The sequence below is a fragment of the Oryzias latipes genome, chromosome 8, assembly GCF_002234675.1.
Source record: "Oryzias latipes chromosome 8, ASM223467v1".
Lineage (NCBI taxonomy): Eukaryota > Metazoa > Chordata > Actinopteri > Beloniformes > Adrianichthyidae > Oryzias > Oryzias latipes.
This window is the reverse complement of record NC_019866.2, coordinates 9,830,245-9,953,873: the sequence shown is the minus strand read 5'-3', so window position 1 is coordinate 9,953,873 and position 123,629 is coordinate 9,830,245. Positions and strand designations below refer to the sequence as shown.

The window sequence follows — 123,629 nt, the reverse complement described above, 5'->3', positions numbered from 1 at the left end:
CGGGGAGTGTGTCACTAGATTCTTTTCCTCAAACACAAGTAATGATAACTAAAAAAACAAATTAGAGAAAAGTAACAATTTTAATGAAAGAAAACTTGTGTAAATGATCAACATCACCCTCACATTCAAAGGCTTTCAGAAGCAATACCTCAAAGAGGGCTATTTTAAATTAATAAACTACTTTTTATGTGGAATGTTTTTTAATTAAATCATCAACCTTGAATAAATTGTTCTTATTCCAGGTAGAGAATAAAAGTCTCAGTGCCTACGTGTGGGTTTTGTTTCCCTTTATTTATGAATTGGATTTGGCCAATGCAAAACATCCTATTATCAAATACTCTGCAATTACAGAAAAAAGTACAGAAAAAAACAAAGTTACAATAGATTTTTTGTATTTAATAGAGAGCATCATAGCAATTTGCTGCAAGTCTTTTGCAAACATTAGTCAAAACCAAAATTTTGAAGGGCAAGTCTCAGATTTTGTAGTAAAAAAGAAAGTTTGTGAAATCACTTTACAAACGTAATTGTAGTTTTCAGCTGTTACCAAAGAAAGAAAATAAGAAGACTGACTGTATTAACTTTAATTAACCATGCTGATTAAATGACAAGGTTAACAAATTTGAATCGCTCCGATGCCTCAAAATCATAATTTAAGATCTCAGCTAAAGTTTGGATAACGTCATGTATTAACACTGAATAATCTTATACCATCAACATATCAATTGGCAATGAGCTGTTATGGTAAACCTTGTAGCAACATTTCAGTCAAGCAAATATTGGCATGGCAGCTAAGGCCCTGCTTAAAACATTTAATAAAATAATAGAAATGTATTTTCTCAAGTTAAAATCATGCAATACTCTTCCAGAAGATTAATTAAAAATGTGGTATTAGACTACCATTGAATTTTCATGCCAATATTATGCTAAAATCTCATTTTTATGGTAAGTTCATATATATGAAGCGATAATTAAATTGGTTTAAATTTGGACATAAATGTTTTTGTATGTTTTTTGAATCCATGTTTACTTTTCATTTTGAATTGGAAAAAAAAAGCTGAAAGAAAAGAATGTAGTAATCTAAAATGCATCAATACAATTCCCTAATCCAAAAGTTTTATACAAAAGGACATCCCATAAAAAGAAAAACTATCTCTTCTGACAGGCTGTCTTAAATTGAATAAAGTAATGTGGATTGGAATTAATAATTTACAATGACTTCACTTACAAAGATGAGAAAAAAGACAGAAATATACGCTTCACTGATGAAATACAAAGACTACAAAATCTGTTGTTTCAACTAAATCGTTTAAAAGAAATATATTACCACAACAAAATAAGTACACTAAACACCTAAGAACAATTTGATTAACGAGTGAAAACCATTAGAATATAGTAAAAACATAATTTTGAATCTAGGGGTGCTGCAGATCAAAGCAGAGATTGAGGAAATGTAGAAATAGACATCATGACTTCACTTCACATTTGCACCTTCTTGTACAAAGTGCAGCACAAAAAAACGCATGAAATTAGATTACTTTGATAACATTTCCACAAAGTGTATCTGAAGGAGCAGAATTGGCTTTCTTTGAAACTTTCCTGCCTTGGTCGAATGGATTCTTTGACGCCAGATAAAGCTGCTTTGTTTGCAAAGTTTTGAATCAAGATTGTTTGCAGGATATGGGAAAGGAAAGAAATAGAAAACGTGAATTATACATTTAATTAGATTTGGAGTTCATTCAAGTTTTTTTTTTTGCTCTATTCTGTGTAAAATCTTTAATCTGACTAGAATCAACAGAAAAATCAGTACATGAAGACCTGACCGGTAGACACTTGTAATTTCAGTTTTAAAGCAGACCGTATCAAATATTAGACAAAATGAGATCTGCCAGGCATTGTGTGTATGCCAGAATGCCTTCTGAATGTTGAATGGAAACATAACAAAGGCGAACAAACTGTACTTTTCTCTGCAGCGTGTTTTAGTCCTGACGTACTTAATTAGACAGTTACATAAAAGCTAATTGAGACACAGTTAAATATGTATTTGGTGCATAATATTTGCAACTAAATTTCTAAGTAAATGAAAGGAGTTGTCAGTGTCATCTGAATTTTCTGATGGTGGTCGGATAAAAAATAAAACATTTTGAGACTGTACACAAAACAAGAATCTCATTAAAAAATTATATTTATATATTGCAGGCTATTTTACAATTAATTACACTAAAGGGAAGCCTGCTCCTTCCCACTGGAGTAGATCTCTCCAAATATAGTTTGAAGAAGTGCTCTTGTTAGTCACCTAATGAAGCTTGTACTTCCCCCACTTCCTCCCCTGATGACTTTGATTAGAAACTTTGATCTTAGGTCATCACGCAAATGTAGAGATTGTTTTTGCAGAATGAGTCCCGACCTGCCTGATTGTTGTGTGCCTGAAGCTTCCGGGTCTTCCACGTTCTGCAATAAGTGTAAGAGTCCTGCAGTACCTCCGCTCATTTTGATTAATGGACTTCTCTCTGCCCCTGAGTGAGCAATTATCAGAGGGTAGGCAAAGTCGTTCATCACTGTAACCAAGCAGCAGGTCTCTTCTACTGTCGAAAGTTGTACCTGCAGGGCAAAGTTTCCAACACGTCCAACACCTCCTCCCGCTCTTCATCAACAATGCTTGTTTGTTTGACCAGGAGGGCCTTTTCACAGAAGGTCAGAAAGGTCGAGTTTCAAAGGGGCCATGGAGTCGAGCCTATGCTGCTTACATGGGGATCAAACCTCCCTTAGGTAATTGTTGAGCTTCTGCCGTGGCTCTGTCACTTTTACAGTTTCAGGCTCAGTGCAGGAGCACATTTCTAATGACCTCTGGTGGAGCAAAACAAGTTTTAAACATGGCCGAAGTACTGAAGTACGTTGTTGAGTGGATGTGCTCCACACACAGATGGAGTTAGACGGCAGGCAAGTAACTGTGCAACCATGTCAAGTCATAATAATACAAAAAAGAACATTCACAGACAGTCCTAGAGCTTTTGATAAGACCTTTTGATACCTAACCAAACAAAATCCAATACAAAAACAAGTTTCTGACATTCAAACCAAAACTTTAAGGGATCAAAACTGAGTTTTTGGTTGTAAAAATACCAATTTTACATCAGTTTAGATACATTTGTAGTGTTGGTCTGACTCTAACGACTCGCCATTAACACCTTTCTGTTAAAAACATTTATTTAAAAAGACAGCGTAACTGCAACAAAACATGTTTTTTTCTGTGTCCTTTTAAAGTAAATGTACAAATGGTAGTTCCGTGTTTTTTTCAGTTAACAAACCGGCCTCCGTGGTTAAAAGCAACTGCTTTGAAAGCAGCAATAACAAATCTCACAAGTTACACCAATCAAGGACCTGCTTTCAGGGTAAAAAGATAAAATCTGAAGTCTAATATTGATCTGTTTGTCGCAGTAAAAATAACATTCTGCCATTCATCTCTGAATTCAGAATCCTCTCTTCTGGAAAAAGAAAAACAACAACTTGTACGTGATATATTCAGAATATCTGAAATTAAACATCTGAAATTCATTGATTTTTCTAATTCCAGTAATCATTTTAGGAAACACAATTATATCAGAAATGATGTCAAACAGGTTTTCTTTTTTTGCTGTTGACTCTAATCATTGAAAACTGAATTCATAAATAATCAATAGAAGTTTGGCCACAGTATACAGTGATCCCTTGCTATATCACGGTTTACTTTTCACGGTTTCGCTACTTCACGGATTTGGATTGTGCATTGTGTTCTGCATTCTGATTGGCTAAAAAGTCACTCAGCGAGTAGCTCAAGAATGGGACCCTTTGATGAGCCGTTCATTACAGTTCTCCAACATAATCGATGGTGGCATGTCGGTGTATAAGGATCTTTAGCAAAGAAAAAAAAAGAGCGACAACACCTGCCTATCACTATGTTCCTCTCCCGAACAAACACACCTGCAGCTGCACCGCGGGCTTCAGAAGGAAAAAACGCTGCAGAGGATGCAGCGGCTCAGTATGAAGAGCAGTGAAAAAGTAGACCGGTGTCACTATCTGTCCCACTGTACTTTTTTATTTTTTTCATAATCATTTTAAATTTTCCTCCGTTTAATCCACTTGGGTCGCGGTGGGCAGGGCTAATCTCCGCAATTTAAAGCCTTCTGTTCTTATCGATGATTGAAATTATTATTTGACAGCACACTACAGAAGTTATTTGTTGAAAAACGTTTCTAAAGTACTTTTATTTTTTAAAAAAACAATTGATTTAGCCTGTTAAATGGTTTGTTCTTTCTTTTCAATGTATAATAGTGAATTTCATTGTATAATAATTGTAAAAAAATAAAGGTTTCTACTTCACGGGTTTTGCTTATCACGGGTTCTATTTGGAACGTAACCCCCGCGATAATCAAGGGATCACTGTAGTCAGAACTCTTCATTGTTCCACCTCAAAGGGCTCATTCCAGAAACATTTTCTGAAGTGGTTTTGTCAGACAGAGAACAACTTTCAGCTCCAAGAGTCAAACAGAAAGACCATCACGTCTGAAGTCAACCCAGATTTTCCCAGTTAGAGTCCATTATTTTGACTGGCAGACAGTCACAGAGGCTTACATAGCATTCAGAAAGCTGAGTTTATGATTGACAGAAAAACCTGGACCCCAATTCCTAAAGAACACATAATCCTCTTTTCTCTGGCAACAAAGTAGCACACCGAACACATTTTGAATTGTGTTTTTTTAAGCTCTTCACCGTAATATCTCAAAATCGGCCATTACTCTCATGTCATATTAGAGGTAAGAGGTCTTTTTTGCAGGTACGACTGTAATAGGACTGGGTAACTGCAATTTCAGCTCTGTAATTTCTGCTATACACCTTTAATGCCCCCATTCACTGTTAAAAAATGCAATTAACAAAAATGTTTCTCTCAGGAAAGCACAATTTTCTTGAGTCAATCGGTCAATTAATGGATTAGTCCTCAGGTCTTGAGGTTGAGGCCCCACCAGCTAACAAATCGCCTTGGAGGACGGCCAGAACCTGAGTTTGCATAAACCGTGTCTCAAGATATAGATGAACTCAGACTATTTAAATAAAAACTGTTTTACCTAGAAAAACTATTGAATCTGGATTAAATGCAGATAATTTAAGCAAGTTTTCAGACAAAAAACCAACAAAAGTTGGAAATTCACTTGCAATATGTGCTCTAAGTGCAGAGCCCAGTCAACTGTCGTCGTGTCAATGGGCAAGACACTTCACCCTCCCTGCCTCCAGTGTGGCTCCACTGGTGTGTGAATGTGCATGAATGTCCTGATGGTCAGAGGAGCCGTAGATTGGCAGCCACACCTCTGTCATCACCAAGTATGAATGAGGAGTGAATGAATAATGGACACATTGTAAGCGCTTTGAGCGTCTGGAAAAGCTCAGATAAATCGAATTTATGATTATTCATTCTGGTCTTTCTAACAGAATAAAAAAAACTATAGAGCCTTAAACGGGAAAACAATAAAACCTTAAAAATATGTTCTAAATTTGATGGCTGCAAAGCTTGTCTGTCTGAGGAGCTATCATGAATGGATCTGGTCAAGACACCTCTTGCCACGGAAATGCTTCCACCATTTCTGCTCCCCGTCTCAAACTCTCCTTAATATATCTCACAGTCTGAATCTTTTCCCATTCCCTTGCCCCCTTTTTTCATCTCAGACATCCTTCTCCATCAGTGCCTCACATCTTCATATCGCTATAATTTTCACACGGTAAAATGGAAATTGAGTGAGGGGACTGGGTTGTGGGATAAGATGAAGGTCTCAGAGTGGTCAAAAAATAAAATTCATCCATTCCTCACCACGTTTGGAAAGTCTCACTTGTACATAGCCAACATTTAAAAAAATAAATAAAAAAAAAGACATACAAACAGCAGGATGGCAAATAGTGAAGCTGATGCAACTATAGGCTCATGCATGACTAACTCAGCTTTTTAGCTTTAATAATTCACAGGTGGTTTAGAAAGGTGTTTTATAAATATCTCAAAGCAAACATAAAAACTTAAATAGAAAACATTTTTGAATAAAAAACGCATTTTTCAAATTAATTGTGTTTAATTTGGGGAGACAGCTTGATTTGCAGAAACACATTTCAATAAGTCTTCTTCCATTCAGTAAAGCTCGGCTGCCTATAGTGTAAATGATGGAGTAAAAGCTTTCCAGCATGGGTGAGCTCTTTCTGTTTCACTTTGGCAAAACCAATGCAGCTATCAAAAGGAACCATCTTTGTAAGATTACAGTCTAGAGGAAGTGTTGACATGTGAGGAGAAAACCAAGTCTCAAAGGCCAAACGAATGAAAGGGTTTGGGGGTTGAACAGCATTTGTCTGTTTTATTTTTCTTCTGCTCATTAGATCAGAAGATATTTCCCTTCCTGTGATGTGAGTGGAATAAGTGATAGCAGCTTTGCTGAGTCAAAACCAGATATAAAGCTTTTGACTCTGTCTCTTGTGTTGAATTTTTTTTTTACCTTTTTTTTTGGTATCACAAACCCCCAGAGATGTAGAAAAAACAGACATCTTTGGATGTACCTGGCTTACAAAGTTAGGAGCCATCTCCTCATTTCTGGTGGGGGAACAATCAGGATCCTCCAGAGCTGTAATCTACTTGACTGACAGCAGTGCACAATGTGTACCTCCACTCCTAACCAGACATTCAGTGAAGGCAATGCAATTCATGAGAGGGGAACATACGCAGGTAGAGAGGTGAGAGAAATCTGCTCCAACACAAAGAGATAAGGGGAAAAAAAAGGAGATGAAAGGCAACTGAAAGTCAGGAAAAAAAAAATCCCCTCTAAATCTTAAATTTTCTTCCGTCTACTCGTTTTTCAGGTAGATCCTCTGTCATTTGGGGTCGAACCGAAGGTTTTTTTTCTACTGTTACCATGCTGTGAGCCTCCATTCAGCTATGTGTGAATCAATACATGTTTTATTCATCTGTAGATGTCCACACTGCAGGAAAAATATTGAGTGAGATGTTAACAAAATAAAAAAAAACAGATCCAGTGGACATGAGGTGTTAGTTGGAATTAGCCCACTTTTACTTTTTTATTTACTATATTAAGATTATTTTACTTTTAAAAAAATAATACGAAGACTAACTGTTTATGTTTCTTGTTCTGCTTTGAAAAAGTGTGTAAAACATTAAAATCAGTAAATATCCAAATAGTTTATCATTTCTATGGTACGTAATGTTAAAAAGGAGGATGATATCAATGTGAAAAAACAAAATATTTGCTATCATTGAGAGGACTAAAGTTGCATTTTATAGTTCAGAAAGACAGGCTTTATAAAAGGATGATAAACAACAAACTCAAGCCCTTGCCTTTTTTCTGTTTCTTTCGAACAGTGAATCTACCATTTTAAAAGTTTTAAATGAAGTGCAGCTCAATACAGTTCATTCTCAAACTTCAAAAGTCATTTGCAATCCAAACACCTGGACACAGAAGACACAAATCCATCTTCATAAAATGAGCGGCGGTTATTAAACTGGAGACAAGATGATAAAAGTCCTCTGCGTGGTATCTGCCGTCACACATGTACGATCCTGGGACGCTCTCTGAACAAAATACCACCTTCATCAGATAGCAGAATATCACTGCTGTTCATTGGGCTTTTGCTCCGCCTTTGGGGATGCTGATAATCCTGAGCTCCTGGTAAAGACGTTTGGTCTGAAAATGAAAAACACAAAAGTTAATCCTTATTCTTTTCTTTTTTTTTATCTTTAAAATCTTACTCACCAATTCGTTTTATTTAACCATTCTATTTTTGTTATTATTAAGCCAAGATAATCAGTGCTTCTGTCATGGATGTAAATTAAGAACAGACAAATCCAAATATTTGCCAAAAAAACTGCCCCGCCAATTTTTATCCGCCTTGTCTCCTCACCTCCATCACCTTCATTGGGCTTTACAGTCACTGTGGTAGGAAACAGTCCGACTCGGTTCAACACATTCATGTCAGTCAACTTCGCAGACAGTGTAACCCTTGTGCTATCTTATATGACACCACCCTTACATTGACGTGTTCTCCCTACCATGACAAAGGTGGATAAAGGTGGAGAGGATTTCATGTAATCCATGGACACCAGTGAAGATCACAAATCATTGAAGAAAAAAGGTTCAGAGCCCTGTCTAGTGGGTCTAGATGACCCGACTCCCAACGTTAAAGTCCCTAGGATAGCACAAAGGTTAAATAAAAACATTCAACCCACCATTTTGTCTTAAAGTAAGGTATGTATGGGCAATGCAAACTGAGACTTAGCACCGTTTGTTTGCTGCTGCTTGCAAGTTCAACTCACCATCCTCAAAACCTGGACTGAAAGTAAAAATATTGAGCAGTTATCACTCTGTATGACTCAGAAGGCAGCCTGGCAACATCTATTATTAAATCACTTTAACTGACTTTTCAAAACACGTGGCAGCAGAGTCAGGAACCACTATGTGAGTATCTGCACAGTGTGATGCAGTCAGGGAAAGAAAAATATTAATACAATCCTTATTTGTGTAAATGATTTCTCATCTTATTTTTATAAAGACAAAGTTGGTGTGTTATTGAACCTCTATGTTTTAGAGAGCATAGGTCCAATTGTGCTGGTTTACAAAAAAACACGACAAATTAGGTATAAGGATTCGGTTAACCAGAGCAAATACAATCAGTCATGTATTATTTATCCAACAAAGTATTTGATTTACAATAAAGAGGTTTTGTCCATAAAATACTTGGGAAAGTATGCAGAATTTTTGTTAATTTGTTCTGATATTTAAACTTCAAACTTTGGAAGAAACTCCAAAATAGCTGTGTTCAACTTTTAAGCATTAAGCAAAACTTCTTCATCTCTGAGGAAATCCATGCTTTTTCATAAAAAACTATTCAAATGTATCACGCAAAATGTACCACATTCCCTCAACTATGTTCTTAACGGTTAAGCAAAATTACTAAGAAAGCATCCATCTGTTTTCTAAACCTGCTTCTTTCCTTTTGGGGTTAGTGGGTTGCTGGAGCCTATCCCAGCAGCCGCTGGGCAAAGGTGGGGTAAACCCTGGACAGTTTGCCTGTCCTTTACAGGACCACAAAGAGACAGACAACCACTCACACCCACATAAAGAGTGCTTGGAGAAAACATGGAAAAAGAAGGTACAGCTGGGTTTTGAACCAGGGTGAACAGAAATGATTTGTAGACTTAGACTTCTTGTGATGACAAAACGTAACTTGTTAAATCAAAACAAACAGCTTTATTTCATTTTTGAGTATTTGGTATCTGGCCAGTGGAAAAGCATTATTTCAAAGGTTAAAGGAAGTACTTTGATTTTTTTCAAAGTCTTGGTTGAATTAAAGCTCAGATTAAAAAAAAAAAGAGAAAAAAATTTAAAGTAGCCCCCTGCTGTTATTAAAGCAGTTCTCAGGGTCTGTAACAGCTAGGTGCTGCTGATCAAATGCGCTTGATAAAATTCTCATCAGCAAGTGGAACCACCCCCGTAAAAAGCACAGACTGGGATTGTGTGCTGACGTTTACCACCTAAGTGTGTGTTAAGGAGGAAAACATAATCATCTTAAGAACAGACTGTTGTACATCAATCTGAAAGAGGGCCACAAGACTTGTCCCAAACAATTTAAAGCCCATCTTTTCGCAGGGGGAAGAGATTATGTTTAAGTGGAAAACATTCACGACAATTGCCAATTTTCACAGGACAAGGTCAGAACTTCAAAAGCTCGGAAATTTTAAAGGAAAAAAAACATTTTGTATTGACTCTCCTGGAATCAGGTTTTTCTGAGTTAATGACTGTACAATCAAAGAAAGACTGCACAAGTCTGTCTTGTTCGAAACATTGCTAAGAAAATTACACTTTACTCGAAAAAGTGTCATCTGTGTATAAAGCTTGCAAACCTGCATCTGAACAAAACAACTGCTGTCAGTTGTCAAACACGGAGATAGTGGGATAATGATTTGGGCTTTTAAAATAACACTGGACCTGGACTCCTTGTTTGACAGTGAGGAGAAATTTGAGGTCATCTGTCTGTCAGGTGCATGAATGAAAGTGGGACATGAAGCAAGGCAATTACATGCACCACAGCAGCAAACCTACACTGACACCCATCTTGCATCAGATGGACCTGATGACTTTGAGTCAATGCTGCTTTTGAATCTAGCTTGTTTGTATGTGATCAAAGTATCACTACAAACAATTTATCATAATTATATTTTCGGAATGTTCAACAACTTCCGTCCTTTTGAGAAAGTTGGTACATCTAAGTTATTGTCCTCATTTTGTACAAAATAACTTAGAGAAACTTTAGAGTAGTTTTTTTATAGTAAAGTTGTGCTACAAGTTATTTTGAATTTTTATTTTTATTACCTGATCCTATGATATTAGTAAAAAGCTGCAATCGAATCTTATGGTGCCTGAGTAAAATATGCATTATCTCAAAGCATTGTATGTGTGGGGACTTTACTGCTTTTACTTTACTGTTGCAATTTATAAATGTACAACATTTCCCAATTTATTATTCAAATAGAATGTTTTTTTCAAAAAAATGCTTTGGGTTTCAAAGAAACGTACATTTAAAAAAAAATGCTCTTAAGGTTAACTTACTAATGTGATCCTTAAAGAATATACTTCATCTGACTCTTTTAAAATTAGCTTTTTAAGAGCTTCATTTCTTCTTTTAAAGAAATGTGTTGTTTTTTAGCATCTTAAACAGCCCCAGGCTGTTCTAATGCTATTTGTATGTATAGGAGTATGACAGTGACCAGGAAAATACTTTTTATTTAATAAAACATTGTGTACTTTTGCTTAGTAGAACTTTCACTTGAAACCAAGACAATAACATGTTATAAGCCTAACCCAAGCAGACTCACAAACCTAGTATTTTACAGGCTAAAGGTCATTCATGCAGCCATTTAGTCTCTTTGGAGAACACAAACAGAATCTTAGTTATAGTTTATCTTGATGATGAGCTTCAAAAGAAGAAAAAATAAAGCTCATCTGTTGTTTTTAGGTCAAGGATTGGCCTTTCGTGCTGATTTCTTTTCCTGGAAAGACTTTAATTTCTATGCTGCATTAGCTGCCTGGTAATATGTGGCCGGATTCCACATTTGTTGCTTAAAGGCAGAACATGAAGTGCATCTGGTTTTAGCCAAGCAAAACGAGACTGTTGTGTAGCGCGGATTTAGAAAACATCTCACTAGGTTTGGTTCTTAGCCCAATTAACTGAAAGGAGTAATTGTATACTGCATAGACTTTGATATATTTTACAGATTATCTTTTGGTGATTCACAGGTATTTCTCTGCTGAGCTACCTCAGAAAGGTCAAGACATATCAGCAGACATGGACATCATCTTTGGTGTGTTATGACCTTTATGAATTAGAGGAGGGGCCATATCCATTGTAAAGGAATCTGAGCCACCTTTATTGGAGAAAAAATTATCGTTGTTTTAGATTTTTATAGTGAAACAAAATTAAATCCTTCAACCAAAAAAAAAAAAAAAAGAAAAAAAACACACACACAGATAAACACACAAAATCTTGTCTGGTTTGAGTGCAGATAAAACTACAATTAATCTATTCCATCTTGAGACAAAGAAGCTCGCTGCATTTAAGTCCCAGAACATATGCCAAGGCTTTTAAGCAAGCAAAACAAATGTGCGGATGCTAAATTTAGTTTACCTGATGTAGAGGTGGATTGTTTTCAAGCATCTTCTGTTCTTATGCTTCCTTTCAGATGTTCAGTTGCGATAGGCAAGCTGTTGTGAGCCCACAGAAGTTTCTGGAACAGATAATTTAGGTTACACTCAGGCAGATGAGAGGTAATTTGTTCAACAGCTGGACAGCCACATTTAGACTCACACTGTGCCTCTGATGTTTCACTTTCTTGAGTGGTAAAGAGAAGGATGCAGCTCTGTGCCAGGCTGAAGCAGAGTGTGCAGAAGGTGTAGCTGCAGTCTCCTGAACACCAGCCAAAACACACGTCCACACACATCTGGCAGCAGATGTCACAGCAGCGGTCAGAGCAATATCTCCATTCCTCAGACACACCAGAGCAGCCACAAGCCAGTTTGCATTCCGCCTTACTTTGTAGGCAAGAGGAGCAGGGCTTGCAAGACTGTAACCCCATGGGAGGAGTCTACTTGACTGTCAAAAATACATACAAACGCCAGCAGGTGAGAAATTGGAAGAAATCGCCTCCACAAAAAAAATTCTGTTTTCAAGTCTGGAATTGTAAAGAAGGAATTCTGCAAAGAAAACAATGCTGCTAATGAACTGTCAGCCTGTCCAGAAAAATGAGTAATATCTTGTGCAAATATCCAGATTTGTTTGTTGTGCAGATGACTGATGTTCTGTTTGAACAGTTTGACTAACAATTTTATAGACTTGCTGTCCGTGACCTTGTGACAAGAGGGTTGTACTGACCTTCATCAAACAAGGGCAGAATCAGTCTGAACAGGGCAGGGACCCACTTTCCAAAACCAAGCATGACAACTGCAAATGTCAGTGGAAACAAAGTTGTTCTTTGTTCTCGGAGCTTCTTAACTTTTATTTTTACCGAGAAGACTCTTTGTAATCAGGGTGAAATTACACATAGAGGCTCCCTCTCAGACCTGCTTGTCATGAGGCCTGGAAGAGGAGGGAGTTTGGAATGTCCAGATAAGGGGCCGTGCATATGACAACAAAATTTAAAAAATAAATAAAAGAAAGTGTGATAGAAGACTAAATATACTTACACATTTTCATCTCTGTTCTCCTTAAAAAGGATTTGAAGTGTTGATGATCAATTGTAAAAATGCAAAATCATGAAACACATCTTTCCATAAAATTTGGAAACGGACCGTTACAAGTTTGGTGTGCCCCGTGGGTTGTCTGATTTCACATCATGCTGCATTTACGTCAGGCGACTCAAAATTATTCACTCTAAAAAAAAGATTTTTTAAGTGTCAGAAATGGTGATTGAAAGAGGAAACAACGGCAGGAGGAAGAAACTAAATCATCTAAAATAAATTTGAAACCAAACTGATAGCAAAACTTGAATTAAATTGTGATAAATAACAGTAATGACAGTGTGGATAACCTGGTTTGGCACAATGGGAGGGGCAGAATGACCTAACCTAAAGAAAAAGGCACCAATCCTCATATTTTCAGTAACAAAACTGTAAACAGATCTACACATTGGCGAAGTTTGTGGCAGTTTAATCACAATTTGATTGAAGTGTATTGCATAGGTCCAGGTAAGGCCTCAGAAACCTTTTCCAACTTTCCAAGACTGAAATGCAGCTCCTTTCCTCGTCAAATCAACAGAATTTGAGCCCTAGAATGACAAGAGTAAACACAGGAGAGCACCTCCTCTACAAGATCATTGACAAGTGGAGTCTCCAGAGCACACAAAGTGTAACACCTGCGCTACCTGATAAGCATCCCAGTTGTTCGTCACAGCGATGTCAGTCAATTTGTTTAGTCATGTGATGTGCACGGCCCAGCACACTTACACAGATGCCATTAGAAATAACAATTAGAAATACATGAGCAGCATGTGCCAGGGGGGAATAACTGGAGCGCCAAGAACAGTTTACCCTATTGGTAAAAAAGAGTAAATGACAGGGAGCTGCCACGAGAAGAAAATAGTCTTCATTACATTTAAGTGACCAGAGGTGATTACCAAAGAAGGGCTAAATATTACAGAGTTGGAATGAGAAAGTGGCTTTATGAGGAAAAAAAAAGGGAGTTTGGTTTTTTGCTTTTCCAATTTATGGTAACAAAATAACAAGCTCTGGTATGTTCAGCTTTCACAGAATACCCCCAGGGTGCTGAGACATGCTAACCTTGTGTCTAGTTTGCCACAAATGAATAAAAACCTCCTTCCCTGTACAATGCATCCTCCTGACTACTACCTGTCAAACAAGAAAAGGAGTCGCCGGAGCTCTCTTTCCTGGAGAACAACGTTGTTTTAGGATCAGAGAGACCTGATTCTGAATTAGGTGGTTTGGGAAAATCCTTCTCCAGCCGCAGCACTCTTTCCCTGTTGTTTAACTTGTCTTCCACAGATGCTGATGGGAAACAAATCATTTCAAATTCAGAGTGCCACCTCAAAATGTCAAAGATTAGCAAAAGATTAAATCTCTGCGATGTAAAAATAAAGGAATTAGAATCCTTGCTTGTGTCTAAGATACAAAAGCATAACTGCTTCTTTGTAGGTACCACATAATGTTTTAGGAAAAAAGGAATGATAAAATCTGAAAACAAAAGGGGAAATGTGTATCTGCTTAGACACATTCCTATTATTTTGACAGGAATTTAGCAATGATCTGATTGTTATTGATTAACAATTGGAGCAGGAATGTCTGAAAAACCAGCAGGGCACTGATCCTCAAAGTCTGTTAATCCGGATAAAGGAATTTAAACACAAAGCAGACAGGCCACTTTAAAAAGTATTTCTTTAAAATAAAGGTCTTAAGTAGTAATAAAAATATTTTTCCAAATTATTAATAATTATTAATTATTAATAATGCCTAATACTAAAATAAGACTCAAACAACCTACATAAAAAGAAGCATCTCATTTTATACACTCTGGCATAAGTAAAGCTTTCATAATATTTGAATATTTTTATATCAAACATATAAGGGTTTTTCAACACTTATTGGCCAGTGATCAAATATTCTATTTGAACCTTTGTTTTCCTTTTTTTTTTTTTTGAAGTCATGAATTTTATTCTTAAAATAAATAATTTACCACATCACGCAAACCTATAACTTCCGTTTGACAAACAATGCCAACAGCAAATGTGTCATTAGTCTCAAAGAAACACTTTCACATTCTTGACATACAGGAGTTTATTAAGGGTGCTCATGTGTTTCTGTTGTCTTTTAAGCTAGAAAAAGGTTTCCTTCCAGCTCCAATGAAGTGAAATCAATTAAATCGTAATTTATTCATGAAATGGACACCGCCATGTTGAAATTAGATGACATCAGTGAAACGCGATTGGTCTGAGTTAGCGTTTCTATGGAAACCACTCTTTTCAATTAGGAATAAGCATGCTGGAAGTCCACACCCCTTTAACTTCAAGGCGGGCTTGTGAGAATCAGTCTCTCAAACAATTTGGGGGCCAGCGCGCACCACGTGCTTTTATATATATATATATATATATATATATATATATATATACACATATATCACAATATATCACATTTATATTCATATGATGGAAAAAATTGGATTCGCAAAACATGTTAAAAACTGTTATCAGAGCAAGAATGGGTATTCTGACAAATATAATGACATAATAATAGTTGTTAATTTCTCAGTGGAAGTCTATGGGAAGTCCATAGGTTTTTAGCTTCTTGGAGCCAGCGGATACTTCTTGTCTGGTACAAAAGGGGAAAGAGTTACTCAGTCCAGGTCTAATCTACTGTACAGTCAATGGATTTTGCACTGAAAAATTAAATGAAACACGCAATTTGGGGGCCAGCGCGCACCACGTGCTTTTATATATATATATATATATATGTGAAACACATCTTTCCATAAAATTTGGAAACGGACCACTACAAGTTTGATGTGCCCCATGGGTTGTCTGATTATATATATATATATTTATATATATATATATATACACATATATCGTAATATATCACATTTATATTCATAGGATGGAAAAAATTGGATTCGCAAAACATGTTAAAAACTGTTATCAGAGCAAGAATGGGTATTCTGACAAATATGATGACATAAAAATAGTTGTTAATTTCTCAGTGGAAGTCTATGGGAAACTCCATAGGTTTTAAGCTTTTTGGAGCCAGCGGATACTTCCTGTCTGGTACAATAGGGGGAAGAGTTACTCAGTCCAGGTCTAATCTACTGTACAGTCAATGGATTTTGCACTGAAAAATTAAATGAAACCAACATAATGACCAGAGTTTGATCCACCCAAGTTTTGAAGCTCTGCTGGGTCCACCTCTACTCACCTGTCAATCAAAACAATGCCCCCAAATATGTGCAAGTTGAGAAGTCAATTAAATCTAAGTTGTAATTTGTCATCAATATAAAATACAGAAATGTATATCCAAAAGATGCATAAAAGAAGTTAACAAACACTTAAAAAAAAAGAAGTCTATAGAGGACTGTTTTTTTTTCATCTCCAGGGGTCTTTGGAGGAACTGCAACATTTCTTACTTTCAGGTTTGCATCAAATTTAGGAGCAAAAAATAGGGACCTATAGTTAGTTGTGCCAAGATTATTGTGCACCTCAAAAATTCTAACAGAATAAATACTTTTTAATAATGTTGTTATTACTTCACTAAAAATAGGATGTATGTCATGGTAAAGTCTGTGTTTGGATTACTAGTATTGTTAAAAAGTTATTTACATAAAATCAGCTCAGTTGCTCTGTTAAAGACAATGCTAGCTGAGAAATTGTCCCGTTTAAAAATAAACGAGACAAAAATAAGTTTGCCTCTTGCCTCTTGGTTAGCAAGCATCAGTCTTTGCAAACTGGGGGTTGGAAGAAAACTTTTAAATTTAATGTGTCCCATAATCTTGAGGATGATGGGCTGCTTCCTGTCCACAGCTGTGGTTTAGACCTGTTTGAGTGGATCCAAAAAAAGTGAAACCATCAAAAAACCTAGGAGTTTTCACATGAGGAGCAGTTGTGATATAGTCATTAAAGAATTCTGATCAAATTTTTAATTACTCTAGTTTTCCCCTTATCTTATTAAGCTCTAAACCATCTTTGAAAAAAGAATTGCTTCTCTCAAAGAAAAGGAGCATTGTCATGTGATTAAAACTGCTCATGAGGAAACAGATTGTCCCTTTTCTACTTACATATTGTATCCTCACAGGGGCAACACTCATCTTGGTTAATCAAGAACAGAGAACAGACTAAATCTGTTCACATTGCGGCACTCCTGACATTTTATTATTCTCCTTCCTCACCGTCTCCTCAGTCATTCTGTCTTTTTCTCTGTTTCACTCTCTTCCTCTTCTTAGACAGACACACACACAAACACGCAGATTCCCCATAACACAAATGTCAGCGGGCTGAATGTGACAGGTGAACGACAGTGAAGTAGATTTGACCTTGACGGCTGTGAGAGCAAAGTGACAGCAATATAAGGCTGTAGTGAGCTATTGTTGGCCCAGGGGCATCCATTAATGAATGAAATAAAACAGCCGTGAGATTCGGGGACACGCACGGGAGGAGGAATGATGGAGGCGAGGTGACAGCAACCCACGCGTGGCCCTCACCTGCGTCAAGCTCAGCCAGCAAAGGCTTGCACACTCTCACACTCACACACTCACGTTGATGCAGCACTTGCAGATGCATTCAGACACTGAATGTACATACAAGCAGTGCGTCAAAACTCCAAGTAACTCACTGTTCCACGACAAGTGCTTACTAGAGAATCGATGCACAAAGTGGACTTCTGCTCTTTTGTTTGCAGGGCTTCTGAACTTTTTTGACAGAAATCCATAAACACTTTCAGTTTGGGCTACAACTTCTTAAAGACCTACTCCAATTAAATATTTTGACAAATTGATGTTCTTGTGGCATTTTTCTCTTGGAGGACATATACAGTATAAAGAAATTTAATCTGAAAATTGCATTTCTGAGTATTTCTCTATTCAAGTTAATGTAAATTAGGAGCAGATGAAAAAATCCTGTTAGAAAAAGCTTGTAGCAGTGATGTAGACGCCACAATCGCGGGCCATAAACTCCCTGCTCCGCTCCATTCTGATGCATTGACTTGTAGACAATAGATCCACGTACGTCCCAGTTTTTCTCGTCTGAGCCGGCATCTGAAGCTGCAATATTGATCACCATTTGTGTTGCTCTAGTAATGTTAAATTGGGGTTGTGACGGGCTGTAAGCTAAGACTGTAAACAGATGGATTATGGGAAATGGGTACAGGCTTACTCCACAGCAATAGTTATGCCCAGAAATCAGAGGTGAACAGTTTCTACTGAACTACTATCACTCTACAGAAGCCATGTCCTAGAAAACGACTTTTTATTTTATTTTATTTTTAAATTTTGGCTACAAACGTCGTAGTCATAATTAAAAGACCACTGGGAACGCTTTCACAATAGATCAAAAGATGATCAGAGGCTTTAGCCTATTGGTGAATTGTGGTCTGAAAATGGGGTCATTAAGTATCGAAGAGCCCCCCCCCCCAAAAAAAAAGAGAAAAAAGAAAAGAAAAAAAAAAGACATTTGTATTTTTCTAAAGCCAAGAACATGTTGGCCTTTTTAGCTAATATTGGGATAATTGTTGATAATGAATTGAGGTGATAAGTGTCAGACCACTAATGGAATGCAGTACTTAACCCTCCTAATCCCCACGCTCTCTTCACTTAGTGTCAGGATAATTAGATTACTGCTGCTGATACCGTCCTCACTGGCAGACTCTAACTTTTACACAACACCCAGGCATGTATGCCAAAACTGCTAATATTTTGTCAAAGTACCCCCCCCCCCCCCCGCACATTGAGCACAATGCATGGGCTTACTGTATGAGTAGAACAATGAGTAAAAACAGTTAAATCTGTGAGGGATTGACCGAAGCTGTAGCTAGGATCCAGCTGGACTGCATGTATTACAGTGGAAGAAGAGAAGGGGTAGCGATGCAGGGATCTCCAGTCTGTCAACAGGATTGGAAAAACCAAACGTATTTTACCCCTGCCACCCTCCACGTCCTGTGGTTCCTGCTCCACCGTCCCACATCTCTATATCATTTCTATCCGCTGGGTGTGAAGAAAGACCTATTTGGCAGGGAACATGGCCCAATTACTGATATCAGCAGAAAAAAAGGGCAGAAAGGGAGAAAAGATATGAGTGGGAACATATCTTGGAGGGTGTGGATAATGTCATAAGTATACTTATATTTTGGCTATGTATTTTTATCGTTTTCTTTTTTTTTTTTTTGCTAGGCTTACACGTTCTAGGTTATTTATTATTATTATTTTTACATGACATATGAATAACTTAGGTGATATTTGTATTTTTTTTTCTTTTTTGGTGGGGGTGATTCATGACCCAGTTTCCATTTGAAAATGAATGTGGTTTGGGCTAAAATATGAATTTATAATTCATTTTGGGAAAACACAGCAGCACCTGCCTCATTAAAGTAATGGGATGTTTCCCATCATGGCTCCTGTCTCTTGTTGAAGCTTATGACTTCTGAAAGGCATTATTGCTTAAGCTTCATTATGTTTTCAGCCATTTGTACTATATGGCTGTTGCTGTCATTCTTTTCTAATTTCAGTCTGTATTAATGTTTTGTTTCATAATCAGATAATTGTTATATCCAGTGATACTTATTCGTCAGATTTTTTTTTAATAATAATTGGGAGGTTTTTGCATGCTAATGATAGTGAAGCTAGGGGTAAACAAGTAAAAATACAGGATAAGGGGGCTAAGGGACAAGAATACAAAAGACTCCAAAAATCAATAAATATGTATTTCTTGTTATTATTTTGGTCCAAACATGCATTTTTATAGCTTACCATGACCAACAATGACTGACAGATAAGATTAAATCGAAAAGGTCCAAGACATGTCCAGTTTTATATTCTAATCATTGCAGGAAATTCCATAAATTTCAAGCAGCAATTGGAGTGAGATAGTCAAAGTTACCATTTAGGTCAAACCACCACCTCTGAACAAACAGCTTTTCTTAATTTTTCTTCTTCAATCACTCAAGGACATTCTGGCCATCTGGATTGGGAGACCCTCGTGGTTAATGTAGCAGCACTGGTACGTACAGAAAATATGCAAATAAATAAATAAACAACATTGTTTTGTTTGGCTTTCCAGATTTAGACTGGCTCGGTGGGACCATAGAGTGTGCAGAGGTCATCAAATTATTCCATCCCGGGAGCTTGAATTTCCTTGCTACAACCTTTACTCTGAATCCACTTGGGTAATGTTTTTAAATAACCTGAATGCTAATGCTGTTTTTTGGTACAATAACAAAATACTATATTGTATATGTGACCAACTTTTTTCAAAGACGTAGCACTGTGGGAAACACTTCCTGATGTTTAAGCTGACGTGCAGCATTAAAGCATTTGATCATCTTCCAAACTCAGCTTGCAGCTTCTAATATGCTAATTAACTGACTGTGAAGGTAAAAATTGACAAGAATGTATTCACTTCAAATGCTTTAAACTGAGGTTTCCTCTAACCTGCAGAATCCTGATTCTTGATCTGAAGCTAAACAAAACCCCGCTCGCAAGATCTGGCAGCTGGAGACTGACTCGCATTTGCATCTTCACCTGGCGATATCACGCAGGGCTGATTTTCCGAGCTGCAGCAGAGGCGCTGTGATGGGTTTTTTAATAACTTGTGTCTTTTGTTGTACTTTCAAAAAGTATTTTGTATTTGATGAATGGATGTCCAAATTATGCTGCATGTTTGGTGGAAAGCTTGAGACTTTACAAGCTGGAGGAGACTTTTTCTCTTGACGTTAGGGAGGAAACAGAACAATTGGTTTTAAACAGGACCCTCAAAACTGCAGCATCAAAACTGCATGATTGACTTGCTGAGGCAGATAAACCAAAGCAGCTGTTATTTGTTCATGAATGCATGCTACTTTTTCTTTTGATAAAAAAAAATAATCTTGACTTAACAATATTCTTTCTTCAAAAAAACAAATTATGCTAATTTCTTTGATGTTTTACATCTTACTTTTCGCTTTTAAGGGGATCAATATCCCTGACCCTAAAAACATTTGTATAATTTGAAAGTAGAACTACCATTAAACTGAGACAAATTGGAGCCAGAATCTTGAGAAAGAGAGCCAAAAAAAAAAAAAGACAAAGTAACTTTTTCATCTCATGAAATCTGAGCAAAAGCACTAAATCCTGCTGGAGTTTTTCTGTGTTTGGGTGGACTCAACACCATGCTGGAGTTCGCTTGGCACCACAGCTTTCTATTGCCCATTCATCAAAAAAGACCACTGCTCTTCTGAGAGAGAAGATTTATTCACTATAGACGAGAGGTGGAGAATTAGCACAGATTTATGAGCGGAGACTGCAATGGCAAGGCACTGGCAGCTGCTACTTGACATTTAAACAGTAAATGTGAACAAAAATTGGAGATGAGGAAGCAGGAAATTGGAACAACACAGAGAAGGAGCAGGACTGAAGAATAAATGATGCACGAGCTAGCCCAACAAAAAATTTGTTCTACTAAAAAATATATATATATAAAAAAATATATATGTGATGGGAAACTGGTTTCACATCAGTAAGTCTCAGGTGACAAAACTATTTACATTTATTTACCTTGCTTGTGAATAACCTTTGAGCACAAAAAGCACAACAAAGAAGATTTTTAGAAGCATTTTTGACATTTCCTATCATTTAGAACAAAATAACTACAAATCTGGAATTTTTTGATCATTATTTTACTCAAAGAGGTTTAATGGACTTAACCACATCAACTGTCATTTCTTTGCCTTGCAGGACCTTGGGCAATTATGAGAAACAAAAACTGCAACACAATGATATTTAATCCGGAATAAACAGGAGATATAGAGAAACTCTGCTGAAATAGAGCAGTCATAAGTTCTAAGTTCTGAAATTCAAGGACAAGCAAAAAAATAAATAAATCCTGCCCTGATGGGATTGTTAATATTCATAAAAATCAAAAGTGCAATGGTTTTATAAATCATTTCATGCACGTTTGTGCTGGAAAAAAGTCTACTCTAAATGTACTTTTTTCTTAGGAGTTTGAAAGAATTCTGCTCTTTGGAGTCAGAGAGAAGCAAACAGAACATTAAAAAACTCCGATTTGGCTGTTACGTTGTTGGAAGCTGGTCCTCTCACCTGAAAAGCCGCAATGGTCTAGTTGACAAAGGATGCGGAGGTGATGAAAAGTGCACAGAGGTTTTTTTTTCTCTGGTGTATATGCAGTCACATCTACTTAAGTTGAATTCTTATGAACTGGCACAGAAAACCTTAGAGGGCTCGGGTCACTTGGCCTCAAAGTGCGACATTCAAAGTGAACGGAAATCTGACTCACAACTTCAAGCCTCAGCTTGTGTTAGTCATCTGGTGACATGCATTTTGTCTATTACCTTAATCACGCCTCTGCCTAGTCCTGTTAGCGTTCTGTGCGGTGGTCTTAACTGAGTTTAGGTCACAGGTTGCTTTTCTTAACTGCAAAAATTTGTGCATAAAAACACATTTTAGAGCATCTGTTCTGATGTTTTCTCTTCCACTTTCGATGCTCTTTGACAAAATCTCTGGAAAGTAATCTTATTTCAAAATATGCACCACCTCCTTCTGTTAATATGCCTTTGATTGATCTTCTTATAATTACTTTGGAAAAAGGCAAAGCATCCTGAATATATTTTCCAATTATCTGCAGCGGATTGATATACACCAAGTGTGTTTTGCAGAGAACATTCAAACATCAGAAATACTCCAGATAAGGCTGCTTCTGGTGTGTTTCACTGTGATCTCTTGACAGCTGTAAATCCCAAGCTGAAACACAAAAACGTTGCCTTGAGGAATATAGATAAGGCTCAGCCGCACACTATTGAGGCTGCTCCAAGCCACAGGCATTCTTCAGGAGGAGGGTGAGGTGGGGGGTGGGCGGCTGTACAGACCGTTGGAGGCATCATCAGGATATAATATCTCACTCCCCTGTCTTATTGCCTACGGGTAGAAATATATGTGAGTCTGGAATGTGTGCTATCTCTTCAATCTAAGACTGTCGTCATAAAGACAAGCACAGGTCTGCTCGGCGGTTAATGTTTAATGGACTTAAAGGACATGATTTCCCGTTGGCTCTGATTCAATTTTACAGAGAAGCCATATTTGGTGGGATCATAAAAATGTTTGGCTTCGTCTTCCTAATGACAAGAACGACCTCTTTAGGGAAAACGTGCATCTCCCAGAGTCGACTCTCCAAAACACAAAGCTTTTACGTCACAAGGACACCTCATGTTTCTGAAATAATCACTTCACAAGGGCTCTCTATGATTAGCTCAAGTGGCTCCTCTAATGAAAATGATGACTTTCTTTGTTAACTGAGCGCAGCTTCAACACTCAGGTGTGAAACACTGGAGGACGTTGTCTGCATACTAAAAATAACAAATGCGAAGGATAATAAACCACAAAGATGAACTGCTCCATTAAACCTCATCAGCTTTAACGCTTTTCTAACTGCAAGCAGGTGATATCGATGAAAATCAATATGTCAGTTTATGGAGAATCCAACAGATGCTTTAAAAATTGTCAAAGGGTCATCATCTCCTCTGGGGCCAATTTCCTATCCCTCCTTTTTAAGTAAATGGCAGTTTTTCAATTGTCTCTCCCAGATAATGATTGTGCTGGTGATGTTTTTCCCTCATCTGTAATGGGAACGATCCCTTCACAACAGTTGGTAAACGCTCTTCTGCGACATCTGTGAAAATTATATCCGTCATTATGCAGTCGAACTAATGTCTAACTTGTTACTTTGAGTTTAAGCATCTCTGACGTGCTGAATTGTTCCAAGAAAGACGAGCCGGTTTAAAGCCATCTCCACGCGCAGATTGTGTTGACAAAAGGAAGTAAAGGGCAAAGCATTGGCTGAATCCTAAGTTTTGCTTTCTTGTAATCTTGTGCTTTCAAGACAAAAACAACAGCTGGCCCAAATGGGAGCGCTCTAAATCTGCAGCATTCATTTACATTACACAACAGCAGCCTCCTGAAAACTACATAAATCACTTTGTCACAGCCAAGCTACTTGGGCAATTCCGTTTGCCAAAGTTTGGCCAGCTAATATTGTATAATGGCATCTGCACAGAGAATTAATTCAAACCCACTGATCTGATAACAAGCATTCTGCCCCATAATCTGCTATACTGAACATTCAGCTAATGGATTCAGACTCAGTAGACAATAGTTTAATCACACAGTCTTGCAAAGTTGCCTCGAATACTTTTACAATTCTCCCCACGCTTGCTATTATTTTTGTTTTAGGATATATTTTGGTGTCAAGATGTATTTTTTGTTCTTAGAAACACTTGTTTTTTTTTTATGCAGGTATTTTGCAGTGTCAAACTCTCGAACCAAAGCCACGGGGCTGAATTTTGCATGTTAAAACTGATGTTTCAACGAAAGAGACCTCTGGCATCTTTATTTCTATTCATCCCACCTAATCTTTGGAATGCCCAGGGTATTTTATAATGCTGTGATATACCATGACAACGTTTAGAGGATGGAGGATTTAGCAGTGCGATGCGATCAGCCAAAAGGCAGAGTCAAGAAGCAGTGGGAGTGATAGATTATTTTGCTATGTTTTTATAAAGCGGCATTAATTACCTTCAGAAAAACGGAATGTGAAAGACAGAAGTGAATCATGTATGGATCTTAACTGATGAAACCACCTGTTTGAAATTTATGAACCATCTGTTTTATGCAAAAAGAAGGAAATTGGCTTATTATTTGATTTGTTGGCTCTAACTATTAAAACAGAAAATTCACAACACTGAAGCACAGTACAGGAAACATTGATTATTTCGATTGGTGAAGTTCTGAAAAGTCAATTACTAAACCTTACAGCAAATAAATATTTCTTTTGACTTCACTTCACACAAATCCTTGAAACTATTGATTTGCCAATTGGGGTGTTGATGGCAAACTAATAATATCTCTTCATTGTGTCACATGTGATGTGTATGCTTGTACATTTTGGTGCTCTCATTTCTGTCAACGCATAAACAGAGACCGCTTCTGGCAAAGCACGGAATCAATCCCAACAACCTTGCGTCTTTCAGGTTGTTCAGCTTCTCTGACAACTCGAATGAAATGTGCGCTTCACAACTTCACTTTAAGACATTCAATTTCCAGCTGCTTCTTGGGGCACAATTCCACAGAAGAGGATCAATGCAAAATGACTGCGAAATTGCTAATGTTATTTACATCAAAGTGAGACTGGAGGAAACCAATTATGCTGGTGATTCACAGCAAAACTCATATGCGATTTACACCCCGGGCAATGGTGGTATAATATTTTGATATGATTAATATTGTGACATCAACCCAGCACTGTTTTTAACAACACATAAACTCACCAAACCCGGCATAAATCCTATGTAATTAAAAGGATGTATTTTAAAAACACTGATTCTTGGTAAAGCTCTTACAGAAACTGAAAATTCAAAGTTGAGAAGATAAGTGAGGAAGAATAAATTGGGGTTTTCTTGTGGAAAGAAAATAGATTTAAAAGCGTGACAAAGGATGTAATGTTTCAGTCTAATGTTTCAAGTCCACATGCAGTTATTTGTCTTACAGCAGGAGTTTTGTTGTGTTTTTCATATTTCAATTTGCAGCTGCACTCCTGTCTTAAAGAAAGATCTCAGAGGTGATATGTTACTGGGCATAAATCACATTTTATCGGCGAGGTGCTGAAGATGAGGTGTTGTGATTGATGCCGCAGTACCGCACAGTGTATGTGCAATTTGCTGGCACTTTGGAAAGCACCATTTTTTAAATTTTTTTATTATTATCACAAAAACAAATTTCCATCGCAAAGCAACAGCACATGTGTCCAAATGATGGCAGCATCTGCAGAAGGAGACAGAGAATGAAGGAGGAAATGGAGGAAAAACACTGGTCTGTTTTTAAAAGGAGACGGTTTTAGAGTGATCTTTCCCCACACAGCCATCCCTGCATGCATAAGTGAGGCGGCACACGGCCACTCTCGCACGGTGCTCATTTCAGTCAAACCAATTTAAATCACACAAGCTGATGGAAAGAGAGCAGCTTTCAAAAATCCTTGCAGCATTCACCATTCCACCAAAATGGGCAGTTATTTAGTTTGGGTGCTGCATTAGAAGGTGAGGCGCCACAGTTCTTTTGACAAACTGCAAAATGTTTGACATTTGCATGAATGGACAAAAAAGTGAAAAGTGCAATTATATATAAATTCAGCATCAAGACTTTTGCATTTTGGGCAACAATCCTAACTGCTTTGTATGTTTTCAGTTATTAAAAATGAAAGATAAAACAGTGAATTTTATATTTCCAAGCTTCTTTCTATGATAGTGAGATGTAACAGGAATACAATCTATGTCACCAATTGTTTTTCTTTGAAAAAAGGGGATCTGCATTTTATCATTAAAATAAGTTTCTGTTAAAGACCCTGTCCAATAAAAATCACATTTAGGGGTGTTTTTAGCATGTTCCTGTAGCATTGGTCCCATTATGATGGACATATATAAAGAGAATTAAGATTAAAGCTATACTTGAGTATTTCATTATTCAAATTGTTGTGAATCAGGAGCAGATGAAAAAGTGCAGTTCGAAAAAGCTTTTTGCTGTTACCTAAATTCTACAATTGGTAGGCTACAAGCCCCCCAAAGTACGTCTTTGTTTTCTTCGCCTGACCTGGCATCTGGACAAAAACTGTACGGCTGGATAGCTCCAAAATTGCTCGCCATTTTTGTTGGAAACCGGTAATGTTAGGTCGGGGGTTAGAGGGGGCTGTAAGCTAGTGGAAGAGTGTGTACACAAAGGGATGATGGGAGGTTAGGACAGGCTTTCTCCATGTCAACGGTCCCATCCATAACTCAGAGGGTATTTTCCAAGGAACTATTGCTGCTCTGATTTAGCCTAAAAATGGCACAATCGTAATTAAAAGACCATGATAGATCAAAAGATGATTAGAGTAGAACTTTAAAGCTGATGAACTGGGACAAAAGAATCAGGAAAAAGTGACTTTCCTCCACTGACAGAGCTGTTGAGCATCTTTAATCCAGTCTTGACAGAAAAACAGGACATATCCTATTTTTTGGAAAATAACTGCAGTTTATTTTTCTGATCTCTAAAAGGGCTTCCCAAATCTTAAAAAAGAAAGGGCAAGTCACTCTACATGTCTTCCAAATCCATCATATCCCAATTTAGAGAATGAATCAATGAGGGAAATTTCTCAGTTTCAACCCTTTATATCTTTTCCCTTAGCAAGTTTTTCAGTGAAGTGTCTGGGTTTAATACGCAATCAACGTTAGTCAGCGGAAAAGCATCCTATCATTGTTGAGTGTTTTCTTGAAAGCTTGACAGCGTGATCAATTTTTACCAAAACCCTTTATCTCTGAGGCTCTGAAGCACTCAGAAACATGAAACAAAAAAACAACTGAGAGAGTACGCACTTGGCTTTCCTGGAAAAAGAGAAAATTTGCTCTGATGTTCATTTAAAGTTGAAGATAAAACACTGCTGATCATAGGAAACTGGTTTCAGGCTTAAATGCGTGGAATATCTGAAATGAGTTTGCCCAGATATGATACACAGATCAATTAAATTGGAATATTGGAAAATAAAAGGACCATGTGCATAGATAAATGTCATCCAGACAATAATGCATTGTTTGACATTCGCCTGTGGTGTCCCCCCAGCATGGCTTGTAGCATTAGGCTGCTTGTGTTTCCTTTGCTGCAGAGCAGTTACAGAGACAGAGACAGAGACGGAGCACCTGCCCTCGTGCCTGAGCGCTGCTCCCAGCAGCTTGCTAATGTCAACCTGCCTGATAGGCTCGGTAGGGTGGGGGCTCCAAGACAGCAGCAATTTTCCACTGCATGCGAATGAGACTGGAGAGCAATCTGCTGGCCTAAGAGCCTTATAATCAGCACATCATTATCAGTAGGGGGCTGTTACACAGGATGGAAGCAGGGTGAAGCGATAAAGGAAGAGCGATGGATGACATCAAATGAGCCCCTGTTGACATCAGGAAGTTAGAAAACATTGGGGAGCTGAGAGAATGCACTATCAAAAAGGACATGTAAATAATCTGCAGCAAGACTCCAGAAGGGGAAGAAAAATATCATCTTAGTTTTTCAGGAAGTGGCAGCAGACTCTATTTAGCTTCTGCCAGCATGGATGCTCCCTGTTAGGCTGTGGTATTGCTGGTCTGCTTACAGATTCTAATGGCAGGGATAGGGATACAGATGGATTGTGACAGCTCTTTGAAGCTTACCTCGCCTGCATGCATTTTTCAGGAAGTTCAAAGGGAGCAAGGACAACAATGCTGATTTTTTTTAGCTCATATGTACACTTATCTCTTTTAAGGAGTGCCTAGGATTGTGTGTGCTCTCAAACCTACCTTTAATGCTTTATCTGGGGGAAGGTGCCCTCCCAAAGAGCAGCAAGCACTCATTCATTCTTGAATAGCAAAAAATATATATTTCTGCTTAGAGGCAGAGAAACAACACTTTAGACCAAATTCTTTAACTTGGATGAATGCAGAAAACAAACTCATTTGCATAAAAGCAAATAAATAGCACTTCTTTTAAGACTTTGACCCAGTTCAGGCTTCATCCTTGACAGCAAATAACATCCAAAATCGGCTGTTTGGAGAGATTTAGTTGTCACCATGTTTTCCTTTTCTTAATCCGGGCCTTTTGGTTTTGATGTGTCAACGATCAATCAAAGCTGTCTAAATGAATATCCCCCGCCGCTTTCTACCGCATGGGGGCAGTAGCGCACAAAGCACATGGACATTCCTTGTCTTGAGATGAGCGCGCTGCCTCACTGATGTCTGTGATTCACAAAATTAGAGATGGAGAAAAGAAAAGAGGAATAACTATCTGGATGTCAAATTAGAGATTTTGTTTTACCAAAAATCTGCAGTTTTTCTTCTTCCAGCACCTGGTGGAGGAAACACCTGAGGGAATCAGAGTTTTCTTTAAGCCTGGATCATGTGGGAGTTCATGTTGTTCGAGGAGAGTCCCGTTGGGGATGCTGAGAATTGTCTCCTTGTTTCACTCAAAGTTGGGAGAAAACAATCATCTTGACATCACCTCAGCCTGTGCTTGATCATAAATATTGCTCCATCACCTTTCTGTGACAGCTTCACACTTATTTAAAGCAGAGAAGAGAGGATGATGTCAACTCTCCATCTCCTGCGCTTGACAGCCGAGCAAATTCAATTGGACTGACTCCGCCTCGCGCGCACGGGACCTGTCCAAAGGTTCCTCATACCGCAGCGCGCCCGTCTGCATGGCCGGTGCGCTCTAGCGGAGTCTCTCCCTCCGGTCACTCACCCCCATCATCAGTGAGAGGAGGTCTGACGCACAGGACCAGCGGCAGCAGCGGCAGCCAGGACTCTTCCCGGCAGTGTTTGGCCAGCAGCGAGCAACATGTCCCCTGCGTGGAGACGGGGAATCCGCACCTGGGGCTCCACGGAACCACGGTGGACCATGCGCGGAGCCGGGCTGGTCGGACAGGTGCGGGTGTCCTGTTGGATTCTGCTCTTGTCGACTTGTATGCCCAGCACTCAGACTCAAGGTAAGTTTTAAAAAAATGTACAAAAAACTCAGTTTGCATGATGTAGCTCTGTGTTATGAAGGTAAAGATGGGGAAACGTGTCTAAATATAAATTCGCGCCAATTTAGAGAAAATTAATTTATTAATTAATGACAAACCCCATTTAAGAATAAAATAGTCACCTTTATGTTGTAAATGTTGAGGAATGCTGGAGAAAAGTGTTTGCTGCCACTCTGAAAAATGTGTCAGACCTAATATCTCAGTTTCTATAACAGCTCCTGCCAGAGCTGCAGCATTTGATCATTTCAAGACAAGGTTGATCCGAAATTATTTGGCTATGTGGATGTGTGCAAATATGGGAATTCATTTGAACCAGTTCAGAGTGAGCTGTCACCTCTACCTCCTGCAGAGATGGTCATTAAGTTGTGGGGAGATGAGTGTGAGACACTGAAGCAGAGCGTTTTCAAGGCTGAGTTGCTTTCGTCCACTTCAGGATTCTGGCTCCGAGGCTGGTGGGAAAGTAATGTTACAGAATGCATAAATCACTCAATGCTACTCTCATTCAAGTCTGAGACAGACAGGCGTAAACATGATCTACACTCATCATGCTGCTACTGTGAAACTAGAATGACTCTTCAGTTGTCACCCGTCAGCGCTTGACCTCTTGGCCAGCAAGAGGATAATGACATGTGCTAAACAATGACAGAAAAGCATGGAGAGTGTCCTGCCTCCATGATTCACCACAGGAGGAAAAAAACACACACACAACTGCTGGATGCTGAAATAGGTAAGTTGATGAGAAAAGAAGCGGTTCGTGTGGGCTTATAGTGTCAGTGTATTCACATTGAATGGCATGAGCTTGTGCTTGAGTATTCAACCTCAGGATTGTGGGCTTTTGTTGTAAAAGGGCACATGGAGCTGAAAAAAGTGAGACACACATTTGACACTCAACTCCTGGAGGCATTTATCTCTGCAGGTCCCTTAGGTGGGGGAAAAAAAGTAGGGTTTCTGAGATTGATTCAAATTAGTGCTGTCTTCTCTGTGCACACCCCATCTCACAAGCACAGTGCTCGGTGCACCAGAGTGCTAAAAGCAGCATAATCCCTGTGCTTGTCTTTGAACAAGTGGCATTGCTCTAAAGTGCTCCCAACCTTATCTGAAAAGAGTCTCTTATTATGCAAGGCACAGTTCCCCCGGCTGTTATTAGCATCCTTTTCTCAGACTAACACGCCTGGAGTGTGTGTGGGTCTGTTCAGAGCCTCCGGGTTTCTTTACAGGGCTTTACCTTTCCTCCCAAACAGACCCCTTCATCATCCTTTCGGGTTTCGGACTCTTTCATGTTTCTGGTTGTGAGTCGATACTGGGACAAAAATGCACTATTTTGTTTGCTTGTTCTGTTATCTGACAGGAGCGTCCTCAATGGTTCAGAACGGCAGCCTTAGTTCTTCGGTGAAGAAACAGTTGTACTCTTTGTAGGGGGTCTTCTCAGCACCTGGAGGGGTCTTGTTCTTCTGAAACGGGAGGCAGCTCTCCACCTCAAGGGGGATCCTTGTTTGCAAATAGTCAGCAATGCAACAGTGCCTCTGCATTAAGGCAGAGATGGCATTTCCTGGGAGAGGAGGACCTCAGAGATGTCATAAATTAAGTGACACACATGCCCCCCCATGGGGGAAGCAGATGTGGCATGTAGTTGCTTGTTTTTCAGTGGTTCCTCTTGAGGCTCCTGCTGTGTTTAATACTGCAGGATGCCCTCATATAAGCAAGAGGATACAAAGCCGATCTTTTCCACCACGGTTACACTCAGCGAGACATTTCAACACTCGTGTAGAACCCCTAATCAACCCCCAAAAAAACTCTAAGCTTCCACTTCTCTTCCCATTTTTGCTGTTTTGTATCTCCATGCTCTGCCTTAGATCCTCAAAGCTTCTGGGTTTCCTGTGTGATCATACTTGCTTCTTGTTCTGTTTATTTGGAAAAGTGATCGAGTACACACACATGCTTGTGCTGATGTTCTATGTCTATTGAGCTTTAATCTGGATTGCGGCATTGACATTCTGCCAAACCGACAGCTGCTATAATTTTCTGGACGTACGTTATTATTCAGCTTGACAGCTGTCTGCCATGTCCAAATCTTTAAATCTTGTGATAATCCACCATGCTCACATAAAAATATATTTGTTTTAAACACTCGGAATCCTTGTGTGATTAAAACTCCCCACTCCGATGCAAAAGCCGCATCATAATCTGTCCACTGTACACAAAAATGCATGCTTATAAAGAAAAAAACTCACAAACATCGACATTTGCAAGATTAAAGAGTCCATAAACATAAAAGGTGGCTTTGTTGCTGCAGAGACTGATGACAGCGCCTGTTCATTCACAGCCATCTTTCCATCAAAAGGAAGAAAGAACTCATCATATGATGGATGCGGCTCTGCACACTGAGCTTGTACACTTGCATTATTGCCACACTGACCTCGTATGATGCTCGATGACACAAACAGATGAAATCTTTGCAGTCACTTCAATTTGAAACACCGCGATACATGTCACAAGCGTTGTAACATCTCCACTGCTGCACAGCAACTACACACAGCATATTTATGACACGTGTTTCCCTAAAGGATGAAATTCACTTAATTAAACATGTTTGCTGCCCCAGAGAGCTAACAGCTGCTGAAATTTGGACTAAATGCTTATTTTCTACACGACTCGTGCCAGGGAAGACCAGCAACTGGCTTGAACAGCCTCAGGTGAAATGGTGGCAGTCTGACTTCCTTATCAAAACTCCTTGTGTGTCTTCCAGGCTTCCTCCAGTGTGTGTGCGTGTGTTTTTTTCCTTCTTTTTGCTGCCAAATGCTGTCTACACATGTTTATTCATGCTACCACAGGATGCTTTATCCACCCAGATGGAACATATCACAGTGAAGTGTAAAAAAAAAAATCTGCTCACTGGCAACAGGAAATGCAATTGCAAAACAAAAAGAAAAATGATTTTTCTTCAATTGTTGTAATTCAAAGTGAACAATTTATTATAAATGTAAGGATTTAAAGTGTTAAAGACTGACAAATTATTTAAATCAACCTTGTTAAAGAATGAAACAGCTTTTTTGATGTGTTTTTTTTGGAAGCCTTTAATTGGCTCAGTCAAGCAGAAAACTGTGTTTATAGTTCATAATGGAAATGTAATCAAGTTAACTCATACCACAGGATTTTGGCATTCTTCCTTTGCCCAGTAATTGCCATTCACCCAAAGGGCTCTGGTAAATGGCTATTTGCATGAAGCAGAGTCCTAACTCCCGCTCTGCTTGTGGCATGCCGATGTGTGCTTATTAGGGAAGCTGGCTAAAATCGTTTCATACACTGGAGAACTTAAGCTTTTTTTGCCATGTTGGTGTAGAGCACTTATGTTGAGTTCTTGTTGAGAATTTGCATTTGCTGAAGTCGGCACATTGCTCAAAAGGGGCGAGAAATAGAACAACCTGTGGGTTAGGCAAAACTGTCACTCCTCAAAATCCTGGTATTTGCGTGGATTCATTACCCACAGACAGCTCCTCTTTGTCTTCTTGTAGCGCAGAATACTATTTGACTAAGTTTAGCTGGAATTAGATTTTTCTGTAATAGCAACATTTATTTGGAGGCAAGTTCTGTTGGGGATGATTTTAATCAGAAAGCTGAGAGCGGTTCTGTTCCCATATCTTCTTGTTTACTTTGGAGACTGAAGGGGGAGAGGCACTGCAGGGGGGAGCAGAGAAATCTTCACGTATTAATTCTCTTGACTAAATGTCTAATCAATCTGACACAGGATGTGGAGGCACATTAACTATCAAGAACAAACAAAAAGTCTCAGAGGAAGCCTTGAGCTGGGACCGAAGATAGAGGTTGAAATGACCTTGATTGTCGCATAAAGGGGAATATGAATTGACAGCATTAATTTGATGATTTTTTTTTTAAAGGAGCAAAGATGCTGGAGATCTTTTCTCCGACAAAGTGAGGGTGCAATAAAAGTTATGAAAAGCCTTTTAGAAATGATGCCACTGCATTTATCCAGGGAAAAGAAGGACTGCACTTGTGCGGCATTCTTGGGCCATACATATGTCTTCAGGCCCCCAAGCTGTTCCATGTAAACATTTAAACAACACAAAGGCAACTCCAGGAACACAGTGGTGAGAAATAATGCTTTTTACAGCATAATGTGCTCACCGAATCTCTGCTCACATCCAGCTCGCCCCTCCTGGGGACTGCTGAGTGTATTCTTGTGTTGTGAATAAAATGGCGAAGAGACAAAGAAGCAGAGAATTGTGGGAACAACTGTGGAGGTGTAGGCGGGTGGAGGTGGGGGGTAGTGGGACACAATTTTTGTTCCTTCCTGTCCTGGTAAAAACAACGGGTGGTACATTTGTCTTTGCCCACTCACATGAATGAATCCACATCTTAAAATCCTACTTCGCTCTTGTCCTGACCTCAAGCCGGGGGATTCACAACACTGCAGCGCGTGATAGATCACTCCAGTTACCTGATAAACTTCGTCCAGACACATAGACAACCAGAAAATCTATTAAAGCCCTATTCCAATCATCTTTTTATCTATTTTTAGAGCATTTTCAGTGGTCTTCTAACTATCACTATGGCATTTTTAGCCAAAATCTCTCTGTGTTGTTTTGTAGGACATAGTTTCTGCAGAGCAGCAGTAGTTCATCAGAAATTCGCCTCCAAGTTGCTGTTGCCGCAGGGTGAGCCTGCCTTCATTTCTCATCATCCTTTTGTTTACAGTCTCTTCTGTTAGCTTACAGCCCCACACAACCCAAACATGAAATTAGCGATTCACAAAAAAAAGCGAGCACTTTTGGAGCTAACCAACTGTACAGTTTTGAGCCAGAAGCCAACTCAGACGAGGAAAACAAAGTTGTACATGGATCTATTTGTCTGCAAGTGGATGCATCAGAATGGAGCAGAGCTGGGAGCTTGTGGCCTGCTGATTGTGGATTTTAAGCAACAGCTACAATCATTAGAAGAACATGTTAAAATCACCAACAACGCAATTTTCCTTGGAGTGAGACTTTAAAAAAATAAATAAACCACCCTACATTTTTTTTTTTTGGTCCAGGTGTATCATATTTGGGGAGATTTTCTTTGATGTTTGGAATAAACAGGAATAAACATGAATAAACCCTCATAAAAGTTTAGTGGGGGGGATGTCAGAGATCAGGAGTTTTTGAAGGGCTAGATGAGTGCAGTCCATGGCATTCTCTCTGTCTACAGGCAATGTTTTAAATGGAAATCTGCGAGGCTGAGTTCACAGCTTTGCTCAGGCTGCGCTTGGCAGCGGGCCCATCAGACCCGCTTGGGGGGGTGGCAGTGGGGGTTGGCTAAATGCCGCTTGCTGCATCTCAATGCATTTTGCCCGCTATTGATCACAACTTGAGTTAACTCTCTTCCCCATTGTCCTGCTCTTGGACACATGGGATCTGATATTATGTTTGATTTTGTTTTGAAGCACCTGCCATTTTCTTCCAATTCAATATATTTTTGGAGCAGCACCCCCTGGCCTCCCCTCCCCCACCTGTTTAAGTTTGTTACAATTTTTCCTCAAGCGTGCATCAGTCTGGGAGTGAGGAACATGCAAAGGCTTCAGTTAAGATAAATCTGAAGGAAAAATCATCCCAACAATGGCATCCAGGAAGGTCTTTATTATTGACTGATAAGACTGGTGTACATGGCAGAGTGGAGCGGGTTGTCACTGAAGCTCGGCAGCTCTTTAATGTACTCGTATCTTTGATCACTGTCCTTGCCTGTAACATCAGCAGAGTGTCAGTAAGGAACGGTGACGATGATGGGAGCTGACAGTTCCACTGCGAGCGTCTCCTCCACGGCTTCTGCCACATCTGGATTCCTTTTCTTTGGTTCCTCAGAGCAAGCCACAGATGGCCTTCAGGTTAAGAGTTAAAAGCATATGCTGTGATTCTGCAAAAGACAAAGACGACTAATTTCACTATGTTCCAGATGACCACATTTCCATTTATTTCAAAGAAAAAGAATAAAAAAAAGGTGTAATTGGAATAATCATTGTGATCAGAGGCCCCAAGGTGAAAAGGCCGGTTTTGAAATTTTACTTGAATGATACAAATGATGTAAGTATACAGTGCAAACAAAAATCAATACCGCCTTGCAGCTTCTATTGAAATCAGCAAATTGAGAAACATGTGTTTTTATTATTCTCCTTGTATACGTTTACAGGATTAATAGATGTTAGGCCCTGGGGAACCAGTGTTTGACGATGAAGTATGAACCTCCCAATACGCAAATTAAGTCCGCCTGCCATGTGTTTCTGCCTGAAATGATTTAAGATCAGTTTGGAGGAGCTTCTTTGAGGTTAAGTGGCAAGTCTGTGTTGCACCTCTGGAAACAACAATACTGACAGGGATGAGAACAATGCTGATTATCATATGTTTTACTACTTAATCAAATTTCAAAGGCAGTTCTAAAGAGAACTCATACACGTGTTTTATTGCAGCAATTTCTGGCTGCAGATACACAACGATGCACACAGCAAACTTAAGAAAGTATGTGAATGATATCACTATCACTAAGGTGACCATTGTCACAAGACCAAACCAGCATTTGATTAAAAGCTTTGGTGCAACTATTAAAAGTGGGGCACAGCTACAGTGTCTCCTGTGGATAGACAAAATCAGAACCAGCTTTTGGAGTCTAAATTGTCATGTTCTGATGGCCTCTTTTGCAAAATAGTTCCCAGTTTCACCTGCCTCCTCTGTCATTGCTGCCAACAGCAGTGAGGTAGAGGAAAAACAGAAGGAGAAACAAATATTGCCACAGATGTCGATGCTGTGCTGGTGTATTGATGGAGAACAGAAAGGCGAGCGCTGCACCAGTGGGGCAGAGATTGCTGTGGTGTACAGTAGCACAAATCCTAAATTCTGTACAAAGCCATTGGTAGCTAGGAAACAGCTGACAGTAAAATGGGGGGGATCAAAGGGATTAGTGTGCCCAGTTTGAGCCCAAAACAGTAACCCTTCCACATTCTTCACTGCCAGCCCTTTTTATTCGTTTACCCATTTAGTTCAGTGCTTCGCTTGGCCTGCTGAACAGAACCAATCCCTCTGAGAGTTTCCTTTTAGAATAAAAGAAAAAAAAATCTATTAAAAGGTCACAGATTCAGTTTTGAATTATAATAAATAGAGAAGGACATTGCTGCTTTTTTTTCTCCCCAAAAATACCAATGCCTTGACACAAGTGAACTAGACAAAACAAAGACATTTTATCTGAAGGATAAGGATGCACCTGTCATGTGCAATCAGCTCCACCGCTGGTGATCTGAGTGAGATTTCCTGTCACTGGGGCTCGAGGCACAGCTTGTTTAATTCTGCAGGGGGCTCCCATGTCCTGAACGCCTCGGTCATCGTCTCCTCCTGTCACAGAGCCATAGTGAAGTAACCAAACAAACGAGCCTGAGTGTCCGCTGTTCGGGGGGCAAATACTGTACCACTCCAGGAGGGCTTCTGGCAATGCCGGTCCCCAGACTCCTGACAGGAGAGGCAGTGGACACATGAAATCACTCTGGGCTGACAAAGAGCTTTACTCCAGAGAGCAAAACCAAATTGGATGTGCATCACATGTGACATACAGCGGGTATGATAGTTCAAAACTGATTTGTGATGGATGAATTAAGCACGAGCATTACCAGGAAAGCAGAAAGGCCAAGCTGGCTCATGTTGTTGTTCTTTGTGCAAATGGACGCAGACTTAAAGCCTTCTGCTGCATGTCATTTTCCTCAAATATTTCACAAAGTGCTTGTGAAGCTTTTTTAATTTGCATGAGGAAGGGAGGTAGGATTGTGTTTCAAAGAGTAATTCAGAGAGTAATTTCCTAGTTCTGTGGAAGATAATGTTCCAGCACATATCTATTGTAACACTAGTAGATATGTTCTGCGCCCGTGGGGACTGCAGAAATTGGGAGAGTCATATCAGTTTAATGAAGTGGCTCAGGCCAGTGTTTAATTTCATGAAATTCAATTAAAAAGCTTTATTTCTGCCTATGTAATCGTTTAAAGGGTTGTCATCATTAGATTACGGAGTAGAAAATTGTGAAAAGAAATGACCAGTCAAAAATGTGCTCTTTGAGTGCTCGCTTTTATCGATCCATTAGAGTCCCCCTAACGCTTATAATGAATATTTAACATCCATAAAAACAGTAGAAGGTGCCACTCCAATTTGAGGCAAGGAAACAATAAGCCTGCAATAAGTTAGGTTTGGATGTTATTAGAGCAGACTAAGCTCTATGGAGTTCCTTAATGTGAACTTTAGACACGAGGAGCAACAAAAAAGGAGCACGTTTGCCTTCCAAGAGCTGACATATGCAAGCTCAAATGCTGGCTGTGTTTAAAAGCTTTAATCACACCAACGCTCCGCAACCCAAATGTGCTGCTCGGCTTTGCATCATTGAAAGCTTGTTTTATTAATGTTGTCCAGAGTGAAGTATGGCGGAGAAGCCGGGTTTCTTTTGTGTTCTTGATTTAAAGTGGGGTGGAGCAGAAACAATGGGCATGAAAAAAACATGAAAAAAGCTCAGTGAGTAACTTCCATTACTTTTGAAGGCACTGGCCTTAAAATGGTGCATGAAAAAAAAAGAACGAGAAGATTCATTTTATATTCATCCTAATGATACAGCTATATTTTACGTGTACGGTCATGACATCTCAGTGAGAGACTTCAGCAGTGACTTCTGGGTTTTAGTCGGCCATGTGCTTGATGTGACACAAAAAAGGCAAACCAAGTATTTTCAGCAAGTTTGCTGGAGCTAAATGTGTTTGATGCCTAATTGCTCTCATTAGCAGCAGTTATTCTGCACAATTAACCAGCTGCCTCTAAGATGTTATGAGCCACAGCATTACATGGGTCAAGGTTAAAAAAAAAGCTAAATAAAATTGTAGAAGAACTTGTAATTAATAATTATTGAAATGAATGCGAGTACAATGGCATTTTAGTTATAAATCCCTGAGGGGAGACCACTGAGTGTTTTTCTTTTTTTATTGTATGTCATGTGGAAATGAGGAAGTGCGCACAGTTGATGGAAATCAGGAGCCATTGTTGTTTGACAGAAAGCACCTTTGCAGTGATTGCCTGTGTTATTAATTTGGGAGATGAGAGCAAGCAGGCTTCTCCAGCCTCTGATGGTTACGCGCCGCATTAAAGAAGCGCTGCTATGAATGACACTCAGGACTAATGAATATGAATACATTTATAAAAATAGGCGCAGGCTCCCCCTCTCAGCACCGATTGGGAGTGACAGTCACATTGGATGGGCACGGTTGATGAGAGAGGGAGCCGCTGCCCCTGGAGATGGAGGATGTTCCAGGGATCAGACAAACAACCCGCACACGCGCAAACACGCCACCCACATAAGCCAATGCCCCGACTCGATCATATTCAAAAGGTGCTCTGGCTTTTTAAAGCAAAATAACTCACGAGTTTGGCTGCAAATAACCTGATATCAAAAAATACCTGCCCGATCTGTCATTGAGCTAATTCCTTCACCTGTGTGAGATGTCAAAGTCGGAAGATCATTTAATATGAACTGTGAGCGATTAAGCAAATGAAAGCCTTCGCGGAGGATTGATTTTAATTTTGAAAATCCACAGGTGTTTCATTGTTGGCTTGTGATTTATGCAGCCGGAGCAGCGCATTTACATCGCCTGTCAGCCAACTTATAGATTGTTTCCTGAGGAAGGAAAGTGCAGTAATTTATTATCATTAATGCACAATTCATTACAATGAGACTGACTTTGGGGACATGAAGATGCATTAATTTATCTTTCCAGATTGTGGTTTGGTATTTAAGCAAAGTCATTATCTTACATGGCTATCAATAATGAACCAGTGTTGCCTGAGTGGCAATTGTCCATTTTGTGTACAGCTAGAATACATAAAGTTCCGATTATTTTCTTTTTCATCTATGAAAACATTTGAAGAAATATGCAAATGTCAAAGAAATTTCTCTTTTCCATTTCCAATTTCTCCATCCTCCCATTTTCCGCCTCACACAGCCAATGTAGATCATTTTTTATTTTATTACCATCAAATGGACTGGCCTGTATTCCTTTTTCTACAGCTGTAAGGCATTTTTTTATCACTTGGTGTGCTTTCAGGTGGCAATGAGAATATGCTAATGTGTTCATCTGTTCCCCTTCAGTAGGTGACGACTTTAATTGATCAATTGAAGATCTGATTGGCTGCAGATGAGTGATTTAAGTCGGCATGTGTCACGTTGCTCGGTTTAGGTGCAGCAAAGAGGAACTCTGCTAAATTTCCAGAAGAGTTGATGTCCTTATTTTTGTCAAAAGTGAAGTATGAGCAGAGCCACTCCCTCTATATTCTGTGAAGGACTTTGATTGAGATAAGTGGGATTTTCATTGCATCTGACAGGCGTAACCTTGGTGAGTGTTCTTTTGCCGCCACTTGAGGAGCATGGCAGGCTTCGAGCGCTGGACACTGAGCATGAGTGAACCTTGGTTCTAACCTTGAGCCAGGCTCCTGCAGAGCAGACTCTCATTGTATAAGGCCAAATAAAAGCTGTGTGGAATCAGACTCAATAGAGCCAAACAGAGGATTTTTCTTTTGTTAAACAGTGCTGATAAAATTTTAACCAACACTATAAAGTTCTGGACAAATACTGTAAATGAAATAAAAAGGAATTCCTTCAGTTCTATATTTTTGTTTTTAGTTATCTATTTTTTTCTTTTGAACCGAAGTTTATCCTTTTTTCCAAGTTTCTGGCTTAGAAATAGCAACCCATCATGTTGATCTTATTAAACCGAAAAGGGAATATTGAATTTGTCATGTGTTCATAAATCAAAAAGCAAACATTGAAAAAAAAGGGAGAAATTCATCTGATTTTGTCAGAGTTAAACCTTTTTACCTCCGAGCCCTGGGAATTCGGTTTGATTTCCTCCCCATTCACCAAGGCTGCCATTATCTTCTGAAGGTGTGAGCTGCTCATGGGGGTCAGGGGCCAATTCAGCATTATTGAATAATAAATAAATAGAAATGTGTTCTGGCCCATAGGTGATCCCTGTTGTTTCTTTTCCTCTCACTTCCCAGAGCAGACAGACAGCAGCTGGAACCTTGTATTCTCTGTAATGGCCTGTATATATGCAGGGCTTCATATTTCAATCACTGGCACGGCAGTAGAAATTGGTAGTTTAAGATTAAGTTGAAATTGGAAAGTGGCTATCGTGCCTGCATGAAAAAACACATTTGAATCCCGGTGGGGAGAACGCTTGGCAGCTGCATCTGGGCGGCAATGTGACAAGCTCTTTGGAGTTTAAGTTAGGGCCACAAGTGCTTCCGCGCCTTTCATTCCTCGGCCAAATCATTTTCCTGTGCAGGTCATGTCAGGGACACGGGAATTGAGGAAGTATTTCATAATAACCCAGACGATCAATGATTCATCATCAAAAATATTAATGAGCCATAAAAGATGTATTGGACTCTGACAAAGAAGATCCACAGTGACATTGTTTAATGTCAGTGGAGTGTTAATACACTGTAATAAGACATTTGTAATAATTGATGCTTTGTGTTTGGCTACAAAAACTCCATGGAAAATGATGTTACAGTGGATATTTGTTTGCTTACGGCTGATTTGCTGTAAGACTGTCAAGTAGTGTGACTTTCACCTTGCGCTTTGTGCTGTCACTTCTCTGACACATTCTTCTATCTGTGCCACATTAACTGAATATTCATTATGCGCCTAATGGTGGCGCCTTTGAAGAGGAATGATCATATTTAATTTTCCTGCATGAGAAGGAATCGAGTCAGTGAGAGGAGAGTGGGGGAACGAAGAGGAGAATATGGGAAAGATAAAAGGGCGGGAGGGGGAAAATTGCATCAAGCTGTGAATGAAGCAGCACTGGGGCAAAGAGTTTATGGACAGTCTGTGGTGGGGCAGATAGGAGGAGGAGATGAAATGAGTCTACAGATTACTATAAGATTATATCAGTCTATCTGTCAGATAGTATTGATTGGACCGCACCTGTGGCTCCTGAACTCCTTCATCCCTCAATGCAAGTGCACGAGCGTGCGCCGCTCTCTCCTCCACAATGTGCCTTTCCAGCTCGGAACAAGAGGGCCCTTCATTCTGCTTCTTTTTTTTTTCCTCTTTTGCCAATAGACGGTTGGATTATGAGAGGAGAAAACGTTGAGCAACCAGTGTCTGCAGTGGTATTTCTCCACAGCAGGCGCTGCAGTGCTGGGCTCTGTTTATCGCTTTATCGATTACCATCACAAGGTAGTAATTTGCCGGGACTTGCAGCGACATGATTAAAGGTCTGCTAGCGATGCATGGTGGCTCTAGTTGGTGCCAGGTTGTCATGTTGATGAACACGCGCTGACACACGTACACAGACACTGACACACTGGTAAGCTGAGTGCTTCAGGCCGAGGGTTGTGGGGTGCATTCTTGTCATCGACATCAATGGCTTTAAATCTCCCGAGCTAACCTTTTAATGCTCTCAGATCCTCGTGGCTGGCTGGATAATTGATTGTGTTTGGTCTAATGGGATTAGGAGGCAGTTGTGGCCTTGGGCTGGACACAATGGCAGTAACGGTGGTGATGACTGAAGATGGTAGATAGATGCATAAAAAGTGAATGAATTGAGCTTTGAATTAGGAGGGAGAAGTGTGCATAAGAGGGGGCAGATGGACAAAGTGACAGAGGCAAGAAGAAGATTTGGAAACCACTGAGAGGATAAAAACAAGGCGAATAGATAGCTGCGGGTCCGCTTCTCAGTCCATCCCTAATTAGCTGTATGAGAAAACCAGGGAGCTGATGGTATCCCCAAGTGAAAAGCTTGTTAGTGTAAGAGATGCTATCTGCTGGTTATTGGTTTTGGCCATGTTTTTCTTGCTCAGTGAGTCACTGAGTCTGCAGTGTGCAGCAAGATAAAAGCGGCAGGAAAATGAGAGGTGGGAAAGCCCATCCTACTCCTATCTCCGAGGACAAAGGCCTTCCCGTCCGAACATTTGAAGAACTCCTGTGCTTTAGTTTTATCCCTTGAACCAGGGCTTGTTTAAGAGTGTCAGTCTCCCTGTCTTCTTTGAAATATTTCAACTTCTTTGCACTTTTGGCAAAAGTCAGAGTTTGTGTTTAGAATTCCAGTGGAGCTGGATTGCCCATGGACTATGATGTGTCCTTGAGCATTGCTGCTGTGAGTCAATGATCTTTAGTCTCCAAATGCAGTACAGAACATGAAATCCCATTAACAGGATGGCAACGTCCTCACCAGTTGAACTTTTTCTTTTCTTTTTCTTTTTAATGTTTCGTGGTACTCATCCAAGCAGTGCCTTGCAGTATAGAGGTTAACAAGGTCTGGCATCGCTGGATTGCTGGCTCTATTCACAAGTTCGACCAGCCAGATCATGCCGCAGATCCAGGTTTTGTCTCCAATGAATAGAGGCTGCTGAAGCCTACTGGTCCTTTATACTTGGCCACATTTTCACTCGCGATTAGAATATGCCAGGTCAGGAGAAATCCTGCCATTTTGCCAGCTTTCTCTGGCAAAAACGTTGAAATTATAATGTGTCACTGTGCTCGCGTGTCTGTTCATGTATCTATGACAGTACAAGTGCTATTAATGAAAGACAAACAGGAAAAAAGGGACAGAATGTAACAAGGAACAGTGGGAGGGTGGAGAAAAAGCCAGATGATAAATCTGGTGTGTATGGAGTAAGCTGTGTGTTTCAGTGTGCGCTCTAGTAGGAACAAGAGCGAAAATGGGAAACCGCACTGCACATGAAAAATCATCCAGTGTGTTTGCGAGGCAGAGAAAATGTGTCACTCTGACCTGGCTGCCTGCCTATTGTTGTCGATGAGACGACAGGTGAGGAGTTTCTATGGTTACCTCAAGCAGGGGTTGGGTTGGAATGAGTGTTTTTCTGTGACAGCCTTGTAATTTCACAGTTAGAACTTTTTTTAGGCTCCCGTGTCCTAGTTTTGTTTAGGGGATGCACAATATTGTAGCACCATATGGATGCAGCAGGTGTTACTAGTAGGTGAGTGCCAGTCTGTGCACGTAGAGGCTGTTAGAAAGAGCTATCAGTCAGCTCCCTTCTCATTCTGTAGAGACTTCCCAGATAGCTGTGTCCTTACAAGGGCCAGATGCTGCCTTGCTCCTCTGCCCTCTTCTCTCTCTTCCATCATTCCTAGTCCCACATCAAATATATCCAGTCTGTTTTCCCCCAAAGCCCTAAATCTCTTTAATTCCATCATCTGTTGCCCATTGAGTGCTACAATTTAGGCTTTACGCAGCATTTCAGTATGCTATTAAAGAAAAATCTGTAAGCTTGATTGTCAGGCACTGTAAAGGACATTCAGCAGTGAGTCTGTCTAACCGCTGCATTGCTCTCCCCAGAAACTCATTTTACCATGAATATATGGTGTTTGGCACAAGTACAGTCTCTAATACACATACATATGTGAGCAGAAAACACTCTTTTTTTATGAATCAAAAGGTTGTAAAATTAATAAAACCTGGTGAATTCACAACAAAAAGTATTATGTCATGCACTGATGCTATTTATAACTAAAAGAACAGCATAACTCAGCAGCATTATTAGTGACTTTAGAATGCACAGCTACGAGGAATTTTTCTGCATGAACTTTTTAGCCTTTTGCATCATTATGGAAGAGTTTTATTCCTTCGCTTCTTTACATTTTGCTAAGTTATGCAGCCAGGGTATGCAGAGGGCTCTTTTACCATCCAGCCACTGCATTTCAATCAGGTTGAGCTCTGGACTTTGAATGGGCCACTGCAACACCTTGATTCTTTTCTCCTGCGGCCATTCTGTTGTAGATTTGCTCATGTGTTTAGGATGATTGTTCTGTTGCAGGACCCAATTTTTGCCAAGCGTCTGCATTCACACAGATGGCTTTACATTTCACTTGAGAATTTTTTTTAGGGTATCAGGAGCAATCTGTTGTTGATTTCTGGACTGCTAAGTGTTTACGTCCTCGGGCTTCACAAAAAGCCAAATAATTATTTTGCCTTCACCCACAGAATAAAGTGAATGTAGGCTGAATGTATCTTTTTGCTTCAAAAATTGTGCCATGCATCCTGGAGAAACATCTACCTTTCATCTTGTCTATGTGATTCTTGTTGAGACTTATGTTGTTTTGGTCATGCATTTGGTCGACAAAGTCTTGTAATTGAACCCAATGACAATAAGGGTAGCATCCATTCCTTAAAACTAAACTTTTAATCTGTTAGAAAATTCTCTCCTTAAAAAAGGCAGAATTTCTCTTCAACTTCTGCTCATGGAATAATAATGGAGACAGAATCTTGGGAAATTGCCTTTTAGCTCTTCTTTGGTTTAATCATTTGTTAATGCAGGATCACTCCTGATCTCCTTTTCTTTGTTACTTTGTGTGTCTGGTTTCTCTGGAGCAGCAAAGTTTAAAACTTGTGCTTTAATGGAGCTCTTGGAAAGTGTGTCCTAAGATTTAGCAATTCAAATATTTTTGCTTCAGCTGCTATAAAACCAATCAGAATATATTCTAATACTAACCTGTTGGTGTTTATCTGTTCTGATAATAAACCCTAAACCTTGAAAAAAAAGAGGGAATTCTGTTTTAGAGCCACAGAATAAACCAATTGAGAAACACCGTTCTTTCACATGGTGAAAGATTTCGGCGCTTTTGTAAAATAACAAATGCATCTTAAAAAACATCAACACGTCTTTATCTTTCATGTTGCAGTAATTCACTTTAATTTATTTATTTTTTTAACTTGTTCTGTCCAACAACTGAGAAAACAGATGTGGGCTGAAGGCCTTTTGTGTTGGACAGGTTTTACTATTACAAAAAGATGTCATATATATTCAGAAAACCAGAGTGTAAATTTGTATAAACCCCTTTTTGTTCTTTTATTATTTTTTATTTATTTGTGACCTTTAGTGTGTGTGGGGAGGGAGAGGGGAAAAGTGTGTGTGTTGGGGCTGAGTTATTCACTTTTTTATGTCAGTCTGACTTAGAGGAGCATCAGCAGAGTTTAGAAGTGCTTCTTCATAACAAGCCTTTGGAATAGTTGATTGCCATTTTCTGTAATGAAAAACAAAACAAAAACACACTCCATTATCGACTTCCCTATCTCCAAAATAGAGGGACGCTCTCTCAGTGATAGGATATCAACTCGTTTTTATCTGTTCTTGCAGAGTTATACCAGTATAAATTGTTAACAGTTGTCATGCTGCTCTAAAGTTCTCACTTAACCTTTTTGTCCCTCTTGTTTCTCCGTCTACTCTAACACAATCAAGTTCATGCAACACACCTTATTTCCCTTGTGAATAATGCCCTTGGTCCATTCAGTTCAGCACTAGTTTGTAGTAGTTTTGCTTAGTTTTAAACCTTTAGCTCTAGAGATGCTAAATAACACCCTTTTTGACATACTGTAACTCTTCGACCCTTTATGCGATCAACGTGAATCCTCTGATTCTGTCGCTGAGAAAAAAAAACGCTTTTCTCTGCGACAGAATTAGCCGTTTTAAATTGATGGCAGAATCGGTTTAAGAGTTACGCTAGTCTAAATAATGTAAAGCTCTAGTGTTACATGGTTAACCTGTATACAAATTAAGGTTAAGTCTACTGTAGTCCTTGTGAATGGATGCTGGTCATGCGAGTCCATGATTACATTAAAGTCCAAATTTCTCTCTAAACAACTTTTGGATTATTTTTTCTGGATTTTCTTTGAGCAGATTTCTCCTAAAACCCCCTCAGGAGCTACAAATCAGATAATCTTGCTCATTGTTCTACAGCGACTGCAAACTCTTCTATGATTCCAACTTCCTTTTTAATCTGTTCATTCAACAGTAAGCTTACCTTTCAGAGTTACATGTGCTGTAGTTAGTTGTCTGATCATCTGTTAATATGGTACACTAAAACCATCTTTCGTAAAAGTAAATAAGCCTCAATTTGTTCATTACGGCCCTGACAGGCAAACCTGTCACAGTCTAAGGGAAATTACAAAGGGGCCATAATATATGAAAAAATGGACACCAATAAGTTAAGGAACACAGTTTATTAAGTGGAAGAAAGAACCTGTGTCCTGTAAAACAAAAAATTACTGTGCTGGTCCCAACAAAAGACAACAGAGGGATTGGAGCCTTGGCCAAACATTGACCATCGGAGTCAGAAGCTCCGTGCTAGGGCTGCCTGAGAAAATCTAACTAATCAAAAGGAATAAACAAAGCCTGCAAATGAAGACTACCAAGGTCCAACTCCAAACTAAAATAAATAACAAAACCCAACAGTATAAGACTGCTGAGGACCAGGAGGGGATAAAAAGATCAACAAACCAGCCCAGTTCCAACTGAAAGCACAACAGTTGAAATCATAATACTATTAAGTAGCTGCATCTCTTGGCAAAAACAGTTCCGAGCTTTACTGAAGTGTCAAGAACAGACCTTAGGAAACATATTGGTCACACTCAAATTAGCCTACCTCTTCTGTCAGCCCCTCTCAATCAGGTGCTGGAAAGCCTCAAAAAGGGTCATGAGTGTGATTGACCTTAATGAGCGCTGTGTCTCCCCGCAGAAAGAAGTCTCTGCTTGATGCAGCACTGCTCCCAGCTTGGTTTCACTTTAAACTAACTAGTGATCTGGAGGACTCCCAGTTAATGTGAACCGCTGAAATTGTTTAAACCCACCATTTTTCACTAAATTAAAAATATATTATTTCAAGAGAAGTTGAGTGAGTATGAATTTTTACTCCCCTCAAAAAGTCTGATCTAAGCGGCACTCAAGAGTCTTTCTTAGCCGGGTCACTGTGACCAAGTCAGAGATCATTGTTGCTGAGAGGTACTGCATGATCTAGGCACTCAACTAAATGAGTCATTCGCCCCACCATCAAATTATAAAATACTTTATTTTTTCTATATTTCTCACGATGGACCTTCTCTCTTGGGAAGCTATGTTTTTTAGGTGTGGTTGTCTCCCTTCTGTAGATGCTGAACGTCTCTAAAGTTAATGTGCATCTATCCAATCTAACAAAAGGATTGTTTCTGGCGATGAACCAGAAACTTCATTCAGCTGTTTGATGGGATTATTATCAACAAAATAATTCCTCTCTACCTATTTACTCTGGTACATCTGCGTCAGTGCATTGCTTCCATCTGGGAGTGTTTTTCACTCTGTATCTCACCGACTAAGATAAACAGAGATGTTGTTTGCTGTTGAGCCAGTGTCAACGTCTGTGATGTCACTGATACCCATTATAACAAACAAAACTGCAAAACAATGATACGGGATTAGCTTTCCGACAACGAGGGACAGCCCAAGGGTAGCGGGGAGATACAAACCCTTTGGTTTCTCATGTCTTGGCGACAGCTGTCTCTCCACATGTCAGCAACAGCAACTAATCTAATCCAAGGCTTCATGGCACCTCAAACGTACACCAACACTGATAAATATGAGAGCAACAACATCCCCCCTTCCCTCGGCGCACTGATATGCAAGGTACTGGATTATTTGTGGTGTTGCAGATCATCCCAAACCCTCTCACCCACCCAGTTAGCCTCAGAGGTGGATTAGAGGCACGGTAATCTGACTTTTGTAGGCTGACACATGTCAACTATTGAATGTCTGCTGAGAAGAGTGGCGGGTAATAGTTACAAATGGCTGGATAATCTGGGATGTTGAGTCTAACAGCTTTTTCTGTTTGTTTCATTGTCAACCACCTGGTCACAAAGAGACATTTGCATGAATATGGAGGTTAATATTCCATAGATATCTGTGCTGGGCTCATGGGCTTCCTTGACATTACCGCCCAGACATTCCCTCCCCAGCACAAACCCAGCCTGGGATTTCTGTCATATCCTTCCATGGGCAAGACTCACATTTTCATTTTGGTTCAGCCAGTGGCACTGCATAACCTTTTTCTCCTCTCTTGATCTCCTCTTCTTCTCTTCATCAGCATGTCAATCATCACAATGTTGTCACTCTGGATCTGTTTCTAACCTAAGCTGTCTTTAAGGTAAAATTCAAACCCACTTAAAAAAAAATATATAGGCAATTACGAACTGTGTTGATTCATGCCAGAAGTTCTACACACTTCTAGAACTTTTTTTTTTCTTTTTTCTTTGGTTTTTCCACATTTATTTATTTTTTTCACTGATCTAATTTGCAATATTTCCACATATTAGATGAAGCCTATACATGTGGAACAGAGTACACATGGTCAGGGAATTGAGAAGTGCAAATAATTCCCTCATGTGGAAAGGCTGCAATTAACTGGGGATGTCAGCCTTTGTAAAATATAATTGAGTTCAGGACGAAATGAACGTCTCTAATCCGTCCGACAGAGCACTGTCAATCAGTGTGCCTCGCATCCCCAAAACCAACTGTCATGCTTGTTTATGTCTGCCTTTCTACTGAGGTTTTGGACACTAATGCTCTGGCAGCTGCCTCTCTTTAATGCGCGGGTGACTGGGTGACTTTGTGTGTGCTTGGTGGGAGTGTGTTATTATTGCACTATATGGAAAGACTGGACATCTGTTTTCTCTAGACGAGCTGGTGATAAAATTGTGTGTTCATGCTTGGTGTCAGACCCCACTACGAATGAAGGAGTAACAATTTCTCCATTATTGAGCATAAATCGTGTCTTGTGACTTGCGAAATTATATCAGTGGGGAATATATCTATTAGCGTAGCATGACTTCACCTCATTTTTAGGGTCAAATAGCAAAAGCGCTCAGCTGTGGCCTTGGTCAGAGGGCTTTTTTTTCTGCTTCTAGATACAGTGGTGTACATGAATTACCTTTCCACATCACTGCAGTGCTGTGCAAAGCATCTTCAAGACATCTAGCTGGAAATGTCAACCATTTATGGCCTGCGATGGGGAAAAAAAACCTCAGCACTGACCTTAACGTGCACAGATAAATGAACCCACTTTACAGCAAGCCTTTTACTTCTCCGACTTTTGTGTTGTAAATTCCTTTCCACCCCTGTTGTTTTTTTAAGCTGCTTTAGGTTCTGCTCCATGACACTTCTCTAATCAGCTATCTCACGGAGCAGGGAAGTATTGGTAACTCATTGGATCCCACAGTGTCACCCAAACACTCTTTTGTCTTGTGTGTTCCTCTGTGTGGAATTTGTGTGTCTGGTAATTGCCTTTCAAGAGCCTCTTTAGCAATTCCCACAGACTCCCAACAGGCTCCCATGGAAATGGATTAATTACAGGGTGCCAGACAAATGGCCGCCCACAGTTTTGGTGGCTTTGTAAACTCTCTTGACTAATCAGCACAAGACAGAGTCTGGTCACTCACCACGACCTCATCACCAGACTGACACTGAAGCTGTGACTGCATGTCCCCCGGTCAAGGATTAATTGTGTTGAACTGCAAGTCTTATACACTAACTGACATCGCTGTGCCGACAAAAGCCGTCTTTTCCACTTCAGGCACCTGTGGATCTGATGTGACAAAGGAAATTTCTCAATTAATCTTACTGTATGTCCTAGAATAATTTTTTGTCAGCACTGTGATTGACACTCAATCGATTTCTAGGTCTATGGGTCGTACTGTTTTGAAAGCTGAATCATGTGTTTTTAGTGCTTTCTATGGGTGATAAAAATATGTAGGCAGGTGTACATTCTGTAGCCCTTTAACTGCATTGTAGTCCCTTAAATAAAAATAAAAAATAACTACAAAACTCTACATGGATTTTACAAAAGTCTCTTGAAACTTAACCTGAATTGGTCTGTCACCAAATATGCCTTCTAACACCACCATATGCTGAAGTTTCTTATCAAGTTTCAGTTCTCATTTAATTTATGCAGCCAGCTTTTTCTCATATGCAAAGAGTTGCCTGCAGCATTGTTTATGAATTTAAATTACCTAAAATCTTGGGATACAGCAGGAATACAGAGTAGTGTTCTGGGGTATCTCTAAGAGCGCCTTTGTAAGTGAATAAATCAGTGGCAAATGTGGAGGCATAAGGAATAGTAAAGAAGATGGATGTTGGGCGATTGTTTTTGGGCATGCTTGATCCTCTTGACAAATATCCAGATCCACATTCAGACTGCTCTGAGTCCTCCATCGACGCATTGTTTCAAAGCACCTGGCTTTTCAGGAAGATGAACTAAGACTTTCTTTTTTTCCCTGGTTGTTTATTTCGCTCTAGGTAAGGAAATGGGTTTTCACCATTCAGAGCACACAAAAGAGTTTGCCATTATCACAGCCGTAATCGACCATTACAGTTTCTCTCCCACTAGAGTGCTCGTTAACTGCAGGACAAAAAGCCTCCAAAACAGACAGCGCATCCTGGTGCAAACAACAGGCTTGTTCCGTGTGCCAGCTTAAACCAGCAGCTTGTAAATTGAATCCTGTGGCATAGAGTCAAGTTTACAGTTTTCATTGGAGCTTTGCCACAATCACCCAGCCTGCAGAGCCCCGAGCTGACCCTGAGGCTCAACAACACCTGGCTTCTCTCTTGTTAGTTATGGGCAGGGATCCAAACGAGACAAAAATGTGTGGGCAGTCACTGCATTTCATATCAAACAAAACCGTTTCTCATACACATTTCATACATCAGAAACAATGTTTTTTTGCCTCATGTCTACAGCTTTATTGTCTTTGTCAGCTGTGCTCCAGTGCACTTTTTCTTTTCAGGTCTTCCTGATTCACTGTGCTTCGCACCAAGTCTGCATCCATTTGTAGGTGTTTGCCCCTCTTTGTTAAAGCTTATTAACACAAACAGGCACAGAGAAAATACGAGATAGGAACTGTCAGCATGTGGACAAAATGAAGGAGGGCTGGAGATGGGGCAAGTTTTTACAAGTGTGTTTTCTGCTGAATGCAACTTTACGTACGCTTCAGGTGGCTCATTCTAGGCGCAAGCCTATGACAGAAATCCACTCACATCAGAGAAATTACATAGAACTGCCATCGCTTTACATCTACAGACCTTAACAGATGAACTGAGGAATACAGTTAAATAAAAACACAGAATGTAGCGTTGGTAAAATCAAGCTACCTCGGGGGCAAGGGGCAAAAGTCCTGGAGAAAACAACATTTGGCAGAGCTTTGCTAGGGGTTAGCCACTGTGTTGATGGACTTAAGGTGGAGAAATAATCTACTGATTGAAGTAACATTTGCGTGTAACTCCATGTCATCCGTTTATATCAAACACTTCTTTTCTTTCCAAATCTGCGCTTTAGATGTTTTCTTATTTAGATGATTTGTGGTCAAATGGGATTTTCAGGGACCGGACCACATATGGCCTGAGCTGGTCCCTATCTCTGCTGGAGAATGTAATCCCAGCCTCCTTCTGTCTTGCCTCATTATCAGATGGTCAGACTGCGTAGCTGTGTTATGCCACATACCAACACTATCAGCCCCCCATTTTTCACAGTACATTTATTCCCGAGTAATACTTTTCTCTTTAAACAAAAGTCTCCTTCCGCTTTCTTTATCTTTCTCCCAACTGTGGCTGACCAGGATATTTGACGTGCTGTATTTTACGGACTGACAGGATTGAACAGAATGCTGGGCATTGCAAGAGATTACAAGGAGAAAAGTAGAACAACAGCAATGTACAGATTACAGGCAGGATTTGTGTGAGGAGCACATGATATCCTCTCTCATCCTTTTATCAGATTGGCTGTGATGGAGAGGCCTGTGACTTCGTGGCTCTAGAAGTTTGGATTCGTTTAGACAAAGCCAGATCAAGACAGAGAGGGATGATAGTTGTTCAATAGAAAATCACCTCACAGTCAAGTCAGATGACTTTCCTACCAAAAACATCTTAACTTGTAATCACAAATCTACTATTTGCTCAATCGGGAGAGGGAGTGTTTATGTGATTGGATAAAATCAGAAATCTATTTTCTGCCCCTCTAATTGTGGCAATGCATGTACAGTACTTTGTACTAGGGACACACCAAAATGAAAATGTGTGGCCGAAGTCGAATAAAAATTAAAACACTTGTCTAAATACTGAGTAGGTACTGAACATCAAATGTGGAAGTTGAGTCTTTCTTCTTTTTTCAAATATTGCATAAATAGCCTAGAATAAACTTTAGACATGTTTTCGCTGCTCATTCACTGCAAACTGCACTTCTTTTGTTGCTCTGAATTACTTTAAAATACGTCCACACTGCTGACATTTTAAAGAAGGTCTAAGATCATTAATGTAAGATTGCTTCGTTGCATCACACGCCACTATTCGGCCTTACTTTATAAGTCACTCCCACCGAAGGCTTGTTGCTTTCGTTGCAGTATTCGGCTAAATATATTTGGTTGCCAAAAATACGGTCCATCCCTTTTTTGTACTTAATGGAAGCCTGGGTTTCCGTGCCTCTATGTGGGGCTCTGATTGGTCCTGCAGAGAAATATGGGTAGTTTTATTTGAGGTAAGCTTTCCTCTTCTAAAGTAAAAGCGGTATGATTTTATCCAACTAATAATTAAATCAACAAAGCTAGGTTTTTGTCACTTACCAGGTCAGAACAGCATTGTTTTCCTTTACATTTGTATGCTGCCTAAAGGAAGACTTTAACAGTTCCCTTTTGTACTTTAACACCTGTATTTCAGAAATTCTGGCTGTGACGGCACCAAACCAACAAGGACAGGTCCATTACTACTTAGGTTGACAGAGTTTTGTGATGTGATGTCGTCTCAGACCTTTGCCTTTCTCTTGGTCTGTTGCAATATATGTAACCATCGTAAGACAAAACCCCACCACACTGACAAACCGACGGAAAGAGATAAATGAAAGAGCAAAGAAATGAAGTAGTTGGATAGAGGGTAGCAGGGGGAGGAAAAAGGCCGTAGAAAAGTAGAGTGAAAGCGACGGAGATGGAAACAGATCGAACAAGAGGATGCTGTGACAATTATAGGCAACAGAGCTCCTAGCTTCAGAGTGAAACCCTATTTCTGGGAGCTGTCTATTCTTCCGAGTGTGAGACAGTAAATACCTTGTGTATGTCTTTCCGAACGCCATTGTGACGACCAGTTTCACAATGAAAACCCTGATGAGGAGCACATGCAATTGCTCTCTCTTAATAAAATCTCACAATTCCCATTACACTGTAGCACAAAGGGCCCCACGTCTGGCCGCTGATTGAGTTCCTACTTTCTGGAGGCTATAGGAGCCTAGCCACTCCCTCCCACCACCACCCTTACCCACCTTACCACGCTTCCATACTCTGCCTTTTGCTTCTCCCATCCAACGCTTTCTCGTTCTCGGGCTTGACACAAGTGAGATCTTATCCTGTAGTGTTCGAATCATCAGCTTTCCTTTTACCTCTCTTTCTCAGCCCCAGGAACAAATTAATCTTGCACAGAACAAAGAAAGGTCTCCTTCTGCTGCTGTGATTTGGCAGCGTTACATCATTGGATGAGAACTTCTGCTCAAACATCTACCTTATGTCTTGAAAGGGAATCAGAAGAGTTTCTCTGGTTCTGTTGACAGTGGCGAACTCATTCTTTTCTACGCAATTTTTACACAAAATATACATTTGTGGTAGCGATTAGAAAACTGGGTTGCAAATAATTGGATGCAACTTTTGTTTAAGTAGAAGCATAGGGCATATCTAAATATCGTTGAATTTGCAAAACCTACATACTTAATTTTGTATAAAACGGGGGAAATAAACCCTTATTAGGAAATTCTTTAATAGCTCTGTCAAGGAATACGTCTGGCTATTAGGGATTTTGAGATTTAACAAGAGTCACAAGGTTGGATGGATTCCTTTTTATGGGAAAGGGCAAAAGGATTCCCAGAAGTGGGGTAGGTTGTGGGAAAGTGGATTTTCTTGGTGTAATTGTCTTTTTTTCTTGAGCAGAACTTTAGTCTTTAGTATATAGTGAAATAAAAAACAGATTTCTCCTGAAGTTCTGTTTGTAGCAGAAGTTGCAGAAACAGTTACTTTGAGTCCATTTGGATCAGTGCTTGGATTTTTCAAACAACAAAGTTAAATCATTGCAGCATTTCACTGTCAGGTCTTTCATGGACAATGTCAGTAAAATTAAGCCGGCTCTCAGAGATGAAAGCCTGTGTGCAGATGCAGTTTTAATTTAAATTCAGCCGTTTGCGGACAGAGTGCAGACTCGTTTAACCTTTGAACATCTTTTTAAGGTGTGGTTTTGGCGTTGAAATGCAGTAGTTATCAGAGCATCACTGTGGTTGCTACAAATTAAAGGATAAGCCAAAATTCAGATTTGATTTATTAAATCCCACAGACTCACACCCACTTTGAGGGTTACTGCAGCCCACATACACTCTGTAGCGAATGAAAGAGGTAATTTTCTTCTCCTCGTCGAGTTGTCATGATATAATCAAAGTGCTATATGGGCAAAATTATGCATGCAGGCACATACGTCAACACATGCTCACTCAGCCTCCTTATAGGCAGTAACCCATGGGGACCTTTTGATTAGCTGTTTTCAAAATGTGAGTCAGGTAAACTGAGGCGCTCCCTGCTGCTATGCGATGCTAGTAAAGGTCAGCAGCTGGTGGCGTCGCTTCTGTCTACACCTCACGCACTCCCTGAGCTGGGCTCACACACCCAGGGACGAAGTTAAATAAATAAATTATGCCTGTTTTTAGTTGTTGGCTTTCTATGTGCCTCAGACGGTGTCTTTCTTCCAAGCTGATATAGAAAGAGCAGCTTTTTGCATTGTGCTTCCTCCTCAGATGATTGCTAGACACGTATCATTTTCTTGCAGAGAAATAAAAAAGTGTAAATATGAGAAAACATAGCTGCTTGCTTTTGCTGACTTCAGTTTCCTGTTTAGCTGAAGTTGTTTTATGGACTCCAGAGTGCTCAACTGCCCATGTCAGAATAAATTCTATAGTAGATTAGCAGAAGGGCAGTTTTTGTTGTGCTTGTAATGTATGCATATCCTTTACATTTTATTCCTCATCCCTGCTGGCAGAGTTGACAGAATCGAGGATAAGGTTGTCAAACCGGTTGGACGCCATCTTTTATTTCCTCCACAACAAATTCACCAAAGTTTTTACGTCTGATCTGCCTGGCCTGGTGACAGCAAGACACGAGGGGGGCAGACTGACTCATTACAAAAGACGGCGGCTCATGCTGACTAATATGCTACAGTTGCTAATACTGTGGAGAGCCCATCCCCTCTCGTTTCATTGAGAAGGAGGAAAACAAAAAGGAGTCAGACTGAATCCAGCCATGGAAAAAATTATTTTGTTAATCTCCAGTCAGACTGCCACAGTGATAGTAATCCTTCAGGAACACCCTTCAGCAATATAGGTAGGCTGTCAGTCTGGTAAAGACACACACACATATTAATGATTGGCCTCTAGGATATCCAATTTTTTTAAGATTGACGTTTTGTCATTAAAATTACTGTTTCACTTTCGGCAATAGATTTTATCATCATTTATCTGGACAAATGAGCTGGTATCACCAGATTTGTCGCTCTTTGTAGCTGCTTTTAAGGAATTTTGGAAGTGCAGTGCTTATTAATCCTGTAGACAACCTGCTATTGACATTGCATCTAATTTCCTGCAGGATTGTCTGTTGAACATTAAATGAAAGTCAGAGCAGAAGCTGTCATGTTTCTGAAAGCCCCGCAATACCGGCGATCAGAGGCAAATTGATGCCATGTAAATCGATGAGAGTCGTCCATGGACTTATATATACTGACTGAGGGTTAATGAACAAACCGCCATGGAGATTGCAAATTAAACCCAGGTGTGAAGAAGCTAAATGGCAGAGCAGGAAGACACAGATAAAAACAGGAGCATTCAGTACTTAACATAACACAAAAATTAAACTGGGTCCAAAGAACTAAAATCCCAAATCCTCAGAGGATGTGTGGTTCTGAAGGTCTTAAGCATTTGGGGTGAGGCCATTTTCAAGAAAAAAAAAAGTCATTTATTGGCTTTTTTTAGTGGTGCAGCGTGGGCATTGATTTTTCTGGCAGAGGAGTGGACTTGCCAGCGACGGGTAACTGTCTTTTAAGTTGTATTATAAAAACAATATTTTTGTGGATAAACACTTTACATTTTAAGTCCAAGCTTTGGTCTTTAGGTTTTTCAAGCTGCACCATGTTGAATTTAAAAAAAAAAAAAAAAAATTCTGAAAGTGATTATAACTTAAACAGCTTAAGTCAATTTTTGGCTTCTTTATCGACATTTTTTTTCCCCCCAATTAAAATATAATTATTAAAAACTCTCGCAGACAAAACCACATAATGATGCAAGTCACAGCTCTCCAAAAAAATAAAAAAAATAAAAACATATATACTTGCATATACAGTATATACAGAAAGACCGTCTTTCCAAAAGCCATAAAGTGAATGGTCCTTGTCATCTTGCATTTCCTGTTATGTTTTATCCTATCCTTTTATGTTTCAATTTTTTATTTTTTATTTTTTTTATTCTTTACTCTCATTGTGTCTCTTTTGCTGATTTTCATCTGGGCAATTGTCTTGTTGTGCCATACATAGTCTTCTCTTCCTCTACTTGCAGACAAATCCACATTTCACCTCTTTGTTGTGCAATTGCTTGACCTGCTTTGTCATACACTTCTTTTGTTTTTAGGTTATCTGTCACAGCAGCAATTTCACCTTGTTTTGCCGTAGTAAAGGATCATTTAAACTCATCTGTTTGTGTATTCGGGTTCTCTACGATACCTTAGATTGGCAGGGGGACAGTGAGGGCTGTGTCAAAACCTTTTGCTTGTGCTTTTTGAACAATTATTGAGTTTCCTTTTTAGCCCCAATTTTTTTTTATGAAATGGTGTATTGACTACTTCCAGAATAAACAGCTTTCCCTTCTTCCTTCAGTTGTTTCTGATTTTTTTTCTTCTTCTCTGTGCCCTTGGCTACACACAAGTCCAAAGCTTTATGTCTTTTCTTCCCTATTTTGAAAAATCTTTGGTTAGTGGCAAATAACCTGCTGCTTTTTTATGGGGCAATAAGACTCGCTGCCAAGGTAGTAGATCCTGAGCATTTGAATATTCATCTGCAGCCATCTGATGCTTAATTTTGCAGTGGGAAGAATATTTTTTTTCTGTTAGTGACTCCCACAGAAGGTCACATTCGTGCAGGTGCTGCTGCATAGCAAAACATTTCATTCTGACTTCTTTGCAAACTTCTCGAAGGTCAGCTGTATAGGGTTGCAATTTTCCAAGTAGTATCTATCTTCTTAATTTTATTTATTTGGTTTCTAACTCTGTGAGGACCACTTGGAGATTATCAGATACTGAAAAGATCTCACAGCAGCACTTGCACGTAGGAAAAGTGAATGTTAAAACAAAGTTTTGAGAATAAAAAAAAACATTTTGTATTTTCTTGTGATTGTTATAAGAAATCATGTGTTTACATAAAAAGTAAATGTTAAAAAAAAGTATATTTAATAAAAATATGTACTTGCTCATGGAAATTACATTCTTTTTGTAACCCAACTATTCATAAAAAGAAAAGATGGTCTGATATTTTGTGCCAATATGTTGAAATATTCCAGCAGAGGCTGCTGGGTAATTTATAAACATGACATTGTCTGGCTGATATGCAATGGATGAGATCAGAGTGGATTAGAGGAATGTGGAGACAGGTTGGTGGGAACAGATCACCTAGATTCAAAAGGGATTTCTAACACTTTTAAATGAGATATGGGCATGCATTCAGAGATAAGAAAGCTCATGAAAATAGGTCAATTGTTCTGCAGGTTTAGATTGTGATTAGGAAGATTACCAAGCAGGGTCTCAGGCAGACAGTAGCCAAGTTGTGCTTGACTAGCAGCTCACCCTTGTCCTTTCACCAGGATTCAAGCTTTGTTTTTTTTTTTTTCATCAATAAACCTAAATTCTGGAGCTTGTGTCGGGCAGCAGACATCCTGCTGGAGCAGAGCATAACAAAATAGGATAATTTGGTTCACTTTCAGAGCAAACTCTGCTTTAATGAAACAACTATTTTGGTGCCACTGCTCCATCGCTGCATTTATCTCGGAGTGACAGGAAGAGAAGCACAACTGGCCTGAGCTTGAGGTCTGCTATTGATTGATCAAACTATTCAGAGCTGAGGAGGCGGGAAGGGGTTCCCTCTAGTCTTCTATCCTCTCCTAATGAAAATGAAGCAAAGTTTGCTGCTGCCTTTGATCAGTAAAGGATTAAAACAGTCTTGCTTTTGGAAGTAAAGATCAGAGATGTCTGTCTCACTGTCTTTCTGAAGTATTAGCGGGAGCTATACATGTAGCTTTCAGCTATGGAGTCAGACGAACTGGTTTAGTTTAGTTTGTGAGTGGCATTTCTAATATGTCTGCTCAGAAATCACTTTTTTTTTGTCATTTTCTTATCCACACCTAAAATTATCCATTCTGTCTTTTCTGAATTCAACTTTTCTTTCGAAATGCGTGACAAATTTTTCTCTAAATCCATTAGGTTTGAAATTTTGACAGTTTGCGTGTGTGTTTTGATTAAAAAAAAAAAGCTGGTAGGAATCAATACATTCATTTTGGTATGCTTGGCAGCGAGTCCAACAACAATTTGAAGGAAGTTCTGAAAAACACTAATAAAGTTGAAGTCCGAGTTTTAATAATTAAAGCGGATTTTCTTTTTTTTTTTGAGAGAGAAAACATTTTCATGGGAACCGGGAGGTGGAAGGCTTTGATACAGCCTTGATGCATTCATAAAAGTTTCAAATGCACAGAGAGTAATTGACATTTTTTGTAAGTTGGCAGTTAGAACCACATATGCTAAGTGGACTCTCCAGTTTGTGCGGTCGGTCTCTTTCTCTGTGTGTCTCGCCTGTTTGCTTGCTTTGGCGAGCTCACAAACACGCGCGCTTGTGCACATTTTGGGTTTGATCTGCTTTATGGATTTCTTGTGCGGCTCAGTTGAAAAATTCAGTTAATTGAGCCGTGCTGTGAAGTATCTATCACACGAGGATACAGTCATTTTTCAAAGCATGGACCATGCAGCATCTGCATGATGCCTACATTGCAAAATGAAACTGTAGATAACAGCTGATTAATGCATGGATGTGCCTGATTTGTCAATAATGTAAAACACACAGAGGCAGTTCGGCACTTTGGGTGATGAAGCAGTCGACCAGGTACTTAGGTGTTGAAGCTTAGGGGCAGCGGCAGTGTGATGGAACAACGACATGTGGCTTCACTTTGTTTGCATGGCCTTATGAAGCAGCTGTCTTGCCTCCCAGCAGCCTTCAGAATGATCCATTTATGCTAATGTTGCCCACCAGAGGGTTTGGTGTGGCTATTTAACTTGTGCGCAGTTTTCCCTTATGTATGTTAGCACAAAGGGAGGGGGGGGAAGGCTGAAGATGTCTGATTGGCCTCTGTAGGAGCTTGGTGCATGAGAAAAGCAAATCTGACGTTATTTCTTATTTATCAGAACTCATAAGGGCATCAAAAATGAGTAATCTTGTTGTCTTCTTCTCCAATATACCCATTTAATCCCGTATTTTCTGCCAAATTAATGCATAATATTGAGCTGGTTACTTCAGAACATCAAGATTAAAACCCTGTGCTGAAAAAATAATCTGCCTTCAATGAGAAATGGAAGCAATCAGTTATTATACTCCGATTTTTATTCCCTGTATTGCTTTTCTTTCTTTTTTTTTCTGTCAATCAACCGCTTTTTCCATTACCAAGCAGAAACTGAGTGACACTTTTTTTTCTTTTGTAAAGTCCAATCACCCAGAGAATGTGCAGATCCTTCTCAGTCCTCCATTTACCCCCGTTACTTTACCTTTCTACCTGTTAAGACTTCCACAGGCAAATGCTGTTATCTTCCAGGCTTTTGAGAAGCTGTCACATCCACTGGCTGCCTCCTCCTTCAAAGGCGGCTCCACACCACCGTGCTGTATGCTCTCTCTGTGGTTCCCCACTCCTGCTGCGAGGCACATGCAGTGATGTCAAACTTGGACTTTGGAAAAAGAGGAATCAACACAAAGGTCAGGATGATGGAAGGAAGGAGAGCATTTGAGTGAAAGATTGAGGGGTGCCACTGCAAAGTTGTTTCTCTACCCCCCTCTTTTTTCCAAAGCTGACTATTGATTTTCCTAACCTGAAACACAGCCGCACTAAAGCTCTCCATCGTCCTATAGATTGGAATTGATTGCCTTAAGGCTTTCTTGTCCTGTAAATATTTGCAAGGCCTTATTGATTCCATTAGTGACTGGCTACTATTTGTCACAAAAGTATAGATCCTTGCTGTCAGTACAACTGACCTAAAGCTGGGAGCCCACCCTTTCTTATTATTATTTTATCTCTCCATGAGCGGTTCAAACATTTTAAGACTCAGTGAATGAAAGTGAAAGACTATTGCTTTAGTTATAAAAAGAATTACTTTAATGACTGTGATGTGGTTAAAAATCCAGTTTTTAAGGGGAATTTGTCTTTGTTTCCTTAAGCCAGAAACTAATTAAGACTTTAGGTCAAATCATTTGTGTCTTTTGTGTAGCCAAGCAGCTATTTGAGCGAATTTGGGCTGCTTACAAAGTGTGTGGAGGATTAAACACCATCATCCAGCCGACCTCTGGGATTCTGGCTATGACATATTTTTCCTAAAGATTGTTAAAGCTTCAGAAACTATATCTTTAAAATAAAATCTGTTCATAGCCAAATGGTCACATACTTGAATTTTGTTTTCCTGAAAGCAAGATAGCTTACATTCTTAGTTTTTCCATTAACACATCCTGAGAGAAAACAGCTCTACTACATTTAAGGTTTAATGTTCCGGTGTAAAAAGCAGTAATGTGTAGGCAGGTATACATAGAAATACGCTGAATGCGATCCTTCTTTATGGAATTCTTCTTTTCTTGATTAAAAAGGAAGCAGGGAGGTACCTGTTTTAGCCGTAGCCTCACATGATTAAAAGCTTTCTAACAAAGCACGCTCATGGTCCAGCCGTGAGATGAGGCATGCATATAGATAGCGGTTGTTTCATCTGATTTAAGGACGTGAGGGGCCGAGAGAGTGCTGTTTAAGAACACAGGGGAGAGGGAAGTGGCCCACGCACTGCTGCTCTGTTAACCCGCATCTCCTCAACCCCCCAACCCCTCTCCGTTCTCTACTGTTGTCTCAAGAACACAAAGACTATTTTCAGGCAGCCAATCCACGGGAGCAAGGGAAACTGCAGTCCTGCATGCCCTTAAAAGCCTTCATGACTTTTTAATTGGTGGCTCAGGGCTCTACGTCCGGTGGTTGGAGAGACGACCCCGCTGCCAATGCTGCACTCCATGGGGGGATCAAATACCTCCCTGCCTGAATCTAGGGCCCTGTCAAAGCAGTCAGGCGTGGGGTGGGCGAAGGGTGGCATCTGACAGTGAAGAAGGGAGGGCAAAAAACAGAATTGGCAGCAGAATAGAGCAGCTGAGATGGAAGACGGCAGTGGGGGCTATGAGTGAATGTTTGCAAAGGGAAAAAGAATTAATGCGAAACCTCATAAAGAAGGAATAGCCCTGCACCGAAATGGCAATTTCTCAGGTGAGAAAGAGTTTGTTCAGTGGAGTTGTAGGAGAAAAGTGTGTGTGCGAGGGAGAGAGAAAGCATGCGCCTGTGTGTGCACGCTTCGTTTGGTAGGGGCAACACAACATTTGGAAGTGATGGATTGTTACAGCATACCAAACAGAGTGGGAAAGGTGGGCGGTGGGTTTTATTGGAGCGCTGGAAAGGTTTTGTGATGAATAATAGTCATGAGTGAATTGGTCATTGTCAAAACTCTCCAGAGCCTATTGAATCAGCAAGGCTAGGGCTTTACAATGAGCTTCAGCCATGGAGATCATCCTGTTGGATCGTAATAGATGGAGAGTGAGCTGATGGAGGCAGGAGGTACAATAGATGAGGCTGGAGTAGCATTTATTTGTGAGGAAACGGGACGCGGGACGGACCTCCGTGCCTCCTACACACAGTGGAGATCTCATGCGCGCAGGGATGTGCGGGCTCGTAATGAGCTGAGTAAGCATGCTACAAAGGTTGCATGCTTGCTAATGATGACCTGTTGACCATTTGGTAATGATCCCCCATCAACTCAACCAGGAACAAGTTGGGCTTTGATCTCGGAGTCATTAGCAGGCTGCGGAGTATACACAGGTTTCTTTAATCTGAAGAAGAATTCAAATATACATGGATAGATCTTTACAGGCATTTCCAGTTTGATCCATAAAGAGGTAATCATATTCAGATCTGAACACCTTCTGTGCTGTCAGAATCATTGACTGTTCATAACAGCCTCCGAATACTTTCAGTGACGCTGACACGCAGTGAAACACAAAAAGCCCTTGAATCCGTGTCAGAGATTAACCATGTGATTTACTTGTTATACTAAAGGAGAAGTAATAAATAAAACTGATGATTTATTAATATCCAGAGTTTAAATACACAGCATTATGTGTATGAAAGCACATTACTTGCCATGGCACGGTAAGTTAAAGTGCTTCGAATAAAATCCTTAAGTGCCTACAGGCATTTCAAAAACGGCAGCCGATCTCTGAGCCGTATCTCCTCCGTGTCTCACTAATGGAACTGATGTAAATATGTTCATTTGCGAATCTTCCCTCCAATTTAGTTCTGCTCATGGTGTAGATAAAGATTATCCAGGGATTATGAGGTCTGGAAAAAAGGGCTTTTTGATGTGTATTTATGCATGGCTTATAGATGTAGTAATATGGATTTAGTTGTCATCATGGGTGGAAAATATGGAGAGAAAAAAAAAAAGTACAACTCACTTTTACCTCCCCCGTTTGGCTCTCTGTCAGGTTTTCATTTAGTGATATTCATTTAGAAAAGTGGAAATTCAACAGACGTTTATGATGTAAATCACAAGCTATAATTCAGTGTGGTGTGAAGGGCCGCATTAAGCCATCAAATCCATCATGCATTTGCTTGACCGCCTGTAGCATTATGCCACATCTGCTTGATCAACCATGCACATTTAGGTGTGAATTTGCAGCAAGCAAACAGTCAATCCCCGCACTTCGTGTATCCTTAGAGGAGGGTAAGTTAAGAGAGTCACCAACACAAAGTTTTTAGTCTGTATTTCAAAAACACAGAGAAGGGAGAGAAAAGCTTCCTGAATACATTTACCTGATCGAGCATGGTGTTCCAATTTTATTTTGTGTAATTTCTGACAATAACCTCCAGGATAAGCTCAACATAGCACCATGTGAAGACTGAAATTACTGTGGTTGAAACTTCTTTTTGGGATAAAACAGCTCCTGCAAATGGATAGTATGATCAAAATCCGAGCGAGCCTTTTGAAATTTACTTGAAAAAAGTTCTCAACACCGTTCTTACTTTTATTTTTCCAATGCAGACTTTCAGTTGGAGAGAAAAACGATGAATTTTTGGTCTTTGTAATTGTCCAAACTGTAAGAATAGAAAACAAGTTATTGCAGCAACACAGGACGAACAACTTTGAATTCGATTAATTAGAAAAGCATCATCAGCACCATCTATTAGATAGCTTTGTTGGCAACACTCTCCAAGCTTTAGTTGTGTTGCAAGTGTTACAATGACTATTTATTAAGGTTTTCATAAGGCAGAGTACAATTTGTGGATCAAATTTGTAGATCAAAATGCTCCAATCTTTTCAAGTGGAAAAGCTTGTTCCATTAATCATAAGGTGAACAGATGACAGCATTTGGAAATAAGAGGAGTAATTAGGCATTCAAAGACTCGATATTGTGTGTGTGACAAATATATAATAACATTTATGGAGAAATATTCCACTTTGTTATCCTAAGTTGAACACTTACTCAATCAGAGCAGAGAGAAGAGAAATACACATATTTTATCTAGTGTGGCAAGTCAGAATTAGCATCTCATTTTTATTCAGTATTTTCCCTCTCAAGCATGCATAATTTTGTAGTATTCACATAGGACACTATCATACCCACCCGGTTTGAACAATTGGTGTTTCTCGCACCAAAACCATTTTAAAGAATCATGTGAAGAGAGAAAAACAATTAGCTTTTGTGGATTAGAATTTCTCCAGCTTTGTTCAAGTTGCATGCTTCTCACTCAGCCGCCGTTACTCTATCTGATAATTGAGTCTGCAATGTGGTGTGAAATCATGTAAGAACCAGCCAAACGCTACCATTAGCATAATGTCAGGGTGCTCAGATCTTTGTCTGCCTGGTGGCGGACTATCTTCACACAGTGCTACGGAGCTTTCTCCTCTCTTTCACCCTGCCTTGTGCACGAAGTGCGTGTGCACTTCAGAGGCATTAAGGCGGCAAGCAAGACTGTGTGGGTGTCTAACAGGTTAGGCGTGTGGCCTGGAAGGATAGTGGCAGCTTTGAGGTTCCTTCTGAAGAAAGTTGTGGTGAAGCTGTCACATCTCCACAAAGCCCAACTCAGTGCATTTGCGGGGATGATGGAGGAAAATAGCGGTCTTGAGCCTTTCCTTTAATGTGACGGAGAGGGTCAGCAATATGACTAGCTCTATTGTGTCAGCCCTCACTCTACTGAGGTCTCTATTAGGAGCAGGAACTCTCTGCTCTCACAGGCAGCCTTGTTCACAAAGGTGTTGTTGCTGCTTCTCTCCAGACCTCAGCCAAACACAGAAAGCAGCGAAAAAGTTGTTTCTTCCTTCATGCATTTTTGTCTCCCTGTCCTGGATCACCTTTAACTCTGCCAAAGTTTTTTTTCTTTTCTTATTTCTCATAGATAATTGAATCTTTGTAATCTGTCTGAGAAACCTCTGACATGCTTTCACTCTGGGAAATGAAGTTCCTTGTCTCCTTTAAGAAAAAAGGTAAATAAGACATTGCAAACCTGATTGTAGTTCATGCTTTGGCCAAGCAGAATGAACAGTCGGGACTGACAGTTCCCATGGACGCAATAAGAGGAGGTAGTCATTCATTTTTCTGTCACTTGCTCCATACCATTTGCATTTACTGCCAGCCTCCTACCCTCATTTGACACCCATGCACTTTGCCACACAGCTAGAAATCACAATAGCCAACTATTTCACAAGTATATATTACAGTGGCAGGCACTGTGACACATCGCACTTTGCAAAGCACTATTTATTTGCTCTTTGCATGTCTTTTATATGTATTCAGTAGCCCAAAGGGATGAGATGAGGAGAAACACATGGATGTGACATGATAATGTGGAATACTTAGCCTGATGATATTTCAGGGTCTCAACGCTGAAATGGGTAAAGATGGTTCTAAATAAAAACAATTTTATCTGTCCAACCATGTGTAAAATGAGGATTAAGTTAGTCAAATAAAGCCTCAGATGAACTACAATGCTTAATACCTCTATTTTATAATTTGCTGAAGTAAATCTGAGCCTAAAGGCAGACTTATTGTGAGAAAATTAAATAGAAATGTTCAACTTCTTTATTCTTGTATTTTAGTACCGCAGTGGGGAGCTATGAAGCACAGTCAAGGGTTGTTTGTTTTAAAGATGGTTTCATATTTTATCAAAATGTTATATATTTTTAAAGAACCTCCACTACCTTACTGGGACTTACATTCATACATAACATTTCATTTAGTTGCTTCCCCCTTTAAAGGTGAAGTTCTGTGCCTTTGTACTTCTGAAGCTGATTTCATTGGCTGAAATTGTAAGGATTGAGTGCTTTAATTTGGTTTTTGGTCATGGTTTTGGTCTTCTGCATTTTGGGTTCTACGTCACCAGCTTGAACAGTATGACCTGACCACTTTGGACCCAGCAGGAACTGGGTCCAAAGTGGTGACAGCAGCAGTGGCCCTGTCACCACTGTGGTATATAGCATGCTACATCAAGGTTCTTTCAAGCCATGTTCATGCCATGCCAGATCCAGCCATCCGTCCCTGAGAGTGATTGCCGTCCCATACTTCAAGTCTGCTGTGCCTGATTAGGGTTGCCGGGGGACGCTCTTCACATTTGTGTTCCTGAGAAGGTTCGCAATGTCCCCCCTTTGTATTCCCTGTCCCTGAGGATGGTCGCTGTTCATACCCCTTGGCCATTTTTTCTGTCCCAGAGGATGGTCACTGGAACTGCTTCCCTTCATGTTTCCTGTCCCTGGGGAGAGTTATCGGGATTGTTACGCTTTGCGCCTGCTCTTGAGGAGGGGTTCTCCCTGTAATTTTTCACTGCCGCAGGAACCTGAACTTTTGTTTAGTGTTGTTTTTAACTCTATTGCTTCTCTGGGTCCCCTCTCCCCAAGTGTTAGGGCAATCTGCCCTTTGGGGGATGGGTACTGTGAGGTTTGAGTGCTTTTGTTTGGTTTTCGTCATGTTCTAGTTTATTTATTGAATGTTTAGCTTCTGCCACCAAGCCTGGTCTTCTGCATTTTGGGTCCTATGCCACCAGTTTTTAAAAAAAAATCTTCCACAGAAAAACAGGTTTCCTTCATCGTCTGTGCTGGTGGTAGACAACATGATTGTAAGAAAACCAAATGTAACCTGATTACTTATGCGCACGATCGTGTTGCAAGGTATAACAGCAAAACTAGCCCAAATTATAATCCTTCCACCCCTGTGCTTGGCAGATGTTAAACAAAGTTTGTGTTGCTGTTATTGTTGAATCTAAGTGTCCTGTATTGAATAGGAAACTTAACTAAGCAAATGACAGAAAGTCAAGATGAACAGTCAATGTGATGACAAATAACTCATCTTTTATCGTTCATGGAGGCCTGCAATAAATCAAAATTTCAGAGCTGATAAAAACAAATCATTTTTCATTATATCCCAAAACTGAAACTGTAGACAAACACATTTGTTTTCACGTCTTTTATGTTAATGATTGGAGAGAGAAAAAAAAGATTGTTTTATGCGTATCAAGTAGATACATCTTGAGCTGACTAATAGCTACATCTTCACAGAGCGATCCACAGCTCCCAAGATGGGCTGGCAGAACAGCTTTGCAGGTGCATCTGATTATTTCCATCTCAACGTGTGTGAAATATTGTTTTCCTCACCATACCATTCACTAATTAGGATCTAATTATCCAGGCTAGTGTAAACAATCACTGCAGATGGCATTACGCACAGTATTAACTCTAATGACCCAGGGCCTTGTGGAATTCACATTTAAATGTGTTTGTTTATTTTATTTATTTATTCCATTTGTCTTTGCCCTACTTTCCAAATCCACTTGGGCCTATTTTCAATCCTCTCGTGCCTGGAGAAAAAGCCACTTGGCACTCCTCCTCCTATATTTCATTCGCTACTGTATTTCTTTAACCTGCTGTCATTTATATGTGAAGGTGGATTTATTCCCTCCTCCCTTCCTCCCTTACTTGGCACCTCTTTACTGAAAAAGACAAGAAGGAAAAGACAAGATCTGGCATCCAACTTTCACATCTTTCCCTACACTGAGTAAACTGCCTGTCACAGAGTATTGAAGAAACACTGTGACGTCCAGAACAGCATCAAGTTCATTCCCTATAATGTTTTACTTATAGGACCTCTCCAAGCTGCGACCTTATAGCACAGATCATTTTTCATGTATATTCTGTTCCCAGAAAGTAAGAAAAACGCCTGATCTGTTGATGGTGATGAAACGTTCACAGCTCTGTGCTGCTCCCAGACATAAATCTTACTCATGTGACAAAGTCTGACAAAAATCCCTGCTTTATCCTGCACAAAGCTAGTCTTTGACCACTCCAGATGCAACTTTCTCACATTTAGTCACAGTTGCTCAGCTGTGGTTTTGTTGCCGCTCATCGTACAAGGCTTAGCTGACTGGAGACTGGATGCTGCAGAGGGCGTGTAATGGTTGCTGTGGGTGTGCGAGGTCTCATTAATTGAGGCCGGGCCTTGTGCCTGTGCTCCACAGCGTGCTGCGCTCTCTGCCAGTAGCTGGACTCGCTAATTAGGCTCCTGGATATCACAGACACGTCCCTTGGTGCGGCATACAATATACTGCTACTGCTGCTGCTGCTGCGAAGAATGAGAGAGTAGGACTACAAGATAGAGGATACGTGCTAAAGCGTGGCACAAAGAGAGGGCTCAGAGGGAAGTGACAGAGAGTAAAAGTGTTCAAAATGAGATGACAGCTGATGAGAGAGGGTTTGGAGTGAGTATGTGAAAACTACTTTGCTGGGAGAGACCATGGCTGCAAAGTAGGAGAAAGTGCTAAAGGAAAAGAGAAGAAGCCCAATATGGAAAAAGAAGGAAGAGGGTTTGCAGTTGCAAAGCAGAGGTTAAGGAAAACACCAGGCAGTGGGCAAAAAGGGAAGAATTCCAAACAGAAAGATAATTTGGATATGTGTGTGACTGTGAATTTGTCTAGGCCGCCTGCTGGACTGTGTGTCCAGATAATTCAATCTGCTGCCCATTGAGTTGCCTCCAGCTCTGTCTTTAGTCCTAATTAAATCTACATTTGTTGGCTGGATTCTACAGTAGTGGTTCTAATTGTGCTGTTGCAGCCTCACATAGACACGCAGGCGCACCTTCAACGTGCCGGCTCACAAGCCCTGCAGCAAGTGGGATCCCTGACATGGCACCACGGTACATTACACCTCAATTAATCTCATCAATTACACATCAATTAACCTGTCGCAGCCCACTAAACACAGACGAGATGCAGGCAGGATTGCCTTTGACCCAAGGACTTATTCTGCAACATCAAAGCTGCATCAAAAGAAAAACATCTTTACAACTTCACATAAAATTCCAAAGTCTTTCTTCATTTATTACTCTCAGCTCAGAGCATGTGATGTCTACTTTGCCACAGCAGACACAAAAGATCTCTTGCTGCCAATCCTAAGTGGTGTAGAATTATGATTTGCATAGAAGCTATAAATACAGCAGGAGTACTGCTGGGATGCATCAAACTGGGATGGATGGGCACTCACAAACAGCGCACAGATGCTGATCCATGGGCCATTTCTATAACTGAATGTAGGGCTGCGCAGAGGTTCTCCATCTCCCTTCCCTGTCTTTCAGCCAGGCCTGCTTGTTTGGCTTCTTCTCTAATGTGTTACTTCACCTTGCCGGCTGAATCTGGAGGACACCCCGTCTCTCTTTTCTTTTTTCCTGGCACCTCAGTCCCTCATATCACCCTGCCTCTCCATCATTTCTCAATCTCTCCTTCTTTTTAACCATTAAACCTTGCTTTTCTGCTACCATCTGTTTCACTGTCACTCTCTTTTCCTCTTCTCTGTCTTCTGCTGTTGGCTCCCTTTTCTAATCCCTCCTTTAATGTCGGCTTGCTTTCTTACTCACCTAAGAGATGGAGTGTAAATTGTTACCTGCTGTCACAGCAGCTTCTGATCACCCTGACCTTCAGAAATGACTGTTTTCACAGGTATATATTCCATATATTTGTTTTAGTTTTTGTCTTAATTTGACCTCCTCAAGAGGCTTAATGCTTTTCCCCAACATTTGCCTTTCAACTTTTCCTGCAAGAAAATGCAAAATAACAAACGAGGACAAACTATTCAGCAAGCGTGGTCGAGTGTATTCCTACTAAGGGAAGAGTTTCGTTTACTTCCAAGATGTCTTTTGCGTTCCTCCTACATCCTTTCAATCTCACACTTTCACAAGTCCATTATTAGGGCAAGGTCACTCCCATGACAGTTGCATAACCCCCATCAGAAAGAACAACCGTGACCCGTCTGACATGGTAAAGACCAACTAGAGGAGCTAAATGACAGCTCTAAATTTCCCTGGGTGACGTGATGGGTTGTGGGGTGCATCTGATCGATTGGGAGGGGAACTTATGTCTGTAGAGAAAGAGGTGCAGAAAAATGGTTCGCTGTGAAGATGGACGAGGCTGGCTAACGGGAGACACCCAAAGGCTTGCATGCAGTTGTTTAAGGATTAAACAGAGAGCAGGAAGATCTCCCTGCTGCTGGAAGGAAGCTGAGGTTAGGAGGTGAGCCACAAAATAAGCAGATGCAAAAAATACCAGACAAAAGCTGAATGTGAACACCGTCTGTGTGATTGCTTGCCAGCATGGTGCAACAGGGAGCACAATGGGCTTTGGTATATAAAGCTGCCCCGGTGCCTGTAGTCTTTGTCTCACAGCCATTAAAATTCTGCGCATGCAGCAGGGGACCCGACTGGAGTTGTGCCACCATTCAACCTCAGCTGTCAGGTTAGAATAAGGTGTTTTTATATCTGTGGTGAATGGGATGTGGTGCTGGAGATTGGCTGTTGGGGGCAGATGCTTAGCACAGCAGCCGCATTAACAGCCCTCCCAGTCCTCGTGTGCCAGTTTAGGTCTTCCACGGATCTGCAGCCTCCCTTTATCTCTGGTCATAGTGCTGCAGGAGCTTCTTGTCCAGAATTACAGCTTTCCACCTGGATGCAAAAGCTTCCATGCAGCTGTCAGACCTTTAACTGCCTCCTTATTCTTCATTGAAATGAAGAACACAGCTTCTCTCCCCAACCACTCTTCTCTGCTTTTCTTCCTCCCTTTTGCTGTCTGTTCTAGAATAATGTTCCTTTGATCCAGTGCAACCATACTGCTGTAATGTCAGAAACAAGTGTTCTGTAGTGAGGATGCATGTTCTTTTCTATCACTGGGACACAAAGGCCTGAATTCATGTACAAGCAGACATAGCTGACCTATTTGGCAGTTACAGGTCAGTGTAGCAGCTGAACTTTGTACAGCTGTACAAAGCTTCGTCATGTACAAACTCACAGCTACAAATAAAAACATAGAATTTCTATGTTTGCTCTCGTTTTGTTTTAGCAATAGGTTGCTACGAAGTGTGACTGCGCCATTGAGTGCGTTAAAGAACTGGACTGAGCGAGAGTGATGTCACCCATAGACAATGACTTACTTTTAGTTCCATGACTGTTGCCATGTTGGAACAAGAAATTGTTAGTAAGCAATGATTGGTCCAAGTTGGTCTGAGTCAATCTTTCCATGGCAACCACTCTCGCCAATCAGGAGTGAGCGAAATAGAAGGCCACACCCCTATCATTTGAAACCAGGCTCAGTCAAGCAAACACTTGAAACATGAGACTACATCCTTTTATTTAGACATTTCATTGTTCTGTTTATAACTTGAATAACTTGCACTACAGAAAAACTCGTGAAAAGTATTTGGATTAGCAAGAACATGTAAAAAAAACAACACAGGTAACGACGGAGTCATAGCCGTTTAAATCTCAATAGAAGTCTATGGGATTTTAGCATCTGGAAGCTAGCGGGTGCTTTCTGTTTGGTACGCAAGGAGGGGAGGGGTCACTCAGTCCAGTTCTCCTATACAGCCACTGCGCTCCTACCTTTCCCCTATCTGTCATTGGTTCTGTGCTAGTTGTTTTCTCATTTTACTTTGTCCTAAGCAATCACACTTTGCTGGGTTTTGTTTGAAATTGGTTTTGCTGGCTTTTTTTATTTTTTATTTTTATTTTTTTATTAGTTTGGATTTGATAGACAGCCTGTAGCAGGGAGTCATCCACTCCCACGGTCAGCATGACTGTTTCCCTGTCTTATGTCATGTTTGACCAAGGTTTCCATCCCATTCTTGGTTTGTCTGTTTTGGGCTTTCGTAATAATCTATTTCTCTCTCTATTTTTTTTTATACAATAAATCTCTTTCTCAAACTCTGGTGTACCTCATGTCCCATCTTGGGTTGAGCCAAAACAGGCAATAATAATATTTGAAGTAATAAGAGCTTTAGTTTCTAAGACCCTCAATAACAGCATCTCTTCAATAATCATTGATACCAATTAGTTTTTCCAGCTTCATATAACCGACTTTTGTTTATAATCTGTCTTTTTCAGGTAAAAACATTCACTTTCCTTTTTTTTTTTTGCCTGGTATTCTTCCTGCACATACACTTAGCTCTAAAAAGGAAAATAGTCTCTTGCGTTAAAGATAAGATTCCAGACATTTATCATCAAGTTTCATTTGAATGGGTCATTTGAGGCAGAAAGGAATTTGATCACATGAGCAGAACCACAGCAGATAACCGCAGTGGTGATTACAGGGAATTCAATTCGCTGCTCCACAATATCACATCAGTAAGTTTGGCTTATGTGTTTTTCTTGCTTCAGACGATCAATGTGGGAGGTAAAGTTTTGCATGGGCAGGTCTGTAATGTTAGCTAGTTGATGGAGCGGCACTGCTAAGTGCGCCACTGAACCCTTGATTCAGCTGGAAGTGGTGGGATATGTTATTGCTTTAGAATCACGCATGTGAACGTGCAATGTCTGAGTCTGTGTGTACAATTGCATGTGTTACAATAAAAGCACCTCAAGGGGAGGGTCATGGCTGGGGTAAATAAGGATGCAAGGGCAGAAATTTAAGTGTTGTCGTTAGACAAACAAAACAAAAAAAAAAAGATAAGGAGCAGGTTGGAGACAGAAATTGATGGCTGTTTTTGCCCTTTATGATTCATGTGATTGAAAAGGGAATAGGCTTCAGATAGGCAGTCTAAGAAATGACAGGAATGCGAGTTCTGTTAAATATGTTTTTACTTTGCTCGCATGACCGCCTTTGGGAAATACAGGGGTCCACAGTCATTCTTTTATTTACAGTTTCAATCAGGTTCAATTTTCTGTGTCCCCTTGCCTGCTCGGTGAGGCTGCCCTTACATTCACCCAATTCCACCACACCATCCTCTGCATCTGCTCTCATAAATCTCGAGTATGAACTTTTATATGGGTGTGGGGAACAGGGGAGGCACCGCTGAACAGTCGTGAAGGTGAGTCAACCGGTGTGGCAGACTTGGAACCGGGGTGCTGCGACTTACCGCAACTATTAATACAGACTTTAATTAGCCCTACACAAACACTGGCAAAATTGGCTCAGTGTCGCCTACGGCTGGTGATGCAGACAGATCAATAGATCCGATCATGCCTTTTTCATCAGCTCAAATGAAAGCACTTTGTCTCGGAACTCAGCCCTGGACTCTGCGCATCACCTTAAAGGCTCTCTGTGCTGCACTGGCTGTGTGCAGCTTTGCAGATGGGACCTTTATAATCTGGATGCATTAGAGAACTATAAAGATAAATGAAGGGAGGCAAAGAGCATAACTCATGCTGTCAGAGAAAGGGGTTAAAGATGGGGAAAGTTTGCATTTTCTAAACCAACCTCACCTCCACTACCTCCCAAGGCTTCAGAGGTTTTTATCTAAATGCTTGCATTCTATATATATATATATATATATATATATATATATATATATATATATATATATATATATATATATATATATATATATATATATATATATATATTTTTATTGCTTTATTTTTCTCAATTTGCTTCATCTCTTCTTGCTTTACCCCCTCTCAATCTTAGTTTTCTTTGAAAAAAATCATTTTTTTGCACTTCGGTGCTATAGATGTGCTCATTTAAACCTTTTTAGCTTAAATTGCTCTTTTTACCTCTTTGAAAGCTTGAAATAAGAGTTATTTTTTCTTTGTCCTTCAAGCACTTTTTTCTTTTTTGTTTTCAAGTCCCTAAACAGAAAATGTCTGGAGCTGTTGTTTTCTGCAAACAGGTGAAATTTTGCTGTAAGATTCTCTCATGAGTCACAAAAATGAGACATTTCCCTTAAACCGATTTGTTTTTCCCCCTCTTTTAACTCATGATCGTTTACATGACTGATTTTTTCTTCTTTCCCTTGTAGATGACGTCCCCCCTTATTTTAAGATGGAGCCCCCCCAGACGCAGGTCCATCTGGAGGGAAACCGCCTGGTCCTCACCTGCATGGCTGAAGGCAGCTGGCCCCTGGAATTCAAATGGATCTACAACGGCACCGAGCTGACACGTTTCTCATTGGAATACAGGTGAAGAATGTGACGTTGCGGGAGGGAGCTGATTGTATTGTCATCTCTTTTATTCATCAGCTGTAATTATCTCACAACAGGCAGACGTTTTAACAGCATTTAATTGCAAATAATAGTACAATTGCTCATTTTTATTCATACGTGGGGCTCATTTTCATGGATTTATTCAGCTCTGATTTGGCTGCATTTCTCCCCTGAAAGCTAACACGGAGAGTTAAGGGAGTTTTAAACCGAAGCTGACTTGTATCTCACAATTCAGGGATGGTGTGAGCATGTCACAGGTTTTTTCTTTCCAGTTTTGTTTTAACGTTATTAAAGAATTACACAGAGGGTATTTTACTACCTTTTACTGTGTCTAAAGTCCCATTACGATCATCTTTTGATCTATTATAAAAGCACTCCCTGTGGTCTTTTTATTATGATTACGCCATTTTTTAGCCAAAATAATAAAATAAACAATCTGTCATTTTCTGGATCATAGTTTCTGCAGAGCAGCACAAGTTCATCAGAAGTTCACCTCTGAGTTGTGTGCAGGACTTTTGGGATGGAGTAAGACAGCCCTGTTTCCCATCATCTACCTGTTCTCTCCACTCTCCCTATAGCTTACAGCCCCTTACAACACAAACCTAACATAACTGATGCAACAAAATAGGGCGAGCTATATCAGAGCTATCCAGAATCAGAATCAGCTTTATTGGCCAAGTACAGTGCATGTACCGTACAAGGAATTTGGCCTCGGTGTCTTGTGCTCTCGTGCCAACCGTACAGTTTAGAGTCTGATGCCAGCTCAAACGAGAGAAAACAAAGACATGCATGGATCTAATAGTCTACAAGTGGATGAATCGGAATAGAGCAGAGAAGGGGGCTTGTGACCGATTGTGAACGATGTGAATAAAGAAATACTTTTCAGTGGAGTGAGTCTTTAAGAATTTTGTTTCCGTATTGGAAATGGTATATTGATGATCAATTTGTGCGTCCCTGCAAGCCATTGTGACAAACACCTTTGTTTACAAGATTTTAGTCTAATTCTGACCAAATATAAGCATAGAATCTCTGTTCTTTTCACATTTATTCCTTCTCCTCTTGTCTTTTCTCAGCATTTGGCTCTTCTCAGCTTGGCTTAGTCTCTAGGTCTTTCCTTGCAGGCCAAGCCTCTGCTTATTATTCTTCGCCATCCCTGATCAAAGGGAACTGAAATCCATTTAATCAGAACACCCCCCCACACACACACACACATACACGGAAACTGCAGTGCAGAAAGAAACACAACTGTGGAACACTTTTAAGTGGCCGTAGCAAACCTGTTGAAGAAGCCTTGGGGTTATCTGTGCTATCTTCTCACACCCGTTTAACATAAATGCCTGTCGGAGGGATGGAGCTGAGGCTGTTTGAAACGTGTGACAGCTTGTATGATTTGACTGAAGGGCTGAAGATGCGGGATAACAATGGGGTTTTGCGAGCTGACAAGTTGCTGTCTGCATCAAAGACCTCCTCTCTGTAGTCTATGTCATCGCGTTGAGCTTGAGCAGCACTTTGTTGTGCTTTATAACATTTACACCTCAAGTGGCATGCTTTTTATAGCTTTGTTTCAGGTTTGCTTCTCAATTAATCAGGTACTCTGAGTGTGGGTGATAAAAAGCAAAGATGACAGGTGTCGTCTGTCAAGCCGATGATGACTAATCGTGCTGCTGTTTTATGTACCCATTAGGTACCTGATCCCCTCGTTGGACAAATTGCATGCCGGCCACTACCGCTGCATTGTGAGGAACCGAGTTGGTGCTATAATGCAGTGCAGCACAGAAGTGCAGGTTGCCTGTGAGTACTGCTTTCCTTCCACTCATCTGCTGGATCAGAGGGAGGACGCTGTTTTCGCAAAAGTCCAGCATGTCAATGATTTTAATTAAACGAGGACCTCAACAGCAGCAGCAGCAATTCAGTGTGCATTTCCCTGAGTTTTTTCTGTGGTATTTATTTTTGCTCTCTCCCTCTCTTTCATTAAATTTTTTATGTCTGCTAGATATGAATGGTTTTGTGGAGGGGGAGAGGTCTCAAACAGTGTCCCAAGGCGAAGGCGCTCTCATCCACACGCCACGCATACACAGCTTCCCCAAGCCCCAGATCACCTGGTTCAGAGATGGACGCAAGATTCCCTCGAGCAGTCGCATGTAAGTCCACCCTTGGTTTGGAAGCGCAGGGTTGATGTGCGGGTGTCTATTCTTGTCAGATCATGAGAGTTTATATATGAGTTATTGGACAACGCTGAGCTGCAGAAGCACAATTTCTCTCACTTCACAGAACTCTAAGAAGTTCAATACTGCTCACAGATTTTCTCCTATTCCCCCCTCATGCCATGAGTGAAGTTAACAGAATAGTTGATGAGGGAATGTTGGCAAAGGCCGTGTGTTCATCTCTGAATCACCTCACAGTGATAAACCGGGTTATTATATCTCTCCCTATTGACTTTGCAGGCAAAATGATTGAAGGGTAGAGATGGAGCAGGCAACAGGGGAACCAATTAGACAAAATTGGACAAAAGGCCTCAATTGATGAGATGATTGACTGACAGCCCTCACCCTTGGCTGCATATGTGAGTGTGCAAGTGTGGGAGTGTGCATATGTGGTAACAATCAGTTTAAAGAATAAACATATGCGTTGGGGATCAGTTGACGACTGCACGGCTGCAAAGGCGTGCAGTCAGTGAGTCGGGGTGCAGAAGCTGTTTGCTCGTTTGTCGGATCAACGTCTGCTCCGATATGTAATTTTCCTGAGGCGAGAATACAAAAGTAATCTCCCAAGATTAATTTTGCCATCCAGACAAATAGAGGTAGGCAGTCCACAAAACGCCCTAGAAACCACCTCCTTATTTATTATTCAGCAGCCAGCTGTAGTATGTCGTAGCTGCTGTGAAGAATTTCAGCCGGAGCTTCATGCTCTTGGCTGAAGGTACAGATTCCTGCCTCCAGACTTTAAAAAAAACACACAAAACAACAACAGTCCAAGCACTGAGAGAAATGGTGACAGGCAAATAAATAAGTAAACATTATTACAGCACCATCCATGAATTTTCCACTGATTCCTGAGCTGGAAACCGCGCGGCTGACTCTTATCGGCAGTAAGCCATGAAACTTCTCTCCATGACGATAAGAGGGGCTGACAGGACACTATATTTCCTGCTTGCTGGCTTGCGTTTGTGTCAAGCCACATTGATATTCACAGGTGTGCATGCATATCGGTGTTTGTCTGTTTATGTAGGAGTCTGTTGACGTGGTGAGAGCTCCTAATTGTCCAGGAGTGTTTATCCTCCACCAATCAAGCAGATGGTGGCAGATATAAGAAGAGCCTAATCGGGCCGCATGCTTAGCGTCAACTTTCATTTAATAGTCTCTTCACAAACGTCTTGGACTATCGGCTTAAATGGCTTTCAGTTAGTGCAGGAAATGCTGTGCCAAAGCAATCACACATGAGATTGTAAAAGACGGCTTTAAATTTTTGTGGCACGATTTCAGTGCATTAAGGGGTGCACTCTAGTTTCTTGTAGTTTTGGCGTTTAAGCACCATCGGTGTCACTTTTGTAATTGCAAAAGACAAATATACGATGATCCCTATACAATATAGAGAGCGTGAAATTGTTAAAGGGATTGTATGACACATTTCCACGCTTTACTTTACTACCTTTTTATGTATTTTTCAATAGACATTTGTTGACTCACATTTCACAAATATGCTCCAGATTAAAGCACCTGAATTTCATTTTTATGATCCCCGAAACAAAGATAAAAAAAGTCCTTCTTGTCTAACCTTACTTTAACATAAAAACACAGCAAAGCTGTGCACAAGTACAAACACATTTCTGAGCCATTCTTCGAGGACATTGTGTTACATTGCAAATGGAAGTGCTAGCAAAAACACATTTATATGTGCTTCTTTTAAGATGTAATTTATGTTCCTGTTAGTGTGTCAGTTTCCCTTCAGGATTTATTGACTGTAAGAAATAGCTTTTCTGTGGTTTAATGATCTGAGTGGGTCTCTGTGTGGGTTTATGATAGCAAGCGTGCTTAAATTGATGTGTTTGGACTCAACTTTTCATAGAAAACAGCTAAATAATGATGTTTGTTTAGCTTGAAGCTTAGCTGATTCGTTTTTATTTTGACATTTTCTTTTTGTCTTAGTAAAAAAAAAAAAAAAAAAAAAAGGTAACATTGCAGGGATGTTTTGAAATCATTTGATTCTGTGCCTCAGTGCCATCACTCTGGACAACACGCTGGTCATTCTGTCCACCGTGGCCCCAGATGCAGGACGCTACTACGCCCAGGCAGTGAACGACAAGAATGGAGAGAATAAAACCAGTCAGCCCATCACTCTCACCGTGGAGAGTAAGTGCAAGTCAAAGGTGTTTTTATAAAACTCAGCCCTGCTATGACAGGTGGCTTTGCTGCAGATAATAGGAACAGAAATAGTGCCCTCTACTGGTGGGTTACTTCTTCCTGTCCAGCTGACTTTCTCCAGTAAAATCTGCAGCACATAAGTTCCCTTCTAGTCTTCTGACATGCTCTAACCTCCAGCTTTAACAATGAATTATACTGGCGGGTTGTGTGTTGGGTGCAAACCCAGCAGCGTCTGTCCGAGTGGCTGGATGTACAGGCCCGTAAAGTGGACCTTCACTTTAACTGCACCTCACAAAAAGCAGATTTATGGAAATGGGAGCGTGCAGGCTGGCCATGATTAAACAAATGCACACCCACACAAACAAACACATCTGACTAAAATGCTCTCACTGCTAAAAACAAGCAGGATAACTATTTCAAATAACATTCACTGCTGCTAGTTCAGGTGATGATCAAACTGAAACGCATTTTAGCTAAACACACTTGTTTTTTTCTCTTCACTTCCATCAAAGAATATCAGTAAGCCTTTACTCATTTTGACCATTAAAACACTCACTAAATATGTATTACAGTTGTCTAGGTTGAAGGTGAAGGCTATTTGTTCATTATAGGAAAGAAATTACATTAAAAAAAGGAAGGGAATGGAAGTTGACATCAATAAAAACACTTGTGCCTTAACAAGTAAATAAAACGTTTTAAACTGCAGTAATGAAAAAGAAAAAGAAATATTGCGACAGTGTTGTTAAGCTTTGACTGAAATATTTGACTGGGAACACACAGCTCATTAAAATATAAATAGGAAAATCAACTTGTTAAAAACAATTCTGCTTATTTTAGAATTGAGGAGAGATGGGTAGAAGGGCTATCTTTCAGAAAGGAAATGTTCAAATCAGATCTTGTGAGAAGTGTCCACCTCCTGCTCTGCAGCAGCTTTTACAGCGAGGTGACAGCTCCAACTCTCACTCTAATTTTGGAATCTTCCGTTAATGTCTGAGAGTGAAATGCTCCTCTGGGAAGTATAGAGCCTATTAGGTCTCCTATAGTTTCTAATTTGATTCGTTAAAATTCTTGCAAGAGTTTAATGTTGCTCAAAACCTTGTCCGATCCCCATGTATAAAATTATTCTGCCATTTATTAATAAGAGATTAAAGCAAATAAGAAAAAAACAGGTTTCCTGATTAGTTGCAGGGAATCATTATTGTAATCCTTTTCTGTTTAGTCCTCGGTTGATTAATTAAAACATTTCAGAAATCTCCCATTTTGGAAAGATCAACATATGTCCTCTTTGATAACAGGAGCGATGAAATAAAAAAAATGTTAAAAAGAAAAGATTCCAAATTCATGCTTTTGAAAAAGTGAGTGTAAAATTTTAGTGCTTTTCTATGAAAAATTGGATCCAGTCACTTCCAAAGATGTTATTATGTTAAAATAAAAGCAAAAATTTTAGCTACTCGTCTAAAATGTGATCCTTAGCAAAGCACTCTACAATAATTTCACAAAGTCCACATGTCAAGTTTGTGGTTAGAAAAGAAGGTCAAAAAGGTGCAACTTTAGCTTAAGTGAATAGTTTTTTTATGATCATGTAAAATATGGTATTTACAAGTGGAGCTGTGCTCAATAGCAAGCAATTAATTAGATTCTGTAGCTGGAGTCCTTGAGTTTATTTTAAAAGAAATTCAGCGGAAACCTCAGTTTAAGGTCTTATATTTTAATAATTTCTGTTGGGCAAAGTCAACTTCTGTGATCTCTGCCTTGTTCTGTTTTATTTTTCTATTCATTCCAGTGGTGGTTTATGATAGAAGAGGTTTTTTAATGCAGTTATAATAAAATCTCATACATACATACATACATACATACATACATACATACATACCTGGAGCTGCTTGATCCAACTGCACATTTTTTAAAACACCTGCCCACATCTGCCACTCAGGTCATGAATTACGTGCTTTTTATTCAGCACTTGGTGACACAGCTACCTGCTGGGACCAGATATCACTGAATTTCACCATATCCAGCCTTGCTGTTCACAGAATTTTTGCTTTGCATCAGAAAATATGTGAGGTTTTCGGAGCAGCATTTGTTCATTTGAACAATTCTATGGAGGAAAGACATGAAAAGGAGAACAGGGAGTGTCTTGTTCTTGAGAAAGAATACAAATGAGGCAGAGCTGGGTTTAAAAGGGAAAAGCAAACTGACTTGACTAAGTGGTAAGACACTGTGTGTGGTGTTTTCTTTTTTTCTTACATTGTGAAATACACCAGAGATGACTTACATTTCCCTTTCTTTCTGGACAGGAACAGATGTAAACAATCCTTTGACATTTGTAGCAAGAATTTATTATTCAGGTCACTGTGTTGTTTTCTTTATGCATCTAATTAGATGATTACACACTTGAGGTATTCTCAACACTGGGTGTTTATAAACTGCAGTACATTAATTAGTTTCTGGAAGAAACCAACCAAATCTTTTGGAACAAAAAAAAGACTTAACAAGATTTTTCTTTGTTGTCAAAAATCACGTCTCATTCAGTTTTATTTAATAATCCTGATCAATTCTTGCATGTAAATATGTGTGAGAATTGGAGAAGTTCAAAGAGTCAAAATGCATTGATCAGCTAAGAAAACTTCTCCACAGAAGCCATTATAACATTTTTAGCTGGATTGGCATGACTTCACGATTCTATCTCATGAATTAATTATTCAGTATTATGCTTTTCTCTTTTTAATAGATGGGATGTCTTGCGTGCAAATGTTACTGTACTTACCTAAGTGTGCATCTTCATTTTTGAAGGTGGTTAAACCTCATGTAATAATAATGATGTTTTTTATTTCCCATATTTTTATTTCCATGGGAATTTTTGTTGATTCATGCAACCAGAAGCTCAAATGATTTAGAGTTCTATCACAGAGTTTTAGAAAATCAATGGTGACATTTCAGAGTGATTAGTTTTTTCCTGGTTGAAGTTGCATTAAGATATTTCAATTTTTGAAACGGGTTTTGATGCTGCTATGCTGCTTAGACATCATCAGAGTCTACTACACTCATTTAAAACGAATGTTCAAACTGTTTCAAGGTAATATTTCAGTGGCCTAATACAACTACATTGAAAGAATTGAATTTTAATTTTTTTTTGTGTTTATTTTATTTTGGCTTTGATTAGGAGCTAAGATTTTTTAAAGGCCCACACCCATCATCTTTTGAGCTATTGTAAAAGTGTTCCCAGTGGTCTTTTAATTATCATTATGCCGTTTTAGTCAAAACTTTAAAAAAAACTGTCATTTTCTAGGACTTCTGCAAAGCGGCAGTAGTGGAATAGAAACTCTCCTCTGAGTTGTTTGAAGGACCGTTGGCACAGAGCAAACCCGCCCCCCTCCCTTCCCTTTACTGTTGATGAGAGCTCTCCCGCTAGCTGACAGCCCCTCATACCCTCAAACCAACATTACAAGAATGGCGAGCAATATTTGAGCTGCACGGCCAGAATAGGAAAACAAACACACACACATAGATCTATTTGTCTACAAGTGGAGGCATCTGAACGGAGCGGAGCAGGGAACTTGTGGCCCGCCCAGCTTAGTTTTTACATCACAAAAAGCTCTCTTTCAATTGGGATTGTTTTGGTCTAGTCCTGATTCACAACTATTTAATATAGAATAAAGAAATACTCAGCGATGCAATTTTGATCTTAATTTTTTTTATATTTTTCCTTCATCATGAGAAAAACAGGGTGGATATTTAAAGAATTGCCGATCCATCTGTGGCTATTGAACAGATTTATTAGAGTAACTAGGGTGGAGGGTCACGGGTACTATGGTGCACAGCACCTCCACCTTAGATTTAAATACTTCTGATCCAATAATTGAACTATGTGGAATCACATTTCCATCTTCTAAAGTTTTGCACTAATTTGCTAATTTGCTCATTTGCAAATCAGAAATCATAAAATGTTTCAAAAAATACAGATTTATAAACTCGAACTTGGCTCTGTCACACAAACCAGAAACCCCATACAGCAAAGTTTTAAGCTTTTTCAAAGTATTTTTCTCTAAAATCTGAGCCAATTACATGCTAGTCAATGACTAGTCACAAAAATTACAGCCATTTTCAAAATCTTACTTTTTAAGCCAATAACATCTGACCTGGTTCATTTGGATTCATAAATCCTCTCCACCATGGCTAATCTCTGGATTTTGTCTTTTATTTCTCCCTTTTCAAATCAACTTAATATCTTTGGACAGACAGTGTTTCCTCATGGATTTATAGGACTTCCATCCTATGACTGATAATGCCTGCTAATGTTCTACGTATCATGCTTGTTGCATAATTGAGAAAAATAGTGAAGTGGAAAGTCTCAAGCCTTTTTTAACTTTTAAATCTTGCTCCAAAAATGAATCCAGATCACAAAATGAGTCAGATACTAGTTGTTAGTCAACATTTAATTTTCTTGTATTTGTTGCCCACTGTCAAACAATTACACCCAGTTTTGCATGCATGACATTTTATGCAAAGACGTTTGATTTAAACTTGTGTTTTGAAATAATAGGCAGGGACCCCCATTACAAAATCAACCCAACATTAGTAATGAGCCGCATAGGCTCTGCTCCAACATTTGCCATTTGCAACAGGAAGCATTGGCGTAAAATTAAAATTCAAAAAATGAGCCATGAAAGGCCCAGATTTACAATGAGGTGGTATAATAATAATAATAAAAACTTGATTAGGAACCTTATTAACCGCAGCTAGCCTTGAAAATTGAGCACCCTGAAAAAACACTCCATACACTACTGCACAATACGCATGCAACACACCGTAAACACTCAATCACCCAAACACATACGCGTTCACAGGCTCATACGGGTTCTGCGGGGAGGTGGAGGGAAAATGAGATCAGATTCAGAGAGAGATCACTGATTGAGGGCAGTGAATCGATGGATGGCTGGAGGCTCCATGAAACCAGTGAGTGAAGGTGTTGCATTTAATCGCCTTTTGTGTTTCTCTCAATTATGTTACATAATAGCTTCTAATGTCTGGATGAACACCTCACACGGAAAAATGTGGTATGGAGCAGAAAAAGGGGTCTTGAGTGAAGAAAGAGGTGTTAATAGTTGACTATAGAAAAATAACGTTTTACTCAATCATCATCAGCTGCACAAATGGTTTTAACTCAAGGTTTGTTGTGGGTTTCTGCCGTGTGACAGACGTGGGAGGGCCTGCAGACCCGATCGCCCCCTCCATTATCATCCCCCCGAAGAACACTAGTGTAACAGTGGGGAGAAACGAAGCCATCATGGAGTGTGTTGCCAACGCAAGGTATCCAACAAAACACCCTCCATTCTCCTCTCCACAGATGATATTTTCTGATCTAAATGAGTCTTGAAACCTTTTGTTTGATTCCACACTGTGCATTTTGTACCTTTCATCTATTTCCATTCATTGATTCAAGGCTTCACTCTGTTTTCCTTGTCACGTGAAATCCAGACACTGAAATCTGACTATTATCTCCAATTCATAGAGTCAATCAGAGTGATAGAAGCCTGCCCCGACACCCTCGATGCTCTTTAACCTTGAAACAGAATATTCTTCTCTATTAAACTCACATTTGCTTCTCGCGTTACCCCTTTTCTCATTTTTTTCCCTAGACCTCTTGTCAAAATGAGTATAACTTGGAGGAAAGACGGAGTTGCGGTCAGCACAGGTATTCGAGATTTTGGCCGCAGGCTGGTCATCAGTCTGCCTGCAGTCAGGGACAGTGGCTACTATGAGTGTGAGGCATCTCTGCGCAGCAGTAGCGTCCCCTCAGTCACTGCGGGGGCCTATCTTCATGTTCTTGGTAATTAATGAATGCCTTCCACAGAGCAGACAGGCAGCGCCTCCGCATGTCTATGTTGAGGGAGTTTAATTATTTTTTTTCCCCAAAACAGAATATCCTCTCTTCATAAAAGAGCCACCAAGTCACATCACGGCAGAAATGGAGAAGGTGGTGGATATCCCTTGTCAGGCACGAGGTTTGTTATGATTTTGTACATGAAAATAAAAACCTGGAGTGAATGAATGGAAGAAAGAAAAGGTTACAATATAGGTGTACATCCTCATCTCCTTCCACAGGAACGCCACAGCCAGAAATAGTGTGGTATAAAGACGCAGTGCCCATCAGCCCGGTAAAGATTCCCCGGTACAGGGTGCTGGTGGGAGGCAGCCTGCAGATCAACGGCCTCTTGCCAGATGACACGGGGATGTTTCAGTGCTTTGCCCGCAATCTTGCTGGAGAGATCCAGACAAATACCTACCTAGCTGTTACAAGTATGTCCCTTTTAAAAGTTCAAATTCAGAGACATCTGAATCCCTAATTCCGCTTGTCTTTTCTGTTCCCCCTTTTAAGTCATCCCTAAATCCTTTCCACTAGCCCCCCATCTCAAATCCTTTTGTCCCTCTCTCTGTCTTCTGCTTTAAACCCATCTATCCTTTATATCTCTCTGCACTAACAGATCTGTAACCTTGGATGCTAGGGCAATTATTGCTTATTTTTGAAGCACAGACTGAGCAGGAGAAGCAGAGAGATGAAGACGCCTCGTCAGAGCTGTCACATAGAATCAGACCTGACAGCTGCCCCCTTTGTCAAGTCTATTAAGCTCTCAGCTGCCACATGCTTTATTAGAGGGAAAACTGTTTATGTGTGTCATTATCACCTCTGTCTCAGCTGATTTTGTCTGAATGAATGCTTGTTTCCGTGTGTGTGGATGACCCCACGCAGGTATTGCTCCTAACATCACGGCCGGCCCCTCTGACAGCGCTGTGATTGACGGTATGTCAGTCATTCTGCATTGTGAGACTGCAGGAGCCCCGCGGCCAGCCATCACCTGGCAGAAAGGTGCGTGGGTTTGAGCAGCATGAAGTTCTCAAGGGGTGCTTATTATTCCCCGGTTTTGACTTGCCTAAATTTAGAGCCATGGAGGGGTGTGGGGGGGGGATCTCAATTTAAATGTTCTGCTTTACTTTTACTTACTTTGTTTTCTGTGACATCTCACCAATACACTAATCGCTCTTTTTGGTTTCCTTTTCCACCACCTACTGGCCTTGCTCCCCTGTTCCTGCTCACTGACCATCAATCATAACTGCTCTTTCCTGCAGGTGAACGAGTCTTGGCAAGCGGTTCAGTCCAGCAGCCCAGATTCACCTTGTTGGAGTCTGGTAGCTTGCTCATAAGCCCCTCCCACCTGTCTGATGCTGGCACATACACCTGCATGGCCAGTAACTCCAGGGGCATTGATGAGGCTTCAGCCGATCTGGTCGTGTGGGGTAAGTTTGACAGAAGTGTCGTCTCTGTGAAAACCAGACTACATTTTTTACCATTTGAAAAATGTATAAGAAAAAAGCTTGGAAGTCCATAACTTGTCAATTCGAAAGGGTAGAGCGCACTCTTACAAGTTCCTTAAGGTCTTTGCCCTTATATCCTTCCTTTAGTCGCTTTAAACCATTTATACATAGTGAGGTATTTGTAATTAGTCAGCCTTGATAGTTTGCAAAGTGCAAGTTTCAATAAAAAAGACCACAAGTTTCAATCCGATTCTCTGAGTAAAAGGCCCTGAATGTTTCTTCCAGCTCGCACACGCATCACTAAGCCGCCACAAGACCAGAGCGTCATCAAGGGGACTAAAGCTGTCATGACCTGTGGGGTGACCCATGATCCCAGTGTCACAGTGAGGTAATCTGTCAGAATTATGTCCCTTCATGCACATATGGTTAGGAGTGAATGCACCAACGGTTGCAGATTGGTAAACAAGCTTTGGCATCAACATTAAACTTAATTGGTTTTAGGAAATCTGCATGAGATCTTGTAGTGTTTATCCACTCATGGAACGCCTCCTAAGAGGGGATTCAGAAACTCTTAGAATCAGATTGAGGAATTAGTTGGATGCCTCCCTTTGCTCTCCAGGCCATCTTGAGCATGAGAAGGAGCATGTTCATGTATCTGAGGGTGTGAAATGTCTTCAGAGTCCAGTGATTAGAGTGGCTGTCACCTGTGGGACTGCGACATTGATCAGATTGCGGGGTAAACATATGAATATGTAAACACCGTTATAACCTCAGACGGTGCTATCAATTAAATCCAACACAGTGGAGATTAACCTGTGTGCCCAAATAGGTGCAATTAATCACAAGATCAGCCAGCATTTACATGTTTATGACTGATCATCTGTGTGGGGGGGTTATTTAAAAATATTTTCACGTACAAATCTTTTTGTTTACTGCACCACAAGGCTTTTCAGCCAACCTTCTGTAGTTTGAGCACATGCCAAAGACCCTCATAAAGCTCCAAAGGAAGTAGTGAGATGTGAGCTTTCTGCATGTGGAGTGCACTTACATAGTCATGCACCGACCTGCAGGCATGTGTGGGAGAAGAGTGGCTCAGTGATTGACGTGAACACATCGCCTCGTCTGCGGCTGGATCCCGACGGGACCCTACACATCTCCCAGACGTGGTCGGGCGACATTGGAACATATACCTGCAGGGTGACATCGGTGGGCGGCAATGATTCCCGCAGTGCTCACCTCCGAGTCAGGTCGGAACATTTGCCTCCCATCTTATCTTGCCGCTTACACTTTTATTTCCTCTTTTGGTATGATAGATGGATGTTTTCTCTATTGTTTATTACTGTTTTTCTTTTGCAATTTATAAACGTTGACAATGTCCGTTTGGCTATTTAACTGTTATATTGCACCATCCTTTGTCTGATTTTGCTCCTTTTTTATCTCTCTTTGTATTCCCCTCACATGCTTGTGCACTTGCAGACAGCTGCCCCATGCTCCAGAGAACCCCATAGCAGTTCTAAGCACCATAGAGAAGAGAGCCATCAACCTCACATGGGCTCAAGCATTTGATGGCAACAGTCCCTTGATCCACTACATCCTGGAGGTTTCAGAAAACAGTAAGTTTCCACCATTAAGATAGAAAACTTTGCATTTTATTGAAAGCAATTTGCTGCTTCGTACCTTTATGATCTACTGATTTGGTGCCCTTTCCTATTTTATTACATCTGTATTCTCTATTCAATTTCATCTTTTCATACATTTTTTCTTCTATCAGTATAGATGTGTTCCTCCTTTCAAATTATGAAAGAGGCAAATTGTGTTGATGTCCAACGCTCCTATGTTGCTTTTATTTTTTTATTTTTTTTTACAAGACAGCATCAAACAAGTAGGATGTTTTGGCCAATAGAGAATAAATTGTTGGGCCATTTCTCATTTAAACTCAGGGTAACACAGAAAATGACAACTTATTAAAAGGAAAATGAATCTGAGGAATCAGATGGGATCTGGGTTTGGATAATTGAATTGCAATCTGATATCTTGGGGGAGTGCATGCAAACTAAATGACTTATTTCTATCAGTAGCTGCAGTGTTATTACTGAAAATGAAACAATGCCTGTGCAAAAATATGCAGAAATAACTGAATTTAAATGTGAGGATGTTAGTGCCAGAAAGACTTTTCTGAAGAATCTATTTGTCTTTGCAAGATCATTAATATTCAGAAGCTATTTTTTATAGCTTTTTAATATATTCTCCATCTCAGATGCTCCTTGGACAGTCCTTCTAGCCAACATTGAGCCTGAATCGACCGGGGTCACAGTCAGCGGTCTCATCCCAGCTCGTTCATACCAGTTTCGCCTGTGTGCCGTCAATGATGTAGGCAGAGGCCAGTTCAGCAAAGAGACTGATCGGTGAGTGCTGCATACATCTGCTGTGCATCTTGCAGTGTTCCCTGTAATCTGGTGTAACCTAATGTGCTTGTAAGGAATGATTTGCAAGACGTGATTTTAAAACAACTTGTTCTTCGCATCTCATTAAGGCATTTCAAATAGAAAATCTCATTTTTGGTCTTCGCTTTGGTGCTGATGAATCTGAGATGAGACCGATTCAGAATGGGCCTTTTCAAGAGAAAACCCAATGAGCTGAAATTAGACTTTTTGAAGGCTTTCATGGGTGCAATAGCAGATACAAAGCATCAATTATTTTTGTTATTTTTGCAGAGATTCACATCTATATATCACTTTCTGAAACCATTTTTGGCAGCTTCTTTCACACCTGCCGCAAAAAAAAAACATCTTCAAAGCAGATAACCAAGTCCTATAAAGCAATTTTGGGCTTTTTTTCCCACCACACACTCATTTACTGCCCAGACAGAAGTGCACCATAGGAGGGTGACGGTGCCTTAGCGAGAGCAAGACTTTTCTAAGGCATCTCTCCAACATACCTCTTTGATCCTAAAAACTCTGCTTTATCTCTTTCAGAGCTGCACTCTGGTACTTTGGGAAGAAATCAAGATGTCATCTTAAATTGACTAAACTGAGAAGTCTTCCTAGATCTCCCTTTCTTGTTCTTTTTTATCATTCTCTCACTTGCACTGTCTCCATTGTGCAGCTCCATTTTCACCAAGGCCCCCTTTGATCTTGTCTCTGCCACAGCAAGCTGTCTCTCTACGGACAGTAGTATAGAGAATATGTTTGGGCAAAGATGCAGCGATGCTAGCTCCAACTTTTCTTTCCTTTATGGTGCATTAAAAGCAAAGGCTTTATCGTGATTTGATGCCTATGATGAAATGGGACAGAAATATGGAGAAATCCATAATTTATGCATGGCTTCCTTTTTGTCTCTCTTTCTTTTTTTAATCTGCACATCTCCTTTCTCCTGTTGTTTTGCTTCAGACTAACTCTCCCTGAGGAGCCCCCCAGTGCACCCCCCCAGACAGTCATCGCGAGTGGCCGCACCAATCAGTCCATCATGATCCAATGGCAGCCACCTCCAGAGAGCCACCAGAACGGCCCTCTCCAGGGCTACATCATCAGGTAAGAAGTCCATGACAACCCGTCCATTTTTTTGAATGTGTGTCTTTCTGGATCAGTGCTATTCAGTTGTGTTAATAACTGTCATGTCAGCTTCTCTTTTTTATTCATTCTTCCTGCTACGGAATAATAATTCATGCGGAATTCATGCCAATTAAATGGCTTCTTCCTCCATTTATCTGTTGTCACGTCTGTTTCTGTACTCGTTTCAGAACAATTCGGCAAAGATATTTCTCCTTTTTCAACTGTCCCCCTGTCTCCTTTTTTCTATTTCAGAAAAAGGCTGTCTTAATATTGTCTGATTTTCCCATCTCTGGCTTTCTGTGTCCCTCGTCTTTCTGTCCATCAACTGCTGTCAGGTACTGTCTGTCAGGGCTTCCAGTCGACTGTCAGATCAAAAACATCACCAACCCTGACCAGACCAACCTGCTTCTGGAGGACCTCATCATCTGGACCAACTATGAGATTGAGGTGGGAGCCTACAATGGAGCCGGCAGAGGCACCTACAGCCACAAGGTCACAGAGTGGACTCTCCAAGGGGGTCAGTGTCAATTCCCTAAATACTCTGACAGTTTTTTTGGGTGATTAAGAGTATTGGATAACGATAGCTTGACTTCCTGTAATAGCAATTTGCAGAAAATTGTGCCTCCTGTTTTAATTCAATTGAATTCCATTCAGTTTTATTTGTATAGCCCAATATTACAACACAGTTGTCCCAATGGGCTTCAGTAATAGTACAAAACATAAAATCAGTTATAAAATACAAGAGTTGATTGCTAAACTAAACAGACTAAACTAAACTGGGCATCACTGCCCTTAGACTCTCCTTCTCTGGAATCTCCTTAAAAAAGCAGATTCCAGGGTTAAAAGAAGAAACCTCAGGGATGTCTGATCAGATTGACCATCTCTCAGGTATTTTGGACCTAGTATAATGACCTGAGCTTTCTCTGGGTTTAGGAAGAGGTAATTAATTGTCATCCAAGTTTTGATGTCTGATGCAGGCATTAAGAGTCTCTAAAAGGTCATTCTGGTCAGGTTTAATGGATAAATACAACTGAGTAACATCCGCATAACAGTGAAAATTAATGCTGTGTTTCCTGATTACGTTTCCTAAGGTCAGCATGTAGAGTATAAACAGAATGGGTCCTAGAACTGATCCCTGTTGGACTCCGTGTCTAACTCCACTGCAATGAGAGGTCCATTTACATTAACAAACTGGTACCTATCAGATAAACAGGATTCAAACCACTGGAGGCTAGAGCCTCTGATCCCTATGTCATGCTCTAATCTTTGGAGTATGGTTGATAGTGTCAAAGGCTACTCTGAGGTCTTACAGGACCTGAATAGAGTATAGTCCCTTTTCAGAGGCCAATAACAAGTCCTTAGAGAAACTGAAACTGTGGTTGTAGAGCTCTAAAAAACTGTCTTGGTGAATCCAGTCCACCAGGAAAAATTCCTACTCCAGACTCATCTTATGTTCTCAATAGCAGCTCTTTGAGGCAAAGTAAGTTAATAAAAAAAAAATAAAAAGAATAAATAAATAAACCAGGTCATTCAGAATTTCCTCGTTGAGTCTACTTCCTGTTCAGTTTCCTGACAGGAAGATCTGTTTTTTATGTTATTTATTCATTTTGCTTCATAAATGTTAGTGCTGTTAATCTTTCATACAGTTTTATGGTAAATATTTGATGAAACAGTTTATTCCCATTAGGTGTCACGTAATTCAGATGGGATTCAAGTTTTCTTTAATTTACCTAAACCAGACTTCTAGTTTCATGCAGTGAAACTTAAAGAGACAGTTGAGTTTTGGTAAAGTTACAAATTGCTTCAGCAGTTGTCACAGTTTTGTAAAGTCAGAGGCTGACAGGTAACTTTTTTAGGCTTATCCACATAATTTTCACTGCTTTCCTAACGCTAATACATTCTTTTGAGATTGTTACACGTCTTCTTTTGAGGAATAATGGAGCATAATTTGTCACTCTCATGTTATAAATTCTGTTTGGAACAGGTAATTAAAACTTCTGCACACTCATGTGGTGCCTGATGAAGTAGTCATTTGTTAATCTCAGTCACACTCAGTTTCCTCTAAAACAAATGTTCCACAAAAAAAGAAATATTTCTGCAATTAGCACAACTATAAGGCTTTGGAGGTATGGCAAAAAATGACAGTTTCATTTTCAATTTAAATACACTGCAAACTATAAATAACTATTTCATCATCCAAGTCACTTGCAAGTGAAAAATGTCAGTAAGGTGTTTGTGTTGTTTAGCTCGTCTTTCAATAATTGAATTTTTCCACCATATTCATTTCACTGAACACTCAGATGCGGATTGTCGTGTACATTTAAATACTTTCAAAAGAAATCTAAGGCCACATGGGACGAGACGACCAATGTGTATGTGTCCATCACACTCATTAATGTGCAGCTCCCTAACTGTTTTCCGGTGTTACATCAGGATGGCATGCTCACTTCAAACAAACTGCTCCAGGGTTTACTTGGAAGCCGCCTGAGGCAAGTGCTCTCACACCCTGTTTGATTGGCGTACTCCTGCCGGCCCATATAACCAAAATACAAGTTCCTTCAGTCGGATTCTCACGCTCTAAAAGAAGCTAGTTTGAAAGCACCTTTTGTAGATTTCAAGTCTTCTTTTACTTATCTAACTCCCTTTCTTTTTCTTCCTTTGCTCTTCTGCCTAACCCCCTCCCACATTCTTCTGTCATCCCTCATCCCCCCTCTGGATTCTCTGTTTTTTTTTATTTTACGCTTCCTCTGGAACAGTGCCCACTGTGCCACCAGGAAATGTAAAAGCTGAAGCTGTCAACTCCACCACAGTGCGTTTTACCTGGAGTGCCCCAAGCCCCCAGTTTATCAATGGAATCAACCAGGGATACAAGGTAAACAAAGCCTCTCTGTCAACTGGTGCGCTCTAGTGGTTGGGGACAGAAGGGCAATGTATTCTCAGCTTAACAAAGCTTTTTTCCAAAGCTTTAGATTAAACTTGACATATTTGTATTGTTTTTTGTCTTCTTATCTTTATTTAAATCTGTCAAATCATGTATAAAGTGGTGTTTTTTTATCATCAAATCTCCAGCTTTTGGCGTGGGAACCTGGCCGCTCGAATGAGGTCACGGTTGTCACGGTGCGGCCCAACTTCCAGGACAGTGTTCATGTTGGTCACATCTCTGGACTAAAGAAGTACACAGAGTACTTCACGTCTGTATTATGCTTCACAACGCCTGGAGATGGGCCCCGCAGTCCACCTCAGCGCTTACGCACCCATGAAGATAGTATGTTTTGCTACACAAGCCACACTAAGTTTTTTTTTTATTTTGTGCATCCTTCTTATTGAAATCATCGTTTTTTGTTTTTCTTTTGTGTTTGTTTGTTTGTATGTTTGTTTTTTTAAGCCCCTGGTGCCGTGGGTCACCTCAGCTTCACAGACATTCTGGACACGTCACTGAAAGTCAGCTGGAAGGAGCCCCAGGAGAAAAATGGCATTCTCACAGGTGACCGTAAAGACAAGCCAAAAGCTTTGCTGCGTTTTTTACATCACTGGTGTACTGGGAAAGGATGTGACATAGCTCTGACTGCAGTTCATTACTTTTTTCAGGTTTCCGCATCTCCTGGGAGGAGTTTAACAGGACCAATACCAGGGTGACCCATTATTTGCCCAACGTGACACAGGAGTACAAGGTGACAGGGCTCACTGCGCTTACTACCTACACTATTCAGGTTGCAGCCATGACCTCCAAAGGACAGGGTCAGCTATCTGCTTCCACCATATCCTCAGGTGTTCCACCAGGTCAGTGTTTGAGGAAACGCACAAACATTAGACTTAAGCATTTTCTCAAAGTTTTTCTTTACATGTCTTTTTTAACACTCCTATACAGAGCTGCCTGGTCCTCCCACCAACTTAGGTATTTCTAACATCGGCCCCCGCTCCATCACCCTGCAGTTCAAACCTGGCTATGATGGCAAAACCTCCATTTCTCGCTGGCTGGTTGAAGCTCAAGTAAGACTCTTCCCTTTGTGATTCTGACGTAAAAACATTCTTATAAGAGCGCACATTTTTTAAATCGTATTTTTTCTTTATAGCCTTTAATGTCACCCTGCTCTCCTGTGCTTTTCAGATTGGCATAATTGGAGAGAATGAAGAGTGGTTGGTGGTTCACCAGCTGGTTAATGAACCTGATGCACGGTCACTGGAGGTCCTGGATTTAAACCCTTACACTTTCTACAGGTGAATACACCCACATATGTCTCAGACAGCCTGTTATTATCACAATTTTCTTTTTTTTTTCTTTTTCTTTTAAACTCCATTTTCTGCATCTAAAATCCCTTTCATTCCTTTTGGGCATTATTAGGGCTTCATCTTATCTAATCTGCAGCAAAGTAATCCTTTCTCATATCACAAAACTATTGTGATTAAAAACCCAGCTTTGTGCATTTTATCTCTGATATACAGATTTTTCTTATCTTAGGTTCAGAATGCGGCAGGTGAATATTGTAGGCTCCAGTCTGCCCAGCCAGCCCTCCAGGAAGATCCAGACCCTGCAGGCCCCCCCAGACATTTCCCCTGCAAATGTCACTCTGCGCACTGCCAGTGAGACCAGCTTGTGGCTCCGCTGGGTGGTAAGACATCCTCGTATGTCAAACGAAAGAATGTGTCTTGATAGACAGCATAACGTTTGCTACATTAGAAATGTGAATTTTTATGAGATGAAAACTTTTTTATCTTTGCTTGGAGATGAGCTACTTCTATGTATTTTTGTTTAGATACATCAAGTTAATGGTATAAGAATGGAAAAACGAAATCCCCTTAAGTTAGGAAAATGTTCAGCATTAAATGACTTGCTGGAGGACAGCTACTTTCGAATGAACTCCCAAGCTTCACATTGTCTTTTCTTTTCTTAGTATAATTGTTCTTGTATGCTCGGGGCTTTTGTATGATGAATGAATATGTGCAACGACTTTGATGGAGTTTGAGAGAAGCCGGACATATCGCGTCCTTGGTTATTGCTGCGCTCTGCATCAGCATTTGGCCCGTGCATTTTTTCCACATCAGTCTATTACCAACACTGCCACAGCGCCTGTGCGCAGAGTCTAAAGAAGCTTGTGATACGCCTGCAGCCCCGCAAGATTAAAAAAGAGAGGATATACCTGGATTTGAAAACAGAGGAGTGTCAGCAGCAGATATTGCACTAAAAATTGATGGCATGGCTCAAAGATTGTGGCTGCCTTAAAAGCAGGATGTTAAGCTGCCATCAAATTTTGTGTCCTTCTTCACGGCTGTTGCACTTGAGCTCATAGAGTGAATCAAAATCCCCAAAAATAGATTAAAAAAAACAAGAAAATAAGATAAGCCTCCTTTAAATATAGATAAAAAATAATATTATGGCTAATTATATGTCGGGAGCATCATTGAATATACAGCATAGATAATTACTTGGAACTATGGTGGTTCAGTGAGTTCTAAAGTGATTGTCAACAGTGTTGATGCTTGGAAAATGACTGAAAATTATTTAATTATGCCTTGTCAAGCAATCATGTGTATAATTGTTTTTTTTAGGAAGTCTGCCTGATTATGCCTGATGAAAAACAAATATTTAATAACAATTTGAGTATTCAACAAATTAGATGAGAGTGCTTTCATTTTCAGCCCTGCAGAGGAAGGGTGTGGTGCTTAACCCATACACATATGTGATGATTCTTACTTAAGCATATACTCACACAATCTTTTACCAATTATAATAATATTGTTATTGATTTTGGTGTAAAACTTCCCCTCAGCCACTTCCAGAGTGGGAGTACAATGGCAACCCAGATCACGTTGGCTACCGCATCCAGTACTGCAAAGCGGGATCTAAAGGAGGAGTTCTCTTCCATGTAATCATGGACCGGCTGGAGAGGGAGTTCACCATAGAGGACTTGGAAGAGTGGACAGAGTATGAGGTCCGTGTCCAGGCCGTCAATGGAATTGGCTCTGGACCCTGGAGCCAGGCAGTCCATGGCAGGACCAGGGAGTCTGGTGAGGCCAGAAACACATGCAATAAGTGCCAAAAATCGAGCCAGCGTTAGAGTGATCTAAAAACATCTTTCAATGTCTTGGTGCAGTGCCATCCAGTGGTCCCACAAATGTGTCAGCATTTGCCACCACCTCCAGCAGCATTCTGGTGCGCTGGGGGGAGGTCCCAGCGGCTGATCGTAATGGACTTATTCTGGGCTATAAGGTCACAGCTCTACAATAATCCAGATTTCAGATTCGTTATGTAAACGTTTTGTGGTGGAAATGAGGATTTCCTCTCAAGTCGTTTTTTTAAATCCAGGTTGTGTATAAGGAGAAGGACTCAGACAGTGCTCCCAGCTTCTGGGCAGTAGAGGGTAATACCAGCCACAGCGTCCAGCTGACCAGTCTGGGGAAGTACATCCTCTACGAGATCCAGGTTCTCGCTTTTACTCGTATAGGAGACGGAAAGACCAGCTTGCCGCCAATTCTAGAAAGGACCCTGGATGATGGTAAACATCTCTTGAATACAATATTATTCATATAGTTGCTTTTCAGACTAAAGTCATTTTTTCGCAAATACAAGTTTATTGTTTGAAATGAATTAATCTGCTTTTATTTTGTATCAAGGACTCTCTGCTAAGTGTTACTCTAGCACAAAAATACTTGAAATGTTTAGTCTTATTTCTTATTTTATCCAAGAACATCCTGTGCAGATTTCTCTTTGATTATTATTTTTTTTGTCATAGCAACTTCTCATTTTATCTTTGATACCATTTTTAAAAAAACATTCTAACTGATTTTTGAATCTGACAGTGCCAGGGCCTCCTGTCGGCATCTTGTTCCCAGAAGTCAGAACCAACTCAGTGAGGTTGATCTGGCAACCTCCTGCTCAGCCCAATGGGATTATACTGGGTGAGATGGCAAAAGGGCCCGAATTATGGCAGTTTATCAACATGTCACCTTTCACGAACAAGAAATTAGACGTTCTTTAGATGTCTTCTGCTTTATTTCAACTAAATCCTTGTTATTTCTTTAAGATGAAGCTTAATTATAAACATGTTGGGTTTTTGTTAAGCATTTTTTATTTACATTTATGTGATTTCGTTTTCTCAGCATATCAGATCATCTTCCGGAGAAACTCCTCAAACAGCAACGCAGCTACTGTGGACGTGTTGAGCCCCAGCACGCGGCAGTACACTGCTACCGGACTGAAACCAGAAATGGTTTATGTGTTCCGTTTGACGGCTCAGACCCGGAAAGGCTGGGGGGAGGCTGCTGAGGCTTTAGTGGTCACAACTGAGAAGAGAGGTGAGCATAAAATGTTACAACCTGTTTTAATCTTTCAATTACCCAACAGCACATATGGAGTTTGACTGGGGCCTTGTGTGTTTTTGTGCCCCTCAGCTCGGCCCCAACCCTCAAGCCGCCCGACTGTACCTCAAGAGGAAGTGCAGGCTCGTCAGGTGTTGTTGTCATGGGAACCAGGCAGCGACGGCCTGTCCCCCATTCGATACTACACAGTTCAGTATAAAGAGCTGCCAGACGGCAATTGGACGGTCCACTCTGCATCCGTCAGCCACGAGTCACACTCCTACATGGTGGACAGGTGAACTTGTGTCTCCATCCTAATATATGTATACATTAGATATCAACATATATTTGACCATTATGCTTCTCTTTAAAGGTTGAAGCCCTTTACTTCTTATCAGTTCAGAGTTAAAGCAACTAATGATATTGGAGACAGCGAATATAGTGAGGAAAGTGAGGCCATCACTACACTGCAGGATGGTAAGGGGGTCTCCCTGCTGCTGAGAGCAGCAACCCTTAGATTTTTTAACTGATTTTTGCTTGCAAATGTTCTTTTTTGAATCCAATGATCAGTGCATATCTGATGCATTACCCTTTTATCTTCTGTAGCTCCAGACAAAGCGCCAACAGTACTGTCTGTCACTCCTCACACCACCACGTCTGTGCTGATGCGTTGGCAGGTACTTTGCTGAAAGGCTTTGCTTGTTTGATGTCTGTTTGTTGAGGGTACACTAACCAGACCTTGTCTACTTTTAGCTTCCCTCTGAGGAGCACATTAATGGAGTCTTGTTGGGATTCAGAGTCAGATACCGGGAGTTACACTATGACAGGCTGCGCAGTTTCAGCGTGCGCACAGTCAACAGTCCGGCTGCAAACTGGGCCGATCTTTCAGGTGACTGAACCCTTTCAACATCTACTTTTGTTGCTGTAATTCATTTTAGGATTTTCACAAATTGCCTTCATTGTCATCAACTTTTGCCCTGCTTTTTTAACTATTTCTTTTTTCACTCCAGCTCCTTACAGCATCCGAAACTTGAGTGAATCCACCCTGACTCAGTACGAATTAGACAGTAAGTTGACTTCAGTGACTCCATCCATCCATCCATTTTCAGAACCTACTAGATCCCTTTCGGGGTCACAGGGTTGCCCTGACCCTGTCTTGGCTACCGTTGAGATAAGGCAGGGTCCACCCTGGACTTCAACAATAAATGTGCTTATTAATTTATCGGGATTTATAAATTAAAATAGATTAGATTAAGATGCTTGCACCAGATGGTATCTTCATAGCTAAATTCCATCTGTAGTCCCTTTACAACACGTTTAGTCTTTCATCCAAAATGTTTATTTCTGTAGCAGTTAAATGAATAAATATCCTCTTTATTTTGAAAAAAAGACAGAAAAAGATGAGGCATAGCAAAAGGGAGAATTTTGCATATTAAAACAAAAACACTCAAAATGAATATTAATTAAATATTGAATCATGAAGTAGAAGGAAAGTGGGTGGAAAAAAGTAAACTTTAATAAAACCCAGCCTTTTTTCTCAGTAACTCAACACAAAGGAGAAATCGTGTTATGTTACCATTTTATTCCTACAAATATGTACACGTATATTTACAGATAAAAAACGTGAGGTATAATAACTCGCAGTTAGAGAGTATTTGTAGCCGAGGAACCACAAATATACTTAATGTGTTTATATGATCATCCCTTTGTTTTTGCTCCTTTTTAATCGTTTAATCACTCTCGAATCTTCCCATGTGTCCCCTCGACCAGCTCCTCTTTCCATCACTTTGCATAATAATTCTACGCCTTCGTGCTTTTTTGTTCTGTTTGTGATGTTGTCTTGCCACAGGCATCACCATGACTCCATGTCTCAATGGAGTAACTCTTTTTTTTCTCTTTCATCTTAACTTTTTTTTTTTCCTATTACAATGCCGCTATGTGATCTCCTTGTAGATTTGAGTAAACACAAGCGATACGAGATCCGCCTAAGTGTGTACAACGCTGTGGGGGAGGGCCCTAGCAGTGCACCACAGGAGGTGTTTGTTGGGGAGGCTGGTATGTATTCTTGTCAAAGGGAGTAGCTTGTGTTAATCTGCAAAATCTTCATTTTATTTGTGTTTTACAAAGCTATTTATTTTTCAATCTCTACCTCATTTCAGTCCCAACAGCTCCTCCTCAAAATGTGGTGGTGCAGTCTTCAACAGCCACTCAGCTGGATGTCACATGGGACCCACCTCCTCTAGATGCTCAGAATGGAGACATACAGGGTTATAAGGTATCAAAAAAAGTTCTCTTTTTGTACTTGAAAATAAATACTACAAGTACGTTTCTCTGATGCCTGGTCTCTTTTATGATGTGTGCAGATCTATTTCTGGGAATTTCAGCTCCAGAATGAGACGGAGCGCCTGCGTACTCTCTTCTTGCCAGAGCTCGGGGTGAAGCTTAAAAACCTGACTGGCTACACCACCTACATGATCAGTGTGGCAGCTTTCAATGCTGCAGGGGATGGGCCCCGTTCCCTGCCCACCAGAGGGCGCACTCAGCAAGCAGGTGCAAAATCCAGATGTGGAGGAAATCCTCTCAAATGCTGGTGGCAAATCAGATGAATTTTCTGCCAACACCATAGCAGCTCACAGCCTCGTGTTTCTTTATCCTTTTGAGATGTATGGGAAGTTTTTGACAGATGCATTTTATCTTAAAACTCTAATTAATTGCAAAACTGAACTGAAACTCTCATAAATGCAGAACTACTTATTGTTTTCAGCAAGAAATTGAAGATGTGTTTTTGGCTTCTTTGCTTAAGATATATAGCATGAAAGATAGGAATCCAATTTGGCCACTTTGGCACCCCATTTGGGGGAACCCTTGTGACAGTGGCAATGCAAATAACAAGCATTGCAAGAGGCACAGATTTGCTTTTTTGGCTGTGACCGCACAAAGGCTTCTGTGTTTATAAGCTAGCGAGAATCCCTCCTCCTCGTTTTCAGCACAAAAAAACTAGTTTACAGTATAAATGTCAGTAGTCTTTTTAGCCCCCTTGAAGGCAGTGACATTGGCAAGAGTTGCAAAGTGCTGAGAACTCAAAAAACACAGGGAGGAATTTTGGCTCCCTCCACCACATGGTACTGGGAATTGAGCCAACACAATCATTTGTGATATTTTTGTACAGAATTGTGACTAAATCCTGACACTTATCTGGGTCTGGTTTGGGTCAACAGAATTCTCACAGCTCTACTTCAAGGTCACAAAGTGATTTTTAGAAACTTTTGTGTGGAGTTTTACTAGTTACAGAGCCATTTATCTAAAGTGTCGTACAATGCTTTCCCTTTCTCTTTGTTTTATCGAAATAGAGCTTTTTAACTGTTTCACACCAACAAAACACTTTTTAAAATGCTTGAAACAAATCAGTTGTTGTGCTTTGCTATTTGGACAATTTCTTTAATTGTATTAATGTATTGAACAGTTGTTTTCATATTCATATAGAAACCATTACAATCCAAAGTACCAGCTCAATTTCTGAAAATTTTATGTTGAAGGGGGAAATTTTTTTAAATGATAGAATAAGTGCAAACACATTTTTGAGGTTTTGACTTTCTTTCATGGAGGGATGTAATGTGTATTGTATTACTACAGCTAATGGCTCTATTCTGAGAAGGAGTCCATCTGTCATCATTTCTTTTCTTCCTGTCTTGACCCAAGCGCCAAGTGCTCCGAGCTACATCCACTTCAGTGAGCTCACCACCACGTCGGTCAATGTGTCCTGGGGAGAGCCCAAACAGGCCAATGGCATCATCGAAGGCTACCGGCTGGTTTACGAGCCCTGCACTCCAGTAGATGGTGAGAAACCCTGCTTGAAGCGTAACAACTCTTCCGTTTGTTGACATTCCCCGGCTGCCTTTCTCAGACACTGATTTACAACCTCTTGACTATTCTTTTTAATTCATGCTGCTTAAGTTCCCGCTCTAATCTGTTGCAGATGGGTAGAGCCCCTGCAGAAACATATATGGGGAAGCTGATAAACTGAGCTGCAATGCTCTTGTGAGGTTTAACACTGCCTCAATATTCACTGGGAGAAACCCAGTTAATAGCAGGCTTAGTGTTGGTCTCTGACCAGATTTGAAGTAATTGGGAACAGAGTCAAAATTCTGAACTGCTGCTGTGTCTTAACTTCATCCACTAACAGAACAAACCTGCACATCCTCTTTGCTCTGGATGCCTTTCTTGAAAGCTTTTTGTGTACTTTTATGCTTTTTGTGTGTAACATTGTCTGCTGTTGTGCAAAAAGTTTGGCTGTTTGTTGCTTGTACAAAGCAGTATCTAGAGTCTTAGTGTTTCCTGCACAGAATCCTCTCCTCGCACTCCAGGTGTCAGTAAGATAGTGACTGTAGATGTGAAGGGCAGCTCTCCTCTGTGGATGAAGATCAAAGACCTGGCGGATGGTGTCACCTACAACTTTCGCATTAGAGCTAAAACGCTCACTTACGGACCTGAGGTGGAGGCCAACATCACCACCGGGCCTGGAGAAGGTAGGATCATTAGAAATACCTCACAGATGTTCAATCTAAACCAAATAATTCTCTGCTTCTATGACTAATGACCAAAATCCACAATTTGGGGCATTGTAAGGAGCCCCAGGCCCACCAGGAGAGCCCTTTATTTCTCGATATGGTGCTGCCCTTACGCTTCATTGGACAAGTGGTGATCAAGGCCGGGCACCCATCACACGATACGTCATAGAGGCAAGACCTTCTGGTGAGACATGTGTCCTTGAACTTCTCTATACCAATAAGATAAACACACACACTTTTGAAGCAAGTCTTTCCAACTTTAATCTCAGATGAAGGATTATGGGATATTCTCATCAAAGACATTCCCAAAGAGGTGACATCCTACACACTTAATCTGGATATGCTACGTGAAGGAGTCACCTATGACTTCAGAGTAATTGCTGTCAACGATTATGGATACGGTTCTCCAAGCGCCCCCTCTCCCTCTATATCAGGTTAGAATGAAATTAAAATAATGAATCATTTTTGTATAAAGATAAAAAGTGGGCAATAATATTCTTTAGTTGCTGTCTTTTCAGCTCAAAAGGTGTCCCCATTCTATGAGGAGTGGTGGTTCTTGGTTGTTATTGCCCTGGTTGGCCTCATCTTCATCCTTCTTCTGGTTTTCATTCTCATCATCCGAGGCCAGAGTAAAAAGTACACCAAGAAAACAGACGCAGGTAGGAAAATAAATGTGCAAAAGTTACAAAGTCTTCTTCAGGTCTGCTACAACACACAGGGATGCATTAGCACATTTTTGCCCACTATATTAACAATAAACAACCTCCCTACAGTGACTTTCTGCAACAATTTTACTGCTTTTGTATTGATTCTTTTTGATACTTCTCCTCTTAAGTGTTTCCTCTTTTAGACCTTCATTTTAAATGCGTATATTGGAATTAATGAGACCTTTTCACAATGACTAGACATGTTATTGCACTTTAATATCCCTTATGGGAATTATGGGATGTTTTCCAATGCAATTGAAGGAAATACTGCCAAAACCAGGTATTATCCGTGTCTGTTTGGAAAGCTCAGGCTGTTGAGTACACATCTTCCATTTGTACAAGTGTGCAGACAATGGAAATTTAATGATCTTGCATGTGAAGTCTGTTAAATTTAATGGGATGGCAAAGACTTCCCCTCTCTGTCAGGCTGAACTACTAAAAAATGAAAAGAAAGGTTTGGGTAAGTCAAACAAATAATATTGTTGAACTGCAGAAAGAATCGATGGCAGAGTAAATTGCTTGGCAGCAGTTTAACCAGGGTCATTACTTAGACTCTGTAATTATATAACTACAGCACAGGGCTCCAGTAACATGGTGTCAAAGGACCAATTTACAGTCTGACACCACAACACCCCTTTCCTACATCCTCTTACAGAAGGCAGCTTGTTAGGGTTGTTGTTAATTGCCCATGGTCAACAACAAAAGAGAACCTTAAAATCATCTTTTTAAATCATCCAGAACCTTAAAGTGAGCAAACACATCAGTGGGATTTAACTTCAGCTTGACTTCACATATACATTTGCTCAGCTTAGCTTTAGCCTGGTGTCAAACACACACTTGCATTGCTTAACTTTAGCTAATGTCTAGTCATTGTAAAAAGGACTTTGTTACAGAAATATGACTGTTTAAAACCATCTCTGATCTGTTGTATTACAGTGGTGGGGTCAAAAAAGAAACATTATGATTGGCTTCGCCAATGTAACCAACTTTGAATGTTTCTATGACAATCCTCTCCCTCCTTTTGCCCCCCCCCCCCCCCCCCCCCCCCAAAAAAAAAAAGTTTGTTGTTTCAGACTTTTTTGATTCCAAGTCAATCATTAATTCTCATAACTCAAACAGTGTCATCCTCATACCCGTGGTCAGGTAACAGCTCCAACTGCACGGCACTGCCTTTGACCCATGGGGAGATGGTGCGTCTGGATGAAGGTCGCTTCCCAGCCTTGGAGCTCAACAACAGACGGCTTTCTGTTAAAAACTCCTTCTGCCGTAAAAACGGCATCTATACACGGTGAGTTCCCTTCACTGCAATACCTGCTGCTTTGTATTCATTTCCTCCCATCTGTCCCTCAAACACACTATGAATTTCATTTGTTTGCTTCCTCTTTGCATAAAGCATTTTATTTGTGATACTGACAAGAATTGATGATGTTGTATTGTGGTTTGTCAGTCTGGAGAGGGCAAATTGAGGCTTGAGGATTCCGGCTGCTGATTTGAGCCTCTCATCTCATTTATATTCAGTGTTGGGGAACAACACAATACCAGCTGATTAACATTCAAGTGTGTCTGCTTTTGCTCTTTGTCCGTCCATCTCTGCTTTAGACAAAGAGTGCTTATAGGCCAAAGCAGGCTATTTTTCTCTCATGCCTTCAGCCTCGATTGCAAAGCTGTGAGAGCTACCACAACAGAGTGCTGTCACTCTGGCTTTTTAGATAAACACGAGATACCAAGGATTCCAGCTTGAGAAACATAATAAATCTTAGGTAAGATGGTCGTGTTGCTTTCTCACAAAACAAAAAAATAGCTTTTGATTTATTTTGTTAAAAAACATGCACAAAGCAACATAAGCTTGGAGGTCCATTAAAGGGCCAGTTGAGCTGTTATCCTCATTAACCAAGAAGGCCAAGATGGGTATCAAAGGGCTGTAAGTAGGTCCCTTTCTTTGAAGAAGTCAGGTCTTGTTCCACAACATTTGCTAATGAAGTAGGATGAGTGGGAAGGCTCTCTCTGGGATGTTTGAAAGGATGAAGGAATGACGGATCAATTAGACTGATAAGGCAATGGGGAAAATAAACTGCTCTTAAAAAATTCAAAGCTCGAGAAGCATCATCCTTCATCCCAGACACTCACATGGCATCCCTTTTGACTCATCCTTGTTTAAATGTATTGTTTTTTTTCATCCTCTGCAACCTAAAGGAGATGTGTGCTTGTTGTGCCAGCTCTTTCATGGCCGTTGTCATGTTGTGTCTTCTGAGTTAATTCTTGGCTTTCCCAGTGGTTTAGCACCTCCATGTAGTTTATGGTACATGCACGTTTCTTTTTTTTTTCCAGAAATTGACAAGATTGTCTGCTTTATGTCTCAATAATATTACACTTGACATCCCAGGATTTTATGTTTCTCTACCTGTGCACATTCCTTTCCACTTCACATCTTTTAAACATTTATTTTCAGGCCATGAATTCCTTTTTTTATTTTTTTTTTAAAGCTAAAGGGCAAAATTTACCTCTTAACGCTTTATTAACCCAGTCTTAGACTCGGCCCATTGATGTTATTTTGTGGTCTTAAGGTAGAGGTGCTGGTTTGGCAACCTGACCATCAAACACATTTCACAGCACACCACTTGGGCGTGCCGACAGCACCACAGGGGATTGATTGCGTGCTGGCCCAGGCTCCACTCAAAAACTATTTTTACCATAAGTGCCTAGGCACAAATAATACCTACGCCAATACTGTAATCTCATAGTTCAGTGTTTACTCATTTTACCAGCTACAAGATCTTTCACAGTTCTCTGTTAACCCTTTTCTCGAGTTATGGACGCCGGTGCAATGGCATGCCTATGCAGGGTGGGCTAGGAACCAGTGCCCAAGGAACAGCACCAGAGCTAGTTACCAAAGGAGACATCTTTCAGGGCAAGTTGGACTCTAGCATGGCCCAATTGGTGTGCAGCGAGTAAGCCCTCCGATGAGCTTTTATAGCAGTAGCCATTATCTCAGAAGAAGATAAAATAATTGCATGCACAGATGTTTCTCTCTGGTTCACTTCGTGTATTTAATGACTCCTGTCAGAAGAATTTAAAGGTCTTCTTGCTCATAAAACTGCTCAAGGAGCTTAATAACTTGCCTTTTCTGCAAGAATTTGTATCTGCAACTGATTTGTTCTGCAACATTATTTCATAAATGATGGCTTTATTTTACACTCCGTGTATACTGTTTGTGTGTACTTTGATCTTTTAAAAGAAATAAGTATAGTATTATGGTAGTATGACTAAATATTTATTGTAATGTCTCTGATATACTGTATGTTGATAGCTAGAAGGACAATCCTTTTTTGAATTATCACAGACCACATTGTTTACTTACATAAAATCTGTTACATTTACTTTCCACCTAATGTTGTTTTTTCAATTATTCTACCCAACAAAGGTCTTTCACAAACCCAGAATTCATAAGATCTTTTTAGAAATGCAATACCCCTCCGCTGTCAGTTGTCTCAGACTTTAACTCCACTTTTCAAACTCCCTTTGGCTCTTCCTGTCTCTGTTGTTCAGGTCTCCTCCGAGACCCAGCCCCGGAAGTTTGCATTACTCAGATGAAGATGTCAGCACCAAGTATAACGACCTGATCCCTGCAGAAAGCAGCAGTCTGACTGAAAAACCCTCAGAGATATCTGACTCTCAGGTAAGCAGAGATTCTCGCTCGCAGTCTTTCCCCAATCCCCTGTCTGGAATAAGAAATGAACCTTTATTAAAAAAGTAAAGTTCAGCCATTGAACTGAACTAAAGAGATAGTCCTCCAGGGCAAAGTCTGGGCTTTTTCTGAGGAAGAGAAAAGTTTCCTGGCTTTTTTTCTTTCTGGTGTCACTAACACTACACGACCTTTGTGTAGCTTCCTGTTTTTGTCATCACCACTGTTTTAAATAAAGTAAAAATTAAATAGCTGCATAATTATGAGGCAAACTCCTTAGTAATTAATTAGTGATGCTTTAGCCGACTATCTACCTCAGGTGGATCATCTCAAAATTGAATGTAGTAAAGACCACAGCTGATGTGTTGGATCTTTTTCTATCAAGGCCTCTATCCACGCGACACTGTGCTTAATTATTCTCCAAACTAATAAAGTTTTACTCCGATAGTAAATGATTTGTCACAGATTCCAAAAAGTGGAACATTAAGATGGAGGAGGTTTCATAGTGATAGTGGAAACAGGTAGTTGGAAAAGGCAGCACAGTCAATTGTTGCAGATGCTACACATCTGTCTTTTCGCATTTGTAGAGCATCTACCTGAACAATGTACGTGCACAGTCAAAGGATCATTCACAGCTGTTTGAACTCACAGAACTGTCCCTAGAGACAAAAACCTGCTGCTGTTCTTTTCTTCTGCCTGGCCTACCACTGTTTACCTACCGCTTGGCCAGACAAATGGGGCCTTAGCATCTGCTGAGTGGTTGGGTGTCAATGCAGCAGCAGATGACTGATCGGCTGTCAGGCATGCAATTGTGCCAGCTGTATAATTTATCTTTTCTTAAGAATTGCTGTTTTTTTTTAATGGTTGTTTTTTTTCAAAAATGTATTAGAAAGAAGCATAATATAAAATAACACAGAAAATCAGCTACATATGTTAATGTGGTTTCTGTCCAATTCTAGGACACTCTTGTGTACACTTCTGTCTGTGCTCCACGTAGCTATGGGTGAGCTCTGATAGCCTATGACAGATTTTGAATAAATGTGAATATTTTGTTGGTTTTTTTGATAGATTTATAGTTGTGATTTCAAGCTGTGCTATTGTAGTAGATCTAGCCTTGATTGAGTACCATCAACGTGTCGTTTTTCTTAAACTTTAAGTGTCATTTAGAAAAAAAAAGGTTGCTGTTGTCATAACCTAAGAGATTTAAGAATGTTTTCTGGCTCACAGGGCAGCGACAGCGAATATGAGATGGATCAAAGTCGGCAGAAGACCCACTCCTTTGTCAACCACTACATCAGTGACCCCACCTATTACAACTCCTGGCGGAGGCAGCAGAAGGGCGTCTCTCGACCGCCTGCATATGGCTACTCCCAGCCCGAGCCCCTGGTGGAGCAGGAGTCCAGACAGCACCCACCACCCGTACCCCCTCTGCCCCCTCTCCTCCCACAGAGCGCCCCATCTCCACAGCCCCAAGGCCAAGGCCAGGGCACTCTGTTCAGGCCTAAAGGAAGCCGGACTCCTACCCCCTCCCTGCTGTCCTCTGACCCCCCCAGCCAGCACAGCAGCCTCTATCGGCCCCCCAGCAGCCTGGGCTGTGCCGCTCAGGCACCTACCGCGGGCTTCTCCTCCTTTGTTTGACACACATCTCTCTTTCCAATAACAGCTGGACCGTGAGAGCAAGTCTTTAGTTCTGTTGTTGGATGATTTGTATTTGCTCTTCTTTTTTTTTTTTATAAATTATTATTTTTTGTTTCTGTCTTACCGACAGAGTTATGGCTGAATATTTAGCATTTGCTGGCATCATAAATAGCGCTTTCTCCTCTGTGAAGAGTGTACATGTATGACTGTGTTTAGCGCATATGGTTGATCAATCTATGTACTATTTTATGGAAAGACAATCATTTGGAAAAAAAAAGTTTCTTGTGGTGATGCTGCGAACAATTTTTGGAAGGATCAACCATGTAAACAAGGACGAACGAAAAGTTTAAAAAAAAAGAAAACTCTTTTGTTCATCATAAGAGCTTTATGAAAAAAGAAAAAAAAACACTTTAGATCAAACGACGAACTGAAAGTCAGGAACGGACTCTGATTTAAAGAGGCGCCAGCGTTCTGGGCTGCTTTCAACTTTCCCACTCTGCCTACTCATTGTTGGAGCTGCAGTATGTGTTTACTATATGTACCTGTCTCATATTGTTTACCAGATATTTATATCAGTCAGCTTCAAGCTCAACATTTTCCAGAGATCACTAGTGAAGATGTTATGAATCACATTAAACCACCTTTATAGTATTCTGAGAATGTTGATTTTTGTGCTTGTGCTCATGTCAGTAAATATGCAAATTTCATTAGCAGCATGTCTTTGCTTTAATTTCATTCAAATGATGGACCAAATGCACAATTTTTCTTTGATGAAATGCTGTGTGCTCACCTTAAAACCACAAAAATGTTGGGAATTGATGTTCAAGGCATACAAAGAAAGCTTTGTTAGGTCATTGCACAGGACTTGTGAACTTTTAAAAGATGATTTTAGCAACAAAAACCAAAAGAAAAGCTGTACTATTTTTAGTTTTTTTTTTTCTATGTCTAAGTTTATCTACTTTTAACAAACAGTGGAATAAGTTCTCTGTGTTAACTCATCACCAAGGATTGTCATATGTGTCTGTGTTCGGCGTGTTGATTTGCAACAATTATTTATTTCATTTTGAAAGTGTTGTTTGTGCTTGAAGGGAAAATCAATCATGCAGTATTTCATGTTTTTACAACAAGAGTGAGCATCATGTTTATTTACAGAAGCTGAATGAGACCAATGCTGGAGAGGACCTACAAGATAATAGACAAAAAAACGTCAAAGTATATAATAAATGTAAACATGTATACACTTTACAATAAAGGAAACAGTTTGGACCTTTTCACAGCAGCTCCCCAAAAATATATTATTAATTTCCAATAAGTCTTTGTTTCTCATTAGAACATTTCAGAAAAATATTTGAGGGAATTAGTGGTAAAAATTTTTAGAAAATCCATAATCTGAAGTCTGAAAGAATTATAAGAGCATCGCAAAATTTGAATGAACAAAGGTCTTATAAAAAATAAAACCCATATCAGGCAGGCTATGGTTTGACAGAACAATCCTCCGTAGACCTTTTTTGCTTGGTCGAGCAATATGCATTTCTGACACTTGATCCCAGACTGCAGGGATGACCTGGTTTTCCTAGCTTTTGGAATTTAAAAAAAGCCTGATCTGACGCATGCATGCTGAAAATCAGTTGAGTGTTGGGCAGGTGCAGAGATAATCTCCTTATCTCAGGCCAGAAAACATTGATTTTAGTCAAAGCAAAGAGGAACCATGCTGATTGTGTTAAGATGAAGGCAGACGGCTCAAGGAAAAAGGGTGCAATCCTGCAAATGGAATGTCTTTATTTAGGCACTAATGAATGTTGAAAGACGAAGAATGAATGAAGAAGTTGGTGAATTCCCAAAATGATCATGATGTTTAGATTGAAGCAAACACTGGGACTTCTCACTAACAAGATTTATTTCAGTGATTTAAAGGTTCTCTTCTTTTTGTAAAGTATCTGTGCTACATTGCTACAACCCACAAACTCTACAAGCTGAATTTTTACAACTAAGTATAACATTTGCTTTATGGGAATTGTAATAATTGTATGATATTTTTTCACTGTCAGTTACAGTTTGTTTTCTCTGTAAGCCTCAGTTTTTTGTTGCAGTTTTTGGGAAACATGAAGATCTTCAGCTAATTCACATGCAAACACAGAGAAATAGAGGCAGCTTCACATCAACAAATCTGTAACACTTTTACATCTCAGTTCAGCATCTTCTTCTCATGGGATTGATTTAACATGTCCTCATTCTGACTGTCTGTTTTTTTCCTCTTCTTTTTTTTCTTTAGAACACATCAGAGAACATTTGCAGTGCAGCTAACTCGTCTTGACTGGTGACTCTAAAATTAGGGCACAACAGTGATGCATGAGACATACAGAAATCTAAAAATGGCACTTTTAAAACATTTTATTGCAGAAATATGTTTGCCTGAATATATAACTTCATGGTATTATGCTGATAAATTATCTAACCGCAGAAGCATAGTGAAGACAGAGAAGATAAACAAATGTGCTCTTTTGTCCAATGCTGCCCAGTAATGAAGAGGGAAAAACATGATTTTCTGTAAAAAGAAAGCTTTGAGAACATCAAACAGAAAAACTAACAAGTATGTGAAATAATTGGCAGCTAATTAAAACATTTGTGAAGTTTCAGAAAAGTTAGGCAACTATAAAGCAAATTAAATTACTTTAAAAAACAAGCTTATCGAAGAGGTTTCAAGTTTGGAATCTGTGTGATTTTTATATTACCAGAAAAAGTTGTTCCTTCAGTATTTTTTGTACTTTACATTCCCACAAACAATGTTGTCTAATATTGTTATTTTTACCATAAAGTTCATATGTTCAGATTGCATAACAGAGTGGGGCCAGGATCTGCAATTTCCTGCTTCTTACAATTTTAATAACAATTGTATGGGAAGACAGATCATGATCCTCCAAGAACATTCAATATTACTTTGGACTGTATGTCAGCTCCTTGAGAAAAGGGTTGTGCATTTAGGGTACGGGAATGTCAAAAAGAAGATTTTGAAAGTATCTAGAGCCTGAACAAAAGGCCACTGCAGTCAAATTCTCATCATGAAGAGAAATATTCTCCCATCAGCTGGTGGAACGGAGAATCCGGGAACAACGCCAGAGGGAGGAAATGACTTGTGAGTTCCTTGTCAAGCAGTTCATGGAAAAGCAGAGGGGTTGAGGAACCATGTGGATTGAAAGGAGTTGCATGACAAAAAAAAAAAAAAGCTTGTCTGTGACAAACGAAAGAATGATGATTTTCCCTGTAAAACTTTCTTCTTCCTGAAGTTAGGGTGAGAAGTAGAGGGGGTCTCAGCTGCTTCCTGTTCATTTCCATCTCAGAGGGGTTAAAATGAGCTGTCTTTATGGAAATGTTCAACCTGAAATACACAAGATCAAACAAATGCAGGCGTCAGGAAAGCTATTCATGGTTGTCAGACAGTGAGGAATGTGAGGACAGCTCCCTAACAGTAAAATTAACCAATTAAGAAAAAGCTATATGTTTTTTTTTTATTTTAATAAATAGAGGAGGACTTTGTTATATCAAAAATCTATTTTGAAGTCTGTCTCTGCAGCAGCATCAAATTATTGGTTGAAGTCGACAAAATGTGAAAACCTAAATAAAATTATAGTTATTGTGATATGCATTTTATATAGGCATACAGTCAATGCCATATTCGTGTTGTTTTTAGCCTCCCAGTCATTCAAATTTAATTTTTTCAAGTCTGAAATGAATCATTTGTTTAGTTTTCTTCTGGGAACAGTTAAATGCAGACAAGCAGAAATGGTGGGAGAACATTTACCTGAACAAATATATGATGCATTTTACTGTAATCCACAGTGTGATTTGCTTCAGTTTTGTGAATATATGGTAATTCAGTTTAGACATTTATGAGGGTTTTTTTGTTTTTGAGATTTCCCAAGACTCTCCCAAATTTAGAGCAGAATACTCTGAGATTTGAAATCATCTCCTTTAATATCCTTCACTCGGTTTAAAAGGATGGAAAAAGTAGAACTCTTATCATTAATTTTTCTTCTTGCTTTTGTGAATTAAAGTAAATGAGGCCGGCTGTTCGCTGGAGAAACGTGGGTTTCCGCCCCTCTCTCGCTGCTGAGAGCGGCCCCACGCTGGCAGCCTGCGTCTTTAAGGAGCCACGCAAAGAGGGCGTGTCCAGCGTCTCTACGGCAGGAATCATTGTAGTGGGTTCTGTCGCCTTGCAGCAGACGCTCCGCGTGTGAGGATGCCCTGACATCCTTTGCAGTATTTCTTCAAACAGAATAAACTACAGAAATCCTGATCTGACATCGCTCCTAAAGCGCAAACCCGCGCGCATCACGCCGTCCTTGGTTCCATGAACGCACCCCGCCACAGACCTGCTGGGGGCCTGCAAGTGGGTGCAGCCCTTTATGGATGGGATGCTCGGTGAGTATGCGTGTTTTAATGTTCGTTCTTTTAATTCAGCTCCATGATGAACACGGTTGCTTTTGTTCCTGCACGTATTCTGGCCTCATCCAGCTACGCGCGGCGCTTCAGTTCCGTGCGCGCGGCCGCTGCTGGTCAGCTGGTATTGTTCTCCTGCCACTGACCCACCCAGACTGTTGGTTTGGTTCAACTTCCATTTAGCTTCAGCTAATGTTGTTTATCAACAACCTCTCTGTTTAAAAAAGGCGTTTTGTTCCTAATATATTTTGGTTTATTTTGAATAAATGAACACATTTGTAGGTTAAGTGGGGGGATTTCTGAGCTGTAACTGATAAGAATGAGGCCTAACATCCCTGTAGGGTCACTTGCTTATCTGCGTGTTCAACAAAAAGACTTTTAAAACTTCAAAAAAAAAAAAAGAAGCTAGAGTTGGTAGAAAAATAGGAAACCATTTATCTGCATGTGCTGTTTGTCCAGTTCATCACCCCTTTTATCCCAGAGACAGTGGACTTTGAGTTTGAGCTTCAAGCCCTAAAGCTTAGTTTCCATGGTTTTTATTGATAACTCTTTATAAAAAAAAAGATTTAGGACTCCTTGATCTTTATATTTGAGTCATATTTAGATGTTAATGTGACATGTGACCCACCTTAACCTTAGTTTTGTGAGCTAACAGACTATGGTGCCTGGTTAGATTGGGGGGAATTAGGTTGATGACACAGCAAACAAGCAAACGTCATCTCTCAGATGAATGTGTCCTTGGCTTAACATGTTTACTCTTTCCCACATAAGTACCCCTGAAATTCCTTTTAGATGAAAAGAGGTGACAAAATATTAACCAGCCCCTCTCTGGTTCAGCTCTGTGGTTTTATATTTGCACACATGGTATGCAAATCTGCAAGTTTCCTTTCCTCTTTGTGGTGCTGGACTTTGCGCCTGTCTCTTAACTTTTTTGGTCACATGCAAATAGTAGCTGATGAATCAACTCATCTATTTAAAAAAAATGGAAAATGTGAATGCATTTCCGCTATCGTTTGGAGACAGCGGTGGAGTAAAACGTTGTGGTCACAGAGTGTGTGGTCGTGCAACATTGTTGAACTATTGTCCAGAGTTTGTGCTCATTTGAGGCAATCTGTGTGTCCTGCCCAGCCCCTTCACATTCCAGGAAATGCCAATATAAACTTTTTTTCCCCCCTTCAGAATGTAATGTAGAATTTTGGTTCCACGTCAGTCTTTAATGCGTTCGTATAGTTTAACTCTGGAATTATTACATAAAGATAAAATATAAAACTTTAAGTCACATTTTGGGTATTTTACTTTTGTATGACTAAAATCAACAGATCTTTTTGTCGAAGCCCTTCTTTAAAAAAATCTTTCTTGGTGCATTTTAGGATTTTTATGCTTTTGTGGTCTATTGTGACCTTTGGCTTCCTTTCTTTGGTCTCATTAGTTTTGGTGCTTTGTGACCTTTGAGTGTTTATAAAGCAGACCAGATGCCTATTATCTCCTGCTGTTCTGTTTTTCTGTTATATGTATTTCTTGCATTTTAATTGGTTTATACTATAGATGGATAAAAGATGGTCATGTGACCCACTAGTTAGTATTTGGCCCATTTAAAGGTGGTCTTTAATCTTTGTGGTCATCATTTTTGACCAAGCACATCATCAAACCTCTTTTTTTTTTCCAGAGACGTCAACATTTCAAGATGTGTGCTTCTATTTTTTATTTATATTATTTGGTAGAAGTGACCGACAGTTTTTAGAGCTTAGTGACCTGTTAGAAAATGGGTCACTTCCCAGTTTTAGCACAGTTTTGATCTAAAATTTTGGTAAAATTATAAAGTTAAAAAAATTCAAGCATCATAATTATCTTAGATTTTAATCTACCAACAAATGTGGGGGAGAAAATGGATTTTAGCCAAAGTATAGATGTTTATTTCTGTTAAGAAAATGACGAGCACATAGCGAGTCGATGGCTCAGTTGGCTGGGTGCAGCGGCGGTAATCAACTTCATCCTTTGTCAAGACCCTTTACACAGTTGCCTAACTAGCCACAAGGGGACCTGGGTCTGGTTCTCCCTGTGCTGGTCCCAAGCCCAGGTAAAATACTGGGTTGTGTCATGAAGGCATCTAATGTAAAAATCTCTTCCAAGCCAAATGTGCAGATCAGTGAAAGCTGATTCACTGTGGTGACACCCTGAAGTGATGCGCCGAAAGATGAACAACAAGAGGACTAGCGCAGGCTTAACTTTGTATCGCGCCACCTTGCAGTCACATGGGGAACTGCATTGGCTCCAGGTACTTTGTTTCAAACCAGCCTCAAGGAGTTGGAAATCATTTCTACATCAGGACTTTCCAGTCTAGACTGGAGTTTGCTACCCTGGATAGCTCCTTTCGGATGCTAACTGTTGAGCTTTTCTTTTTTTTTTTTTCAAGGAATCAAAGCAAGAATAATGCACAATACAATCAGCAGTTATACATTCGTACAGAGACTTATCAACCTTAGGATAATTAGACATTTTCCTCTGAAGATGCTAGAAAAGTCTAAACCTTCCAGCTGGTAATTGCATGACATGTGTCATATAACCTTCAGTTGTTTGTCCTGGGATTTTTTGCCGCTAAAGAAGCTTCTCTGGCATCAGAGGCTCAGCTGTGAGTCTGATTAGATGACCTCCCTGATAATTATCTTTTCAGGAATCCAGCTGCTTAACCAAATAAAATTACATTCTCCTCTTTCAGGCTAGAGGCTTTATATACCCTTTCTCTTATCTACTTTTCATATGTTTGTATTCATTAAAAAAAAGTTATGTTATCTGGAGCTGCCTATTTTGCTTTACACTTTCTTGCCTTGTAATTATGACACTCTGAAATCTTGAGAGTCCAGAGTCCCATAATTGCCCTACATTCCTCCCATTGAGGAGCATGGGGTTTTTCCTCTAGAGTCTTTCAAAATGAGCCGTTGCTTCTCATCGGCGGTGCTTTGGAGGCGCTGCAGACACCTGGGTCTGAGCTCAGAGCTGTCATCATCTGCTGTGAGTCAGCTGCCCTCCTGTAGAGAAGATCCGGATGTGTTCATCTCCTCTAACAATTACCTGAAGGTGAGGCCCTCCATGTGCTGATGCTACATGAAGAGTGGCTGTTAAGCACAGTGTCAGCACTGGCTCCCATCCTTCTACATTATTAAAATTGTGTGTTGATGGAGACAGGGCCAGTGTTTGTTTGGACAGGCCTTCTGTATTACAGTTTGGTGGAGTGGGCCCTTGTTTACATTGGAAACGGTCAGGAAGGGCAGGCTGAGAAGATTTCCGGAGAGATGGAGAGGGTTTGTAGCATCATATTTTTCCACCTCTGCCCGTCCTGTGTACTTGCCAAAATGTTTCTCAGCTAAAACTGGTGTGTCTGGGATTATGTGCCGTCAGCCATAAGCATTAGTGTTAATCCTGTTCATTTTAGTCATATCCTTGCAGTGTACATCTACTGCACGCTGTTTCTAACACCTCAGAACAGACAGTGGTTATTTGACCCCTGGTGGAGGCTGAAGTTGCAAGACTGGAAGAGTTAGGTGGTACTTCCAGGGTTTATTTTTTTGCTGAATCTGATAAATTCTACTAATCTTAAACCCATTGGTTTTTAATGGCTTGCTCATTTCCCAGTTAATGTTGGTTGAACCATGGAGGCAGAATGTTTTGTAGTTATTAGAGTCGGCAATAATGTCGGAATGCAATTTATCGTCGAGAGCACAAAAGCATAGCAGAGCCATAAAAGTGATGTTTATCTGTCTGATTGAACGTGGAGAATGTGTCGCATTCTTGGACGTGATGAATGGGAATTCAGAACTGTCGTACCCCGTTTGTGTCTGCAGTGAAAGCTGCCGGCTGACAGACAGAGACGCAGACATCTGGACGTGTCATTCCTCTCAGGTGTTGGAGGTCAGCAGGACAGTGTCTGTTTTCTTCCATGGATCCTTTTTATGTAGACTCTCCTGAAAGCTTACAACCGTCTGCCATTTTCTTCCTGCAGCCCATCTGTCTGTTCTCTTTCTGGGATTAAAAAGAAACTTTCAAAACCTTTTTTCAGAGAGTCACAATGATCCTGAAAGTTTTTGCAGCTAAAGTGCTGTATATACTTTTTCTTTTATTTGGCTAATGCTCTGGAATCTTCTTCTAACTTAGAAAAATTCACAACTCTGAACTCCAGAATATTGCAAATGTTGAAAAATATAAAATTTAGAAGTGATTTTTGCTGTTATTCCCTTCTACTTTAAAAATTGCATTATTGTTATCTTCCTACAACTTTTTCTCCAAAACAGTACAAAAAAAGACTATCCTAAATTCAATTCCTTCGCTCTAAAGTTTGTAATTATTTCCTAGTAGTTTAATAATATCATTGATAAATTTTATAGGCGTTTAAACTTAATTTTTATTTTTTATGAGTGTTTTTTCTGCTCATTCTTTTTTATATTAAAGTGTCCTATAAAAGTATTTTGTTTGTTTTTTGGTACATTTGACTTGCTGAGTTCTAATGTTTTCTATGGAATCTTGTTTCTGTGCCTGCATAGTTTTTCTCAAGAGGTCTAATTTGCTGACAGAGTCCAGAGACCTTCAGGACAGTCTCTGCACTTCAGTTCAGTGATGAACAGCACCATGTCTGGGCTCTACACCCAAAAACACAAAGCAAAATCAGTAAAGGGACATTCCTCCAACTATTGGGGAAAATGAACAGGATATTCTGGCAGTTTAGTTAAAAACTGCTGCTTTTTATTTTCACGACCACCTTTCCTGTTAGGGGGCAGATGCAGATCTCCTTCCAGAACAAGCTGGAATCGGTTCAGAATAACAATAATTTCTCTTTTTAATACACAAGAAGAACAAGGGGCTTTTTTCATGCTTACGTTTTCTGCACAAACGCATCAAGAAGAGCACAATATAAAGTGGAAAGTTTGGATGAAATTACATACAAGTCCAGCCTACCTGATTTGATCTAACATCCCATCTCTTCTTAGGATATTTTGAAAGGTTTTCAGTTATATATTGTGGATCATTATGAGTGGAACATGTAAATATAGATCAGCTAGACTTTAATTCTTCTCTAACATCCCCAAAAGGACAATTTAAACATCAACTAAGCTCCTTTTTCTTGTAAGCAAGAGGACTTTCTTTCAGAGTTCTCATTAGAGTGGCATGCTGTATTTCTCTCCAGAGGATGTCATCTGCTTGATGTCTGTTGCTCCCTTTTTGTGTGATTGAGAGATAATGTCATTTCCGTTGTTTTTCCCGTGGCTGCTCCTTCCTAAATGAGACATTTGGGCTCGCCAATGCAGTTGCGCGTTAGATACCATCAACCAGAAACCATTTGTCTTCTTAATTACTGGAGCATGTGTACAAAATATGTGTGCAAACCTATTGCAGAGACACAGTATAATTCTCCCCAATGGAAAAAAAGTAAGTAAATGAGCTTTGACTCAGAAACGGGATGTTTGCAAACAGCTTGATTATCGGTCAAATTCAAAAAAGAGGTGGGAAGTTTTTCCTTCCAGTTCTTCCCGATACATTCAAGTGTAACCTCCCAGTTCTGGATGGGTCATGTGGTGTCTCCATCCAGGTCAGTGGCTTCGAATGATGCGTAAAGATCCGGAGCCTCCTCTGTAGAAACGGCTTCCAGACCGTAGACTTCAAATGAGATGAATTAAACTCAAAGAAGATGAGACATAATTCCTGTCTTAGGGATGAGGGATCCCTCGAGGAATTGTATTGAGTGGCCTGCTTAGAGAGTATTGACGAGGAGTGCAAAGATGAGAGGTTTTCCAGGCAGACAGTGTCTCTCTGATCTGGAGTTGTGGTCATGCATAAAAATCTTAGTCTTGTGATGAAGTATTAGATGAGCTATAAAACTTAGTGGATTCATGTTAACTACAGGAGCATTTAAGACTTAAGCCTGCGCCCACTGTTTGTTCTGCCTGTGATGTTAACAAATCACTGCAGCATCACTTTGTTTGCTTTTGATCTACTTTTACTTCTGCAGTCAGGAAGAATCAATCCATTTAAATTAGCTTGGAAACAGTTTTTCTCTGCTCTTTTCCGAGGATGTGCAATTGTTTTCCTCTTAAGTGTCGTATAGGCACTAAAGGCAAGACGTAGTCTTCAAAAGAAGGTTGAAGAAGCAAATATATTTAATATGTGAAGCACAAACAGAGCAAATATTACATTTCTTGGGAAATTGAATGAAATGCAATTTCAGGAGGTAGAGAGCGCTTGCAGCAGTTGGAAATCCTTCATAGTTTTCTGTTGTTTACAACTCGGCACGAGCGTGCACGTCTGCCACTGGTGCCTTTCCTCCACGGTGGAGACGCACGCCGATCAAAGCCAGGTCAGTCAACCTTGTAATCTGCGCTTATCTTTCAGAGAGCTCAAGCCCTGCGTTTGCCTCTGACCGACACCGCTGCCAAAACTGAAGGGTTGCAGATGTGGCCTCACTCCTCCCCTCTCTGCCCCTCGCTCTGACCAAGCGAAGGTCTGAGCATGCGTGTGTTTAGAAAGCCCCCCCACCCTTCCTTTAGTGATGGGACTTAATGGTTCCCACGCTCACTACTGTCCTCTTGTATTTTTGTTTTCTACAACCATGCTTGCTTTAAAGATGGCCACCCCCGTTGTTCTGTCTTAATAAGTGAACTGAAAAGCTTCATTAGATGCCTTTTTTTTTTTTTTTTTAGCTTGATCCCGGTCTGAGGGCAAAATAAATGCAAGCTTTCAGCGTCCTCACTCTTTTTGATCTGTTACTGTTTTCACTGCTTCTGCCACCCAAGAGAAACTAATCCAAAATTTGTTTTCTTTTTCCCTTCCTGGGTGTGAATATTTTCCCACCAATATTTCCATATACCGCTTCAGAGAAGGCTGCTTCAATAATAAACGTTTTGGGCAAAAAGGAAAAAAAAATAGACCATGTTTGTTTGCTTTCATGGGGCCTTTGGGAGTTCATGGAAAAAACTTTAATATCCAGCGAGATCTCAGTTAAAAACCTTTCACAGGCTTCTTTTATGTGCATCTTTTTTGCAACCTCAGAGGTATAATGAACAATTTCTGGCAGAGAAAAAGAAATTAGACGTCCAAAATTGAATGAATGAAAGATCGTAATGAGTCCTGACGCATTGTGCAGCCACTGACAGGAAATGATGTTGTTCGCTTGCAAGAGGCCGTTACTATAGTAACTGAAGCAGGTGTGCTTATTAACCGGAAGAGGAGTAGAGGTTGATCTGGCAGAGAAAAGAACAAGGTCAGAGCTCTACAAAGCCTGCCACAATAAACGGCTGAAATCTCCCAGCGACAGCTTTGCCAAAAACAACTTCTGACTTGAATATCTTCTAAAAGCTCGCCTGCGAGAAACTCGGTGCAAAGCTGCTGACTGTTTTTAGCCTCTTCCTCTGTCAGAGTGAGTAAACATAGGCGGAGGGAATGCGCAAGACGGAGAAGGGCTCCGTTAAGACGGCAAGGTAAGCATTTCCTGTGGCCTGTGCGCCGTAAAGAGTTTCCACCCTGGAGTGAGAGCTGCATGTGTTTTTGATGAGTCTGTAGAAACTGCATTTCATCTTTCAGACCACCGTGACAGCGCTTCTTTTCATGTGTGTTTTATGTCGGGATGGAGAGCTAATGAGACGCCCCGCTCCTTGTCCTTCAGCACCACCTGAAGAGGAGGAAGCAGGGGTGTCTGGCTGACGGCCTGTGGGGAGTTTTTCTCTGTTGGGGGTTTTTAATAATGTAGTTGCACCTTTTTTTTGTTTTTGTTTGCTCCAAGCTGCCACTCAAAACTGTGAGAAGTAGAACCTTTTGAAGCAGTCTGCTGTATAATTTTGATAAGAGGAAGTCCTGCAAATTCAAAATCGAGAAAATCCTACACAATAATTTTAGGGGTTAAAAACAACTATGTCAATACATTTGGGAAAATATTGGGGACATTTTTGAAAGCCCAAAGTTGAACCAATACTCACGACCATGAGTGTTTGTGGGCATCTGTCTAACTTTTCATCATTAGATGAAGAGGTTTTGGCCTGTTGATCTGATGTGCATTCAAAGTCACCCAAAAAGGTCCATTCAGTCGTCTCAAGTTCACGTTGGTCTGTGGTTTGTTTTCTGCTCTGCCTTTTGCTGCTTCAATTCCACTCCTGTGGTTTTCTCCCATCTTTTGAGTACATTTAGAAGTCGCTTCAAATACGCTGAAACCCACTGCTTATCAATTTAAAGCTTTTTAATTGGTAGCTACAGAAATTAGTGGAACATTTTAAATTCTTGGAAAATGTGTTTTAGCACTTAAATGACAAAATAGATTAAAGGTTATGGATGGATTTCGAAGTTACTTCTTTTTTCTTGTCCTTGTTGATTTGGTTTGATTCATTTATGCTTTCTTTTTCCAGGTTCTGGGTCTGAGTGGAGTTGAGGATTCTGCTATCCTGTCTGACATTCTGGTGCCTTAAAGTGTCATTGAGCAAAACCCAAACACTTGGTCTGCCATCATGCCGATCCTTAAGCAGCTAGTAGCATCTTCCTCCCAGACGAAGCGCCGCTCACGCATGGATCTGACACGAGAGATGATCAGCGCCCCTCTAGGCGATTTTCGCCACACCATGCACGTCGGCCGCAGTGGTGATGCCTTCGGGGACACTTCTTTTCTCAGCAGCCGCTCTGGAGAACCCTCCCCTGAGACCTCATCCTTCCCTCGGTCACCTCGGCCTGGACTTCTGTCGCGCACCTTCAGAAGCAGCAAGCGTTCCCAGTCAGTCAACAGAGTGGACCAACATGGGGATGGCAGCCTGATGGTCCCCGGAGGCTCGCCCACGTTTGTTAAAAACGCCATGTCTCTGCCTTTCCTCAACAATGAGGATAGAAGCGACAGCATGGGGGCTAAGAGTTTGTCTTCAAGTCCATTTAAGCAGCATGAACTGCAAGGAGAAAGTGGGGCCGCTGCTGCAGCACATTTCCTCGAGCTGCAGGAAAAAAGCTTCGGGGAACTGACTGAGCTACCAGAATATCCCATACCGTACGGAGGTGGAATGAAGCACGCAGAGTCAGTGATGTCCTTCCATGTTGACCTGGGCCCCTCAATGCTGAATGATATCCTGGGTGTGATGGAGAAAGAAGATGATGATCTTGGCTATGAGGAGGGAAAGAGCAGCGAGGGCCGGGCTTCACCACCCGTCAGTGCCAACGGGGACAAAGAGGACGTTTTAAAGGAAAGGGAACATGTAGACGGGGAGGAAGAGATGGAGGAGGAGGATGGTGAGGTGCGGCATGAAGCCTCTCTCCTCTCAGCCGTCTCTCTTGATTTTAGGCCAGAGGACGAGGGGCCGTACACCCCTGAGATACGTCCCAAACACTTGCAGCACCTAGACAGCTGCTCCATGTCAAGTTCTGGTTCTGCCGCAATGGATGACAAACCCAACAGCCACAATTATACAGGAGATACAGATAGCGCCACTTTCAGTGCTCCGCCCGAAGAGGAAAGCAATTTCTCCTCTTTCTTGGAAGATGAAGAGGATGAAATCCGTGTATGAGAGTCCTGAGCCACAAACACAGAACTAAAGTTGTAGATTTTTTTTTTTATCTTAATGGCAAACTAACACCAATACTGTGGAAATAAAAAGGTGTTTGCACAGGACAAAGCAAGCATGACTCTCCTTCAGGCAAATCGAGCTTCTCCCTTGGCCTTACCCCTCAGCCGTGTTTGCCTGTCAACCCGTCTCTCCTTTTGAACACTAAGGTGACTGAACAGAATGCTAGCAGATGGGCAAAGGGAGTTGGGATTATAGAGGATCTTTGCTAGGAAGACCACTTTTCTCATCTGAAACCCAGCTCTCTGATTTGACGCTTGTGGGTTTCTCCTTTGGTTGGACGTGCTGAGAGAAAGAGCAGCGAGGGGACATCATGCGGCCTGAGCCGAACAGAAGGCTTCTGTCACAACAGGATCAGTGGTGGGTGTCCTGTCACAATAAAGCGAGCTGTGTTTGTGGCTGCAGAGTGAGAGCGGGCATCAGGCCTCTTTCATCAGCAAATATTATAGCAGAGCTGCAGATCTGTGAGACTTTGTTCCTTTATTGTCGCGTCTGTAACTCAGGGTCTCTGTGATGCCGCTCAAAGGCAGCCTTCTCCCACTCTATGCCTAGACCACAAAGCCTGAAACTCTCCTGTTACTCATATAAAAGTTGAGTTTTGATTCAAAAAATTAATCAAAAACAGTATTATGACTGTCCAGCAAGCTTTTCTTTCCTGCATCCTTGTTTTAACATGTTTCTTTCTGAAGCTATTGGCATGAACAGACTTGTTCCTTCTTCTCATCCGTAGTATAACTGAAACTTCAGATGAGTATGGCAACCACATCCTTCCTTGTTCTGATACATCCGAGCAACTGCAGAGGTGCAACCAAACTTGATTTTCATCTCTAAACTGAACTGTTATTTATGCATCGGTTCCACCACTACATGCAAGTAGGGTTTCAAGGTTGACCGGCGAGTGTTTCAGCACTCGCAAGTAAACCAAACACTACTAGTATTTCTTTTTGTTGACGGTTTATGTGTGTCTGGAATGGGTGTGCTTTGTTTTTATTGTCAGAAAAAAAGATTTGCCTAATTTCTGCTTAAAGACTGACCAAGAAAACAGGACATAGGCAGTAGCAGGTGCAAAAGGCGTTAGGAAAATCTTGACTTTTTTTTTCTTATTTTTTCTTTGCTAGTTGCACAGTCATTGCAGCCCAGCTCTGCCTCTTGCGTCATTAAAGCCATGAGGCTGAGGCTTACTTGTGCTGATTGATTTCACTGCCTTAACTGAAACTGACAGATGTGCCAAATTATCATTTTTGAGCCAAAAATAATTTCAGCGCTGCGACTCGCTTGGGAGAGGGAGCCTGACGGAGATGTTATTTCGTTTGTGCAGGTAATGGGTTTGAACATAGTTTTAGATTCAGAGTCGCGGGTTAAAGTCATCAAAATAAATGTTCTGAAGTGAAAAATCCCGTTGGAAGAGGAGAAAATGAGTCTGCAAAGCTGGATGTGCATCACTTACACACTACACATTTCAGTGAAGACATTTCAGAGGTTTGTTTTGTGTGAATGAGTTTTTTGTGATATGCTTTATTTCTTTCTGTACTCGAGATAACCTATATTTTTCAATAAAAGAGAACCACGATTACCTGTTGTGTCTTTCTCCTGTCATTTATTTTTTTTTTTTATTTAGGGGGTGAACATCAGCTGATGATGCTGTGTATAAGGTGATTCACAGTCAGCAGCTTTAACAAGTGAGTCCTTGAGTACCGCCTCCGTTTCCTGTCACTATTCTTTGGGTCTCCCTGAAGAGGAAGGAAGGAAGTAATAGAGGCCGGAGCACACCACGTCTCTGAAGTGCAGAAGCCGAAAATGATCCGATGACCCATAAGTTTAAAAGTAAAAAGTAAATAAAAGCCCTGTCTAGATGCATCTGAGGTTTAAGTTGACAAACATGGCTGACAGGTAATTTTTCTCAGCCCGTTTGCTGGATGATGGATGAGACCGTGATCCCAGTCATCATCATGCACTCAGAACTGTCAGTTTACATTCTCTTCTGTGCCATCCTTTTGGACTTTTTAAGCTGAGCCCCCCCACCCTCACACCCTGGCTGAACTTGTGTGCTTTGTTAACACTCTAGACAGCTCACGGTGTCACCCGCATCCCTCCAAATTAAAGCTGCACACTGAAAACACTGCTTCATTCCTCTTTATCGATTCGGACTTTCATCCTCACTTTAGGGGATCTTTAATCTCTTTCCACTTTCTATTCTTCATGGCCACATTATTTCAGTGTCCAGTCTGCCATGAGGCTTGAAAAGTCATTATTCTTACACTTGTGGTAAAAGCAGGCCATTTGTATTGATCGCTGTGATCAATACAAACCAGTGGTGGTATTGATCCTTCTTTTTTCCTCTGCCTGGATTACGTTATTTTTATTTTAATCGTTTTTTTGACAATTTCTTTGAGAGGGAAAGACTAAATCTTCTCTTGACACAGAGTTTGCTTTTGATCCTGAAAATCTTGTTTTCCATCACAGCTTGTAATTGAATTATACATCATTCTGATGAGCTGCTCC

General features: G+C 40.3%; 2 protein-coding genes and 1 long non-coding RNA gene across 9 annotated transcripts; 2 read left to right on the top strand and 1 right to left on the bottom strand.

Moving 5' to 3' along the window:
* Nucleotides 1-6,504: 6,504 nt before the first annotated feature.
* On the bottom strand, nt 6,505-12,351 carry LOC105358406. The gene is made up of 3 exons (XR_912048.3): nt 11,881-12,351; nt 11,701-11,800; nt 6,505-7,703 (listed from the first exon to the last, which is right to left on the bottom strand). It is a non-coding gene; the product is annotated as an uncharacterized LOC105358406 (long non-coding RNA).
* Nucleotides 12,352-28,531: 16,180 nt separating this feature from the next.
* LOC101169362 (protein sidekick-2) lies at nt 28,532-110,338 on the top strand. Of its 6 annotated transcripts, none has more exons than XM_011478129.3 (45): nt 28,532-29,299; nt 73,815-73,974; nt 75,683-75,789; nt 75,992-76,139; nt 78,214-78,347; nt 83,558-83,669; nt 83,999-84,189; nt 84,281-84,364; nt 84,465-84,659; nt 85,111-85,227; nt 85,488-85,655; nt 85,959-86,061; nt 86,744-86,920; nt 87,150-87,286; nt 87,931-88,078; nt 89,063-89,203; nt 89,560-89,741; nt 91,981-92,096; nt 92,294-92,489; nt 92,610-92,708; nt 92,813-93,004; nt 93,093-93,214; nt 93,333-93,442; nt 93,684-93,834; nt 94,993-95,230; nt 95,317-95,432; nt 95,529-95,718; nt 96,023-96,121; nt 96,323-96,517; nt 96,614-96,815; nt 96,894-96,997; nt 97,127-97,197; nt 97,274-97,409; nt 97,531-97,587; nt 98,474-98,575; nt 98,680-98,795; nt 98,884-99,070; nt 100,220-100,357; nt 100,885-101,046; nt 101,147-101,272; nt 101,358-101,522; nt 101,592-101,747; nt 102,915-103,083; nt 105,342-105,471; nt 106,705-110,338. In XM_011478129.3, the coding sequence occupies exons 1-45, from the start codon at nt 29,152-29,154 to the stop codon at nt 107,113-107,115; spliced, it is 6,708 nt and encodes a 2,235-aa protein (XP_011476431.1). In that variant the 5' UTR covers nt 28,532-29,151; the 3' UTR covers nt 107,116-110,338. The 6 variants fall into 6 exon arrangements, with proteins under 6 accessions (XP_011476431.1, XP_011476429.1, XP_011476430.1 ...); XM_011478127.3 differs by having other exon boundaries at nt 100,864-101,046; XM_011478128.3 differs by having other exon boundaries at nt 28,533-29,299; nt 100,864-101,046; nt 101,607-101,747.
* A 943-nt stretch (nt 110,339-111,281) lies between these two features.
* Nucleotides 111,282-122,700, top strand: LOC101167870 (cdc42 effector protein 4). Of its 2 annotated transcripts, none has more exons than XM_004071398.4 (2): nt 111,282-111,534; nt 119,934-122,700. In XM_004071398.4, the coding sequence occupies exon 2, from the start codon at nt 120,033-120,035 to the stop codon at nt 121,068-121,070; it is 1,038 nt and encodes a 345-aa protein (XP_004071446.1). In that variant the 5' UTR covers nt 111,282-111,534; nt 119,934-120,032; the 3' UTR covers nt 121,071-122,700. The 2 variants fall into 2 exon arrangements, with proteins under 2 accessions (XP_004071446.1, XP_011476427.1); XM_011478125.3 differs by lacking the exon at nt 111,282-111,534 and adding an exon at nt 118,235-119,015.
* The last annotated feature ends 929 nt before the right edge of the window (nt 122,701-123,629 follow it).

Bases quoted from the DNA above. Each gene is read 5' to 3' on its own strand.
- LOC101167870 (XM_004071398.4), top strand. From the start codon at position 120,033: ATGCCGATCCTTAAGCAGCTAGTAGCATCTTCCTCCCAGACGAAGCGC.
- LOC101169362 (XM_011478127.3), top strand. From the start codon at position 29,152: ATGTCCCCTGCGTGGAGACGGGGAATCCGCACCTGGGGCTCCACGGAA. The intron at 86,921-87,149 runs GTCGGAACATTT...GTGCACTTGCAG, and splicing joins AGTGCTCACCTCCGAGTCAG to ACAGCTGCCCCATGCTCCAG. The intron at 88,079-89,062 runs GTGAGTGCTGCA...GTTTTGCTTCAG, and splicing joins TTCAGCAAAGAGACTGATCG to ACTAACTCTCCCTGAGGAGC.